The 140,432-nt window shown below is 45.7% G+C and overlaps 7 protein-coding genes and 2 non-coding genes across 15 annotated transcripts in view; 4 read left to right on the top strand and 5 right to left on the bottom strand.

Annotated features, from left to right (window-relative positions):
• Positions 1-144, bottom strand: part of LOC114709105 (TERF2 interacting protein) — an 8,152-nt gene extending 8,008 nt beyond the window's left edge. Inside the window, exon 1 of the mRNA XM_028892761.2 lies at positions 1-144. This exon is cut by the window's left edge and continues 623 nt beyond it. Within this exon, the coding sequence (XP_028748594.1) occupies positions 1-38 (38 nt within the window). The 5' untranslated portion in view covers positions 39-144.
• A 77-nt stretch (positions 145-221) lies between these two features.
• Kars1 (lysyl-tRNA synthetase 1) lies at positions 222-20,947 on the top strand. Of its 4 annotated transcripts, XM_028892759.2 has the most exons (15): positions 228-331; positions 3,559-3,738; positions 6,288-6,447; positions 8,226-8,391; positions 11,818-11,911; positions 12,232-12,418; positions 12,523-12,648; positions 13,915-14,034; positions 15,189-15,351; positions 15,452-15,625; positions 15,941-16,026; positions 16,447-16,532; positions 17,124-17,250; positions 19,283-19,426; positions 20,684-20,947. In XM_028892759.2, exons 2-15 carry the CDS (start codon positions 3,593-3,595, stop codon positions 20,780-20,782), a joined length of 1,878 nt encoding a protein of 625 aa, XP_028748592.1. In that variant the 5' UTR covers positions 228-331; positions 3,559-3,592; the 3' UTR covers positions 20,783-20,947. The 4 variants fall into 4 exon arrangements, with proteins under 4 accessions (XP_028748593.1, XP_028748592.1, XP_037062182.1 ...); XM_028892760.2 differs by lacking the exon at positions 3,559-3,738 and having other exon boundaries at positions 222-331; XM_037206287.1 differs by lacking the exons at positions 228-331; positions 3,559-3,738 and adding an exon at positions 361-440.
• A 2,062-nt stretch (positions 20,948-23,009) lies between these two features.
• Adat1 (adenosine deaminase tRNA specific 1) lies at positions 23,010-46,576 on the top strand. Of its 2 annotated transcripts, none has more exons than XM_028892768.2 (10): positions 23,010-23,043; positions 25,260-25,466; positions 25,709-25,777; positions 28,738-28,792; positions 29,560-29,690; positions 33,769-34,375; positions 36,938-37,089; positions 38,452-38,551; positions 44,644-44,730; positions 46,020-46,576. In XM_028892768.2, the coding sequence occupies exons 2-10, from the start codon at positions 25,298-25,300 to the stop codon at positions 46,153-46,155; spliced, it is 1,506 nt and encodes a 501-aa protein (XP_028748601.1). In that variant the 5' UTR covers positions 23,010-23,043; positions 25,260-25,297; the 3' UTR covers positions 46,156-46,576. The 2 variants fall into 2 exon arrangements, with proteins under 2 accessions (XP_028748601.1, XP_028748602.2); XM_028892769.2 differs by having other exon boundaries at positions 36,923-37,089.
• A 16,708-nt stretch (positions 46,577-63,284) lies between these two features.
• Positions 63,285-76,121, bottom strand: Gabarapl2 (GABA type A receptor associated protein like 2). Its single transcript, XM_028892763.2, has 4 exons — positions 75,961-76,121; positions 75,597-75,652; positions 74,173-74,345; positions 63,285-63,892 (listed from the first exon to the last, which is right to left on the bottom strand). Exons 1-4 carry the CDS (start codon positions 75,992-75,994, stop codon positions 63,802-63,804), a joined length of 354 nt encoding a protein of 117 aa, XP_028748596.1. The 5' UTR covers positions 75,995-76,121; the 3' UTR covers positions 63,285-63,801.
• Positions 76,122-84,492: 8,371 nt separating this feature from the next.
• Positions 84,493-108,919, top strand: Tmem231 (transmembrane protein 231). The gene is made up of 7 exons (XM_028892767.2): positions 84,493-84,665; positions 84,767-84,936; positions 101,934-102,062; positions 102,350-102,493; positions 104,342-104,423; positions 106,316-106,421; positions 106,768-108,919. The coding sequence occupies exons 1-7, from the start codon at positions 84,527-84,529 to the stop codon at positions 106,943-106,945; spliced, it is 948 nt and encodes a 315-aa protein (XP_028748600.1). The 5' UTR covers positions 84,493-84,526; the 3' UTR covers positions 106,946-108,919.
• Positions 108,920-111,134: 2,215 nt separating this feature from the next.
• Positions 111,135-133,001, top strand: LOC114709113 (carbohydrate sulfotransferase 5). Of its 3 annotated transcripts, XM_037206286.1 has the most exons (4): positions 111,135-112,069; positions 127,569-127,608; positions 129,363-129,433; positions 131,706-133,001. In XM_037206286.1, the coding sequence occupies exon 4, from the start codon at positions 131,721-131,723 to the stop codon at positions 132,915-132,917; it is 1,197 nt and encodes a 398-aa protein (XP_037062181.1). In that variant the 5' UTR covers positions 111,135-112,069; positions 127,569-127,608; positions 129,363-129,433; positions 131,706-131,720; the 3' UTR covers positions 132,918-133,001. The 3 variants fall into 3 exon arrangements, with proteins under 3 accessions (XP_037062181.1, XP_028748605.1, XP_028748604.1); XM_028892772.2 differs by lacking the exon at positions 127,569-127,608; XM_028892771.2 differs by lacking the exon at positions 111,135-112,069 and having other exon boundaries at positions 126,813-127,608.
• Positions 120,722-120,828, bottom strand: LOC114709120. The gene has a single exon (XR_003736885.1). It is a non-coding gene; the product is annotated as a U6 spliceosomal RNA (small nuclear RNA).
• Positions 133,002-133,899: 898 nt separating the features above from the next.
• LOC114709119 (60S ribosomal protein L31-like) lies at positions 133,900-134,295 on the bottom strand. Its single transcript, XM_037205624.1, has one exon. The coding sequence runs from the start codon at positions 134,275-134,277 to the stop codon at positions 133,900-133,902; it is 378 nt and encodes a 125-aa protein (XP_037061519.1). The 5' UTR covers positions 134,278-134,295.
• A 5,775-nt stretch (positions 134,296-140,070) lies between these two features.
• Positions 140,071-140,172, bottom strand: LOC114709121. The gene has a single exon (XR_003736886.1). It is a non-coding gene; the product is annotated as a U6 spliceosomal RNA (small nuclear RNA).
• Between the last annotated feature and the right edge of the window lie 260 nt (positions 140,173-140,432).

Genomic DNA, 140,432 nt, shown 5'->3' with positions numbered 1-140,432 from the left:
CCATTGGGGTCTTTACCCAGCTCCAGTGCCTCCGCCATACCTGTCACTCCGCTGCCGAAGAGCCGGCGGCCCCAGACTAGCGCTCGGAGAACAAGGAGATTGACACTCCGGCCGCGGAGCCCAGCACCGCACCGCGCCTGCGCCGCGAGAGCCCAGTGCCCACCCTTTTCCCCGGAAGAGGCGGGGCTTCGGGTCCTGACCTGGAAGTTCTAGCTCTACGCCGGTCATTTCTCCCCACCCCCCCACACCCTTAGGTCTAGGCGGTGGGGAAGATGGCCACGCTGCAGGAGAGTGAAATAAAAGTGGATGGCGAGCCGAAACTAAGCAAGAAGTAAGTGTCGCTGAAGGTCGTTAAGTGTCGCTGTCGCAGTGGCCCGATGGGAAGGACCCGGAGTCTTCCCCACGAGGCGACTGTGCCAGGGGCCTCTCTGCCCGCTCCGGTAGGTGAGCACATGTTGGGACGGAGCTGTAGCCCCCTGGAAACTACAGCCCCCCGGGATGATCAGGGCTCGGCGATCCTGGCTGGTGGGTTCGCTGCTCCTAACTGTGGGGACGAGCAGGCGGAGGGAGGGAAAGCCAGCACAGAAACCGGGAGGTGACAGGAAAGCAAAGTGAAACTAACTTTTCCTCTACCTCTTAAGAAATGCGTTTTTTAATTGAGCCACTCCCCCAATGAACAGATTGGAAAATGGCTAAATATCTATCTACTCTTCAAAGAAGAACCTGTTGTGTCGGGTGTTCGGCTCACGCGGGTCCGTGGAAGAAACAGGGCGGCGGCAGGGGGGAGTCAGCTTCTGGTGAACTGACTGTACCTTCTCAAAAGGCTTTTTTTTTTTTATTGTTATACGATTATCTGAAGCCGCCCAAAGAGATAAATGCCAAAGCAATTCCCGGTCACAGGACATCTCAGTTTTCTGTGTCCTCCCACAACCAAGTTTTGCATAGGCTTTGAACCGTGTAGGACTCAGATAGGATTTCCATACTTCAAACAGAAGGTAGCAGTCACAAAACCCAGGTGCTAGCGCTCTGGAATCAGGCCAGCTGTAATGCTCTGCGGGAACTCCCGTTACAAGAACCTTACAATTTTTTCTTGGCCTATCCAAGATCATTCTGCACCTTACAAGTAAAAAGAGGTCCATTCTGAAACTGTGGTGCACCTACTCATGTGTCACTCAAAGGACTTGAGACAAATGAGCAAATGGTCTTATTCAGTCGGATACACCAGGCTCCCCTTTCCACTGCTGGGTGTATCTTTGTAAACCACCCCAGATCTGAATGTAGATGAACGTGGACAGGTAGATTAACCTCCCTTCAACTGGCTGTTACTACACTTTCTAAATACTACACTTTCTCTAGTCCAGGCTTCCTCATTTGAACCACAGAACATGAGCAATGACTTCACTGTCTTCTGAATGCCTAGAAGAACTACATAGTTAGTGTCCTCCAGAACTGTGGGAGATAGTTTAAGCTATTACATACCATGGCTTCTTTAGTTAGTGCACTAGCAATCAATCCTCTTGTTGAGCCCTGAGGGAAATACTAGAGACTTTCTAGGTAAGAGCTGATTTTTCCTTTTATGTCTAGGCTTCTGCTTTGAGTATTTTAGAATGATTTTAAAGGAAATGTTTAAATGTATGTGTTGCTAGCTCCCTAATAGGTTGTGGAGAGTTATTGATGGATTCCTTAGAGGAAGTTGGGTGGGTTTATTAAATCATAATTAAAATTTTGAGCAATCAATAAAAGTTTTCAGGTAAATTAAGAACCTACCACTCCCCCCCCCCCAGACAGGGTTTCTCTGTGTAGTTTTGGAGCCTGTCCTGGAACTCGATCTCAGGCTGGCCTCGAACTCACAGAGATCTGCCTGCCTCTGCCTCCCGAGTGCTGGGATGAAAGGCGTACGCCACCACCGCCCTGCTTTTTTTTTTTTTTTTTTTAAATACACCTACCACTTTTTTGAGCAACATTTACCTGTTAAACACCATGCTGGCACTGTACAAACTGGCTAATCTCAGGAGTAATCTTGCAAGAGAAATATTAATGTCCACTTTTCAAATTCACAAACTATAGCCCTGGGTGATTTTTTTTATGTAAAGATTTATGTTCCTAGGGGTTGGGAGGGTGACTTGGTAAAATGCTTGCTTCTATGCGCACGGCTCCAATAATGAAAGTATGTGTTCCTGATGTGTCTTGTAGCACTGTTCTGAAGCACTGGAACAGGAACCTAAAGTGACGTCTGTGTCAAGTCTGTGATCCTCAAGTTTCTAAAATAAATCATTTGCTTTTTTGTTTGTTTAGGGGAGATTGTTTTGTTTTTGTTTTTGTTTTTTTGGGGGGGGGGGGTTTCGAGACAGGATTTCTCTGTATAGCTTTGGAGCCTGTCCTGGATCGCACTTTGTAGATCAGGCTGGACTCAAACTCACAGAAGTCCGCCTACCTCTGCCTCCCAAGTACTGGAATTAAAGGCGTGCGCCACCACTACCTGTTTTTTGTTTTTTGAGATAGGATTTTTCTTTGTAGCCTTAGCTGTCCTGGAACTCACTCCATAGACCAGGCTGGCCTCGAACTCAGAGATCCACCTGCCTCTGCCACTACCACTTGGCAAAATAAACCAGTTTTGGTGTATGTTCCTAGAATTATCATGGGCTAAATTTTTTTTTTGTTTTTTTGTGATTAACATTCCTTTTTGCTGGGCAGTGATGGCGTACACCTTTAATCCCAGCACTCGGGAGGCAGAGGCAGGCAGATCTCTGTTAGTTCGAGGCCAGCCAGGTCTACAGAGCAAGACCCAGGACAGCCAGGGCTACACAGAAAAAAACCCTGTCTCAAAACCCCTTCCCCCAAGAAAAAAATTCCCTTCTTTTTCTTAGTTCTTGAAATTTCTTGGTCTGAAATCTTTACTGAAGACCATTTTATGCCTGATATTGTCCCCAAAGTTAAAAACTGATGGGCTGTCTGCTCAAGTCACTCATGTTCTAATGAAAAATTCCTCTTCAAATGATTTAAACACAGTAGAGTGTGGTCCTGGTAGATCTCATGCCATCTAGTGTTAAAGATACATAAACGTGGTGTTGTCTAAGGACCTGTCTTTTCTCTCTGGCTCAGTGATCGTTTCGTGTAGCTAGTGTTTGTATGGTTTCTTTATTTTCTGGGGTGGGATTTCACTGTAATCACCAGGCTGTTCTCAAACTCTTAGACTCAAATGATCCTTCTCAACCTGCCAAGTAGCTGGGAGTGTCTAAAATTTGCATTTTTGTTTTCATCGTCATCCAGTAGCCAGACTTCAGAACCCCACATTTTGCCTTCTATACTTTAGGATGTTGTGAGCATTTTTGCACATATAAAGCTGTTGAGTGGCTTGCATTTGACTTCTTAATCCCAGATAGAAGCTTTTTGTTTTCCATAGTCAGGACTGAGAACATTGCAGATGTTAGTCAGGAGGGACTGAGTTCAGAGGGACATTGAACGTCAGCACAAGCCATGGCTCCCCCCTCAGGAGTGCAGGTTGAGTGGGTGTATACTCTTTGTCCCCTCTGACTACACATCTCTGTTTCCTGCTAGGTGGTGGTAATCATTAGTTCCAGGGTGCTCTGCCATGTTGATGCAAGCTGCTGTCAGGCTTGTTAGGGGGTCCCTGCGCCAAACCTCGCGGGCAGAATGGGGTCAGAGGGAACTTCGACTGGGTCAACTTGCTCCCTTCACAACGCTCCACAAGGACAAGCCACTTTCTGATAGAAGAAGGTTGGTGCCCTTAACCTTTATTGCTCTGGGAGCAGAATCTTTCCTTCCTTTGGTGTCTGTTAGCTGGCTAAGTCTCTGGACAGATCGTTATTGCCCAAGCCAAGAATCCCTTCTTACTTCGTAAGTTCAGAGCCCATCTCCTGCAGTCCCTTTTCCTCTCTTTTCTTTTTCACTCCTTGGACTGTTTTTTGTTTATTGAGACAGGCTGGCCTCAGCCTCACTGTGTAATGAAGGCTGGCCTTAAACTACAGGTCTTTCTGCTTTCACTTCCCATTACAGGATTCCAGGCATGTGCTACATCACTGCCTGAAGTAAGGAGTTCTAGTGCTAGCTAGTCCCTTTCTTTCTGGGTCTATTTATCAACTCTCTTTAGTTTTGGTGCTACTGTAGGGTCTTTTTGGACTGTCCTCAAAATCTACAAGAGTAAAACCTGGGTGAAGTAGAAAACAGATTTGTCTTAACATTGGGGGCGGGAGGGCTGGGGGCAGATAGTAACCTTGCTCAATGAATTACAGAATGATAGACCTAGCAGACGGTTAGAAAGATGAACTTAGCCTTGCTCAATGAATTACAGAATGATAGACCTAGCAGACGGTTAGAAAGATGAACAACTTACACGACACATTGTGTCTAGAAAGAGTTGTCTTATTTTGAAACCATCACAATTATTTTGCACATGAGACAGAGATTTCTCTGTGTAGTCCTGGCTGTTCTAGACCAGGCTGGCCTCAAACTCAGATCCACTACCTTGCTTCCCAAGTGCTGGCATCAAAGTCACTGCCACCACCGCCTGGTGGCTCCAAGTCACCCCCCCCCCAGTAGATTGAAAATGAAGGCTACAGCAAAGAACAACACTGCATGGCTATAACCCCAGGAACTCAGGAGGCCAAGGGAGGAGGGTTGCAAGTTCAAGTCCTGATTGAACAATTTAGCAATCCCATTTAAAAATTTAAAAAGGAACTTGAGGGTATTCAGTGTTAGACCTTTCACCTAGCACACTTGGAGCCCTGGGTTCAGCCTCCAATACTACTAAACAAAGAAAAGAAAGTGAAGGGTGTGTTTTAAAGCCAGACATTGGGTGGCACTTTAATACCAGTACTCGGGAAGCAGAGGCAGGGGCAGGCAGATCGGTGAGTTCGAGGACAGCCATGGTTACACCGAGAAACCCTGTCTCAAAAAACAAAACAAAAAAATAAATCCAGAAAATATGCAAACATAATTTAGAATCTTTTGCCATGATTCACTATTAAAGAGTTATCAGCTGGAAAGAATGATCTGTGAATTCTCTTTGAATAATGAAGATATTCTTGTCTATCCATATAAATTTAGTTTTCCTGGATTTAAATAGCAAATTCAGATCATAAGGGTCACAAAGTTTCCCCATTATTTTGGTTTTTGAGTGTTTGACATAACATGTATGAAGTTTGGATAGTGAGAAACTTGATCAGAAATATATCCAGATTTGTCCAGTTTCTGCCCTGGAGTCAGAATAGTAAGAGATAAGTAGTGAAAGAACCCCAAATTCACTTTTGAGTGCTAACTAAACTCTGGGACCAGTCATTTCCTTTTAACATCTCAGTCCTCACAGCTGGTGAGGGCGTCTTATTTCCTTCTTCTACACCATGAGGAGTCATTTGCTCAAGACCGCTCAAGTGGTTAGTGTTTTAGAATTTAGCTTGAGGCAGCATGACTACAAACTGGCGTGATATTCACTGTGTTGTGCTGCTTTGTGTAGTATTCCATTCTGGTGTTAAAGTCAGAGCAGTTTTGTTGTTTTGTTTGGTTTTGAGCCGGGTCTCATGCAGGCCTCAAATTCACTATGTAGCTGCAGATGACCTTAAACTTGTGATCTCTGCCTCCACCTCCCAAGTACTGGGGTTACAGATGTGCAGCATCACATCTGCAGTGCTAAGGATCAAACCCAGGGCTTCATGCATGCTGGGCAAGCAACCGAGCCACAGCCCCTGCCTCCAGACCAGTCTTTGACAGCTGTTCTGAGTGAGATTGTCACTGGGGAGTCTCTTAACGCTCTGAAGACCAGCTCTCTCCACAGCCTAACTCACTTCTCTGGGAGAGCCATGGGCTGACAGGGTTAGAGGTATTGCCTTATCACAGCCTTGACTGGTACTTTAGGGACTTGTCTTCTGCCAGGGGTACCAGACTACCAAGATGAAGTTTCTGGTGTCAGGGAGCTTAAAAGTTTATCCTGCAGACTTCCTGGGAAGTCTCTGTTCCAGGACTAAAAATAAACTGGTACGTGTGGGCCTCTTGGCCCTTGTGCGTCTTGGGTCTGGTTGGTTTCTGATGCCCAAGCGGATACTAGAAATGATCTGTTGCTTCTTTTTTCAAAGCTTAGGTTTTCTTTTTGTTCACATTTGGAGTTTAGTGACTAACAGGTCAGAGTTGGGGAGTGAAATTATTTAGGGGTGTGGGACTGAGCAGGAACACTTTCCACAGGCTGCTCATACTTTTGAAAAGTGAGATGGAGCTTCTTGTGGTCGAGGGTTCTTCAGGCAGCTTTCACACTGGGTACTGTCATCCTCCCACAGTGAACTGAAGAGACGCCTGAAAGCCGAGAAGAAAGTGGCAGAGAAAGAGGCCAAGCAGAAGGAGCTCAGTGAGAAACAGCTAAGCCAGGCTGCTGCTGCTGTCACCAACCACACTGCTGACAATGGTGTGGGCGCTGAGGAGGAGACTCTGGACCCAAACGTGAGTTCCCCTGGGCCACTGCGTGAGTGGACACAGGAAAGCTTCAGAGAGGCTATGGCAGACAGCATGAGAGGCCAGTGACTAACAAGATGATTAAGAACTTGAACCAGCAAGGGCCACTGCCAGTGGATTGGAGAGGGCATTGTGTGCCCTTTTATTTGGTTGAAGATATAGGCCTGTTATTTTTTTTATTTATTTGCTTGCTTGTTTGTTTGTTTGTTTGTTTGTTTATTTATTTATTTTTCAGAGGGTTTCTCTGTGTAGCCCTGGTTGTCCTGGAACTCGGTTTGTAGACTAGGCTGGCCTTGAACTCATAGAGATCTGTCTGCCTCTGCCTCCCAAGTGCTGGGATTAAAGATGTGCTCCACCACCGCCCAGCTATGAATTTTTTTATTTTTTTGCCGAATGCTGTTTATTGAAGGAGGGAGGAGGTCTTAAATACAGGTTTACAGCACAATGGGAGAACCCCAGAGGGCAGAAGTTCGCTACTGATGTTTTACAATCTTGCATCTAAGCTGTTAACGCCCAATATGCAGTTTACACAGACAAGGAACTTCCTGTAAGCATTCAGGAGGGTGGAACCCGGCAGATAATTAGCAAAGGGAGGATATCAAGGTCAAGGTCAGCAAGCAAGGCCAGCTCTGAGTTTTTAATATCAATTCCAGTAGACAATTTGGAGAGGCCAATACTCCTTGGAAGTAGCTGAGCCTGTAGCAATATCAGAGGAGGCATCTTCCCTCAAGATATACTAGAGCGTCTTTTAGTCAGCAAAATACATCCACATGCCAAATCTACTTTTCCACTCTCCCACTTCATCCTCCCTTCCTGGTTTTGTACATAAACACAGCCATGCCCATTTGTAACACTCTAAGGCTAAATTTCTATTAGATTTTTAGAATTCCTGTGGTAGAAGATTCCATATTTGCACCCTATGGGTTCCATGGACCTGCCCAAGGGAAGGAAGAGTCTAATGTGTAGCCAGAAGTGTAGTTAGGAAAGTGACTCCACCATGCAAACACAGTCCACGAAAGAGACCACCTGTAACAATTAACTTACTTTAGATGCACTCCACTTTTTTTTTCCGTTCTGTTGAACCTTGTATTTTGAATTCATTCTGTGGCTCTACATATTTTATTTTTCATTCGAATCTTGTTCCATAGTCAGTCCTATTTCAAGAATGCAGAGGACTTGATTAGTGTTATGACTGTGCCCCCTGCAGGCTCCTGTGCTCTTAGTCCCCAGATGGTGCTGCTTCTTTGGAAGGTTGTGGAAGCTTTAGGAGGTGGAGCCTATTGGAGGACGTGGTCACTGATGGTGGGTCTTAATGGAGTGTGGTTCAGCCCCATTCATCCTGACCTGCTTGTCTGTCTTACCTGACCTACAGAGATGAAGATGTGCCGGGCGGTGGCGGCGCTCGCCTTTAATCCCAGCACTTGGGAGGCTGAGGCAGGCAGATCTCTGAGTTTGAGGCCAACCTGGTCTACAGACTGAGATCCAGGATAGACACCAACGCTACATAGAGAAACCCTGTCTCAAAAAACCAAAAAAAAAAAAAAACAAAAACCAGAGATGAAGTTGTTCCCTAAGTCTGTGATGGCCTGGACAAGCTGCTCCAGCTGCCATTCCTTCTCTGCATAACCATACCCTCTTAAACTAGATAACCTTCCGTCCTCCTTCAAGTGGTTCTGGAAGGTACTCTGTCACAGGGACAAGGAGAGTCACGAATGCGATACTCTGCAAGACGTTCCGCTTCTGAGGACTGGCTCTTTTTTTCACAGCAATACTACAAGATCCGTAGTCAAGCAGTCCAGCAGCTGAAGGTCAGTGGGGAGGACCCGTACCCACACAAGTTCCATGTGGACATCTCACTCACTCAGTTCATCCAGGAGTACAGTCACCTGCAGCCCGGGGACCACCTGACTGACATCACCTTAAAAGTGGCAGGTAGGAGGAGCTGCCGGCAGCCCACTTGCCATCCTCACCTCTGCCAACACAGAGGAGGGCCTGGGGTGCTCTTCTGCCCTCTGCCCCTTTTGATGTTTAGAGTCGGCATCCTGCTGTATCCGTAGGCTGCCCTCACACTTGAGATCCCCTGCTGCCCTGTCCACAGCTGGTGTTGAAGCTGCTTTACTGGAGAGGTACCTTTCTATCTACTCAGAAAGCAGAGCAGCCCTGAGGCCTGGGTCGAGTTCTAGATAAGGCGATCTTCTGTAGAAGGGATGTTCTCTGGGCCCTCCTGGCTGGATGCTGCTCCTAGTTTATAATCCTAGAAGAATTTCTTTGCATCCCCAAAACATGGCCCAATCATCTAATTTAACTTTTTGTCTCTACTCTCAGGCATGTATTTCTAGAACATTACTTATGGATTTGAGATTTTTAATGTCCTTCCCCCAAAATAGTAAAACTACTGGTTGGAGAAAATGTAGGGCATTCACAGAAAATAAAGAGAAAAAAAATTACCCATAATCTTACTACATAGGTAGAACCTTTGCAATACCTAAATGTCAAAAGCCCATTCATTTTCCTAAAGTGTGTGTGTGTGTGTGTGTCCATCCAAGTACTCAAATCCTGTGTGCACGTGCTTGTAGAGGTCAGAGGTCACCTTCAGTGTCAATCCTCAGGCTCAGGTGCTGTCCACATTTTTGTTGAGATAAGGCCCCTCCCTAGCAGGCCTGAAGCTTGTGGAGTAGGCTAAGCTGATTGGCTGGCTGTCCAGCAAGCCCCAGGGACACTCCTGAATCTGCCTCCTCAGCACTGGGGTTACAAGTGAGTGCCACACCTAGTATTTTTTAAATTGCATTTTAAGATTTATTGTTTATTTATGTATACCTCAAATATGTGTGCAGGTGCCCACAGAGCCTAAAAGAGTCAGGTCCCCTGCAGCTGGGATACAGGCAGTTGTGAGCCTCCCAATATGGGTGCTGAGAACCGAACTCGGGTCCTCTGGAAGAGCAGTGAGTCTTCTTAACTACTGAGCCATCTCTCTAGTGTGTCCTTCCCTCCCCTACTGTGATTTCTAAGTATTGAATTCACTTCCCCATGCATGTGAGGAAAGCACTTTGTCATCTAAGCTTTCTGTCTCTTCGGCCTCTGATACTATGTTTTGGTTTTTGAAACGGGGTCTCCTGAAGCTCAGGCTAGCGTTAAACTCCTGCCAAGTGCTGGGACTACAGGTGTCACCACCATACCCACCAACACTTTTTGATGTTAGTGGTTCTGGTTTAATGTTTGTATGAGTGTGCTTTTAGATAGAGGATTTTCACATTGTTTTGTTGTTAGATTTATTTTATATTTAGCAATGTTTTGCCTGCATGTATGTGTGTGCACTGTGTGCATGCTGGTGCCTACAGAAGTCAGGAGAGGGAAGTTCTTCAGTTTACAGATGGTTGTAAACCACCATGTGGGTGCTGGGAACCAAACCCAAGTCCTCTGGACAAGCACAGGTGCTCTTAATTGCTCATCCATTTCCAGCATTCTCCATGTAGTCACCCCCTTTTTATTTCAGGTATTTTTCTTGGATATAATTTTTGTGGGTTTTTTGTTTTGTTTTGTTTCTTCTTGCTTTGGATTTTGTTTGAGACTCTATTTGAAGATAGTGGACTATCAGTTCTTTAAAGTAATTGTGACTATTAAATTTTTTTAAGCGTTTTAAAAAGTATACATTTATTTCATTTCATGTGTGTGAGAATGCAGCTGTGCGCAATGAGCCAGAGAATACCTTTTCTGGAGTCTGTTCTTTCCTTCCCTGTTTGAGACAGGGCCTCTCTTATTTCTTTCACTGTACTGTGTGTGTGTCTGTACTCCAAGCTAGCTGCTCCTGTCAGATTCTCCTGCCTCTCTCTGCTGCCTCCCACTGAGCCACCAAATCCTGCTTGTTGTGTGGGGTCCTGGAATCAAATGCATATCAACATCTTTGTCTGATCAGTTTCATACCACCACCTTGGCACGCTGAGGCATCCCCTAGCCTACCTAATGCTTCTTTGTTGCTTAATTTTTATGTGAAATTCATGCTGTTGTTTTTTGAGACAAGGTCTCACATATTGAGCTTACTATGTAGTCAAAGATGACCTTGAACTCCTAACCCTGTTGCTTCTGCCTGGGATTACAGGCATGTGCCACCACACTTGGTTTGGGGGCTGAATTCAGCTTTGTACTTGCAAGGCAAGCACTCTGCCCACTGAGCTACATCCCCAGTCCTCATTTTCTGTCGTGTTTAAAGGAAGATTGGTTTCCTTCTCAACTTCACTGTATGTACTCTTGGGGTTTTGTGAAGTGTTCATAAACATCATAGCTAGTTACAGTTCTGGGATTTCCTGGGTTCCTTCCTCCTCCTTGCTTTGTAGTGCCTTGTGCGGCCCTGTCCTGGAAAGGAACCTTCGGGTTGAGCTTAGAGAGTTTCATGGCTTACGGTTCCATCCCCTCCAGGTCTTCTTAGGTCTTCTAGCCCTCACTTGTATGGAAACAGGTACAGCCTCTCCGGTCTCCGCTGCTGTCCTCACCTAGCCTAAGTTCTTCAGTGAACACCCTTGGCCATCTCTAGTTCTTTAGTTCTCAGATCCGTCAGAGGCCCAGTCCTTGACCACGGATTTTTCCCTACGTGTGGAGGTTTACCACACACTGCTTATATTTTGGGATTCTTTTTTTTTTTTTTTTTTTTTTTTTGGTTTTTTTTTGAGACAGGGTTTCTCTGTGTAGCTTTGCGCCTTTCCTGGAACTCACTCGGTAGACCAGGCTGGCCTCGAACTCACAGAGATCCGCCTGGCTCTGCTTCCCGAGTGCTGGAATTAAAGGCGTGCGCCACCACCGCCCGGCCTATTTTTTTATTTTTGAGACAGGCTCTCACTATGCAGTTCTGCCTCTGCCTCCCAAGTGGTAGGACTAAAGGAATGTACCACTGTGCCTGGCCTTTCTCCACATAAACTTTTATTAATGGGTTTAGCTTAGCCTGTCCAATCATACTTTTCTTTGTTTGTTTAGGTTTTTCAGGACAGAGTTTTTCTGTATAACAGCTCTGGCTGTCCTGGAACTCATTTTGTAGCCCAGGCTGGCCACTAGCTGACAGAGCTCCACCTGCCCCTGCCTCCTGAGTGCTGGGATTAAAGACAATCACCACCACTGCTGGACTTAATTTTTATGTAAAGATTTAGAAAAACCTAAAACCTGTGTTGTCGTTCCCACTGCCATCCAGAAGGCACTGACCATCTTTAAAGTGAGGTCTTTGTACAGCTTTGACTGGTTTTAACGAAGACCACTGACATGAAAGAGGGGAGGCCGCAGACCTCGGCCACGCTCAGGTTGCCGTGATCGGTGTTGCTCAGGGAGCTTCAAGGGTTTCTCACTCCATCGGTGTTTTTGCTGTTTTCTTTCTAGGTCGGATCCATGCCAAAAGAGCCTCTGGGGGAAAGCTCATCTTCTATGACCTTCGAGGAGAGGGGGTCAAGTTACAAGTCATGGCCAACTCCAGGTACACAGAAATAGTCAGTTCAAGATCCCATGTCATACCCCAGAGTAACAGGAACAGTTGAAGACACAGCTAGTGTGATCCTATTTTCCCGTTGCTGTTTAGAGTAGGGTAGCAAGGGGTGGGACATGGTTGGGTACAGTCGAGTAGAAGGTGGAAAGGTCTAGAAGTGAATGACTGTTCTTACTTTAGGACAGTAAGCATAAGAGGAATCCAGCGTTGTCCCTGAAGCAGGGACTCTTCTTGGACTGGCTCACAGTAACAGGGAAGTTTCCTGAGTAAGCCAGTAGTCTGTATTCATTTGATACATTCCTTTCACTCAGGAATTATAAATCAGAGGAAGAATTTGTTCGCATCAACAACAAACTGCGCCGGGGAGATATAATTGGAGTTCAGGGGAATCCTGGGAAAACCAAGAAGGGTGAGCTGAGCATCATCCCCTATGACATCACGCTCTTGTCTCCCTGCCTGCACATGCTGCCTCATCTTCACTTTGGCCTCAAGGACAAGGTGAGCTGGGCCGTCCTGTGAGCTCTTCTCCAAGTTGCACGTCGCTTGTCGTGTCTGTCCTGCTGTCTCCTAAAACTGGTTTCTAACCGCTGCTTTTGGTCTAGGAAACAAGGTATCGTCAGAGATACTTGGACTTGATACTGAATGACTTCGTGAGGCAGAAGTTTATCATCCGCTCCAAGATCATCACATATATACGGAGTTTCTTGGATGAGCTGGGATTCCTAGAGGTGACCGACGGCCGAGGGGTTTTACCTGGAATGGGGCCTGCCTTGCTGTGCTTGTCTCTGAGTGTCCATCTTTACACAGCTATCCTGCCAGTGTCCTTCATGCCTCAGGAAAACACCCCCTTGTCAATGTCTTTGTTCTGTACTCATTAGGAAGCAGGACCTGACTTCCAGAACAGTACCTACCCACGTGCTAATGACGCCATTTTCAATCATTTTTAGAGAGTCTGTAGCATTAAAATAGTCTTTAGTAGCCAGCTATGGTGACACACACCCTTAATCCAAGCACTTAGGAGGCAAGCACATAGGCAAGCAGATTTCTGTGAGTTCAAGACCAGCCAGGGATACACAGTGAGACCTGTCTCAGCCCAATCCCCTGTCCCCCAAAATTGTTTAGAAGCTAGGCATGGTAGTTCATACCTTTAATCCTAGCATGGGAAACATAGGCAGGTTGATCTCTGAATTCAAGTGCAGCCTGGTTTACATAGTGACCTCCAGGCCAGCCTGTCTGTTTCTCTCTCTCTCTCTCCCTCTCTCCCCCCTCCCCCTCCCTCTCTGTCTCTTTCTCTGTCTCTGTCTCTCTCTCTCTCTCTCTCTCTCTCTCTCTCTCTCTCACACACACACACACACACACACACACACCTTTTAATTGTATGAAAATGCAAGTATATGTAGTGTAGATTCAGGTAAGAAATAAATGTAGCCAGGCGGTGGTGGTGCACACCTTTAATCCCAGCACTCGGGAGGCAGAGCCAGGTGGATCTCTGTGAGTTCGAGGACAGCCTGGTCTACAGAGTAAGTTCCAGGAAAGGCGCAAAGCTACACAGAGAAACCCTGTCTCGAAGAAAAGAAAAAAAAAGAAAAAGACTTAAAGGATTTAAATTGTAAATACTGTAAATGTCTTAGGTACTGTTCTATTGCTGTGAAAAGACACTGTGACCACGGCAACTTTTTTTTTTTTTTTTTTTTTTTTGTTTTTTTGAGACAGGGTTTCTTTGTGTAGCTTTGGAGTCTGGCCTGGAACTCACAGAGATCTGCCTGCTCTGCCACCTGGGTACTGGGGTCAAAGGCGTGTGCCCCCAACACCTGGCATCAGTGCTGTGTTATTACTAGAAATAGAGATGCACTGTCTGTTTTCCATCAAGCACTTACGTTACGGAGTTTTACTTTTGGTATATGACAGGCCTAGACTATGTTACATACCAAGGATGACCTGTCCTCAAAGCCTCTGGTATGTATCTGAGAACTGTTTGTTTCTGTCTGTTGTAGATCGAAACTCCCATGATGAACATCATCCCAGGGGGAGCTGTGGCCAAGCCTTTCATCACCTACCACAATGAGCTGGACATGAACTTGTATATGAGAATTGCTCCCGAACTCTACCATAAGGTAGTCAATAACCACACACCCCATTTCCTTCAAGTAGCAGGAAGCTGGAAGAACCACTGGCTAGCCTAGTACAATCAGAAATAAGGAACATCAAAGGTAGAACGGCCAGGACACTGTTGCAGTTCTTCAGGTTGGTTGGTGTGGTTCTTGTAGAATTTCCTTGTAAGCAGCGAAGATTGAAGGCATTGTACAAGTGTGTACACATTTCTCCTCAGTTCCCCTGAAGGCTTTAACTTCAGTCTTCCTTGGACTAGTTCTGAGTTTAGTCTTGCTTGTTTTGTTTTGTTTTTCTTCTTCAAAAACTTTACAACTGGCCAGGCATGGTGGCACACACCTTTAATGCCAGTACTTGGAAAGCAGAGGCAGGCCGAACCTGTGAGCTTGAAGCCAGCCTGGTCTATATAGTGAATTCTAAGCCAGCCAAGGCTACACAGTGAGACCCTATTTCAGAAGAAGGAAAAAATAGTCTGCCACTGAACTACATCCCATTCCTTCTAAGTTCAGTCTTTCATAAAAGGACTTTTGATGATTTTAACTTCTTCCTAGAAATTAAAAAGAAATCTCTTCAAATTAGCAGTGTAAATACCAAAGACTGTCGTCCAAGATTCTTAGTTGCAGACACATGAAAGCAAACTCACCTGTGTTAGGAAGCCACAGTTGACGGTCAGAGAGTTGTGCCTGGATCGGTGACCGGGAATGATGCCAGCTCATACCCCTGCGCTGCTGTCACAGGGAGCACCACCTCCTACTAAGACAAGTCACTGCGCTAGGATCTCTGCAGATGGCCGCCTCTGGTGCCTCTGGTCCCCTTAGCCAGAGTGAATTCTGTCTGTGTAATACCTACACCTTCCTTTAGTGGCTTCTGTGACATATCACTAGTGTGTCTGGCAGGTGGAGCAGGGTCACTTGCCTGTAACCTAACCCCAGAAGAGGTTTTGGAGCAACTCAGATCACCAAATAGCAAATAACAAAAACATAGGGAGAGACTCTGGAGTCCTGCACAGCTAAAGAAAACCAAATGATGCCTGCTACAAGAGTCTAACGACAGCAGGGTGCTATTTTGAGTGAGAACATACCTAAGTATGAAAACCAATTAGTGCACAGGAGTTTATCAGGGCTATTAACACATGACTGTGGCCCTGTGTTTTTGGTAGATGCTGGTGGTTGGTGGCATTGACCGGGTTTATGAAATTGGGCGCCAGTTCCGGAATGAAGGAATTGATTTGACTCACAATCCTGAGTTCACCACCTGTGAGTTCTACATGGCCTACGCAGACTATCACGACCTCATGGAGATCACAGAGAAGATGCTGTCAGGTGAGTCCTGCTGTCTTCAGCTCAGGTCTGGGAGACTGCAGTGCTGCTTTCAGAGGAGAGCTTCCTGTGGTCAGTCCATGAGATGCCGCTTTTCTCCCAGGGATGGTGAAAAGCATTACAGGCAGTTACAAGATCACCTACCACCCAGACGGGCCAGAAGGCCAAGCCTATGAGATTGACTTCACCCCGCCTTTCCGAAGAATCAGCATGGTGGAAGAACTTGAGAAAGCCCTGGGTGTGAAGCTGCCAAAAACCAGCCTCTTTGAAACTGAAGGTAAAATACTACTCCTTCCTTCCTTCCTTCCTTCCTTCCTTCCTTCCTTCCTTCCTTCCTTCCTTCCTTCCTTCCTTCCTTCCTTCCTCCCTCCCTCCCTCTCTCCCTCCCTCCCCCCCCTGTCTCCCTCCCTCCCCTCCCTCCCTCCCTCCCTCCCTCCTCCCTCCCTCCCTCCCTCCCTCCCTCCCTTCCTTCCTTCCAGTCAGCTCTGCATTTGTTGGGTCAAAGCTAAAATGTCTCACATTTCATATTTATAGATACTTTTCCTAGACCACAGTGATGCTCCCTGTCCTAACTTGTACATTTCTGTCACAGAAACTCGAAAAATTCTTGATGATATTTGTGTTGCAAAAGGTGTTGAATGCCCCCCACCTCGGACCACAGCCAGGCTCCTTGATAAGGTGAGATGGCACACTTGTGCTCATCCAGTGCTGAGCAGCACCTTAACCCTAGGAAATGGGTTCATGAGGCGAATTTGTTCCTGCAGCTTTACGAGAAAACCATACAGAGGAGCAGGAGAATTAAGAAACATGGAATTGGGGTTGGGAAAAGTAGCTCAGTGGTAAAGTACTGACCTAGCAAGTCAAGGCCTGGGGAGGGGGTGTTTCAATTCCCAGCCCAGTGAGATATAAGCAGAAAGAAACTTTGAACTATAATAAGCTCTGTGCCAATAGTTCATGTATATTATCTTAGTTAATACTCTGTCCTTTGAAAAAGCTACAAGATGATCCCCGCTGCACTGGAGCTAAGGCCCCCCCCTTGGGCTAGATTGTCAGTGATACTCAGATGCCATGTCTACTTCTGCTTTGTTTTTCACTAAGCTTGTTGGAGAGTTCCTCGAGGTGACATGCATCAGTCCTACATTCATCTGCGATCACCCACAGATTATGAGCCCTCTGGCCAAATGGTGAGATACGGTTTGTTGCTGCATAAAAACCCCTGAGGTAGGGCTGGGGCTGCTGGGGCTGTACCTATGCAGTAGAACATTTAGCTAACATGACCCTAGGTTCAGTCTTCAGTGCTGCTTTTCACAAACAAAAACAGAAGTGAATGGTGTGAAGTGAGAGATTGTTTGGATGCTCTGTGTTGGCTTAGTGGTCTTTCTGCACCATGCCGTGATACAGTAACTAGGGTGGGAATTCTAGGGTCTCTTCACCTGATTTCTCTGGCAGTAGTCTGGCTTTTGTCTGCATGGTGGTTGGGTTCCCAAGGCAGGCATTCCAAAAGAATAAGCCTCAACAAGCCAACATGCTAGACCTTTGCTGATAGCTCCTTGACCAAAGCGAGTGGGCAGCCTAGAGAATGAGGGCGAAGCAGAAGGGCATGGATTCAGTCAGCTCCACTGCCTGTTGGGAATAAATCAAATCTTCCCGTCTCTCTCACCTTCACTCTGGTGCCTGTGATTGGTGCTGGGCCTTGGTGAGGCTTCAGGGTTCAATTTTTGCGTCAGGTTATTACCAGAGCCCTGAATATTCATCCTTTGTGGTCATGTTCCCAGGCACCGCTCCAAAGAGGGTCTAACTGAGCGCTTTGAGCTATTTGTCATGAAGAAGGAAATCTGCAATGCCTACACTGAGTTGAATGATCCCATGCGGCAGCGGCAGCTGTTTGAAGAACAGGCCAAGGTAAGGAAGGAGGGTGAGCAGTGACATCTGTTTCATCACTGAGCTCACTCACCAGGAAGTACTGGCCTTAACCCTCTGTTGATGTCCACTTTCTCAGTGTCTTACCCAAAGCCAAGAGGCTTTTTCAATTTTCTAGGGTTTTGTTTTGTTTTGGGTTTTTTTGTTCATTGTTTGTTTATTTGTTTTTTCGAGACAGGTTTTCTTTGTGTAACCTTGGCTGTCCTGGATCTTGCTCTGTAGACCAGGCTGGCCTCAAACTCAGAGATTCACCTGCATCTGCCTCCTGAGTGCTGGGATTAAAGGAGTGTGCCACTGCCCGGCTAAATTTTTTTTTTATTTTGTCTTACATATATGGGTGTTTTGTCAGCATGTGTATCAGTATACCACGTGCACACAGTGCTCAAGGAGGGCAGAAAAGGGAGTTGGATCCCCTGGAACTGGAGTTAAAGATAATTGTATGGGAGCTGGGAATCAAACCTGGGTCCCCTGGAACTGGAGTTAAAGATAATTGTGAGCCACTGTATGGGAGCTGGGAATCAAACCTGGGTCCTCTGGAAGAGCATCTTCTAACCACTGAGCCAATTCTCTAGCCCATAAAGAGGCTCTGTAGGAGGAAGTCACATTCAAAGTAGAGCTGCTCTTTGTTTTTGAGATAGTATCTCAGGTAGCTAAGGCTGCCCTTGAATCCTTGATCCTCTTGTCTCTACCTCTAAGGGCTGGGATTATTAGGGCCACACTACCATACCCAGCTGAGACTCGAGGCTTTGATTATATGATGCATAAAATGAGTTTAAAATCACCTCTGGAGAAGGCACTTGTCTTGCAAATACATTCATTTAGCAAATACATTCATTTAGCAAGAACATACTTTTCTCAGACTATACCTCTTTTTGTGTGTGTGTATGGGGGGTGGTGGTGGTGGTGGTGGTGGTGGTTTGGTTTTTTTTTTGAAACAGTCTCTCTATGAAGCCCTGGCTGTCCTGGCACTCTCTCTGTAGACCAGGCTGGTTTTGAAACTCGGAGTGATCCCCCTGAGTGTGCCACCACGCCTGGTGTAGATTGCACCGTTCCTGAGGTGGTTCGAGCATTCGTGACACGTGAAGATCTAAGGAAGGCAGTGTCCAAAGCTGTCTTTACTGCCTCTGCCATGATGGTGGTTTTTTTAGTACCATCCTATAGGAGCTGAGAACTTGTCTATTTGGAGTCCCAAATCCCCAAGCAGAGGAACATTTTTGTTCAGAGAAATTTGCCCACATTCTGAGACAAAAAAATTTAATTACTATATATTATTTCTATAAAATAATGAGCGATACCTGCCCCTTTTGGCTTTTTGAGACAAAAATCTCACTGTTTAGCCCTGGTTGGCGTGGAATTAGTTATGTAAACCAGACCAGCCTCCTCTTGTCAATCCTTCTGCCTCAGCCTTCCAAGTGTTAGAACTACAGGTATGTACAGTCCCATTCAGTTTAAAATACAGGCTTCATCTCTGAGGTATGCTTTGTCAGTCTTTTTTTTTTTTTTTTAAGATTTATTTATTTATTATGAATAACCAGAAGAGGACACCAGAGAGAGCCACCATGTGGTTGTTGGGAACTGAACGCAGGACCTCTGGAAGAGCAGTCAGTGCTCTTAAACTCTGAGTCATCTCTCCTGCCCCTGCTTTGTCAGTCTTAACCTCCAGGTCTCTGGAAGAAATAGCTAAATCCTATAGTTACTGGGAAATCAGTTCCCAGCAAGTCTTAAGTGTCAGGAGCATCTTTGGCATCTGTTTTGAAAGTTTTGATGTGTCTTTGTGAGTGCTAAGATGACCTAGAACAGCAGCTCTCAACCTGTGGGTTGCAACCGCTTTGGGGATCGCATATCGAAACTTACAATTCATGACAGTAGCAAAGTTACAGTTATGAAGTAGCAATGAAAATAATTTTATGGTTGGGGGTCACCACCACATGAGGAACTGTATTAAAGGGTCGCAGCATTGGGAAGGTGGAGACTCACTGGACTAGATTATTACATTTGACCTTATTTATTCTAGGCCAAGGCTGCTGGTGACGATGAAGCCATGTTCATAGATGAGAACTTCTGCACTGCCCTGGAATATGGGCTGCCCCCAACAGCCGGCTGGGGCATGGGTATCGACCGAGTCACCATGTTTCTCACAGATTCCAACAATATCAAGGTATGCACAAACTTCCCAGTACACGCTTCCCCAGAACTCCACTGTACTGGAGGCAGAACATGGTGGGCCAGGAAAATAAAGTAAATGCTGAAGATGTTCCATATCCTACTCCACAATAGAAGAGAAGACTGAAGTAAAATCCTGACCCTACAGGATTTTAGTGTTTCCTACCTGAGACAGGAGGGACACTAATAGTTTGCTTTTCTTTAGTATCCAGGGAAATGCTAAGTCCTCCCAAATGTATTGCCTCATATCAGTCAGTTCTGTAAGGTGCGAACACTGTTTTTATTGTATTTTATAGAGAAGGGAATCCATTTGTTGTTCATTTATTATTACTGTCTTTTAGACAGGGTCTCAGGTAGCTGGGGTCAATACCTCATCTCTCAGTACTACCCATCCTGCTTCCTCCACACTGGATGGCAACTCTCTCACTCGCCTAGATTCCTCCTCCTCCTTCCTGTCTGCCTGGAAATCCTGCCTATACCTCCTGCCTAGCTATTGGCCATTCATCTTTTTATTACACCAGTCACAGCATACACCTTCACACAGTGTACAAATATCCCACAACAGGACTCTCTTGGGTCTCCAACTGTAGTTCAGTGACCTTGAACTCCTGATATTCCTGCCTCTACCTCCAGAACTGAGATTATGTTAATGTATGCCTAGGAGGACATTCACTTTAAAAAAAATAATAAGTTTTTAAAAACTATACATATGACTGTTTTGCACCACAAGCATACATTGTGCCTACAGAGGCCGATTGTCAAATCCCCTCTAAGAAGTTACACATGGCTATAAGCCACCATGTAGCTGAGTCCTCTGCAAGAACGGCAAGTACTTGTGACTGCTGAGCCATCTCTCTAGCCGCTGAAAGTCACTTTTACTAGAACCTGTGTTGATTCATTCTTTTGACATGGCGCCCTAGGTGGTTTTGTGTTAAGGTGTGTAGTTCTCTGGATTTGGTCAGTAACAAGAGACAGAAGCAATAAGGATAGCTGCGAAAACAACAACAAAAAAATATTCATGGGGCCATTTACTTATTCATTCATTCATTCGTTTGTTCATTCGTTTGTTTGTTTTTTGAGACAAGGTTTTTCTGTGTAGCCCTGGGTGTCCTGGAACTCACTCTGTAGCCCAGGCTGGCCTCGAACTCGCAGAGATCCGCCTGCCTCTGCCTTCTGAGTGCTGGGATTACAGACTTGTGCCACCAAGCTCCTGGTGCTTTTTAATTTTGCAGTCTGTCTTGCTCTTCTGTAGGAAGTACTTCTGTTTCCTGCCATGAAGCCTGAGGACAAGAAGGAGACAACAGCGGCCACTGAGACACCAGAGAGCACGGCAGCCGGCCCCTCTGCCTAGAGGGTGAAGAATGCGGTTCCTCCGCATTTCAGCAGAGGATCTGCTCTGAGGGTTCGTGTGTGTTGCCGTCCATCTGGCCACCGCAGTCAACCACCAAAAGAGAGAAAAGTTAAAGAATTTCTTTTTATTCCTTGTTACCAAATAAACCATTTCTCTCTTTACCTATGTAATGTTACATTTTTTTCCCCTCAGACTGCTAGTCTAGTGAATGTTTAGACCATGTTATTGTAAATTAGTTTTGTTTTGTTTGGTTGATTTTTTTTTTTTTAAGCTTTATTTATTTATTATGTATACAGTGTTCTGCTTGAATGTATGTCTGCAAGGCAGAAGAGGGCACCAGATCTCACCATAGATGGTTGTGAGCTACCATATGGTCACTGGGAATTGAACTCAGGACCTCTCTGTGTAAGAATTCTGGCTGTCACCAGGCGGTGGTGGTGCAGGCCTTTAATCCCAGCATTCAGGAGCCAGAGGCAGGTGAATCTCTGTGATTTCGAGGTTCGAGGCCAGCCTGGTCTACAAAGCGAGTTCCAGGATAGGTTCCAAAGCCACACAGAAAAACCCTGTCTTTTAAAAAAAAATAATAATAATAATCTGTCTGTCTTGGAACTCACTTTGTAGACCAGGCTGGCCACAAACTCACAGAAATACACCTGCCTCTGCCAGTATTAAAGACGTTTGCCACACCACCTGGCTTGTAATTTTTTTTTTTTTTTGGGGGGGGGGGAGGAGATAAAGTTTCTCTGTGTAGTTTTGGTACCTGTCCTGAATCTCACTCTGTAGACCAGGCTAGCCTTGAACTCACTGAGATCCACCTGCCTCTGCCTCCCAAATGCTGGGACTGAAGGCGTGCGCCACAATTGCCTGGCTTTATTTTTATTTTTAATTATGTGTGTGTGCATTATAGTACAGGTGCACTCTGAGGCCACAGACATTGGATTCCCCTGGAGCTGGAGTTACAGGCAGTTGTAAGCTGTCCAACCAAATGGATGCTGAGAACCAAAGTCCAGTTCTGCAAGAGCAAGATGTGCTCTTAACTTCTGAGTCAACTCTTTTTTTTTTTTTTTTGGTTTTTCGAGACAGGGTTCCTCTGCGTAGCTTTGCGCCTTTCCTGGAGCTCACTTGGTAGCCCAGGCTGGCCTCGAACTCACAAAGATCCGCCTGCCTCTGCCTCCCAAGTGCTGGGATTAAAGGCGTGCGCCACCACCGCCCGGCCTGAGTCAACTCTTTTAAGTCTCATCTGCAGCTGTAATCTTTAAACAGATTTATATTAATGTCTGTTCAATACTAGGCATTGTTCTGAAATACTGGAAACACAGCAGTGAACAATCAAATCACTACTTCCATGGAAATTACTTCTGTTTTCTGCAGGGCTTGAGCAGGAAGTTGAGGGAGAACCAGACAATATCAAGTACATTTCCTTTTTTGGTGGGGACACACACTAAGAAAAAACACCAAGAGTTGGAGAGATGGCTCAGAGGTTAAGAGCACACTGGCTGCTCTTCCAGAGGTCCTGAGCACCAATTCCCAGCAACCACATGGTGGCTCACAACCATCTGTAATGAGATCTGGTGCCCTCTTCTGGCCTGCAAGCGAATATGCAGACAGAACACTGTGTACATAGTTAATAAATTTTTAAAAAAGAAAAATGAAGCCGGGCGGTTATGGCGCACGCCTTTAATCCCAGCATTTGGGAGGCAGAGCCAGGTGGATCTCTGTGAGTTCGAGGCCAGCCTGGGCTACCAAGTGAGTCCCAGGAAAGGCACAAAGCTACACAGAGAAACCCTGTCTCGAAAAACCAAAAAAGAAAATAAAAATAAAAATAAAAACACTGAGCAGAGGGTAAGAGGACTGAGGTGCTATTTTACATACAGTCGACAAGGAGCAGGATATGTATTCATATATGTACATAGAGTAACAAGGAATGTTACCCCTGAAGAGAAATGAGTGAGGAGCCATGTCATCCAAGCCCACGATAGCCATGCAGGATTTGTTATGAGTAAGGCAGGAAACTGATCATAGTCCTGTTCAAAATTCAGACGAGTTTCGGGGTAAGTCGGTTTTGAAACCTTACCTCTCTGCACAGGCAGGCTTCCTCCCCTCAGCACAACTCGATTAGAACTGAGTGGACTTGGCTCCGCTCCAACCTGAGGACTACAAAGACCAGCGTGCTTCGCGAGCGGAGCTTGAGCGAAGCTGTCGTTTAGCGCGTCACTTCCGCTGCGCAACCGGGTTCTCTGGCGAGTGTGGCGGTAGAAGGGGTTCGTGTGGCGGGAGTGGTGGAGGGTGTGGGCCGTGGCGCGCGGGCAGCAGGGTCTCAGGGCCTCCAGATCGGCGTCTCGGGGCCCGGTCTGCACAGCTGGGCTTGTGTGGGAGGAGGCTGTGAGGACACGTGTCCTCTGCTCCCGCGGGGAGGGGTCTCAGGGTCCTGCTAGGAGCTCCGGTCGCGCGGAGCCCCACCAGGAAAACAGGAAAGAAGTGGGTTTTTCAGCTTCTTGCGACTATTGTTAGTGGTCAGAGAAATGCCTGTTTGAGTTCCTTCGTATGAAGGAATACTTCAAGGTCTTTAAGTAGGGGTTGTAGACAAGCGTTACAGCGAACCCAAAAGTCGAAACATTCAACAACCGCGTGCGTGGTCCTTCAGTCCGCTGCCTGAATGACGTGACGGAGTCTGGGCTGCTTTCTCCCCCTTGACTTGTAGTTTGTAATATGCACCTCTAGTTTAATTGTCGGTTGATGTCAGGCGTCTACCTTTATAAAATAAACTGTTCTGTGCTGCCTCTCTGGAGCTAACAGGATTCTAGGATCTTCCATGCTTATGTTCCTAGAAATACAAGACTTTCCCAGCACTCAGGAGGCAGAGGCAGGCGGATCTCTTGAGTTCGAGGCCAGCCTGGTCTACAAATTGAGTTCCAGGATAGCCAAGGCTACACAGATCCTGTTTCCAAAAAAAAAGAGAAAAAAAAAAAAAAAGAAATACAAGACTTCTCTGCGTTAGACTTTAAAGTAACTATCTCTGTTAGTCCCTGCTAGAATAATCATTACCATTTACTGCAAAAATAAATGCAACTTGCAGAAGTTGTAGAAATACCTTGCAGAAACATCACATCTGAGCTCAGTAAAAACTATTCTGTTGTTTATGCTACAAATGCTCTTCAGTGTCTAGCCATCATATAAGCTCATCTAAGAAGCGTCCAGTGAGCACTAACAGCCAAGAGTGGGAGACTCTCTTGAAACCTCTCAGGCCTCTTTCAGATCTGATCAGCTTAATGTTTTGTGATTTTGTGTATAAATGGCTTTATGTGCCCGTTACAATCCTTCCCCTACCAACTCAAATGTCCCAGATCACCAAATGTATTTTGTAATGTCAGTCACAGTCGACACTGTTAAAGAGTTTGCTTTTATAAGTATTTATAAAATATGTTAAGTACTAGCCAGGTGGTGGTGGCACATGCCTTTAATCCCAGCACTTGAGAAGCAGAGGCAGACAGATGTCTATGAGTTTGAGGCCACCTTGGTCTACAGAGTGAGTTCCAGGACAGCCAGGGCTGTTACACTGAAAAACCCTATCTTGAAAAGTCAAAAAGAAAAAAATGTTAAGTACTATTATCCCTGATTTTTTTTGTGGGAGGGGGGAGGTTTGTGTTTTTCAAAACAGGATTTCTCTGTGTAGCATTGGCTGCCCAGGAACTCGTTCTGTAGACTAAGCAGGCCTCGAGCTCAGAGATCCGCCTGCATCTTACCCCTGAGTGCTGGGTTTAAAGGCACACTCCACCACTGGTCAGCTATAATCCATGTTTTTTTTTTAAAAAAAAAAAAAGATTTATTTATTTATTATGTATACAGGAGAGGGAGCCAGATCTCATTACAGATGGTTGTGAGCCACCATGTAGGTGCTGGGAATTGAACTCAGGACCTCTGGAAGAGCAGTCAGTGCTCTTAACCTCTGAGCCATCTCTCCAGCCCTATGATCCATGTTTTAACAGATGTGAAAACTAAAATAATCTACCCAATAATCACACAGTTAATCTGTGGTAAACTTGGAACTAGAAAGTACAGTTCCATGCCCACACCCTTAAGTACAACTGTTGTGAAAACATCCAGTGAGAGACTTTGGAAATTTGCTAGAGTAAGGTAGGTTGACTTGTCTGTTGGGAAAAGAGGAAAAGAACATCTGTCCAGAAAGTAACTTTGTAGGGTGAAGCTCTGCCCAAAGCAAGCTGATATTTGAAAGGACAGTGTAAAACATAGTAGATCCAGATTCATTCACTGGTATAACATAGCTGTTTTAATCTTGAAGCGGTAACATGCCTTGTGGGAGTTGTGGCTCTCTCTTGTCTCTTAAAGATGGGAGGGAAGGGAGGTTAGCAGGAAAACAGGATCCTTAGTCTGAGCACTCCGGCTACATTCGAGACCACTGAGGCACTGGAGTGAGGCTCTGTCTTACACTGACTTTCTTTCCTTTCTATTCTGATAGTTTTGGCTTTTCGGAGGGCCTCGGCTCCAGCTCCAGCTATGTGGACAGCAGACGAGATTGCTCAGCTGTGCTATGCACACTATCGTGGCAAATTACCCAAGCAGGGGAAGCCTGAGCCAAATCGTGAATGGACTTTGTTGGCAGCTGTGGTGAAGATACAGTCTCCAGCTGACCAAACTTGGGACACCACTGATAAGGAAGTGCAAGGTGAGACCTTTTCTCCCCAACGGACTGGATGTGAACTCTAGTGTTAGGTGTTTTCCCATGATCTCCACCAGGTGGCGCAATACTTCTGGTGGTGGCAAACTCAACCCCGGAACTGCAGTGGTGGTAGAGTCCTCCTGTGGGAATCCCCTGGAGAAAGGAGACATACGGACTTATTAAACCTGAACACTGGGAAGCATTCAGCCTCTGAGACTTCACTTAATGATTTCTTTTTTTCCTTTCAGTGACAAAGGAAGTTGTCTCAATGGGAACAGGAACAAAATGCATAGGCCAGTCCAAGATGAGGAAGAGCGGTAAGCCGGGAGAGGCTCTCCACAGTTACCTCTGCGCAGGGTGTCCAGCCTGACCTTTAGTCTCCTTGTCAAAGAAACGGGCCACACTGGTTGGAGTGGCTGACCCCTCATTTCCTACTGATTGTCCCGACAATGGAAGACTATTCGTTTTTTGAAAGAGAATTCAGAGCTGAACTTGGTAGTGCATGCCTGTAATCCCAACACTCCAGAGGCTGTGGCAAGGAGTTCGAGACTAGCATAGTAAATATCTTGCCTTAAGGGGAAAAAAAAAAAAGAAAAGAAATAAGTCCAAATCAGAGCAAAAATCACCGGGAACATGCTTCTAAAAGGCAGTAATTTAATGTTTAAACCAAAGATTCCCGGAGTTTAATTGTTCCACGTTATATCTAGAAGGAATTAAAGCAGAGTGGCAGGAAGAAGCAGCAGCCTGAGTGGTTTCTGAAGCCCCAGAAAGCAATCTTGAATTAACTAGACCTTTGGCATCAACAAGAATGTGGATGTCCCTTCCATTCTCCTTGCCGTATCTCCTGTATATGAGGGAACCATCTCAGGTCCCCTATGGAAATGTATCACCATGAGCATGAATACAATACCATAGTAGGAGATAACTCCATCCCTGATCTACAGATGGAGGATTTCTGTAGCCAGGTGGCACAAGCCTACAATCCCACCAGCTACAGATAGAGTCGAAGAAGAGCTTAATCACCTTAGTGAAACCCTCTGTCAGGGTTGGTTGCCCAGGCCTTTAAGCCCAGCACTCGGGAGACAGAATCAGGTGGATCTCTGTGAGTTCAAGGCCAGCCTAGTCTATAGAACTAATTCCAGGACAGCCAAGGTTACACAAAGAAACCCTGTCTTGATAAATAAAGTGTCAGAGTTGGTAGTGCACACTTTTAAGCCCAGCATTTTGGAGACAGAGACTGATGGGTCTCTGTGGAGTTCTAGCGAGTCCCAGGCCAGCTAGAGCCACACAGTGAGACCTTGTCTGTCACCAAGCCATAAGCTAAGCTTGATTCTCAAGACCCACATAGTAGAAGGATAAAACTGACCTCTATCTACATGCATATTGTATCACATGTGTACACATCATGGCACATATATACAAAATATATAAATGAAAATGTAATAAGATATCTTCTTTAAAAAATTGAAGGAATTTGGGGATATAGCTCAGGGGCAGTGCACTTGCCTAGATGCATAAGGCACTAGATCCAATCCCCAAGCACTTAAAAAAAAAATTGTCTCTATAAATCTCAACTAGAGGTTGTTGTGGAATATTAGTTAAAGATGTGTTACATTCATTTATGCTATGGAAGATTTAATGATGCAAAGATGTGTTGCATTCTTTTATGTTGCATTTGTTTAACTCTATGAAGCTGTGTTACTGTGCCTGTCTAAAACACCTGATTGGTCTAATAAAGATCTAAATGGTCAATAGCAAGGCAGGAGAAAGGATAGAAGGGGCTGGCAGGCAGAGAGAATTTATAGAAGGAGAAATCTGGGAAGAAGATCAAGGAATGAGAAAAGAAGGAGAGAGGATATCAGAGGCCAGCCACCCAGCTACACAGCAAGCCATGGAGTAAGAAGTAAAGAAAGGTATATAGAATAGAGAAAGATAAAAGCCCAGAGGCAAAAGGTAGATGGAATAATTTTAGTTAAGAAAAGCTGGCTAGGGCCAGGCAGTGGTGGCTCATGCCTTTTTTTGTTTGTTTGTTTTTGTTTTTGTTTTTTTTTTGTTTGTTTGTTTTTTGAGACAGGGTTTCTCTGTGTAGTTTTGTGCCTTTCCTGGATCTCACTTTGTAGACCAGGCTGGCCTCGAACTCACAGAGATTCGCCTGCCTCTGCTTCCCATGTGCTGGGATTACAGGCGTGCACCACCACTGCCCGGCCGTGGCTCACATCTTTAATCCCAGCACTCAGGAGACAGAGGCAGGGAGATTTCTGTGAGTTCGAGGCCAGCCTGGTCTACAGAGAGAGTTTCAGGACAGCCAGGGCTACACAGAGAAACCCTGTCTTGAAAAATCAAAAAAAAGAAAAAAGAAAAGCTGGTTAGAAACAAGCCAAGCTAAGGCCGGGTATTCATAAGTAAGAATACATCGCTGTGTGATTATTTGGGAGCTGGGTAGCACACCCCACCCCCCACCCCCAACCCCCCCCAACCCCCCCCACCCCGTCCAAAGAGCCAAAAGAGTGAAACAACAACTACAGGAGGTATTTTTGTTTGTTTGTTTCACTTGGTTTATTTGTTGTTTTTTTATTTGTTTAGTATTTTGAGATAGGATCTCAGTATGTAGCCAAGGCTTATCTAGAACTTGCTATGTTTCTGGTATTCCTGCCTAAGCCAGGGATTATAGGCACCATGATAAACCCAGCAACCAATGGCAATTTTGTGCCCAAGGTTCTTTGGCATTGTCCAGAAGTGTTTTTAGTCATCACCACATGGTGTGGGATGGGGTATTCTTGGCATCTTGTGGGTAAAGGATCCTGTACATCCTAAATATTTTTGTTTGTTTGAGACAGGGTCTCCCTATGTATCCCTGGTGTGTGTGTGTGTGTGTGTGTGTGTGTGTGTGTGTGTGTGTGTGTGTGTGTGTTTGAGACTGGGTCTCTCTGTGTAGCTCTGGCTGACTTAGAACTCACAGTGTAGACCATGCTGGCCTTGAACTCACAGAGATCCACCAACCTATGCCTCCTGAGTGCTGGGATTAAAGACATGCACCACCACACCTGCCTCATCCTATATTTTATAGGCTTTCCCCCTACAACAAAGAATTTTATTGTCCCAAATGTTGAGAAACTCAAGCTGTAAGTACATCACCACTAATGACTGTGACACTTTCTCACAGAGCCCTCGAGGAGGTAACATGGCCAACCTGAGTGCTGGCGGGGTACTGCTGTATTCCACCAGGCCCTCCAGATCCCAGGCTTCATTTAATCCATATCTCCTGTCTTTGCCACAGGAGACATCCTCAATGACAGCCATGCTGAGATCATAGCCAAAAGAAGTTTCCAAAGGTAAAGCCATACTTCCAAAGAGTCTGGTTGAATATGTCTGGGGGGTGGGGTTTGCATTTCTAATGAGCTCGAAGCTGATGTAGATTGTGTCACTCTGAACTACCAGAGTCCAGATTAGTGTTCCCAAACTTGAGTATGCCTCAGAATCATGTGTTAAAACCCAGGGTTCTTGCATGGTGGCGCACGCCTTTAATCCCAGCACTGGGAGGCAGAGGCAGGTGGATCTCTGTGAGTTTGAGACAGCCTGGTCTACAGAGTGAATTCTAAGACAGCCAGGGCTTTTACACAGAGAAACTCTGTCTTGAAAACAAACAAACAAAAAACCCAGGTTTCTGGGACCAGGGTTATAAGCTTAGTAATGGAGCTAGTAATGGAGCTCTCGCCTAGCACATCAGACCTTTGGGTTCAAACCCCAGCCCAGGGATGGGAGTGGACAAGCTGGCTGGACCTACCTCCAGAGATTCTGATTTCAGTAGATCCAGGGCGAAGCCTGCAATCCTCCTGACCTTTACAAAGGACTCATTTCTATCACTCTTAGAATGCCAGATCATTACCAATCTCGTTGTTCTCCTTTCCTGTAATTGCCCAGCAAGAGAGCTCTCTTTACCACAGAAATTTGTTTACTCTCTTTCCTCCATTTCACTCACTTTATAGTGCTGGGAGTCGAGCCAAGGGTGCTGCACACGCTAGGCCCTCGGCCTGTGTGTAAAGTAGCCTGAGCTGCTTCCCCAGCCTAAGTGTTCCTTCTGCTCTCTTCCGACCCTCAGGTACCTTCTCCATCAGCTCCATCTGGCGGCCGTCCTGAAAGAGGATAGTATCTTTGTGCCAGGAACCCAAAGAGGACTGTGGAAGCTCAGACCTGACCTGTCTTTTGTGTTTTTCTCTAGCCACACACCCTGTGAGTATAGCCAAGCCTTAGGAGTAATGTTGCATTGACTGCTTCCTTAGGCTTATCTGACTCATAGAGATATTTCTCCAAAAAAACTTCTGGCTGGAAATAGCTACAACCAATGGTAGTGATTATTTATATACACGATCACATTTCTACCGGGGAAAAGCAGAAGGCAGATACAGGGAGGTGAGAAGTCATTGACTGTTAGTTCTCTAAGTCAAGATTGGGCAGCTTCAAGCTTAACCCCATGAAGTACAACGTAATCATTGGGGCTCAAAAAAGCCCTCAGTCTTGCTACAGTAACTTATCCCAAAGCCCGCGTTCAGTCATCTACTCACTGGAGACAGATGTTTTTACTTATGTATTTAGGGAGAGACTGTGTGCGTGTGCATGTCCACTGTACACTCGTGGAGGTCAGAGGACAACTGTGGTTAGTTCTTGGCTTCCACTAGTGGGGGCTACAGGTGGAACCTGTCAGGCTTGGCAGCAGGCACCTTCACACACTGAGCCAGCTCGCCGGCTTCTGAGACAGGTCTTTGCTAAGTTGTCCTGGCCGGCCTTAAACTTAATACGTAGGCCCATGTTGGCCTTGAGCTTCAGCAAACTTCCTGCCTCGGTCGCCCAAGTGCTGGGGATGTAGGCATGCTCCCCACACCCAGGGTTTTTTGGGGTGTGTGTGTGTGTGTGTGTGTGTGTGTGTGTGTGTGTGTGTGTGTGTTTTAAGGTGGTCCTGCTGTTAGCCCACCTTGCCTTGAACTCCTGAAGTTACAGGAGTGTGGCACCAGGTCTGTCTCGAACAAGTATTCTCTATCACTCAGACACAATATGGCGTTCTGAGTATAAAGCAGTAAACAAGGGGCTGGGGAGAGAGCTCAGTGGTAATGTGCCTGCTTACTGTGAGTAAAGACCTGGGCAGATCCAAGGTGTCAGCCTTCTAACAAACGACACGGGCCAGCGGGCTCGGGGCCGTACTGATCTGTGAGCATCCGCAAAGCAAGAAGGATCTAGACTGTAGTAGATGATTCAAAAGGAAAGGTTTCAGGAGTTTTTGTTGTGTTTTAAGTGAGGGTATGACCGTTTGAGGGAGGGCAGAGGTCATTCATGAGAGGTGGACAACTGAGTAGATGTAAGGGAGATTTAGGAGGACAGTTGTCAGACTTCATGATTGGTGTGAAGGGGGAGGCAAAGATGGCTTCCAGGTTTCTCCTCAGGCTTTGAAGGGATGGTGACGCAGTGTGCTGAGAGGTGGGAGGGAGAAGAGCTGTGGCGTGGGTGGAGGCTCTCTCTTTGGTAGTTGTGGTAATTGGCTTTTTGTTTTTAAAGATCTTAAATAAGAAGTTGGCAACCCTCTGTTAATCTTAAAAATTCTGGAAATTGTTTTGCTGGAAAAAATCTTCAGTCACCGATCTAACTCCCTGCGTTCATGAGTAATCTTTTGCATGTGGCGCCCCCTCCCACCCCACCCGTGGTTTATCTGTAGGAAGGAAGCACATTGCCCAGCAAATGTGACTCTCTGGCTCCCTTGACATTTACCTCTCATTACTAATTAATAATTTGGTGTCTTGGTTAGCTACTTCAGACTCTTACTTTTGTGTTTTATTAGCGTGAGTCAGCCTCTTGTATTCAGGCGTCTGTCAAGATCACATCTCTGTGCCTACAGAGTAGGAGGTGGACCCCAGTGAGTTCTCCAAAGTTGCTGTCACCTTGTGAGGTCTCTGGAAGTCAGCAGGCAGCCTCCCCTGTGGCGTTTCTCCTTCTGCACCCCTCTTGCCTTTCCCACTCTCTGGTTTTAAAGACTACAAGGATATTCTGTCCGCACTGAAAGAGCAACACATTGGGCTGGTTTGAAGAAATAGCCCCCTTCTCAAGGGAGGGAGCACTGTGCGTTCCCCTGACCTCAGGTTTTCTCGGGTTCCTGTGGGCACAGAGTAGACTGGACATCTGTAAACCAGCAAAGGGAAACACTGGAGGTTTTGGAAACACTGGTGTGGACTGGAATTTGCAGTTTATTGTGGGTTTTTACTGTAGGAATATACATCATAAAATCCCTAAGATGAGGATATTTTAATAATGTTTGTCAAATTTACTCAACCGTGAAATAAGCCACTACTGTATTCCAAGGCATTTACAGGATACCAGTCCACAAAATGCCCTTGGGAAACTTTTCTCATTGCAAATCAGTAGTTCTCTGGCTGAGGTGTGTAGCTCAGTGGTAGAGTGCTTGCCCAGTACTCTGTGATCTCCAGTGTCACAAAACAAGTCTTTGCCTAAGCAGGTGAGGTGGCTCAATGGTTAAGGACACTGATTGCTCTTCTAGAGAACATGAGTTCAGTTCCCAGCACCCATCCTGGGCAGCTCAAAACTGCCTGCAAGTCCCGTTTCCTCTTAGCTGAGGATCGTGAGGATCATTTCATTCTAACCCCCATGTGTTGGGATTACATGTGTGTGCAACCAGACTGGTTCTGGAGACACTTTTGATTGTCAGACTGGAGGACTGTTAGCATCTAATGTATAGAGGCCATCATACAGGATCACCTCCGTGTGGCTTGGGGACACACTTGTGATTGCAGGACTTGGGAGGCAGAGGCAGGAGGTTCAGAAATTCGAGGCCATCCTCGGCTAATAGGGAGTTTGAAGCCAGTCTGAGTTACAGGAGGTGTTGTCTCAAAAGAGAAAACAAAAATTTCATGAGTGTGGAGATTGAGAAACCCTGGTCTAAACAGTGTTTCTAAAACTTCTTTGTGGCAGAAATTTCCATAATTCTCTTATCAAGAAGTTTCAACTCATGGGGTCTAGTAGAGGGGTTTCATCAAGACCTCAGAGGTTTTTTTGTTTGTTTGTTTGTTTGTTTGTTGTTGTTGTTGTTGTTTTCTGAGACAGGGTTTTTCTGTGTAACCCTGGCTGTCCTGGAACTCACTCTGTAGACCAGGCTGGCCTCAAACTCACAGAGATCTGCCTGCCACTGTCTCCCAAGTGCTGGGATTAAAGGCATGTGCCACTACCCCCCGGCTGACCTCAGCAATTTTTATTAGAGCTTTAGCGCATGCACTGGTTTTGTTTGTTTGTTTATATATGTATATCATTAATTTTGTAAAAGATTTATTTACTTATTGTTATGTGAATATGTGTGTGCTTATGTGAGTTTATGGGTACCACTTGCATACAAGTACCAGTAGAGACCAGGGGTGTCAGATCCCTGGAACTGGAATTACAGGAGGTTATAAAGCACCTGATGTGGGTGCTGGGAACTGAACCTGTGCCCATGGGAGAACAGCAAGTGCTCTTCGTCACTGAGCTGTCTCTCCAGCCTTGATGTTAATTTAGTGTTGAAGAAAGAAGCATGTCTGCGGAGGTCTCATGTGTAAAGTGCTTGCCATACAAGCTTTCAATCATTTATGGCAAGGTTGAATTCCTAGAACCCACGTAAAGCCAGACACCCTAGCACATGTCTGTAATCTTGCCAATCTTATGACAAAATGGCTTGCTGGCATATGCAGCAGGGAACACGATCCCGTGTCACACAGAGGAAGGTGAGTACCAACGCCTGCAGGTGTCCGTTGACCTCCGCACGTGTGCCACAGTATGTGCATACCTGCGTGTGTGTGTGTGTGTGTGCGCGCGCGCTTTTGGTTTTGTATTTATTTGTTTCCTTTTTAGTGGTGGTTACAATCACGCCTGGCTTCATGCTCATACACCTGTGCTTTAGCGCTGAGCTTATCACCTCTCTGCCTCTTTCCTCACCTCAGTTGAGCAGGGAAAACAAATGACCTCGGTTTGAGGCCACGGTTCTCTGACTCAGGCTTGCATCAGAATGGCCTGCTCAGTTTATTAAAACAGACTGACTTCTGGGTCCAACCTTCAGAGTTTCTCATTCAGCATGTCCATTAGGTCCCAATAATTTGCTACACACACACACAGAGTTGAGGATTGAACTCAGGGTCTCCTGCATGCTAGACAATCACTCTACCACTGAGTTATCTCTCCAGCCTTACAATTTGCATTTCTAATTCCTAAGGGACATTAATGTCGCTGGCTGGGCAGGCTCGTTCTGAGAATTCCTGGTTAAAGGTCCCCTCTCATGCAGGTGGGGATGCCTCCATCATTCCAATGCTGGAGTTTGAAGAACAACCTTGCTGTCTTGTCATCAGCAATGGGGTCAACAACTCACCTGTGGAAAGGAGTGATAATCTAGAGGATTCCAAAGATAAAAGGGATTGTGAAGACCCTGACAGCCCTGTAGCCAAGAAGATGAAGCTTGGAGCTCCTGCCAGGGCGCTCTCCAGTGGCCTCGCTCACCATGGGATGCAGGAAAGCGGTACAGTCAAACCAGATGTCAGCAGCTCTGGTCTCACCACGGAGGAGGAGCTGGATGCTGCCAAGGGAACAGCTCCAGGGAGGTTCCGAGTGGTGGATGTGCATAGAACGGGAGCCAAGTGTGTTCCCGGAGACACGGGGGACCTGAGAAAGCCAGGTGCTGCCTACCACCAGGTGGGGCTGCTTCGAGTAAAGCCGGGCAGGGGAGACAGGACGTGCTCCATGTCCTGCAGTGACAAGATGGCACGGTGGAACGTCCTGGGATGCCAGGGCGCACTGCTGATGCACTTCCTGGAAAAGCCCATCTACCTGTCAGCTGTGGTCGTCGGGAAGTGCCCATACAGCCAGGAAGCCATGAGGAGAGCCTTGACTGGCAGGTGAGAGGCCGCGGGGAGGGCAGTAGAGGGAGGGCAGTAGAGGGAGGGCAGTAGAAGGTGTGCGAGGAGCCAGGAGAGTCTCCACCTGCCGACTCAGCAGTCGCACGTTTTGGCATTTTTTTCTAAAGAAATAATTAAGAAAGTATAAGTCTTAGGTTTATATATACAGTAACTTAAAAAGAAAAGGAAACCAGAAATGCTCTGCCACTGGAAATTAAGTGATTTCTTTTGTTAAAAATAGTATTGATGAATATTTAATGTAGAAAGATGTTTGTGATGTTTAAAGAGCAATTTAGAAGATGAAGAGAGCTCCATCTTGGTCTTAAAATATGGATGTGCACAGAAAGCTGTAGGAGGCTGTATATCGATAATTATCTCTGAGTCATGGTGTTATGGGCTGTTCTTTGTTATTGCTGTACATTATCATTTTTCTTCTGTGCATTTCTACAGTAAGCAGAATAATTGCCAGGGCTGGGGAATGTATCTCAGTTGGAAGAGTGCTTGCCTAATTTGAAGGAAGCCCTAGGTTGAATTTCAACACTGCATAAAACTGGCCATGAAGGCATAGACGTCTAATCTTAGCATTTGGGAGGAGGAAACAGGAAGACCGGAAGTTCAAGGTTACCCTTAGCTACATAGGGAGTTTGAGGCCAGCCCAGGCTACATGACCATTAAAAACCAGTAAATAATCTCTGTGAATTTGAGACTAGCTTGGTCTACATAATGAATTCCAGGACTGCCAGGGTTACACAGAGAAACTCTTTCTTGAAAAACAAAACAAAACAAAAAACCAAATATTAGTTTTAATCCCAGTACTCAGGAAGCTATAATGGAGGAACTCAGTTGAAGGCCAGTCTAAGTTTCATAGCAAGATTCTAAATCTTGGCAAAATAAACAAAGACCCTGTTTCAAAAAAAGATAAACAGTGATGGCTGTACACATGACCACTCTGGTGTGTGCTATAGTAGATGAGGGTTAGAGAGGCATCATGGGGATATAAGCCTGGGTAGCAGATTCCAAAAGCGGCACCCCAGACAGAACCTAGTGTTCCCATTCCTAGGCACACACCCAAGAGAAGTGAAAATGTACAATCCCACTAAAACACACACACAGATGTTTAGAGCAGCATGCTAGGAATAGGCCCAAACAGAAGCAGCCCAGTGCTGCTCAGTAGATTCATGAGCAAGAAGGACTTCACGTATGTCCAGGCATGGTGGCACAGGTCTTTATTCTCAGCTTCTCAGCCCTTGGGAGTCAGATGTAGTTGGATCTGTGTGAGCTTTGAGGCCAGTCTGGTGCCAAGACAGCCAAGACTGTTACACAGAGAAACCTTGTCTCAAAAAACTAAAAAAAAAATAAATAAAAATGCAAGCATACAAAAGTAGTGTATTCAAGCAAATACTGTTCATTGTTAGAAAGTCTTGAAGTACCAAACATGGTGGCACTCAGCCTGTAATCCCAAAACTTGGACAGGAGGATCAGAAGTTACATTAGGGTCAAGGCTAGCCTGGGCTACATGAGATCCAGTCTCAAAAAAAAAAAAGACTAGTGTGCTGATACATGCTACAACATGAGTGAACCATTAAAATACCATGCTAAGTGAAATAAGCCATGCATGTCTGAGTCTGTTGATGTGAAATAACCACAAAAGGCAAGTACAAGCTGGGCGGTGGTGGCGCACGCCTTTAGTCCCAGCACCTGGGAAGTAGAGGCAGGCAGATCTCTGTGAATTCAAGGCCAGCCTGGGCTGCAGAGTGAGTTCCAGGACAGTCAGGGCTGTTACACAGTCAGGTACATAGAGATCCGGGTTTGTGGTTACCGGTGGCTGGAGAAGGCCATGGAGAGTAGTGGAGGCTGCTAATGCTTATAAAGTTTCTGAGATTTGAAGTTCCTATCTGTGCATTAGATTTGCATCAGATGAGCACCTGGCTTGTTCAGAAAAGGGGAAAACCAACTTATAGTATGGGATGATTTTAGTTTGGGGTAAGTTTGAAGGATTTCTTAGGAAGCCTGTGTAAACAAGGTAAAGTTTAAGTTTCTCCAGTGAAGAATGAAGTGTGAGATTTCTGATACCACTGATGGATATTAACTCAGTTTTTAGTTATGCCTTTAGACCAGTAAAATGGGATCTTTTTCAAATCATAGAATTCCTTCTGGGGCTGGGGATATAGCTCAGTTAGTAACTGCTTGCTAGCGGGCACAAGGCTGTCTGTTTGATCCCCAACACCTCATAAAAAAGGGTGGGTTATCCTGTACACCTATAATCCCAGCACTCAGGAGGTAGAGGCAGGGGGATGAGAATTTCAAGGTGGTACCCAGCTGTATTTCAGGTTGGGGACTATACTAGGCTAATTGGGATCCTGTCTCAGATAAATAAGTAATAAAATTCCAAAGTTCCTACTGTGTGATTCCTGGCATTCTTCACTCCCCACTTCAATAAGTAAACTGGTAGATCCACTCGGCACTGGGGTCTTTGTCTGTCCTGGGGCCCGGGGATGATGGGCTACTCTGAGTCTTCTTCTCCGGGTACATCTAACCTGAAGGCAGTTCCCTCCTCCTCAGGTGTCAGGAGGTCTTGGATTTACCCCGAGGCTTTGGAGTTCCTGAACTGAAGATAGAGCAGTCGGGTTTGCTGTTCGAACAGAGCCGCCGTGCAGTGCAAGTGCAAGTGCAAAGAGCCGACGGAGCGGGCCGGCTCGTTCCTTGTGGGGCAGGTAAGGGGTCCAGGTTAGCTGACCCTGGAGCAGCTGCTCTGACCGACTGTCCCAGGACGACAGTGCTAACCGTGTGTTCCTTGGAAGACACCCACACGGGGTTGAGTGTATGCCCTGGGAGATCCTGGCCAGGCTAGGTGCCCTGTCTTGGCCTTCTTTATGGCCTTTATTCTTCAGATGAGAAGAATATTGCTTATCATGCCTATTATGAGAATTAAGAAATTATATTTGTACATTTATTCTGTGTCTACCATGTAGCACATTTTCGATGAAACTGTAAGTTAGGAGCCAGTGAGGTGGCTCAGCAGGTAAAGGCACAGTTGCCAGCAAACCTGATACCTCGAGTTTGATTCCTGGAACCCACATGTGGGAGCCCAGAACCCACCTCCCCTCAGGTTGTCCTCTGACCTCCACACATGCCCCACGGCATACATATGCCTCTCCCAATAAATAAGTATAATGAAACATTAAATTGTAAGCTATAATAATAATCATCATGATTATGGTGGGTGTGGTGGCGCATATCATAAATCCCAACACTCGGGAAGCAAAGGCAGGTGAATCTCTGAGTTCGAGGCCAGCCTGGTCTACAGAGTGAGTTGCAGGACAGCCAGGGCTACACAGAGAAACCCTGTCTCTAGGGAAAAATGATGAACTGTTTGATATCATTGAATCCTGAGGAACCAAGCATCAGATCCAACAAAGTTTTGACATCATATCTAACTTTTATGGTGCTGTAGAGGCAGAGTGAAAATATTGTAACATTCATGGGAAACTACACAGGTTTCTATCTTTTATTTTGACCCCAACTCTCCCAACATGTCACCCTCCCTCCTCTTTCATGTATGTGTTTATGTGTTTGCTCTCTCTCTCTCTCTCTCTCTCTCTCTCTCTCTCTCTCTCTCTCTCTCTCTCTCTCATTTATTTGGTTTGGTTTGGGGTTTGTTTGTTTGTTTTCTTTTTTTGTAGTCTGCTGAGTCCAGTTAGTGCTGCCTGTTGAAATGTTGACTCATCTTAGCTGGAGTTTTGCAGGTAACCACAGCTACAGTAAGCTTCTGAGTGCAGCAGCCATCAAATGTCCAGAGAAGAACATTTCACAGCCCTCCTCCCTGTCCTCCAGCTCTCTCCTTCATTTCACCTCTTCCGCGGTGTTCCCTGAGCCCTGGGGGGTGGGAGGGGATGGAGACAGTTGTCCCATTGAGAGATGAGCACTCAGTAGATGCTTGCTCTCAACACTGTGACCAGTTATGAGTTGGTGTTAATGGCTGCCCACTACAGAGAGGAAATTCTCGGGCCAAGATTGAGGGCAGCACTGATCTAGGAGTAGAAAATGTTTTAATCCCAGAATTCCTCTCTCCACAGCTATCAGCTGGAGTGCTGTTCCTGAGCATCCTTTGGATGTGACTGCCAATGGTTTTCCACAGGGAACAACCAAGAAAGAAATTGGAAGCCCTCGGGCCAGGTACAGCTCACTGGGGTTGGGGAGATGGTACCTGTGAGCTCACTCTTTCCTCTCCAACTCGGAGACTTTCTCATTTCCCCTAAAGGAAACTGCCTGCTCCTTCTTCGCCCTAGCCCTTGGAAATCCCTCATTTGCTTCATTTACTTTCTCCACATATTTCTGTCTTCTGGACACTTGTGGTATCAATGAAGTGATTTACAGTGTGGTCCTTTGTGTCTCTTTCATCCACGTAGCATGCCTGCATAGTTCACTCCTGTGGTGTGGATTGGTACTTTCTTCATGGATGGCTAAGTAGTATCCACTATATAGCAATGCCTCGTTTGACTTCTCTCTCACCGGTGATGGCTTTGGGGGATTTTGTGCTTTGGGCTATTATGAGTAGTGCTGGTGTGAACAACTGGGTGCCTATTTTTGTATACTTTCATTTCTCTTAGGATGTACATAGGGGTGGACTTGCTGGGTCTGTGGTAACCACGTGGATAGCTTTTCAGGAATGAGTGAACCATTTCCCTAGCAGCTCCACCATGGTCAGGTCCCAGGAGCAATTGCCTTGCATCCCGTCTGACGCGTGTGATGACTGTCTGTTAAGTATGAAGTGCTCTCTCCTTGTTTTGCTCTGCATTTCCCCAGTGACTAATAGTATGGGCATCTTGTTATGTGCTTACTAGCCATTTGTGTATCTTCTTTGGAGAAATATTTGTTATCATTCCTTGCCCATTTTATAATTGGTTTGTCTTTATTTTCAATTTCTAAGTTACATTTATGTGTTATGTCAGAAGACATTTTGTGGGATTCAGTTCTCTGCTTCCGCCATGTGGGTCCCAAGGACCAAACTCAGGTCTCTATGGACCAGGTTGGGTTTGAACTTGCAAAGATCCAATCCACCTAGGTATGTGCCACCGTACCCAGACCTTTTTAACTTTTTTTTTTTTTTTAATTTCATTCATTCTATGTGTATGGGTGTTTTTCCTGCATGTATGTCTATGCACCATGTGTGTGCAGGGCCCACAGAAACCAGAAAAGGGTGTCAGTCCATGGAACTACAGTTGTTACAGACAGTTGTGAACCATTTTATGGGTGCTAGAAATTGAACCTGGATTCTTTGGAAGATCAGCCGGTGTTCTTAAGCACTAAGCCATCTCTCTAGCTCCCTTCTTTTTTTACTTTTGATGGTGCTCTTTAAAGCACAAAAGTTTTGAAATTTAATGAAGTCAAATCTGTGCACTTTTTTCTTTGTTTGGTTGTACTTTTGGATTCTTATCTAAGGAATCTTATGTAATTCGGAGTCACAAAAATGTACTCAATGTTTTTGTTTCCTTTTGTTTCCAGCCATCTTTTATACTTGTTAGGAGACCTGCCTTGTTAGGAGCCTGAAAGCAGGATGTGTGAGCAGAGCAGGTCATGAGAGGTCAGGCCCGCAGGCTTCCTGCTGCACTCTGGCTCTGTTGTGAGTGACAGACTCAGGCTCCTCATCGGCCCCACTTAGCGGCCTGTGGCTTCCATTTGCTCCTTTGCTCAGAGCGGGGGAGTGTTAGTCTTTGCCTAGAGTCTTTACCCTCATGCTTTAAAAGCCCAGCTCAACTCCCAACACCTCCTGAATTAAAGGGATCATTTCTCTCTAGACTCTTGTGGTGCTGTCTCCAGCTTGTCACAGTCTGTCATTGTTCCCTGTGTGACCTGGAGTGCCTCATGTTCTAACCCTAGCTCTGTCTCCAGTTGTCTGTGTGACTTGGGGGCAAGGCCAGCTGCTCTGTGGACCACAGTGTACTTACCTGTACAATGAGGGTTCATGGATAGACAGTGTCTTAGTGAACCTTTCTACTGCTGTGACAAAGGACCATGACCAAGGCAACTTATAGGAGGAAGCATTTAATGTAGGCTCACGGTTTCAGAGGGTGAGTCCATGGCCATCATAGTGGGGAGCATGACAGCAGGCAGACTGAGAGCTACATCCTTATATGTAAGTAGGAGGCAGAGAATGTGAATATGAATCAGAGCACAGACTCTGCAGGGCAGCAGGGCTTAGGGATTGGAGGGGGCCAATATTTAGATCCTGGCACTGTTTCTCCCAGGTGTACCTGAGCAGATCACTCTACTTCTGAGCTTACTTGCCAACTGTAAAGCAAGGTTAGCCAATGTGAGAACTGAGTAAGGTAGATATAGCTTGAAATGGCATCTTGCTAAATGATCTTTGTAACATTATTCTGTGCAGGAATTAGAGCTCACTTTTTTTGTTTAGTTTTGTTTGTTTGTTTGTTTGTTTGTTTGTTTGTTTTTTCGAGACAGGGTTTCTCTGTGTAGCGTTGAAGCCTGTCCTGGATCTTGATCTGTAGACCAGACTGGCCTTGAACTCACAGAGATCCTCCTGGCTCTGCATCCCAAGTGCTGGAATTAAAGGCGTGTGCCACCAACGTCCAGCTAGAGCTCACTTTATACTAAGACCTTCAGCTGCTGGGAGAAGCAGGTTCCTTACTGCTCACCCCTTAGTGGCTGCATTGTGAGGCTATCTCTGGGAAACTCTGGGGACCTCAAATGGCGTTGTTAGAGATGCAAGAAAGGTGTGTTTATAAACACTGGGATAATAACAGGAATCACATAAAGATGCTCATTTTAAGAAGATTGCTTTTACTCTGCCTCATAGAGGCTAATTCTCTTTATTACGAGGAAAAAACTGTGCCAGTTGAGATACTAGAATATACTGGAAAGATCATGATACAGCTTACTGAACTGAGAAGAGGTTTATAGCCATCTCCCCTCTCCAAGCCATACACATGGCAGCAATCACTCAACCACTGAGCTATACTCCCAGACTCTCATTTGCTTTATTGGCATAACTCTTTTTTTGGAGTGGAGAGGGAGCTGATGATACAGCTCAGGCAGGCTTTGGTCTGGATCCTGCCTCAACCCCTCATTGCTGAGTATGTACATGCAGTATCCTACCATTACTAATGAGATGACTTAAGTGGGAAAACATTCAGAGTTCCTTCTGGTTCTCCAGGGAACAGACGATTGAGAACCTGTACAGGTATGTTCCCAAGAGGGTATTGGGCTGTTGGCACTAACCTTGGCACTGAGCTACCATGATGGAGGTAAATAGATCCCAGTAGGCCTCCTTCCATTGAATTGGGTGACATGTTGAGCCTTGATGTGGATCTGTTCTCCGGGTGGTAGAGTATGAACGAAATGTTCCAATATACTTCACTAATACTCAGTAATAAACCAGGCTTGGTGGTGCATGCTTTTAGTCCCAACACTTAGGAGGCAGAAACAGGCAAATATTTTTCAAGCTGAAGTCTTGACTAACATTATTTTATTAGTAAATACATATAGTCAAATGATAAAATCATATTTATAATAAAATTACTAGATACATAAAAATTTAACATTTTTGTTGCCTTTGCTGCCTACCCTTGGGGTATGTTCTCTCTAATGTTTAACAGGTGGCTTTGTCCTTGAGTATTAATTTTCTGAGTAGTAATTAATTAACCTGGGCTTGACTGGCACCGTTACATGTGCCAGTATTTGGTTCTATGACTTGCTTCAGTCCCAGGAGACTGTGTCTCAGCTGCAGGGTCTCTGTTGGTGCATAGATTCTCCGGGCCACTCTATTCGGGTGGGGAGAAATAAACTTCCTGAGCTCCAGGAGGTTTGAGGTACATCTCTCTGGTACCCTGCAGTCCTCCGGCACTCAGTTATATAGAAAAGCCTGTTCACAGGCCTGACTTCCTGCCAGACACACTCACTTTGTAGTCTTTATGGCAAGGTAAGCTACTGATTTCCGAAAATCCACATGCTTTAAGTGGGATTTTGGGGGGTCAGGGGTCAAAATAGGGTTTCTCTGTGTAGCTCTGGCTATCCTAGAACTCACTCTATAGACCAGGCTGGCCTCTGCCTCCCAAGTGCTGGAATTAAAGGTGTAGGCCACCACCGACCAGCCAAGTGGGATATTTGTGTCAAATCCAGGAACCACATATACCATTACACACACACACACACACACACACACACACACACACCTATTTATTCTCTTCTGTTGTTCTATTTATCCCTATAACAAAACCATACTCTGTATGCCTTTTTAGATACGGTCTCTCTCCCCACCCCTTCTCTCTCCCTGTCCTAGATTGAATGCACAATTCTGCTCAGCCTACCAAGTACGGGAATTGTATGTGCATCACTACTCCTGACTCAGAAAACACACTCAGCTCTAGCTTTAAATAAGATCATCTCTGTCAGAGAAAGTCCCCATGGAATGTCCTTCAAGACTGTCCTGTCTTGGCAATTCTTGGATTTTAAATCTAAAGGTCAATTTGAGAAAAATAGACATCTCTCAGCATTGTCTTTCAGACCAGAAACAAGCAAGGCCGCTCTGCTAACCACTGTCCCACTATTGGCTCGTAGGAACACGGACTGTGAGCGTGTGTAACACTCCTGCCAGGTCAGCGCTTTGTCCCCCAGACTGGATAGTTTTGAGTCCCACTTTTTTAGGACTTTTTTTTTTTTTTTTTTTGGTTTGTCGAGACAGGGTTTCTCTCTGTGTATCCCTGGCTGTCCTGAAGCTCACTCTGTAGACCAGGCTGGTCTCCAACTCACAGATCCACCTGCCTCTGCCTCCCGAGTGCTGGGATTAAAGGCGTGCGCCACCACCACCCGGCTATTTAGGACTTCTTGAAGTTTTTTATTACATGTATTTATTTTTGTGTCTGTGCATGTATGTGCTTACAAACATTCACGCCATAGCATGTGTGTTAAGGTCAGAGGACAGCTTTTGAAAGGTGGTTCTCTCCTACCATGCAGGTCCCATGGACCAAACTCAGGCTGTCATGGCTTCATCCACTGAGCCATCACACCAACCCAAAACTTAGTTTTCTTTTTTTAAAGATCTATTTTTATTTTATATCTGTTTTATTTTATGAGTATTTTGCCTGAATGTATGTGTACCACATATGTGCAGTGCCCAAAGAGGCCAGAAGAGCGCATTGTATCCCCTGGAACTAGAGTTACAGACAGTTGTGAGCCATTCTATGGGTGCTGGGAACTGAACCCAGGTCCTCAGGAAGAGTAGCACATACTCTTGACCACTTAGCCATCTTTTCCCTCTAAGGTTTATTTTTTATTTTTCATTATTTATATATGTTTATGTTTTTGAGTATGTGCACGTGAGTGCAGGTACCTGCAGAGGCCAGAAGAGGGTGGCAGATCCCCTGGATCTGGAGTAACAAGGCAGTTGTAAGCCACCTAATATGGGTGCTGGGAGCCAAACTCAGGTTCTCTGCAAGAGCAGCAAGTGCTCCCAACCACTGAGCCATCTGCCTAGCCCCAGTTTTTTTCGGATTTCCTAACAGTACTGAAGATTGAACCTAGAACCTAATACATGTACAAGGTAAATGTTCTAACCCTGAGCAATAGCCCCAGCCAGCCCTCAGTAAACTTTCATAATTTCATTTTATTGTTTTAAATTTTTATAATTTATAATTAATATAATTTCTTATATACATCTTTCATACCCCCATTAGATTTATTCTATGAAAGTACGTTAGTTATCTGTTGATGTTTAACAAATTATCTACAAAAAAGCTGCATTAGATAGCAATAGACCTTATTCTTCAGAGTTTCTGCTGACTTGGAATAAAAAAATGAATTTAATAGGCGATTGTACCTTGGGATTTGAGAGGTCAATAATTATGTCATCTAGGGATGCAGTCCCCTAAAAGCTTGAATGGGGTGAGAGGATTGAATTCTGAAAATGCTCAGTCATGTGGCTAACAGGTCAGTGTTACCTGCCAGCAGTCACAACACAGATCTCTCCGGAGAGCCAGGGTGTGGTGACCCATGCTTGAATCTTCACACTTGGGAAACTGAGGCAGGAGGCTCAGGATCAAGACCAGCCTGGGCAACATATCAAGACGTTTTGTCAGGGGAGGAGGCGGGGGGAAGAGGAAGGAAGAAGGGGAGGGGCTGATGAGACATTTCAGGTCCAATGGGGGATCTGGCACATCCACTCCTCAGCACTGTGATGAGGCCTAGTGTCTCTGATAGTGGCCTGGCACCTAGTTATTAGTCAGTGATGTTTACTTTCTCTTTCTGAACAGATCCCGAATCAGCAAGGTGGAACTCTTTAGATCATTCCAGAAGCTGCTGAGCAGCATTGCAGAAGACAAGCAGCCAGACTCTGTCAGGTGACACTGTCTATCCCTCTGTCCTCCTGTCTGTAAAGACGTCTGCTCTGGGTCTGGCTTGTGCATGGTGAGACATCTGGCAGATGACTCATGCACTCAGCAAGCCTGTGGGTGCTGCTGCTTACCAGAGAATGGGAGCTTGTAGGTTTGTGTCAATGTCTTACCTGAGTTATAGAGAAGAGGCTGTGCTTGCAGTAAACACAGAAGGGTAAGAGGAAGGTTCTGTTTTAGTTTTACTTACTCACACATTGATTTACTTATTCTGAGATAGGATCTCACTGCCCAGGTTGGCCTGAAACTGAAACTCACTATACAGGACAGCTTAAGCTCAAACTCACAGCAGTTCTCCTGCTTCAGCCTCCCAAATGCTAGGATTACAGGTCTGATTTTTTTTTTTTTTCCATTTTATCATTTGACTGATTGGCTGACTTTATGATGCTGGGAATTTGGACCCAGAGCCTTTTTTTAGGAAGCTACACCTGTTTTCCAGGAGCACAGAACTTAAATACAGCTTGAAATGATCAAGTTCATGGGTCCCACTCTTAACTAACAAAAAAAAAAAAAAAATTGATTAAAATAAAACTTAAATCAGTATTTACTGCAAGAACCCTCAGTCTCTCCTTTTTCTCCTTCTATTTATTCTCTCTACCTAACAGCCCGCCTATCCTTTCTCCTGCCTTGCTATTGGCTGTTCCGCTCTTCATTAGACAATCAGGTGTATTAGAGAGGTAAAGTAACACAGCTTCACAGAGTTAAACAAATGCAACATAAAAGAATGCAACACATCTTTGCATCATTAAACAAATATTCCACAGCATAAACAAATGTAACCCATCTTTAACAAAATTGTACAACAAATTACAACTGTTCAGAGTGTCAGACATTTTTCAGCAGTCAAAGAGGCTAAAGGCTGTGATGTTCCATAATGTTCTTATAAGAAGAAACAAAGCCAAGAAGGTTCTTAATCTCTAGATCCTCTGGAGGAAACTTTAAGTCGGGGCTGGGGTAGACAGCTCAGTGATAGTAGGAGGAGACTGTCTAAGCATACATGAAACTTTGTGTGATCCCCAATACCACAAAGAAAAGAAAATTTTATCTAATTGGACAAGAGCCATACATACTAGTGTTCTGTGATTCTAGCCTGCCTCAGCATGTATTGCTTTAACCTGAATTCCCTGTAGAGGGAGCAGAGTGCTCTCTCTGCTCCTGCTCTGCTGTCTGAATCTGTCCAGTTGCTCCCAGGGGGAGCACTGCAGTGAGAACTGTGCTTGATGACATGTGTGCATTAGGGTGCAGAAGCTGGACACCTATCAGGAGTACAAGGAGGCTGCAGCTGCCTACCAGGAAGCCTGGCGCGCACTCCGAAGGAAACAGCCGTTTGCATCCTGGATCAGAAACCCACCTGACTACCACCAGTTTAAGTGAACTCTTGCTCATATCAGGACCCTTCATATTGATCTGCCTCTCCCTTCATGCTGAGCAAACCTCTGCTTTTCTGGTGGTTACATCGGAGAAGAAAGAAACGCCATCTCTCAGCGCCGCACCTCTTTGGTGTCCTGTAGATGGAACCTGGACCTCATCAATCTGCACTTGATTGGAGTAGCTCCTTGCTAAAGTGGCCTCTCGATACTGACTGTGGTATCTGCCTTCAGTAGTGCTTCATTGGTGCTCCATACTGCAACATCTGAGTTCGGAACCCGATGCTTTTTAACGTGATCTGCAGCAGCTCTGCCTTATGTTGTCCTACACTGATTCGGCAAATGTTTATTGGGCTGAAATGATATTAGAATATCTGGAAACTTTGTAGCTTCTCCTGGAGTAGTGAACATGTATTTCATATTCCAAACCTTCCTTTGGGAACCATCATTTCTCAGTCCTCAGCAATCAGATGTAGTTGAAGTTAACTTTACTCTCAGGCTCAGCACAGGACTAGCCTTGGAAAGCTCTGGTCTCAGACCTATAGAGAAAGGTTGGTTTGGTTGTTTGTTTGTTTGAAGACAGAGTCTTACCTTGTAGCTGCACTCTCCTTGGTTGGTTGAAGACAGAGTCTTACCTTGTAGCCTGCACTCTCCTTGGTTGGTTGAAGACAGAGTCTTACCCTGTAGCCTGCACTATCCTTGGTCGGTTGAAGACAGAGTCTTACCTTGTAGCCTGAACTATCCTTGACTCTCAGCCCTGCATCAGCCTTCCAAGTGCCAAGATGATAGGCATGAGCCACCATCATAGCTAACCCAAAATACATCATTCTCTTTCCCTCCCTCTCCTTCCTCTTCTTCCTACCTTTTCTTCTTGAGACAGGATCCCCTCCTTAGCCCAGGCTGGCCTTCAACTCACTATGCAGCCAAGGATGACCTTGAACTCTGATCTTCCTGCCTCTGCCCCCAAGTGTAACACATTGCTTCCAGTATTCGCCTCTGATCCACGGTGTCGTGAGGGACACTATAAGTGTCGTGAGGGACACTATAATCTTGTAACTGCCAGTAGTCGCCATCTTTTCCCACCACACAGAGACAGCCAGCTGAGCATAAAGGCAGCTGGCGTGGACCATTGCTGCTTGACAAAGTTCCATTATTTGGACATTGCAGACCACACTTCTCCAGCATCTTTTTCCTTTCATGTTTAATGATTCCCTTTGGGAACTTTTGTTCGGGCTTTGGTAAAGGGATAAAAATGTGTACAATGATAGCCTCTCTAAACAAAATGATTCTTTGGAAAAAAATACCCACCATGGCAGAACCAGGAGTTCCATTGTGCCCTAACTACACCAAGAACCAGAAAGTTAGACATTTACTAGACACACCTTATCCCAAGAATGAAATGCCTACCATTCAGATCCAGAGCCTGAGGCCATTGAGGGCAGTTGTTTTTTTTTTTTTTTTAAATATTTATTTATTATGTGTACAGTGTTCTGCCTGAATGTTCGCCTGCAGGCCAGAAGAGGGCGCCAGATCTCATTACAGGTGGTTGTAAGCAATCATGGTTGCTGGGAATTGTACTCAGGACCTCTGGAAGAGCAGCCAGTTCTTAACTTAACTGCTGAGCCATCTCTCCAGCACCACCACCCCCTTTTTTTTTTTTTCAATTGTTGTATTTTTAAAATGGCTCTGCAGTGGTGTTGGCCCATAGAGCCAAGGTGCCCTACAACAGGTGAGAGAGACGTGCCATGCAGATATGGTGGGTGGTGGCCAAGAGGACATGGCAGAAAGTCACTCACACCATGCACCCATGTGGAAAGTTTTATTGGCGGGGGGGGGGGGGAGGGAGAAGGGAAGAAAGGAAGAGAGGACTTTACTTAAGAGGACGTGGTCAGGACGCTGGTGTGGATGCCCAAGGGGCGGGTCTGAATGCTAACATTCCCTAACGTTAAGAGTTCAGTTAGTGAATACAGAGACGTCAGAATGGAGAATGGTACAGTATAATGGGAAAAGAGTAAGACATCAGAACCCTCCCTTTGGGGAGTGTATGAGGGGAACAGGCCCATGCAGTAAGACTAAGAAACTATAGTATAATGTCTGCTCCCCAGAAGAAGTCCTTCTCCCAAGGTCAGGCATATGGATAAGGGTCTCCATTCCCTTGAGGGCTTGAATAAAGTTCCTGCTTGCTAAAGCAGTCATTCTTCTTATCTCTAACAAGAGGAGTTTGTGGTCCTTCCATTAAGATATGACTGGTGCCTATTGTCAAGATCAATGCTGGATTCCTCAAGCCGCACCCCAGCTCACATGCCCCTCGTCTCTGTTTAATCCTATGTGCAGCTATATAGTATAAAATTTGTAATGAGATCTGGTACCCTCTTCTGGTAGACAGACAGACTGTATACATAATAAATGCTGCTGGCAGCCATCCTGATTCACCTTCAGATCATGTCCTTCTTCCCTCCCCACCCCAGACTACATACACACACACACACACACACACACACACCCCAAAGGAGAGCCTCAGAAGGCAGCAAAGGAGGAAACAGCCAAAGCCCTGCACCTCAAATATGAGATGGGTGCCTATTTTGTTTTTAATTTATTCTTTTTTTTTGGTTGTTTTGAGACAGGGTTTCTCTGTGTAGCTTTGTGCCTTTCCTGGAACTCACTTGGTAGCCCAGGCTGGCCTCGAACTCACAGAGATCCGCCTGGCTCTGCCTCCCCAGTGCTGGGATTAAAGGCATGCGCCACCACCGCCCGGCCTTGTTTTTAATTTATTGATGGGCGCCCACACATGTCACAGTGTATGTGTGGTGGTAAGCACCTTTATCAGCTGAGAGGGTTGTTTTCTTTTAACTTAGTTTTAAAATGCCTTAAATGACTATAGACCTAGCTACTAACCCTGTTACCTGTCATTGAAGAGACAGACAGCTCACAGTTTATTCCCACCGTGAAGAACTGACTGAAAACAGAAGCTCCCCCCTTTGTTACTCAAGGTCACTACTTTTTTTGTTTTTGTTTTTTTGAGGCAAGGTGTCTCTGTGTAGTTTTGGTGCCTGTCCTGGATCTCGCTCTGTAGACCAGGCTGGCCTCTAACTCAGAGATCCACCTAGCTCTGCTTCCCAAGTGCTGGGATTAAAGGTGTGCACCACCACCACCGCCGGGCAAGGTCACTACTTTTTTTATAGCTTTTTGTTTTTGTTGGGGGGGTTGTTTGTTTTTGAGACAAAGTTTTTCTGTGTAGCCCTGGCTGTCCTGGAATTTACTGTGTAAACCAGGCTGACCTCGAACTCAGAGATCTGCCCGCCTCTGCCTTCCAAATGCTGGGGTTAAAGGTGTGTGTCTCCTCTGTCTGGCTCTTGTGTGAGATTTTTAATTAATAAAGACTTGAATGAAAATGTGAAGGAATAATATAGTTTTATTCCTAAAGTTAAAATCCGTCGAATTTGCTCATACACACACACACACACACACACACACACAAAAAAAAAAAAAAAAAAAAAAAAAAAAACGTAAAAAACTGAAAACCATAGACACTGGACTATGGGTAGAAAGCCCCAAGGCTAGACACTAAAGGCGGCCTTATCTTGACTTGCACCTGTTTTCTTGAGAGCTCAGGGTGGTACTTTTTTTTTTTATGCTCTTAAAACCCAAGTTTAGGACTGTACGGACATTTCCAGTGCTGGCAGGTGCTTGCCCGCTTCCAGATTGTGTCTCATGAAACCTAGGCTGCCCTTGAACTCCTGACCTCCCTAAAGTCCCGGCTGTGCTCTCATGTAGTTATCCTCTCCTTCTCTGTCCCCTACCACCAGCAACGTTCTCAGGTCTGAGCCTTGCACCAATCCCATGAACACCTCTAGAACAAAGTGGCTTCAGAGCATCATCTGGCTTGTGTCCCTCTTATGGTCTCCAGACTCTGGCTGCAGCCAGCCTGCTCTCTCTGGTGACATCAGAGGATATGAGTCACGCTGCCCCCACATCCATGCCTGTCCCTGCCACCCACCCACCGACCTCACTGGGCTGCATAGACCAACACGGGGCACAGGCCAACCAGCAGGACGGTTTGCCCTAATCAGAGAAACTAGGAAAGGCAGAGGAAACCTGGGGCCTTACACGGCTGGACAAGCGCTCTCCCACCCCACCCCCAGTATTCTTTTTTTAATTGATGGAGAGGATTTTGTATTTTTAAACACCTCAGGAGTGATGCTGCATAGGAAATGGATTCATAGCATACCTTAAGCAGCTCTACCCATAATCCTGCAAAATTGTGTCTTCAGTGAAAAACGTCATCCAAATTTGGCTCTGGAGGGACAAATTCACTCTCACTCACCATTGCTGCTGCTTCATCCTGCATTCCGAAGTAGGGTCTAAGGTTATGGCTGTGTGTGCAAGGGTTCTTCTCCGTGGGGTTTTTAGTTTGATTAGTTTGATTCAGACATGCAGTGTACATGTTCACACAGTTCTGCTCCAGGATGGGCTTAAATGCTGTATTTTATCGAATGCACCAGTGCGGAGCATGAGCTCACTGTCTGAGGAAATGAAGCTGCTGTGGCGAAGACGGCCTGCCCTGGCGGCCAGTGCGCTGCTGGAAAAGTGCAGGCCCGGTTTGATTTGCTTGTGTCTGTGGCGGCTGGAAAGCTCTCCCCACCCAGACCTTGACATTTTTGGCCTTAAGACAATGTTCCAAAGCTAGCGTTTCCAGTTTCTAAACGCCGCTCTCTTTTGGCTAGTTTTCAATGACCGCTTGCCTTGTGTGTTGGTGAGAAAGCCAGAGCTGTTGGGAGCCCACGGCTGCACAAAGGTCAGTGCAGGGGGAACTGGCCTCAGACAAAAACAAAAGTGTGTGTGTGTGTGTGTGTGTGTGTGTGTGTGTGTGTGTGTGTGTGTGTGTGTTCCCCCTCATGGGTCCAAGCAAATCTTCCCATAGGAACTAAACCGGTTAGCCGGGAATGGCTAGATTAGAAAGGCCTGGGATTCCTCATCTACGGCCACACCATCCTGAATGTGTGATCTCAGAGCCAGGGAGGCAGATACCTTGGAGAAAGTGTCCTTGTTTTCGGATTGGAAGAGTTTATTTCATACCTCATTTTGAGGAATCATAGTTGGCCTTGACTTCCTATACATGTGAATCTCTTTAATTGTAAAAACAAAAAAACTGGGCAGTAGTGGCACAAGCCTTTAATCCCAGCAGATTAAAACTGAAGGCCAGATCTCTGAGTTGAAGGCCAGCCTAGTTCCAGAACACCGAGGGTTACACAGAGAAACCCTGTCTCCAAAAAAAAAAAAAAAAAAATCAAAAACTGAAACTAAAACTAATTGTGTCTGTAATCATAATCGGGGCAGCTGTTTCCCCTGTAAAGCTGTCCAAGTAGATCTGAAACCATTTTTTAGTGGTTCTGTAGCCCAAGAGAGGGAGTTAGTCAGAGATACTTCAGCTGTAAGTAAACCTTTGAATTCAATGTCAGAGGGTAGGACTCAGCACTTGTTAACATGTACAAGTTGCTGGTTTCAATCTCCAACACTGGAAAAATACAAAAGTACAGCCTCAGAATAAATGGAAAGGAATATAAATCAGAGTGCTGTGCCCAGTGTGGTGACTTGAAGAGACTCAACAGATCTCTAGAGGGTAGAAATCAAGCTGTTTTGTCCATTTGTTTGTTGGTCACTTTTTTTTTTTTTTTTTTTTTTTTTTTTTGGTTTTTAGAGACAGGGTTTCTCTGTGTAAATTGCACCTTTCCTGGATCTCAGTCTATAGAACAGGCTGGCCATAAACTCAAAAAAATCTGCCTGCCTCTGCCTCCCGAGTGCTGGGATTAAAGGCGTGCGCCACCACGGCCCAGCTTTAGTCTGGGTTTTAACTGAGGTATTAAATACAGGAATGCAGGTCTACTAGAAGTTTATTAAGGTCTACAGTTATGGTCTGTGTACTTTAAAATGTGATTATACCTTGATTAGAATGTAAAAGGGAAAAGTCCTTATTAATTACTTGAGATAGCAGAATAAACTTGAGTGTGGCCATTGAAGCAATCACATCTTAGTGCCACATCTGCCATCAACTCCAGTTGTGTGTAGGGAAGGTGTTTAACCTTTGACTTCTGACCTCTATTCTGGTCTACAAAACAAAGTCCCAACAATTAGGATGCTCGGCTTTTTTCAAGGGTAAGGTAGGATTTCCCATTTTAAAAAATTTTGTGAGCCGGGCAGTGGGAGCGCACATCTTTAATCCCAGCACTTGGGAGGCAGAGGCAGGTGGATCTCTGTGAGTTCCAGACCAGCCTGGTCTACAGAGTGAGTTCCAGGAAAGGCACAAAGCTACACAGAGAAACCCTGTCTCGAAGGAAAAAAAAAATGTGTGAGTATGTATGTGCTGCTAGGAATCAAACAGCATCTTGCACATGCTAAGCAAGTACTCTCTCTACCTCTGAGCTATTCCCCCAGCCCCATTTAAAAAAAAAGAAAAAACTCAAGTGGGTGGAGTGTGGCAGCACATACCTTTGATCTGGGCATGAGAAGCAGAGGCAGACAGGTATCTGTGCGTTCAAAGCCAGCCTGGTCTCCACAGTGAGTTCTAGTGCAGCCAGGGCTACATAGTGAGCCCCTGTCTCACAAACAAACAAAAAGCAAATGAAACCTCTAATTGGATATATAAAGCATGGGACATTTTCTTCAATCTATTGATGATGTGACATGCATATGGCCTGAGTTACATTAGTGACGGGGGACAGGCACTTGAGAGGGAGGTTATAGGGGAGAATTTCTGTATTACTCTAGCAACCTGGGGGCTCTGAGTTTGCTATTTTGCCCTTATCCAGAGGAGCCAGCCAGGGTTAAGAATCAACATTTTAAACCAAATCTGCTTGGCACTGCTTTTAGGCTACCAAGTGTGGCAGAGGCAGAAAATCCCTCCAAGTAGGAACCCAGATTGCCAAATGTTGGTCTCAAGTACATGTTCCCCGAAATTGGCCCCATTCCAAAGGGAAGAGCTCACAATGGAAACAGTGACAGCCATTTGCTCTGGCAGCCAAGAGAATGAAAAGCACATTGAAACCCAGCGTCTCCAAGGGAGAGGGCCGGTGGGCCCCTCGGCGGTGAAACCAACCTGACAATGGAGCGGGACCACAGAGCCCTTTCCCAGCATCTGTCTTCGGTTCAACAACAGGCCTTTATGTGAGTCCCTCGGGGAATCCATGAGAGAGGACACTGAGCAACTCCCCGACTTCACCCCAGGAAATGCATGCTCGGTCTTGGTTCCCATTTGTGCTGAATTAGGTTTTGTTGAGGAAGAAAAGTGTTCTTGATGTCTCAGGACAGGACGCTGCTCCTCCCAATATTTACACACAGGTTACACATTCCTCCGAATACAAGGTTTCAACAACTTTCTGGTTTGGGTTTTGGTTTTGCCTCTTATGAGCTATTTTGGCCTCTGGAGAAAGAATGAGCTTCCCACTGGTGTTTTCCTGCAGTAATGCTGTTCCACTAACTCAGTGCCACCAGGAATGCCCTCTGAGCACCTAGCACAGTAACTGCTGCCGGGCCGAGGGCGAAAGGAGTGTATGAGAGAATGACAGACCAGACCAAACCAGCTCCAAAAGAGCTCCGCTAGGAACATTCCTATTACCTTCCAAATTCTACTTCAAAGTCCAGCTTTGCCTGGCTCTGTGTTTGCCTCCTCCCCAATACTTACGTTGAAATCCTGATTCCCAGTATGATGGTGTTAGCACGTGACTGCAGCTTTGAGGGTGATCAGGCAGGGCCCTCGTGAATGGGATGGGTCCTGTATAAAAGAAGCCCCAGAAAGCTAGGTGTGACGGCACCTGCCCTAAGACTAGCAATCTGGAGGTAGAGGCAGGAGGACCAGGAGTTCGAGGGCAGCCTGAGTTATACCAGACGCTGTCTCTATAAACACAGTAACTTTAGAACCTAGTGAGAAGCTGGCCATCTATGAAGCAGGGTTGGACCTCACTAACTCTACCCAGATTCCAGCTATGAGGGATCAATCTGTTGTGTCGAAACCACCTATCTTACCATAGTTTAGTAAAACAACCAACCAAATGAAGACAAGGGCTATAGCCAGGTGGTGGTGGCACACACGTTTGGTCCCAGCACTCAGGAAGCAGAGGCAGGTGGATCTCTGTGAGTTCAAGGCTAGCCTGGTCTACAGAGCGAGTTCCTTTAGATCTGGGGCTAAAGAGTGAAATCCTGTCTGGGGCGGGGTGGGGGTAGAGAAAGCAAAACTCATATTAAACAACTGGAATGTACTCCATATCCAAAGCAGAGCCATTTTGTCCCAGCTGACTATATGCTGGATCCTAAGACACCTATGTGCATCTCTGTGGAATGCATACACATAGGCCTTCTTACCATCTGACCGAGCAGCAGGGTGAGTTTGACCCTGGATCAGAGTTGGTGTGGCCCAGGATGTACTGGCTTGTAATCCTGGGAAGGTACTAAATCATCTGCAGAGTCTCAGTGTCTTCACCCACTAGCTTTGGGTCTGTGGGATGAAATGGGATCGTATGCAGCACGGGTCTGAGGTGAGAGATGTCCACTGCTCTGACGGTGACTTGCATGTGGGAACTTCCAGTCTGGGTCTGCCCTTCAGCCCAGAAGCAACTGTATCCAACCTGCTGTCTAGGCTTGCAAACCTAGAAGCTTTCCCTCCGTGGAAGCCAATCTGGTTGTGGAGGCAGGTGCACACCCCGGGCTGGCAGGCACTGCTCAGCCCACAACTGCCTTCCTCCAGGGCCAGGGAGGGGAAGCTGCTGATCTCAGAGGGCATGTCTCCTCCTACTTAACTCAGTGGCTTGGCCTCCAAGCCACCCACAGGGAGTTTTTTGTTTGGTTTTCTTGGCTGACTTCTTACTCCCTGAGAAATAAAGACATGACGGAGAATCAGCTGCGCTTTGTAAATCTTTCCACAATTCAGTCCAATGGAGTCTTTTGAGAATAGGAGCATTTCTATTGGCTTCTTCCAAATGCTGCTGGATTGAAGTCCTCAGAAGGAAGGGAGGGGGAGAGGGAGAGAAGGATGTGAGGAAAGTTCTGCATCCTGAGGTCCGAGACTCTCTTCGTGATGCTCCTTAACTCCACAGAGGCACAGCACAGTGGGGGGTGACTGTGATGGAAGCCAGCACCCAGCCTGAGAGAAGACCACAGTCACCTTGGGAGTTCTGAGTTCAGGGGAGGGCTGAGGGTTGGCAAGTGCCACATACGGGAACATGAGGGGAGGCATTTGAGGTAGAGGGCATCACATGGAAGGGCAGAGATGAGGACAGAGCATGGCCAGACTGGCAGGGCCTAGGAGAGTTTGGGAGGACGCTGACCATGCATTTGGGTCACAGTGAGGAGGATGTCCCACAAGGGAGAATGGTTTTATCCTGACAACTCAGCGCTTTGGAGACTTGGGGAAAGGTCATGGGATAGAAATTATACCTAGGAAGTTCACTCTCCTCTGTAATAAAGATATGGGCTACAAGAGAGAGCTGATACCCAGGAGGCCATGATTTTTTTTTTTTGGGGGGGGGTACAGCAGTAATTGGAAGACAACTGGTCAGGTGCAGACAGTGGTGTCTTGAGGGAACTGACAAGCTCATTGAGAAAGACTCCAAATCAACACATCAGAGGTACTTCACGTGTTGATTACAGTAGTATTCACAGCCGAGGAATTGTGAAACCAATCGGTGTCCACATTTTTCAGCCATTTAAAAAACAAACAAACAAACAAACAAACAAGAAATCCAAGCCAGGCGGTGATGGCACACGCCTTTAATCCCAACACTTGGAAGTAGAGGTAGGAGTTCTGTGAGTTCTAGGCCAGCCTGGTCTACCAAGTGAATTCCAGGACAGGCTCCAAAGCTACACACAGAAACCCTGTCTTGAGAAAACAAACAAACAAACAAAAAACCCATCCAAACGGTTAAATGGTTATGTCATTTGCAAGATGGTGGGTGTAGCAGGACAGGGCCCATAGGGTCAAGAAAATTGGCTCAGACCAGTTGCCAAGGAATGCACATAACATACTTCCTCATGAGCCAACCTGGAGTCTGCCTGAGGGCCTAGCAACAGGTGCTGTCCGAGTTCCTGGTCACTGTCAGAGTTCCTGACCCTAAGGCCTCCCCATTATTAAATAAATGGGTTTGTCGTTTGCCTTCAACTGACTCCCAGTGTCCGTGCCTTCTCACCCCTCCCCCGAGGGAGCTGTTAAGATTCAGCAACAGGTGGGTACAACAGGAAATAATCATAATAAATTATTTTCTCTCTAAGATCACATACATATGTGCAGAAGACAAAGGAGAAACAAAACTGTCTGGGAGAGCAAAGAATAAAGGGGGAGGGTGGCAGAGAATGGGGGAAGACACGCGCCAAGCATTTTATATCCTTGCATAATAAAATGGCCTTATTTAACCCAATGAAATAAAAAATTTAAGTGTTGGCGTTTATAGCCCCAGCCCATAAAGTGCTTGCCACACAAGCATCAAGACCCGAGTTCAATCCCCAGAACCCATGTAAAAAAGCCAAGCACGGTGACCCTAGGTGTGATGGTGCCCACCAGTAACCGCGCAATGAGAAGGCAGACACGGGAGGGCCCTGGGCCCTCTGGCCAGCCAGCAAAGGCTAAACCAGGTGGAGAGCACCTGAGAAACAACACCCAAAGTTGACCCCTGGCTTGCATAAGCACATACACACATATCCACATGTGTGCCCAGGATGCACACACACAAAACCAAAGCACACCAAGGCACGGTACCAAAGGTGATGCAGGTGACTAGCATTCCAGGCATGTACCGTTTCACCCAGCCCCTGTGCGGGTCTATTGTGAATACCATCAGTTTCTCTTGTGTTCTACGTTGTACTACACCACCCCATTGGGTGGTTTTGTTCTCCAGAGCCCAGACGGACCTCAAATCTGAACTCCTGTCTCAGTCTCTGACGACGTATTAGATTACAGTGCTGTTAATTACCGTTAGTAAAGGTACTGTCACGTGTCTACTGAAACTGGTCTCTGCAGCTTCTTTTTCTGGCATTCCTTGTTATTCTTGGCCTTTCCTGGGATTTTTATTGAAATGGTATTAATGACTCATGACCTGGAGATGGCACGCATCTTCACATACTCAGATGTGCACTGCTGTGTCCTTTAGTCTAGGTCTGCTTTGACGCCTCCAGTACTGTTTTGTTTCTCCCTGAAGGTCTTGGGAGTCAGTGTTCAATTTATCCCTAAAAGCGTCTAGCTTTTACTCCTGTTAGCAGTGTATTTCCCCTCTTCCTTCCTCCAGTTGGCTGTAACTGGTACAGAAAAACATCAGCATTTGTAAGTGTGGGCTGGGGCTGGCTCTGGGCCTATGAAGCCAACGTGAGGCCCTGCTCCTAGCACCACCCATAACAGCCGCTTCAGCAGCCATGCTCCACTTCCTCCCAATTTTTATAGCTTCTCTTGATGTTTAAGACATAAGAAAGCAGTTGTGGTCTGTGTACAATTAAGGTTTGCTCTTCATTTCTGTTTTATTTGTGTTTATATGTATTGTATAAAATGAGGAATGTTTCCCAGACTCCTCTGCACTGGCGTTGATGGGCTGTGTTTTTCCAGCTTTTTTGTATGGGCTGCCGAAGCAAGCTCTGCATTGGAGCTGAGGCCTTCCACTTATCACCTTCCCTTTTGTTGTTATTGGGTATCTCTCTTAAAAAAAAAAAAACTGTTCAAGCTGGCCTCAGCTTGTGGCAATCCTCCTGCCTCAGCCTCAGTGCTTGGTGTACTGGCGTCAGTTTGATGACACAGGTTTTTGTTTCTTTTTTGTATCCTTTATTTGCTTTTAGTTTCACACATGTATACAATGTTTCTTGATCTTATCCACCTCAACTCATCCCTTCCCACTTTTCCTTTTTCTTTAAAAAATTTTGTGATCATGGTATCTCCCCTGCCAGGTAAGTATTGCCAGGTGGTGGTGGCAAAGGCTTTAATCCCAGCACTTGGGAGGCAGAGGCAGGCGGATCTCTGTGAGTTCGAGGCCAGCCTGGGCTACCAAGTGAGTTCCAGGAAAGGCACAAAGGTACACAGAGAAACTGTCTCGAAAAACCAAAACCAAACCAAAAATGTTGTGTGTAAACATTTCGCCTACATGTATATATGTACACCTCATGGGTGCCTGGTACCTGAGACCAGATGTTTGGTATCCTAGAGCTGGAGTTAGAGATGGCTCTGAGCCACCACGTAAGTGCTGGGAGCCAAGCCCAGATCCTCTGTAAGAGCAGTAAGTGTTCTTAAACACTGGGCCATCTTCCCAGCCTTCCCCATGGTACAGATTTTACTATCAGAATATTGAGTAGTAGTGACTGCAGTTTTGTTTTTAATGTAGGAATCAAATTTAGAGTTTCATGCCTAGAGGCATTCTATGTCTGAATTGTAGCTCCAGATCTCCATTTTTAAAAATAATTTTGAAACAAAGTCTCACTCCATGGACACAGGCTGAATGTGTGACTCTCTACCTTAGCCTCCCAAGTAGCTGGAATTATTACATGCCCAGACTTTTTTTAATTATTATTTTGTGTGTATGGGTGTTCTGCCTGTGTCTGAACACTGTCTACGTCTTTGTGCAGTGGCCAGATCTGGAGCCTCTGAAACAGGAGTTACAGATAATTGTGAGCCACCGTGTGGGTGTTGGGAACTAAGCCCAGGTCCTCAGCAAGAAGACCCAGTCCTCTAACTGCTGAGCCACCCCTCCTCCTCCTAAAGACTTTATTTTTAATGTGTATGGGGGGGAAGGTTTGTGCACATATGAGTACAAGATCCTTTGGGTCTGGTGGGGCTTACAGGCAGCTGTGAGCTGCCCTGTGTGAGCACTAGGAACCAGACCTGGACCCTCCGCCAGCTGTGAGCTGCCCTGTGTGAGCACTAGGAACCAGACCTGGACCCTCCGCCAGTTGTGAGCTGCCCTGTGTGAGCACTAGGAACCAGACCTGGACCCTCCGCCAGTTGTGAGCTGCCCTGTGTGAGCACTAGGAACCAGACCTGGACCCTCCGCCAAGAGCCGCCATTTGCTCTTAACCACTGGGATACCTCTCCAACTCCAATGGTGGGCTTAGAAGCTGTGCTGTTTCAACACTTTTTTTTCATTTTTTAATTATGTGTATATGTGTGTGCATGTAAGTGCAGGTGGCTTCAGAGTCCAGAGGTGTGAGAAGCTGGAGTTAAGACAGCTGTGAGCTTCCTAATGTGTGCTAGGAGCCAAACTTGGGTCCTCTGCAAAAGCGGTCCTCTCTTAACCGCTGAGCCACCTTTCCAGCCCACCTAACAGACTCCACCATAGCACTGACAGCCTTGTCTGTAAGCTCAGACAGGATGGGGTAATCCTTTATTCATATCGCGCCCCAGTGTCCAGCACAGTATAATCCTGTACTGTCCACGTGAGTAAGCAGAAGTTCACTACCACACAGGTGGGGCTGCTTGGTAGTCTAAACGAGGCCGAGTCCTCCTGGACACATTGTAAGTAGGAACAAGCATGACATGATTGACCATGGTCAACCATATCACTCTTCCTAAATCTCATCTGGTGTCTCAGTTCTGTCAACTGTAGCAATATGGCTGTGAAAACTATACTATTCACCTGACAGGCCTTTTGGGAAAACTGTAGTAATGTGTAAGTTATCTAGTATCCAATAGGTGTTCCATAAACGCTAGCCATGAGCTACCTAACAAGACAGTCAGGGGAACTTGCCTAACGTGCGCCCCGTGCGCCATCCCTAGCAAGTCACAAAACCAGGTGTGATGGTGTGTACTTGTAATCCCAGAACTCAGGAGGGACAGGAAGATCAGAAGTCAAGGTCATCCTTGGCTACTTAGTAAGGTGGAGACCAACCTGGGATATATGAAATTGCTTTTAAAAACCCACAGCCAGGGGCTGGAGAGATGGCTCAGAGGTTGAGAGCACTGGCTATTCTTCCAGAGGTCCTGAGTTCAATTCCCAGCAGCCACATGATGGTTTACAGCCATCTGTAATGAAATCTGGTGCCCTCTTCCAGCCTGCAGGGACGCAGGCAGAACACTGTATGTATAATAAATAAATAAAATTTAAAAAAAAAAAAAAACCCACAGCCAGCTTCGATGACTTGCCTTGAGATTTTCTTACCCTTCTCCTCAGGTGCATTTGTGGGTTTGTGGTTACAAGCAGAAATAGATCAAAAACGCCTGGGAAGCTGCCTCGGCTCCTTTCCGTTTGTCCTGTCCTGTCCCAATGGAGACTCCCCATCCCTGCCTACCTGTCCCTGGCAGGGCTGTGTGGGGCCCAAGGTCAGAGTCCTTCGAGAGACTTGAGAAATGGTCTGTTACCCCAACTTGGACTCAGCGATACTCCAAGAAGCTGAGTGACAAGCTGTGCCTTCAACTAACTATCTCCTCCAAGGGAGGACCCCCTTCCCTTCTCCCCGAGATAAGGTTCCATGTAGCTCTGGCTATCCTGGAAGTCAGGGGTCTGCCCATCTCTACCTCCAGGATTATAAGTGTGTGCCACCACACCGAGTCCAAGGGGCTTTTGTTTGTACTAGAAGTGTGTGTAGGGCAGTAGTGGTATATACATTTAATCCCAGCACTTTTATCTCAGGGAGGCAGAAACAGGCAGATCACTGAGTTCTGAGGTCAGTCTAGTCTACAGAGCAAGTTCCAGGACAGCCAGGGCTACAGAGAAACTGTCTAAACACAAACAACAAAAAGTGTTCTTCCCAGAGCTGCTAAGCTGATGAAAGTATCTTTGCCATCACATGCAAAGAATCTGCCTGAGAACCTCCAAGCTAGGGATCGCTGGGGCCTTTGTCAGAGTCTGGCTACCTGGGGCAAAGGCAACCGCTTGCTCTGATTCCAGGCTCGTTTCCCTCCTGCTCCCTATGTCTAGAATACTCTTCTCACTAGTCCATTGGTTGGGTCTCAGTCTAAAGGCCATAGCCTGGGGAGCTGAGGCAGGAAAATTGTGAGAGCAGGTAATCCCAGGCTTCTTATGGGTCCCAAAAACAAAACAAATAAATTGGTCCAGGTGGCTCATCCCTGTAATCTCAGCACTTAGGGAGTAGATGTAGGAGACAGAAGTTCAAAGTCATTATTGGCTACATAGTGAGTTTGAGGTCAGTCTGGTGTACAAAAGACAGTCTCAAGAAAACCCCCACAACAAACTTGATCAACCCATCAATAAATCAATAAAGGCCATTCCTCAAAAATAAGAAGAAGAAAAAAAGAATCTGCCTGAGGATGAAATCAATACACGGGAAAACAAAAGCAAGAAATGAGGTTTTAATGTCATCATGCAATGCCTACAGCCAGTGAACCTCCCTGTGCTATCTCAAACAAGAAAATGTCTTTCTGTTGCTTAGGCCTGTCTCAGGTTAGTGCACATGGCCACAAACAAGTCTCCTAGGTAACAAGCTTGATGTTTCCTGTCCATTGCTCATCCAAGGCCAGTGTCCACTGGCTCCAGTCTGAAACTACCAGCAAAGATAAACATACAGTTTATTTGGCCAAATTTGGGGAAAACCTACAAGTTACTCTTGACAAAAATGTTTCTTCCAATTCCAATTGAGAAACTCATCAATAGAGAGCTGTGTCAGCCAGCTTCTATTCTGGTAAAGGTAAAACACAAATCTTGACAGTGTGGTGGCACGTGCCTTTAGTCCCAACACTCAGAGGCAGGGGAGGCAAGTGGCTATTTGCTCCCAGGCCAGCCAGGGGTACAAAGTGAGACACTGAACAACAGAAAGGAGGAGCTAGAAATGGCTCAGCAGCTGAGAGACTGCCTCCAGAGGACCCACACGGCAGCTCACAACCACGTAACTCCAATTCTCTCTGGCTACCACAGGCATACACATGGTACACAGACATACATCCAGGCAAAACACCTATACACATCAAATAAAATAAAATTTTAAAGTTGATTATCATTTTAATTACACTGGGTGATACTTTGTTTCCTTTTTTATTTTTGTTTTCAAAACAGGGTCTCACATGTAGCTCTGGCTGTCCTGAAACTATGTAGGCCAAGCTGACTGCCTCCACCTCCTAAGTGCTGAGACTAAAGGCAAGTGCCATTACGCCTGGCTGGTTTCCTTAGTCTGATGATATATAAAATTACAGCCACCAACCTAGTCAGTCCATCTGTGGAAGATTTAGATACAAAGCCATGTTCTCCAAGATGCATTTGTGTCCTGCATGCATACACATCTATGCTAATTTGTGAGAAAACTATGCACCTTAAAGAACACAGGTACAAAATTGGGCAGTGGTGGCGCACACTTTTAATCCCAGCACTCTGGAGGCAGAGGTAGGCATTTCTCTGAGTTCCAGGACAGGCTCCAAAGCTACACAGAGAAACCCTGTCTCGGAAAAAAAACAAAAAACAACCCAAAAAAAGAAAAGAGCTCAGGTACAAGCCGGGTTTGGTGGCGCACGCCTTGATCCCAGCACTCAGGCACAGCGAGCTTCAGGACAGTCAGAGATCCCATCTCAAACAGAAAAGCACAGTTACACATAAAGGATGGATGATGTCTGTCAGGTTGATAACTATAAAGTGAAACCCTGTCTTAAACAAAACAAAAATGCAATGTATAAATATATGCTTTACTTTATGTAAACAAAAATGTGTATGCATGGTGCTAGAGAGATGGCTCTGTGGTTAAAAGCACTGGCTGCTTTTCTAGAGGACCCGGGTTCAATTCCCAGCACCATATGGCAGCTCACAACTATCTATAACTCCAGTTTCCAGGGGATCTGAAACTCTCACACAGACATACATGTAGGCAAAACACCAATAAATAATAAATCTTTTTAAAAATGTATATGCATATATTTATATTTAATTATGCTACTAAAATAAATACTGAAAAGAAGCCTATACAAGTAAATTTCCCATAAGCAGTAGAGATCAGAAAACAGTGGTAAAAGCAAGACTTTGAAATGTGTACCTTTTTACATAGTCTTGGTATCCGAATCTTGTAACTGTATTTATTAACCACTGAAAAAAAATAATCCCTTTTTATGATAGCAGCCACCACTTCCCATCCTAGGCTATGCTGACATGGCCCATAAGCCCTTCTTCAGGCCTGATAAACAGGAACCATTTCTCTGACTCATCCAAAAGAAGGTGAATAAAGGACATGGTCACACTGTGATGCCTTTATAAGAGTAAGTTTTATTGTTAATTATTTACCTTAATAGTCTCAGAAAGAAGAACAGATTAGCTCAGTCCAACATGATTTGCAGTTGGCAAAATCTAGTGAAGCAAGTGTGTTCTGATTGCTAAGGATTTAATTTGGGTGCTTTTAATACTTAGCTATCTAACACTTGGAACATAATCCAGAACAATGCATCATCACCCCCTCCTTTTCACTTGAGTACCACACCTACCTCCCTTCATTATGGAAACATCTTCATTAAATAGGATTCCCAGAGGACGGGTTCCCTGGAGCATATAGCCATGAGGACAGTGCACAGAAAGAAAACTGAAAATAAAACTCTGTATAATTTACTAATCTAAGAAAACAAAACCTTCCAATATATTAAGAAATAAATCCAGTTACAAATGCACTAGTAGGTCTATGTGAAAGAGGCTCTGGTAGAGGAACTGAAAACAGCCAGTTATTTACAAGATACACAAGCAGGAACGGTGCACCTAGCAAGCACTGGCCCTCAGAAGCCAAAAGTGTTCTCTCCGCTGTAGGCCACATACAAGAATCCATCTTCATCTTTTTCCTTCTCGTAAAGCTGTCCCATAGTTAGGCTTGAAAGAGAAAAAAGAAAAAAAATCATTGAGAATTGAGTCCAGGTATCAAGTAGAAAAATGAGGCTTAAGGATGAGAAGCTTTGTGGTTGATGGTTGGGAGGTAAAAATAACTCAGGTCCCCTGCTGTGACCTACAATCTGTTCTCCTGAAAGAACACAGAGCATGAAGAAAATGAAGACGGGGCTGACCGGGGTCAGTGGTACAGCCCTCACAGCAAGCACAAGGTCCTGGGTTCAATCTCCAGTACCACAAAAAATGGGGAGAGGATTACAGAACATCAGGAGCCAGGTACAGTGTCGGCAGACACCAGAAGTCCCTGCACACTCCGACCTTGCAAAGGCATCTGATGACTTCAATGACCCGAATGATGGGCAACATAAGCAAAAGAAAGAGCGAAAGGACCATGACCATGTAAGACCCCTGTAAGCAAGAAGGTGTTGGATTCTCCTCTTCAGGGTATTTATTTGAATATTTATAAATTTAGACTCAGTATCAAAGGTACATTACTCTGAACACTCCCAGGCCACAATCTCTGAGACCCCAGAGATCTCTACAGTATGATCAAAGAGACTCTTGTGTACAATGCCCAAAGTTCCTAAAGAAACCTTCCCTAGGCCAGGGATGTACTTCAGTGGTAGAGTGCTTGCCCAGCAGGGGTGAAGCCCTGGGTTGGATTCCCTCTATTGCAAAAGAATAAAACGCAATAAAAGATTGCTCAAGCTTCCAAAGAGCCTCCAAAAATAAGATTCCTTAAACTAAACATGTGGGTGGAAAATCAGCTTTCCCTATGCTGTGAAACAGACTGCAGTGGAGAACTAATCCAGTTCTCTGCCAGGAAACTGAGTTGTCTCAATGAGAGTAGTAACACCTACTGCAACCTCATGCAAACTCTGGCCACGTGACCATACTCATGCCATAAGACCACAAGTGCTGGGTCAACCAGAACCAGCAGTAAGATGCTGATCCGAGAACGAGCCCTGGTCACAACAGTTGTCTAGATATGGACAGAGCAGGGGTGTAGCTGGGCTGGTAGAGTGCTTACATAGCATACCCACAGCGTGGGTTCAACCTCCCACACTGCATACAGCCTAGGTATGGTGGTTCAAACCTGTAATCCCAGCACTGAGGACAGGATGATCACAAGTTCGAGGTCACCTTTAGCCACATATCAAATTCTAGGCCAGCCTGGCTACATAATACCCTGTCTCAAAAATAAATATGTAGCCAACCAAGGACCAATGGGGGAAATGAGGGATCCAGAACCTCAGCTTTGTGAAGCAGTGATTTCTCCCTGGCTTTGCTGCTGGTGCTCCTGTGTGTCTGACTGAGACCAATAGGTGACATTTACAGGGGGAGTTTTTGCTTTTTTATTTCACTTCCCACCCCATTTGCATGTTTCCTGGAGATGGCTGTGTGGGTAGATTATTAATTAAGTAATAATGTGAGGGATGAGTATGCACAAGAAAAAGCCTCATCTTCTTCTGCAATCACAAAAACTCCCCATGTGAGGTTCTCAATTTGGAATATGTGAGAAAACTCTAGATTGGCTGGAGAGAGGCTCAGCAATTAAGAGCACCTGTTGCTCTTCCGGAGGACCCAGGTTCTGTTCCCAGTACCCACATGGCAGCTCACAACCATCCATCACTCCAGTTCCAGGGGGTCTGACACTCCTTTCTGACCTCTCTGGGCAGCAGACACACACGTGGTACATACATATATATACATGTGGCTAAAACTCATGTATATAAATCTAAAAAACCAAACAAAAAGAAAACAAGCCAACTTCTCTGAACAGCACTGCTTAATCAAATCCCTGTTGTTAAGGAAGAATATCCTTTATGGCTGCTTCGAAAACAGATCACTGTCTCTATTCAACAACTGCAATGTGCCATCAGAACTGGATGTGCTAAGTGTAAAAACACAAGATTTCAAGCCGGGCGGTGGTGGCGCACGCCTTTAATCCCAGCACTCGGGAGGCAGAGCCAGGCGGATCTCTGTGAGTTCAAGGCCAGCCTGGGGTACCAAGTGAGCTCCAGGAAAGTCGCAAAGCTACACAGAGAAACCCTGTCTCGAAAAACCAAAAAAAAAAAAAAAAAAAAAAAAAAAAAAAAACAATAAAAAAAACCCCACAAGATTTCAAAAATAAAACATCAAATTTGGTTACATGTTGAAATGACAAATTTTTCCATTTCCTAAGTTAAATAAATGGTTAATTTCACCTGTTCTGTTTTTCTCTGTGTAGCTTTGGAGCCTATCCTGGAACTCGCTCTGTAGACTAGGCTAGCCTGAATGAACTCACAGAGATCCCTCCTTCATCTGCCTCCCAAGTGCTAGGATTAAAGGCATGCTGATTTTTTGATACAAGGTCTCTCTATGTAGTCTTAACTGTTCTGAAACTCCACGTGTAGACCAAGCTGGCCTTGAACTCTGAGATCCTCCTGAGTGTTGGGGATTAAAGGTTTCCCCACCACACCTAGCAATTTCACCTGTTTTTAACTTGTTGGGTGTTAAGGAGCTACTAGAATTTTTAAAATCCGCAAGATGTTTCATGCCATTTCCACTGACAAGTCAGGTGTAGAAGGAAGCTGGTTCATGAGAATAACTGTGTTGATTTTCAACCTGGGCTGCCTTCAGGATCTCTAGAGAGCTTTACAAGCATCTCCATGAATGAAATGAAATCAGATCTCTTGTGGTGGGACCCAGGCATTTTTAAAAATTAGCATACCAAGTAACAGGTCTCCTTGGAAGCATTCTCATCCATGAATTTTTGGTTGCCTTGACCCGCCCTCTCCCTGGGTCCCATCCCACTGCACCCTTCTGCCCCATATTACCTCACTACTTGCTCTCCTCAAAGCTTATCTCATGACTGTAGCTATTTCATGCCCCCTCTCTAGTTTTCATAGGCGTATTTTTCTTTTTGGGGGGAGGGCGGGGTTCAAGACAGGGTTTCCCTTTGTAGCCTTGGCTGTCCTGGAACTTGCTCTGTAGACCAGCCTGGCCTCAAACTCACAGAAATCCACCATAGGCTCCAAAGCTACACAGAGAAACCCTGTGTCGAAAAAACAAAATAAACAGAAAATAAAATGCTGAAGATGAGTCTATGTGTGGCCATATTCAGGGCAAAGGCACCCATTCTTTGTGGGGTGTAGAGTTTACATCTGATTAGGAAGTAAGGTAATGAGTCAAAAATGAGTGAAAAGCCAGCAGGTAGCAGAAGAACTCAAATATATAGCTGGTCCTCCCAAAATTCTTACACTGCTGGCTGGGAATGCCCAGAGAAACGCCCCCTTTCTGAGACTTCTCAGAAAGAAGCTAACAGGAAAACACCACAATAGCGCTCAAGCCTACCCTACGTGCTCCAGTGTCAGGTGCTCCAATATCTGCTATCTCCCCACTGTCATTACCAAATGGGTTTAACGGCAATCGCCTACAGTGTTCAACTCAGCACTTCCCTGGTTCCACCTATGAAGTTCTACTCTTTCCCAGCGGGTCACAAGTACTAATGCAGCAATTCCAAACCCTGCTGCTGAACTACATACACCCAAAGGGCTTCATGACCCACCCCAGGGTCTACCTCAGACTCCACAAGCTGCCCAGTGAACGATGAGCAGCACTGGGACAGCTATTGTCTGGGCCAAGAGTGGCCTGAGACTCAGTCCTGACCTCTAAAGGGTAGAGGTCATAATCATGTGGCTGTTCCACTGTTTCTCTTTGCTTTTTTAAAATTTACTTTTATTTCACATACTTGTGTTTGGCCTGCACGTATATCTGTGCATGTGAGTGCCTGATGACTGCAGAGGACAGAAGGCAAGCCCCCCCCCCCAACTGAAGTTGCAAACAGTGTGAGGGGCTGGCTGGCTGCTGCAAACCAAATCTCAGTCCTCTGCAACAAGAGCAGCTCTTCAGCACTGAGCCATCTGTCCAGCCCTCAGTTCCACTGTCTTTTAAGTGCATCAATTTGTTTAACAGTGCCCAAGCAGCTATAGAGGTCGGCAGTAAAAATCTTACCTACCCTAACGCTCTAAGCTCTATTCTAAGTACTGTACATATTGTAACTTTTTATCCTCACAACAACCTGAAGTCAGTACTATCACCACCCATAATTCAAAGGAATAAAAACTAATAGACAAATAATTTATCCACAAAACTAGAAAACATTCTTATCACCAACCTGTACTGCCTCCAAGTGAACACACAGTAGGCTTGTCCCAATGACAAGCCTAGCATTAGATCTTTGTACCTTTGGCAAGGACCTTCCTCAGAACAGTGTTTCTCAAACACACGCTAATGTCCCATTCAAAGTTTACTGAAATGAAGCACAGGCAGGCAAAATGGACCCTGTACAGGAGAATTTGCAGCAGAGGCGGCATTTGTCAGGTGACGACATGTTCTATACACCTCAGGGTGGATGAGCTTCCCTCTCAGAACAAGGCCTGATCACCCGCACTGAGCAGGCACTGTCAGAATGGTCAGGAGTCAGTCCTAAAGCACAGAGGCAGTCCGACCACACCTGATAGGCAAGCTGCCCAAGCCTGCAGATAGAGCAAGTCAGTCAGACCACAATTCCACGGCTTCCTACCTAAGCTACTTCGAGGTGTCTGTAGAGACCCAAAGCCTTTAAGTACACTGCATTCTAGTGCTGTAGTATCCGGTACTACATGAAGGCATCTGGAACGAATTCTGCTCTGGGTACAGGGGCCACTTGTTTCTACCTTCAAAACTCTTGGTTCTGATTAGTAAAGAAATGGAAAATGCCAATGGCAAATGCAAACCATGGAGTCGATCTAAGGAGAGATGGAATTCTGAGTGCTGAGTAAAAGGAATCACAGTTGTTCCCTAGAGGCTGCTCCCATGCCTCCATTTGGGGTCACAAAGATCCAGGCAGCCATTTCTCCTGTGGAGGAACTGACCAACAGTAAAGTCAAGTCCTAAGAAGAACCAGGCCCAGGATTAGCTATGACAACCAAAGGCAAACATTCACTTTCTGCTTCTCAACAGCCTTGTGAATTGGGGGTGGGGGGGTGGGGATGACCTAGGACTCAGGTGGGTGCCCAACCCCAGTGGAATTGCCTTGACTCCCAACCACAGGCAGGGCATGGAGGGATGAGTCATAAATGGGCTGGAGTAATGAACACCTGGCCAGCCATCTGCTGTACAGCTCATGTGCTTCCCTGTCTCTCAGCAAGGCAGGACAGTGGGGGGAGGCAGGAGTCAATGACCACCACCGAGGAACCTGAAAGGCATTGGTTGTCAAGTGCAAACCTAATGGACCCAAACCAAAACACACAGAGCTGACTATTCCTTCCTATCACATGTTACTCTTGCACAAATCTGCCATTCCTAAAACACATCTTTTCTTAAAAACAAACACAAAACAAACAAACCAAAACAAGGACTCAGTTCTCTCCTTCCACCATGTGGGTTTGAGAGCTCAAACTCAGACCATCGAGCTTGGTGGCAAGCACCTTACCTGCTGAGCTATCTTCACCAGACCAATAGCCATTTCTGAAGAAGTATTTACCCAGAAATGATGAAAATTTTTAAGTTTAAGCATACTTCTGAACAAAAGATGGACCCTAAAATCACCATCCTTTAAGACTTCTTTCAGACCAGGAAGCCACCAACCAAACACCATATTCAGCAGCACTGGTCTCTTCAGGCCAAACTGTCAACATGTTGAAGATATTTATTCAATAATACATTTCTGTTTCTTTTGTTTGTGTTATTTTTCAAGACAGGGTTTCTCTGTGTAGCCCTGGATATCCTGGTACTCACTCTGTAGACCAGGCTGTCCTGGAACTCAGAAATCTCCCTGCCTCTGACTCATGAGTGCTGGGATTAAAGGTGTGTGTCACCACTGCCCAGCCACATTCCTGTTTCTATTTTTTTGTTGTGGTTTAGTTTTGTTTTTGAGACAGAGCCTCACTATGTAGACCAGGCTGGCTTTGAACAAATATCTGCCTGCCTGTCTCTGGTGCTGGGACTAAAGGTGTACACCACAACATCCAGCTTTCTGTTTCTATTTTAAACAGGAAACTAACATTCTTGTCTGTGCTTTAAACAAAGAACAAAGATTATTAAGAGACTTGGGTTCCCCTCCACTACAATGACTGGGAAACTTTTATCCCAATGTCTTTTTCAGTTCTGTCTGCATCAAGGGATAGTTCCTCTTCTGTGTAGAGCCAGATTCTTGAGGTAAGCACCTAGGCAGAAAACTCAACTTTCTAATGGGACAAGAAAAAGGCAGAAAAGGCTTTGAATCCCAGCACTCAGGAGGCAGAAGCAGGTGCATCTCTGAGTTCAAAGCCAGCCTAGTCTACATGGTGAGTTCTAGGACAGCAAGAGCTATATAGAGAAACCCTGTCTCAAACAAACATAAAACCCAGGAAAGAAAAAGAAAAGGAAGCTGAGATCCAGATCCCACCACTTTTTCTTTCTTACTTTTCTTTTTTTTCTTTTCTTTTCCTTCTTTCTTTCTTTCTTTCTTTTTTTTTTTTTTCTAAGAAAGGGAACCTATAACTGTATTTAGTACTAACTATGCCACTCTCCATGCTTATCACCTGTGTTCAGCTTGACACATAACCCATGCACTGTTGAACCTGGCAACACTGCTAGTTAAGGAACAGGGAGAGCCTGGATTCACAGTCTCTCTACATTCATTTCCCCAGCCACTCTGCAAGCACTGGATGCAGGTTAAAGGAGGCTCCAGGGCTCCCAAGGAGGCTGGAAAAAGCTGACAAGAGGCTGCTCAACTGACTTTGAGAGACGTGAAGTTGTCACCACCAGCTTTAGGAAAGACACTCTTGTGTTCTGGGCTATGACAGGTGTTTACATTTGCATGGGTCTGATGGTGTCACGTGTCTCTTTGTTTATAAACAAATTTGGGTTTTGGTTTTGATTTTTGTTGGAGACAGGGTCTCACTGTATTCCCCCGGAAGGCCTCCTCTTACCAACAGCTGGAATTAAAAGTGAATATCATCCCAAACCTGGCTAACAAATATGTTTTTGGGTTTTTTGTTTTGTTTGTCTTTGAGACAGGGTTTCTCTGTGCAGCAGTCCTGGCTGTCCTAGAATTGGCCCTGTAGACCAGGCTGGCCTCGAACTCACAAGGACCTGCCTATATCTGCCTTGAGAGTGCCGGGATTAAAGGCGTGCACCACCACTGCCCATCTCTAAATCCATTTTTGTTTGTTTGTTTATAAGATGGGGTCTTTCTATATAGCCCTGGCTAATCTGGAATTTACTATGTGAGACCAGGCTGTCTTTGAACTCAGATCTACCTTTGTATGCCAACACTGCCCATCAACAAATACCTTTTTAATAAAACTTCCTGCCGGGCGGTGGTGGTACACGCCTTTAATCCCAGCACTCGGGAGGCAGAGCCAGGAGGATCTCTGTGAGTTCGAGGCCAGCCTGGGCTACAAAGTTGAGTTCCAGGAAAGGCGCAAAGCTACACAGAGAAACCCTGTCTCGAAAAACCAAATAAACAAAACAAAACAAAACTTCCAAATGAATACAGATTGGCCTGCATCAAGCAGCTTCAGTGCTAAGGGCCTGGGTGTTCTCTTCATCCTCTAGAGTCAGAATTTGATTTCTAGGGTTCTGGTCACTCAGTCCTAGAATCCTAACTTTGGTCGAATATAATCTGCTTTAGGACAGAGTCTTACCAGACTAGAAAGGCAAATGGGAAAAATGACAGCCCGTTTGTTTTTCTAGAAAGAACTGGGAGAGAAAATGGCTCTGAAGCAGCCTCTGCTGCCCTGAAAACCACTTTTCACTTCCAATTCAATTTACACTTCAGGACAACAGGGAGGAAATGGGTGATGAGACTATAAGCTGTTTCCAGTCACTAGATTCTGTGGTGCATCAGAGAAATCTCAATGTCTTCAGACATTAAGTCCCAGGGACTGAGGATGTGGCTAGCAGAGCACTTGCCTAGCAAGACAAGGCCCTGAACTGGATCACCACCACCAACGACTATACTCAGCATTAAGGAAAATCAACCCAGTGCCATAGATCCTACTTCCTCCCAGGAAGCCACCATCTCCAAGAAGGAGAAAACAGAATCAAGGTACTGTACAGGTTTTAAAAGCTATAAAGGAAAATTTACCTCCTCCTTTACTTGAAGGAGAGCCAAAAGTGACCCCACATATCCAACAACATACTCCCCAAAAGCCTGTGAAGGAAGGCTAGGTAAGGGGGTCTAGACCCAAGAATGACAAGATTACCAGAGCTATAGGTATTAAAAGACCAGTAGCACCCAGTGGGCAGTCCCTGGCCTTTCTCCTATCTCCTCAGGCAAATACTGGCTTTAGAGAAGCTTCCAGTATTCTCCTGTACTCTCTCTACCAGACACCAGAAATAGGTAGTAGAGATTTGCAAAGAAATCAGACCAAGAGAATATAGCCAGAGCTTTTCACCTTCAAAAGAAATAAAGTCTAAAATTCAGCTTAAGCCTCTTCTGGAACTTTCCTTTTGAAACAAGGTCTTTGTAAAACTGGAGGCTATCCTTGAATTTTGAAATCCTGCCTCAGGCTCCTAAGAGCCAGGATTATAGGTATGTGCAACTACGCAGGGCATCTTTTGTAGTTTCCAGTGAATTATATTTTGACAAACTAGGCTAGTTCCCAGAACTTTGAAAGCTTAAATTGTTAGAAATATTACTTCTGAGGTAGTGTGAAACCTAGTGTGGGTCACTAAAATCAGATGTGACAAGAAACTCACACCGAGGGAACACATGAAGACCAAAATCTGGCTAGGGTTTTTAAATGCCCAATCAATAATGGGAAAGGAGTAACCAAATCTCAGCTAGCTAGTCTATTTTCCTCTCTCTGCGGGGGACTAAAGCCAGGCTGTGAGCTATACCAAGAGGGAAACTGTAATGGCCGCTGCCTAAATTCCGGTCCCAGTTTATATTACAAAGATCACTTCTAAAGCCAGGCATGGTGGCACATGCTTTTAATCCCAGCACTTGGGAGGCAGAGGCAAGCAGATCTCTGTGAGTCTGAGGCCAGTCTGGTCTATAATTCGAGAGTTCCAGGATAGCCAGGGCTACACAGAAAAACCCTGTCTGGAAATACAAGAACAACAACCAAAAAAAGAAGAAAGAAAGAAACAAAGATTGCTCCTAGGCAACATAACAGTCAGTCTTACTGGCCGCCAAAGCAGATGGTACCAAGGGAGGTACCCTATAGATGTCACTGTGGCTCCTGACTGGACATAGTCACTTTATCAGACTTGTGGAGCTGGGAGATACCGACTTCCAGAAGAGCAAGGAACTATGTTGAGAGGTAACTGAGCAGAATGATGAACTAATGATAAGCCTCTTCGGGACCTACAGGTTCCTGACAGAGAGAAATGGGACCAATTTACATGAGTCATTAGGTGAAAACCTCACTGTAGGCCTCAGTTCTACTATGGTTTAAGCCCAAGAAAGTTCTGAATGGTTTTAAAGAATTTCTGAGAGTCATTTATTTAGGGTATGGGGTGTGCGTGTGTATGTGGAGGCCAGAGGCCGGGAGGCTCCAAGGGGTACATTTTTAAGTCCGGATCTGGTGGCAAGGAGGTGACTCGGTACACACTGCCTGCTGTGTGAGCATGAAGACCTGAGTTTAGATCAGTCAGCTCCAAGTTCAGTGAGACCCTGTCTCAAAATAGATGCTGGAGATGTAAGGTAAAAGCACTGGCCACTCAAGCCTTACAACTGTCCTCAGTGCCAATGGTGGAAGGGGAGAATCAATTCCAAAAGTTGTTCTCTGACCTCCACATGCACCTGCATGCATGCATACACACTCATAATTTTTAAAAAGTGAACAGAAAAAAAGCATTAGTCTAAAAAAGTAAATAGGGTAAAGAAGTAATTGAGGAAGACACCCAATGCTGACCTCTGGCTCACACACACACACACACTGTTCCACTCTCTTAACAGAGTATATACATAATTGTGCCCCTGTGTTTTTTTCCTGAAGCTACTGATATACAAGGAGCTGCAGAACTCTTAAGATTTTTTTTTTTTTTTTTTTTTTTTTTTTTGTTTTTTGGTTTTTCGAGACAGGGTTTCTCTGTGTAGCTTTGCACCTTTCCTGGAACTCACTTGGTAGCCCAGGCTGGCCTTGAACTCACAGAGATCCTCCTGCCTCTGCCTCCCGAGTGCTGGGATTAAAGGCGTGCCCCACCACCGCCCGGCTCTCTTAAGCTTTTATACCTCCTAAGGCTTGGGTTTTACAAGCAGCAGATGAATTTCTAAGCCAGAGGCACATCTAGTAAACACCTCTCACCTGGACTGTGGGACTGTCTTGTCCACAAACAGGAAGATGGCCTTCTCAGAAGGAAGCTGGATCCTTTTCCTGATGATCCACATGAACTGGGCCACAGTGATGTCAGAGGGAACCAAGTACTTCCTTTTGTCAATGTCAACAATCTGAGAGCCTGAGACTTTTTCCACAATCACCTGGAAAAGTCAAGATATGTCAGCAGGGGAGGTTTTTCTTCAGCAAAGAGCAGCACTTGCCTGGCATGCACCAGGGCTGTACTTGATTCCCAGCACTGTAAACAGATGAGAGGGGAAGGAAGGGGAGGGACAAGGAGCACAGTGCACGTAAGCACAAAGCTCTGTCCTCACAGTCTGATGAGCACAGCGTGGGCAAGGAAGGAAATGCATGGGAAACTGCACAGCATGAGTAATACTCCTAGGTCTTAATAAGCCACACTCTGGAGGTCCAGAACTGATAAAACTATGTTATCTTTGGTCAATTACATCTCTCATCTCTGATCTCAGCATCTGTAAGAGAAACACAGCTACAAAACTTTCTACCTTTCCAACTGAGAGATCTGCCTGCTTCTGCTTCCTGAGTGCTAGGATTAAAGGTGAAAACCACTACCACCCGGCTAACTTTCTAACATTTTATCTAAGCAGAAGAAAGATTATCTGGCCAGAGTTTCATCTGTAGTCTGTTAATCCAGGATCCCAGAACAGATCCACACCACTAGAGAATTAAAATCCCAAGCAAGAGTGGAAAGAAGAAAAGATGAGTTAATGGCAATGCTCTACAATCCCAGCCACTCAAGAATCAAGGTGATCATTTGGCCTGTTGCTTCTCTAAACAGGTTAACATTTGTCCTCCTCATTCTCTCCTCAAAGGAACTGTTTACAAGCAAAGAGCTCCAACAATAAGACTTTATGTCCTTCAAAAATCAATAAGGATAGCAGAAACCATCTCCCCAACTATGGCAGGAACATAGCATCATACTTATTGATTAAAGACGAAACGGTGGCATTTCAGATTTATTGGTAAAGCAAGGATGACAGTATCAGGGTAAAGAGAAACTACAAGTTAAAGGCTCAAAGTTAAAGACGAATGTCCTGTGACTGTGGCACTATATCAAAGACCAAGGGACCGTCTCCCTCCACCACCGTTCCCCAAAGTGGAAGTGACCTGTTGCCCTGTCCTAGAACACGGTTCCTTACATAATTGGCGAGGGAGCCTAGAGGCTGCAAGCAGCTTGCTGCCCTAGATCGGAAGATTCAGCACTGATGCCCCTGAACAGCACCACCCTCTTGCGCCCCAAGCTTGGGCCGGCCCCAGCCCAAACCCGTCCGGTCTCCGGCTACACTTTGGGACCTTATCAACTGTTGCATGGCCTAGCGATCCAAGACTCGTAGGGTGACAGAGGGGTGAGGAGACAGGGAGTCCACACTCACCGGAACCCGGTCGGGGTACTTCGCTCTGATCTTCGCGGATTCCACGCATCTGTGTTCTGGGAGAGAAGTACACCGAGCTGACGACGGTCGCGTCTGCCCGCCAGTCGTCCCCTGGTTCCCGGAACCCCATCTTCCTGACCGCCCTTCGCCACCCGCAACCAGCGCGCATACGCCCCGAGTCCTCACCCCCCGGGGTCCCTGGCCGCGGCCCCCGTCACCGACTTCCAGCAAGGTCCGCGGAGGGGAGGGGGGGGCGTTTCACGGGTCCGTAGGAGGCGCCCCGGCTGGCGGGGCCTGGGCGACCCAGCGGCCCGAGTGGGGGAGGGGCCGCGGCTCGGGGCCCGGTCAGGCCGACCGCGCTTACCCAGCGAGTGGTCCTCCTTAAACATCCACTTCATGGCGGCAGGAGGCGACGGAGGCGGCTCTCGGAGCCGCGGACTTCGGAGAAGCGACCACAACAACAACGGAGGCGGCGGCGGCGGCAGCGACGACTACTCGGCAGGCGGGACTTCCGGCTGCCGGAGCCTAGCAACTACCCGGGGCGGGGCTTCCGGCGCGCCTGGACTAAGAACCAGGGGCATGAACTTACGTGAGGGGGCGGGGCTTAGGAGGACCCCCCTCCCCCCCAGGGGCTCTGGGGTGAATGGTGGCTGACGTAGGTGTCTGTGCGGGGCAGTGGAGGCCTTAGGGACTGGAATGGGGGTCTCTGGATGGTGCGTGACGGGCAGGTTACGGCTCATCGCTTAGAACGCTTATAAAGGACTCCGGTAGGGGAAGTCTGGGGCTTTGGAGAGAGATGAATATTAACGTTTGTCCTGGTGACAAGGCGGGAGGCACGGAGTGGCCGTGAGTACTTGGTGACAGCCTAGAGTTCTAGTATAAGAGTTTTCTCACCTAAACTTTGATTTAGACAGATTTCATTTCCCTTTACTCACGACTACATATTCAAACATTCATAAACATTTATGAACAAGTATCACAGACATGCGTTGAGTCAAGGGAATATCCCCGATCACAGGGATCCACGCATCAGAAACTGTCAGGGGCTAAGTATGACTGTCCCCCGAGAGCTGGTCATGAGACAGCCAAGGCGACGGAGCCCCCAGTGGGAGTGGCTCGGCAATCATCACGAGTCGCTGGTGTCACCTGCCCAGGCATAAGCCTTGAGCTTCACCCATAAGGCGAGTCGTAGCCCAGTCATCGGAGCAGCCCGCTCTGGGTCACCATCTGTTTATGCACTGGTGAACATGTAACACGAATATGCAGTTAATTGGGCATCTGACCACGTGCTTGTGTTTCTGCGGCATCTGTCAAGACTGTGTCTGAACGTTGTCATCCATCATTTCCTACAGCCGAAAATTCCTGACAGATGCTGTGGCTATAGCTTCATGCTGAAAGTATTTTTGTTATTTTAAATGGGCGGGGGCAGGGGTAGGGTGGGGTGAGACAGCTCAACAGGTAAAGTTGCTTGCTGCCAAGTCTGAAAACCTGAGTTCAATACCCAGAACCCAAGTGGTGGAAGAAGAGAAGTCACTTACAAAGGTTACCCTCTGGCCTAAGTGCATGCACCGTGGCATGCCTCTGTACACATACACACCCAGATGCACCAAAAAAAGTAATGTAAATATAAACAAAAATGTAATTGAAAAATTTTAAAGACTATGTGTCTGAGCAACTAGGTGTTTGTCTCTCATGAAATGAAATATCCTTTGAGTATTATACTTAGACATCAATGTTGCATACAAGAATGCTGTTCTGGAAACTGAGAGAAATCATGAGCAAAACAGACAACACCCATGCTGTAGCAGAGTTTGCATTCTCATGGAAGAAGACCAAAAAAAAAAAAAACTGAGTGTTAAGTAATGACAGGTGATATTTAGAGAAATAAAACAGTGGATGACTAGAGCATGACACGCTGGTGGGATGGAGTGATTATTGGACAAACTGTCATAAGCTAGGAACACAAAGGACCCCCTGTGGCTAGAACTAAATAAACAAAGAGGAGGATGCTAGGAGACAGATCGAAAAACCTGGAACAAATTGGGTGGCACTTTGACTTGCATGTAGATGACTTTGGTTTCTACCATAATGTGATGAGAAATGAACTTTTAAAGAAGATCTGTAATACACTCAGACTTTTTTTTTTCAAGACAGGGTTTCTCTATGTAGTCCTAACTGTCCTGGAATTTGCTCTGGAGATCAAGGTGGCCTCGAACTCAGAGATCCTCCTGCCTCTGCCTCCTGGGTGCCTGCACTGAAGACATTAGCCACCACACCTGGCTCATCCAGACTTGTATAAATGATCAACCTAACCTGGGAATGTAGTTCAGTAATGGAGCAATTTCGGGCCTGGATTTAATCCCCAGGCCAACAAAGAAAAAGACACAGAAAAAAAAATCGTTGGACTGGGGATTTAGCACAGTTGGTAGAGAACTTTGTGCATGAAGCCTTGATTTCAATCCCTGTAATCATTTAAAAGAGCTGGGTGGTGGTACACATCTTTAATCTCTTTTTGTTTGGTTGGTTGGTTTTGTCTTGTTTGTGTTTTTGTCTGTCTGTTTTTTGAGACAGGGTTTCTCAGTGTAACAGTCCTGGCTGTTCTTAGAACTCCCTTTGTAGATCAGGTTGGCTTTGAACTCATAGAGATTCACTTGCCTCTGTGCTAGGATTAAAGGCATGCACCTCCACACCCAGTTCACCTGTAATCTCAATACACAGGAGGTGCAGACAAGAGAATCAGAAATTTAAGGTTGTCCTCAGTTACACATTGAGTTGAAAACCAGCCTAGATTAGAGACCCTGTCTCAAATATATCTATCAAGAGCTGGTGAGATGACTCAGCAGGTAAAAATATTTGCTGTCAAGACTGAGGACCTAAGTTTGGTCCCTAGGACCCACATGATGAAAGAAAACTCATCAGGCAGAGGCCAGCCTGGTCTACAGAGTGAGTTCCAGGACAGCCAGGGATACACAGAGAAACCCTGTCTTGAAAAACAAACAAACAAATAAATAAATATAAGCAGGGCTTAAGGAGCTAGAATTTAGCTCAGTAGTAAAGTGCTTTCCTACTATATGCAAAATCCCTAGTTCAAATCTCCAACAGTGCAGAAAGGGAGATAGGGAGGGATAGAAAGGAAATTAGACTTAAAACTCCCACTTCTCAAATCAAAACGATTCTGAGATACCACCTTACACCTGTCAGAATGGCTGTGATCAAAAACACTAATGACAGCAGTCCATGTTGGAGAGGATGTGGAGCAAGGGGAACACTCCTCCACTGTTGGTGGGAATGCAAACTTGTATAACCACTGTGGAAATCAGTATGGTGGTTTCTTAGAAAATTGGGAATCAGGCCAGGCGGCGGTGGTGGCACACGCCTTTAATCCCAGTACTTGGGAGGCAGAGCCAGGAGGATTTCTGTGTGTTTGAGGCCAGCCTGGTCTAGGACAAGGCCCAAAACTACACAGAGAAACCCTGTCTTGAAAAACCAAAAAAAAAAAAAAAAAAAAGAAAAAAGAAAATTGGGAATCGACCTACCTCAAGACCCAGCCATACCACTCTTGGGCATATACCCAAAGAATGCTCAATCATACCACAAAGATACATGCTCAACTATGTTCATAGCAGCACTATTTGTAATAGCCAGAACCTGGAAACAACCTAGATGCCTGTCAACTGAAGAATGGATTAAAAAAAAAAATGTGGTACATATACACAATGGAGTACTACTCAGCAGAGAAAAACGATGACATCATGAAATTTGCAGGAAAATGGATGGAACTAGAAAATATCATCCTGAGTGAGGTAACTCAGACTCATGGTATGTACTCATTCATAAGTGGATACTAGATATAAAGCAAAGGACAGTCAGACTGCAACCCACAGATCCAGGGAGGCTACCTAGCAGGGGGGACCAAAAAACAACAAACAACAACAACAACAAAAACACTTCCCCTTCCTTTTTCTTTGACAATAAAGAATGTTGTATTTGTTCAGAAAACAAAAACCCTATCTCTTCTTGCCTTGTGTGTGTGTGGGGGGGGGGGCACACGCCTTTGATCGCAGCACTCAGAAGGCAGAGCCAGGCAGATCCCTGTGAGTTCAAGGTCGGTCTGGTCTACAGAGCCAGTTTAGTGCCAGAACAGGCACTAAAACTACACAGAGAAATCTTATCTCGAAAAAAAACCAAACAAACAAAAATCCTGCTTCTCATTCTGGAGAAATGGCTCAGTGGTTAAGAACACTGGCTGTTCTTCCCCAGGTCCTGAGTTCAATTCCGAAGAACCACATGGTGTCTCATAGCCATCTATAATAACCACCTATTCCCTCTTCTGGCATACAGGAGTACATGCAGATAGAGAACTCATATACATAAAATATATAAATAAATAAATCTTTTAAAAAAATACCTCCAGCTTCTCTTTATAAATCTGGTCACTGTTTCCTAGTCTAAGACATGTGTTTATCACTTACAAGTAAGAGCTATGTACACTTCTCAGGGAGGAAAATCCACTGTTCATCAACTCATAGGCATGTCCCCTGATGGTTATTATGACAAGCAATGTCGTTTTGTCTTATTTGCTCACTTGATATCTTTTTTTTTTTTAGATCATCCTCTAAGTGGCTTCTCTAATCTGCCATGATAAGCATCCATGTGTTGGTCACTGCATTTAGCTTTCTTGAACATTCTAAGGGCACTAGATGTCTTCTAGAGGGGGTGGAGAACTGAGGAGATGAGTCAAGAGGAGTGGTAGGATTATCAACACATGCAATCACACATCAGCAGACCTATAAGACAGGCAGGATGTCTCATGTAGCCAGGACAACCTTGAACTCACAATGTCGCCAAGACTGGCCTTGGATTCCTATGTGCGTGGTATATGTACACATGTATGTGGATGCCCATGGGATGATCCACGTATGTCTGTGTGATGGTCGGAGTAGGATACTGAAGGGAGCAGGCAAAAGCACCTTGTCCTAAGGACTGCCATTTTAACTTCAGACTGTCATTTTACCTGTAGGGTGAAAAAAAGTTCATGTTTCCAAGCCCTAGGGGAGTTGGGAACTTTCCAATAGATGACTAACCTTCTCTTTAAACAATAGAAATAGTCTATTATGCCCCTTAGTTCTCTAAAACATTATGGCTAGTCCTAACCACAGAAAGAAGAAATGAATTCGATTGGTTGGACTGCAAAGCTTACATTCGGTATCTGTGGATGGAACATACAAAGAAAGCCCCTAATCTCTGACTCCAGATTGGTGAAAATTGTAACTTTAATTGGCAACAAATGTTTGTTGATTTTTGTGCTCATAAACTCCACTTCTGGCCCTGCTTGGGGGTGTCAGGAAGAGCAAGGCTCCCTAGTCCTTGTCCTGCAGCCCTGATGGATCAGCGACTCTGCTTATTGATTAAAGTCTTGGGAGCCCATAAGTGTTGTCTTTCTCCTTCCTTGTGGTGCATAATGGACTAGATGTAACAACATCGGGGGTCCTTCCCCATCATACTTAACCTTACTCCCTTGAGACAGGTTTTCTCATTGAACGCGGAGCTGGGCCAGCAGCCATCAAGGCCCAGCTACACTGAGATCACAGGCACACACATCCTGAGCTGGCTTTTTACCTCGGTGCTGGATTTAGAATTGGGGTCCTCCTCATGTTTGTGCTGAGTGCTCCTTCCTACTGAACCAACCAGGCTGAGATTGTTTGCGATAATCTCATGTAGTCCAGGCTGGTCTGAAACTTGCTATGTAGCCCAGATGGGTCTTAAACCCTTGAGCCTCCTGTCTCAGCCTTCCAAGCGCTGGGATTCCAGGCATGTGCCACCATTCCCATCTAAAATGTGCAGTTTGAAGGAAATGACTTTGTCTTTTGAGGCAAACTGCAGTAACGGGAGGACATTCTGGTAATGGGCACTGAAAAGCCACTGTTCAATCATAAAAATATGAAAATACCATAACATATGTAAAACTTTAGCACTGTAACATGTAATATTTGATCCAGGCCTGTTAATACATGCCTTTAATCCCAGCACTCAGGAGGCAGAGGTGGGTAGATCTCTGTGAATTCAAGACTAGCCTTGTCTGTAGGCATAAATTTCTGTCCTCCCAGCTAGCTCCCAAATAACCACACAGAGACATATTATTAATTATAAATGCTTGGCTGATAGCTTAGGCTTGTTTCTAAGCCTTATAACTTAAGGCTCTTAAAAACTTAAATTAACCCATTTTATTAATTTATTTGCTGCCACATGGTTCATGGCGTGTTACCTCATCTTGTCCTGTTTCCTCTAAATCTGTTAACTCTGCCCTTTTTCATCCCAGCAAGCTCTCTTCCTGTCCAGAAGCCCCACCTAACTTCTTCCTGACTAGTTATTGGCCATTTAGCTCTTTATTAAACCAATGGAGAGCAACACATCTTCACAGTGTACAAAAAGATTGTTCCACAACACTTATCTACATAATGAGTTCCAGGATAGCCAGGGCTACATTTAAAATCCCTGTTGGGGGGTGGAATGGGGATGCAATACTCAGGGGCTGGAGAGATGGCCCAGAGGATGTCTGACCTCCAAACCTAAACTGTGGCACATGCACACATGTACACCTATACACACACAATAAATATATTTTTAAAAAGCATTTTAATATTTTCTTTTAAAGAATTGAAATAAAACCACAGAGTCTAGCTCCCTGAAATCAAGGCAGGAAAGAGGAACAGCTCGTATAATCTATTCCTAATTATTTTTTTTTTACCAAGTATATGACCTTTCAGGGGAGGTGGAAGCATTTATTTTATTTTACTTTTTAAGACAAGGTCTCTCTGGCTGTCCTAGAACTCATAATGAAAACCAGACTGACCTTGAACTCACAGAGATTCACCTTTCTCTGCCTCACTTCTGCCTCCCCAGTGCTGGGAATAAAGGTATACACCACCACACCTTGCTAAGGCTGAACCATTATGTATTCCTAAATTCTTACCAGTCACCTCCTTCTGTCTCATCAGTGACCTAGCTACAGTATGCATCCCCTTCTGCTGACACTTTGGAGGCAAACACTCTTCTCTACTCACAGAACAGCCACCCCAAGGAATCTACATCACATCCAGCCATTTCAAAATGGTTGTTTTAGTGCAGTTTTTATTTAATTAAAAAATACATTTATATTTTTCCTTAATTTCATTTATTATTATTATTATTATTATTATTATTATTATTATTATTATTATTATTGAGACAGGTTTTCTCTGTGTAGCCCTGGCTGTCCTGGAACTTGCTCTGTAGATGAAGCTGCCCTCAAACTGAGAGATCCACCTGCCTCTGACTCCCAAGTGCTGGTATTAAAGGTGTGTGCCACCACTGCTTGTCCCTTTCATTTTTATGTGTATGGGTGTTTTGACTGCATGTATGTCTGTGCATCACGTGTATGCAGTGCCCACAGAGGTTGTTGGATTCCTGTGACTGGAGTTACAGATGGCTGTGAGCCACCATGTGGGTGCTGAGAATCAAACCTAGATCCTCTGCAAGAGCAGCCATTCTCTCCAGTTCCTTATGTTTTATTACACTGGTTTACTTATGTGTGTATGATTTCAGATGAGCACCATGACATGCACGTGAAGGTCAGAGGACAATCTTTCCAGAATTAAGATAAATTATTGGTGGGGGCTGGAGAGATGACCCAGTGGTTAAGAACACTGATTGCTCATGCATAGGACCTGGAAGAAGGAGAATTGAAGGTCAGCCCAGGCTATATAGTAAGTCCCTACTTCAAAACAGACAAACAAAATCTTCTGCTTGGGTTGAGGGTTGGGGTTAGGGGTTTGGCACATACCTTTAATCCCAGCACTTACGAGGCAGAGACAGGCAGATCTCTGAGAGTTAAAAGCCAGCCTGTCCTACAGAGAGAGTTCCAGGACAGCCAGGGCAGTTACATAGAGAAACCCTGTCTTGAAAAACCAACAAAACAAAACAAAACAAAACAAAACAAAACAAAACAAAACAAAAGCTAACTTTCTTCCATGTTGAAATATTGGCAGTAGTAAGTGTTCACATAATCTATCAGTAAATGCTAATTTTGGGGAATATGATACCAACACATATACCTAACCACATACATCAGAAGGAGTCATTTAATAAATTACTTCTAACCTTTGAACAACCAGGGGATTTGTGTGCTATTTTCTGACTTTCCTGCTATGTGGTATGGTGAAAACAGAACCAAATTGGAAGTCAAAAGTACATGGCTCCAGAACTGTGGCCTTGTTACATTAAATGGCTCGGCTTCGGTATGAACCACATTGGAGTTTGGTTTGGTTTGGGTTTTGGTTTTGGTCTTTTCGAGACAGGGTTTCTCTGTGTAGTTTTGGTGCCTGTCCTGGATCTCCCTCTGTAGACCAGGCTGGCCTGGAACTCACAGAAATCAGCCTGGCTCTGCCTCACATTGAAGTTTTTGTATTAAGACGAAGTCCAGTGTATTCCAGGCTGGCCTCCAACTCACAATGTAGCTAAAGATGACCTCGAACTTCTGATCCTCCAGCTTCCACCTCACGGGTTGCTGGTATTACAGATGTGGGCCACTGTGCCTCGTTTAATGAAGTGCTAGGGATGAACTCAGGGCTTCCTGCATGGTAGGCTAAACTCCTACCAACTAAGCTACATTCACCACCCGCGTGTCGTGCGTTAATAGATGACCTACGGGGAAATGTTTACCAAGTCAACTCCTATGCATATGTGGATAGAAGATGACACAGACTTCAGTGAGTGGAAATAGTGGTTTTGCTGTTTTCTTGAAGGGACCAAAGGCAATGCATAAAATGCATCTCCTTTCTAATCCAGCACATCCCGCTAGCCCCACCCCTACTAAAGGCCTGCGTGCTTGCGATTGGTTCCTCTGCCCGCCGTCGTTGCCGTGGAGACTCGGCGCTACGGGCCCTGCGCTCATGGCGCTGTACCAGCTCTTCTCCCACCCGGCCGAGCGCGGCTATCGTGCGGGGCTCTGCTCCAAGGCCGCGCTCTTCCTACTGCTGGCCACGGCGCTCACCTACATCCCTCCTCTGCTGGTGGCCTTCCGGAGCCACGGTGAGCCTGCTTGGGCTTGGAGAGCCACATGGCTCGGCGCGGCCCTCTGGCCCAGGCCCGCTCTCTTGACCTGGCTCCCCAACCCGCCTTGTCTCTCGCAGGGTTTTGGCTGAAGCGGAGCAGTTACGAGGAGCAGCCGAGCGTGCGCTTCCAGCACCAGGTGCTGCTCGTGGCCCTGCTGGGGCCCGAGCCCGGAGCCTTCCTCGCCTGGAGCACGTTCCCCACCTTCAACAGACTGCAGGGGGCTCACCTGCGCGTCCCCCTCGTGTCGGTGCGTGGGCCCTGGGGAACAGGAGGGAGTTCCAGGGATCCCAGCTTGGATTTTTTTTGGGGGGTGGGGAGGGATGCTGGGGGCAGGTCTCATGTATCCCAGGACGGCCTTCAACATCTGATCCTTTGGCCTCCACCTTCCCAAGTGTTGTGATTTCAGTTATGCAACGCCATGCTCCAGTTTATGGGGTGCTAGGAATCAAACCCAGGACTGTGCGCTTCCGTGAGAACACTTTACCACTGGGCTTGAAGCCTGAGTTCTGTAAACTCAAGGATGTCGCTGAGTTTCCACACTGGAAGTCCAGACAGTACCAGCGTTTTATGTAGACTGGACACAGGGGCGGGGGCAAGCGCTGATTGGTTGAGTTCTCGGCTCGTGCTTTGGCCAAGCCACGCCTGTCAGGGTTAGGCTAACACCCCCACCCCGACACACACCTCCCCCACCCCGCTCCACATTGCAGCTGTCTTCCATGAAACTGAAGCATTTTTACTGTCTGCAGTTTAGTGTTTACTTTCGCATAAGTCAAATGCTTCTTTACAGTCACCCCTTTCCGTTCGTATTCTGAAAATGCTTTCCCTTAGACGTATGGAACATCTGGCTTTCCTACTTTCAAACGTGGATTCTTTCAGATACAGCTAATTATTAGCCATATAAGGCAAACGTGTAGCTGATAGGGGGAAAAAGAATTCAGACTTTCCCGCCAACAGCTAAATAAGAACTTTAAAATATGAAAACCTTGTTGGTCATGTGAATAGCAATACATACACAAACTCTAATTCAGATTACTTTGCTCTTTAATTTTTCCATATATGTATGGAAATACATATATATGTATATATATATAATTTTCTGATCACAAACCTGTAGGCTCGTGGGGAGATATTAAAGAGGTATAGGTTTATACGCGATGACGGAAAAGTAAGGGTCCAATGTGGTTGGTAATGTAGCAGTACTTGTTAACCAACCTTATTAGTTTTAAGGTCTGTAGATGGTTTAATGACATAAGGAGTGATGGATTTAACCAGTTATTTGTTGGTAAATGTTTTGTCCGTTCCTAACCTACGCTTGCCATCCCAGCTGAGGCAGGAGGATTGCCCCCTTCCCTGGGCTACACAGCAAACACAAGCCCATTCTGTCTCAAAAGACCATGGCGCTGGCTTGTGAAGTCAGAGAAGAACTTGAAGGACTCAGTTTTCTCCTTCAGCCATGCAGCGGTCCAGCTCGGATTTTCAGGGCTGGCTGCAAGGGTCCTTCTTTACCTTTGACCCTTACTCCTTGGGTTTTTAAAATCTGCCTCAATTTTTTTCTATGAGAATTAATATTTGAGGGTTGGGGATTTAGCTCAGTGGTAGAGCGCTTGCCTAACAAGCTCAAGGCTCTGGGTTCCATCCTCAGCTCAAAAAAAAAAAAAAAAAAAAAAAAAAAGAATTAATATTTGAATAACAAAATTTTGAGATGGGTCATTGCTCTGTTGCCTGTCCAAACTTGCTTTGGCTGAAGCAATAAGCCCACTTCAGCCCCCTAAGAAGCTGGGCTACAGGCATGACCACACACCCAGACTTAAATCGTACACCTTTAAGTGTCAACAGGAGCTTTTTGTTGAAATGTTATGCGTATAAAGAAAACGAGGCAAGCAAATAATTGTTAAGTGCAGGGAAATACAACATAAGAAAAAGCAAGGAAGGAAACACATTCATCATTGTGAACAGGACTTGCCTTGTCCTGGTTACCACACTGAATACTGGCTGACCAACATATGGGTCTAGCTCAGTTGAAGGGATGGGAGAGGAGTGTGCCTGATGGGGGCTGGTGGGAAGAGGGGAGCTCAGGCTCCAGCTTTCCTCACGGAGGAGTGTCAGTAGAGAATACTCAAAACAGAAATGGAGATACACCAGAACAGATGTTATCTAAACACCTGGAAAGCGTTTTTAAGCACACTCATCAAGCAACGGGTAAAAGTTTTTGCTTTGAAATCATGTGGTTTTTGTAAGACCCCCTTTGGATTTTTTTGAGACTACGTGGCATGTAGCCCAGGGTGGCTTGGAACTGGATTTGTAGCCAAGGATGACCTCAAAGACTGATCTGTGCCTGCCCAGTGCTGAGATTGCAGTTGTGGGCCACTGTACCTGTTTTTACTTCTTTTTGTTGTTGTTCGTTTGTTTGTTTGTTTGTTTTTCGAGACAGGGTTTCTCTGTGTAGCTTTGCGCCTGTCCTGGATCTCACTTTATAGACCAGGCCAGCCTTGAACTCACAGAGATCCGCCTGCTTCTGCCTCCCAAGTGCTGGGATTAAAGGCGTGCGCCACCACTGCCCGGCGTGTTTTTACTTCTTATTTACTTACTGTGGTTCTGGTGAGCCAATGCAGCATCTCAAAATGGCTAGGCAAGTGTTCTGCCCACTGAGCTACACTCCCAGCTCCCTATTTATCTATCTATCTGTTTGTTTATTTATTTTCCGTAGGACAGGGCTTTGCAGTGTAGCACAGGTTGTCCCGTGAACTGGTGATCCTCCTTCCTGCTCTTACTGAGTACTTGATTAGGAGCAAGGACCACCACACCTGGCCCCAGTTTTATTCTTGAGCTGCTAACACAGTGGTTCTCGACCTTCTCAATGCTGCAACTTTTTAACACCGTTCTTCATGTGGTGGTGACCCCAAGCCATAAAATTATTTCTGTTGCTACTTCATAACTGTAATTTTGCCACTGTTATGAATTGTAATGTAAATATCTGATACGTGACGACCCACAGGTTGAGAACCACTGCTCTGATGAAGAGTCATTGGGTGAGAGGCCCGCGTGGAGGCAGACCTGTGTCTCCCTGTGTAGTCACTGGGCTTCTTAAAGAAAAGCAAGGATAAACATTGGGTTTTGTTCTTTATTTTTACTTACTCATTCGCGACAACTGGCTAGTAGCTTAGTGGGCTGGAGTCGGCTCCTTATCTCTAGAACCAGAAGCCACTCCCTTGAGAGCGCTGATCCTCCTCTTCCTCCACTTCTGGTACCTGGGTCTAATTTCAAATTTAAGAAGCCAAGACCAATTTTCTTTAGTACTGGATGGATGTGCTATGTTCATTGTGTTTTGTTTGTTTTAAATGGTGGGGCTCTACCCTAAGGCCTTAAGTGTTCTAGGTAAGCACTCTACCACTGAGCTACAGCCCTAGCCTGGATGATTTCGCCCAGCTAGGGAAACAGAGGCCTTAGTCTAGGGATGTTGTTCAGTGGTATAGTTCATGTGCAGGCCTCTGGGTTCAATCCCTTACACACACACACACACACACACACACACACACACACACACACACACTTCAAAAAAACACCAGATGTGGTGGCTCATGTCTGTAATCACAACACTTGAGGGGCTAAAATACGAGGATCATTATGAGTCTAAGGCTAGCCTGGGCTACACAGTGAGTTACATTTCAGGTAGGGCTAAAGTGAGACCCTGCCTTAGAAGAAATAAAACACAACTCCTTTTCTTAAGCCTCTCTTTTAAAACAATTTTTAAAAAATTGATTTATTATTTTTTGTGTATGTGACTGTTTTGTTTTGCCTGCATTTATGGCTGTGTACCATGTTGATGCCGTGTCCATGGAGGCTAAAAGAGGGTGTTGACCCCTGGAACTGGAGTTGCAGATGGTTGCAAGCCACGATTTGGGTGCTGGCAATCAAGCCCTGGTCCTCTGGAAGAGGAAGTTAAATTAAGCTATTGCTCTTAACCACTGTAGCCCACCCCCCACAATCTCTTACTGGTTATTTATAATTGTTCAGTAAATTATTCGCTTGCTTCCTGGCTGAGTGCTTGACTTGAGAATGATTTCAAGTTGTACCTAAAAAAATAATCCCTGAGCACTGGCCCTGGAGCTGCTGCTGCAACTGTCACTACTGTTGAAAAGACCCTCTGTGGTTCTTGTGTATTGGTGCTGTAGTTCCCTCTTCAAGAGAGACATCTGACAGCCAAAGTCAAAAATGGCTGTTGTGTCCGCAAGGAATTCTGGGAAAGTAAATCAATGGTGTGTAGTAGAATGTTACTTTAAGATGTGTTACATTTGTTTATGCTGTGGAACATTTGTTTAACGATGCAAAAAATAATTAATCACTGGTACTGGAGAGGTGGCTCAGTGGTTGGGAGTGCTTGCTGCTTTTGCAGACAACCTGAGTTCAGTTCTTGGCATCCATCTTAGGTAGTTAACAACCAACCATAATTTCAGTTTCAGGAGATCTGATGCTCTCCTTTGGCCTCTTCAGGAATCCGAACTCATATGCAAACACTTACAGAGATACATATACACATACACATAAAGAAAAATAAAATATTTTTAAATGAATTAATGACTCTACGTACCAAAAAAGAAATTAGAAGGCAGTCTACAAAATATTTTTAAAGAATGACCGCCTTGTTATGTGCTGCTCCTGTGGCCCCACCTATTTGCCCACCACATCCTCCATTTGGAAAACCCCTAACCCTGAGTGATAAAAACCTTGTCTTCCTTACATCCAATGCTGACCTCTTGAACCCTGCCTGGAAGGCAGCCCATGTACACAAATAAAAAAGCTTACTTTAATCAATTAAAAAAAAAAAAAGAAAATGTCAATTAAAAAAAAAACAAAGCCAGGAGTGGTGGCATACTCCTTTAATCCCAGCACTCGGGAGGCAGAGCCAGACGGATCTCTGTGAGTTCGAGGCCAGCCTGGGCTACAGAGTGAATTCCAGGAAAGGCACAAAGCTACACAGAGAAACCCTGCCTCAAAAATAAATAAATAAATAAATAAATAAATAAATAAATAAATAAATAAATAAATAAAACAAAAATCCAGAAGATGTCAATTAAAAAAAAATTCACTGGCCAGTGGTGATGCACACCATTAATCCTAGCACTTGGTAGGCAGAGGCAGGCAGATCTCTGTGAGTTTGAGGCCAGCCTAGTCTGCAGAGTGAGTTCCAGGACAACCAGGGCTACATGGTGAAACCTTGTCTTGAAATACAAAACAAAACAAAACAAAACAAAAATCCATAGATATCTAAAACCAGATAATTATATAAAATGGTAAAGTCACTTTGGATGACAATTAAACGGTTTAGCAATTCTTCAAAAGCTACACTTAAAAGTACTTATATATAACCCAACACTTAGTAGATAAACTGAAATCTATTTCACTGGCTAGGACTAAGTATGTAAGACACAGACATGAATTTTTTTGAGTTGTGTCTTGCTCTCTTTGTGTTGATATCCAGGCTGGTTTGCTGAACTTGGGATCTTCCTACCACAGCCCCATTAATAGGCTGACCTTACAGGCATGCACTGCTGTGCCCAGCTGGACACCGTTCACACGATTGATATATATATATATCATTATTATTCTGAGACAAGGCCTTACATAGCCCAGACCAGCCTTGAACTTCTAATCTTCCTGCCTCTGCCTCCTGTATTCTGGGGTTGCAAGCACTCACCACCACACTTGGTTTATATGGTGCTGAGAATTGAACCCAGGGCTTCATGCATACTCAGCAAATGTTCTACCAACTAAGCTAAATCATCAGCCCACCTTTTATCATTTTTGAAAATAATTTATTTATTTATTTTTTTTTTTGTTTTATGTACATTGGTGTTTTCCCTGCTTGTATGTGTGAGGATGTCAAGATCTTAGAGTTACAGACAGTTGTGAGCTGCCCTGTGGGTGCTGGAAATTGAACCGGGGGTCCTCTGGAAGAGCAGCCAGTGCTCTTAACTGCTGAGCCATCTCTCCAGCCCCCCATTTTTTCACTTTTTAAAGAGCAGGTTTTATGGCATGTGAATTGTGTCTCCAGTGTTCATAAAAAGCAGGCAGACAGTAGCCTAGTGATGTGATACAAGTAAGGTCGTAAAAGTCCCTGTTGACTCTCTATGGCTTATCTTCTCACCCCTATCTCCCTGTACACAGAATAAGCACTTTATTGTTAGATAGCATACTTAAAGTCCTTTCTATGGCATTTGGCCTGTAATAAACAGTAAATGTTAGCTACTAATTTTGAAAACAATATATACCTTCTTTTATTCTCACAGTAATTGTGTGAGGTGGAGATCATGCTACCATTTTACATATGAAGTAGACTGGGAAGGGCTCCTTTGTCCTGGGTTTCATGTGAACGGTGTCTAGCTGGGCATAATGGTGTGTGGCTGTACTGTCCACTACTCACGAGGACCACAAGTTCAACAAGCAAGCCTGGGTATCAATACATAGCAAGATACGATCCAAAAAAATCCATTTCTTTTTCGAGACAGGGTTTCTCTGTGTAGCTTTGTGCTTGTCCTGGATCTCGCTCTGTAGACCAGGCTGGCCTTGAATTCACAGAGATCTGCCTGCCTCTGCCTCCTGAGTACTGGGATTAAAGGCATGTGCCACCACCACCCAGCTAAACTGAGGCTTCTTAGAAGATGTGTTTTGTTTTGTTTTTTAATTTTCCGGAGCTGAGGACCGAACCCAGGGCCTTGTGCTTGCTAGGCAAGCGCTCTACCACTGAGCTAAATCCCCAACCCGCCCCCGCCTTTTTTTTTTTTTTTTACCTTCGAGACAGGGAATTCGCTTTGGAGACCAAGCTGGCCTCAAACTCGCAGAGAACCGCCTCTGCCTCCCGAGTGCTGGGATTAAAGGCGTGCACCACCACTGCCCATCAGTCAAATACTTTTATTTTAGCTCTGACCATAGATTCGGGCTGGCTTCACTGTAGCTAGAGAGTTTTCTCTCCAGGTCCGGACAAGCCCCAGCAGTCCCGTAGCCCACTTATAAAATAAACACACAGACACTTATATTATTTAAACTGTTTGGCCTAATGGCTCAGGCTTCTTGCTAACTGTTCTTATATCTTAAATTAACCCGTTTCTGTAAATCTATACCTTGCCACGTGATTCGTGGCTTACCAGCATTTTCACAAGCTGCTTGTCATGGCAGCGGCTGGCAGTGTCTCCCTCCACCTTCCTGTTATCTCAATGCTCCTCTCTGTTAGTCCCGCCTACACTTCCTGCCTGGCTACTGGCCAATCAGTGTTTTATTTATTAACCAATATTATGGATCAGAGCAACACATTTGACATACAGACCATCCCACAGCACTTCACCCTTCACCATGTCTAGAAAACTGTCGAAGGAGTCACGGACACCATGGTAGTATTGTTGTTTTGGTTTTTCAAGACAAGGTTTCTCTGTGTAGCCCTGGATGTCCTGGATCTCACTCTGTAGACCATGCTGGCCTTGAACTCACAGAGATCCGCCTGCCTCAGTCTCCTGAGCCCTGGGATCAAAGGTGTGTGCCACCACCTCCCTGCTGGAGGCCCTGTTTTGTTTTGTTTTGTTTTTAATTAAGGAAATTGTTTCATTCATTTTACACACCAGTCAAAGATCCCCCACTTCCATCTTCCCACCAGAGGCCCTGGTTTTAAGGTCAAGGTTTGACCAACATTGGGAGGTGCCTTTGTAGTTGCTAACTGGGGAAAGTGTTCAGGAGTCACAGCCTTGTTACTGCTCTCGTCAGCTCCCCTAGAACAGTGTCCCCAAGAGCCCTATTTTCTTTTAATGTTTTAGAGTCTGTTTTTCGTTTGTTTGCTTTTGGGGGTTTTGTTTTGGTTTGTTGAGACAGGGTTTCTCGATATAGTCCTGGCTGTCCTGGAACTCACTTTGTAGACCTGTCTGGCCTCTTAACTCACAGAGATCCACCTGCCTCTGCTTCCCAAGTGCTGGGATTAAAGGCGTGCACCATCACCACCCAGCCTTTTTTTCTTCTCTGAATTTTAGGTTTATTTTATGTGTATGAGTGTTTTTAAAAACCACAGAAACTGAGCCAGTTAGCTGGCCCAGCAGACAAAGGTGTTTGCCACCAAGCCCGATGAATTGTGTTTCACCCCCAGAACCCACATGGTAGAAGAAGAGAACTGTCTCTTGAAAGCTGTCCTCTGACCTCTGCTCGTGTGCCACCCACACACTTAAATAAAGAAGTAGAACTTCTTAAATTGACTTACCTTTATTTTATGTACATTGTTGGTTTGCCTGCATGTGTGTCAATGTGAGGATGCCGGATCCTCTGGAACTGGAGTCACAGACAGTTATGAGCCGCCAGGTGGGTGCTAGAAATTGAACCCAGGCCCTCTGGCAGAGCAGCCAATGCTCTTAACCACTGCGCCATCTCTCCAGCCCCATAAATGTAATTTTTAAAGTTCCAAATTATACATATATTTCATAAAACAAAGTAGTGTGATTTATGAATTTTCTTAACCAGGTGCCAATCAGATTTTAGGAACTGAGCTAAAATTATTGTTGAGGTATCAGCTCTCTGAATGTCTTACTCTTTGAAAAACAAAAAATACATTTAGTTTATGTGTGTGGGTGTTTTGCCCACTTGCATGTTCTGGGCACCGTGGGTCCCCAGAAGCCAGCAATGGATCCCCTGGGACTGAAGTTACAAACGGTTGTGAGCTCCATGTCGGTGCTAGGAATTGAACTTGGGTCTTCTGGAAGAGCAGTCAGGACTTTTAAGAGCTGAGCTGTCTCTCCAGTTCCCCCTGGATGACTGCTTTTATCACTGTTTGTATCAGTCGCTGTTAGGGTTTGAACGTGGCGTGTGCCCCAGAGGCTCATGTTTGAACACGTGGTGCTCAGTGGCTGGTGGTGTTTGGGAAGCTTGTAGCGCCCATATGCAAAGAGTCTGTTCTTCCTCAGCCTTCCTCACTGTCCAGGTGCCTGACGCCACCCACACCCAGCACACAAACCCTTGCTTAGCCTGGATCACCCTCCACCCAGACCCCCAGATATGCAGGCACTTCTGTTGCCATGGTACCAGCAAGTTAGGTCGTCCCAAACACCTCCCGTAAAAATCCCTGTTAATTTCCACCCTCTCCATTCTCCCATTTTAGCCTGCTTCATTTTTCTCTGTGTCCCTGGGCAATTACCTGGTGCTGTTTTGTATTTATTTGGTACTTTCCCCAGTACAATGCTACCTTTGTACAAAATGATGTTTCCCAGCATCTTTGGGGTTTTTGTTTGTGTGTGTGTACGCATGGAAGTCAGAAGACAGATCTTAGAGTCAGTTCTCTCCTTCAGTTGTGTGAGTCCTGAGGATCAAACACAGGTCATTGGGCTTGGCAGCAGGCACCTTTACCAAGTGAGCCATCTCACTGGCCTTATTATTATTATTATTGTTATTTTAAGATTAATTTCTATTATTTTGATTTGTGTGTGCACATGAGTGTAAGTACCTATGGAGGCCAGAGGGCATTGGATTCCATGGATCTAGAGTTACAGGTGGTTGTGAGGCACCCAGTATGAGTGCTGGGAACCAAACTCTGGTCCTCTGGAAGAGCAGCACACAGTGCTCTTAACTGATGAATTAACTCTCCACCTCCTGTGAGACCAAAACAGGTTTCTGTTTGCAGTTAAGACAGTTAAGAATAAGTTCTGTTGGGCAGTGGTAGTGCCCACCTTTAATCCCAGCACTTAGGGGGCAGAGGCAAGTGGATCTCTGTGAGTTCAAGGCCAGACTGGTCTACAGGGCAAGATCCAGGACAGCCAAGGTTGTTACACAGAGAAACCCTGTCTCTCAAAACCAAAAACAAACAAACAAAAACCCAAAGAATAAGTTCCTGTGCAGGTTAAGGTTTCTGTTTGTAGTTAAATAGTCAAAGAATAAGTTACTGTCTATCCTTGCAAGTTAAGGTTCCTTTTCTTGTTCTTTCTTTCTTTCTTTCTTTCTTTCTTCCTTCCTTCCTTCCTTCCTCCCTCCCTCCCTTCCTTCCTTCCTTCCTTCCTTTCTTTCTTTAAAGATCTATTTAATGTATATGAGTGCTCTATCTATACCACACCTTGTGGTGGTAATCTAATTGTACTGAAATGTGATTTTGATTGTATGTTAATAAATAAAGTTGCCTGGGGGTCAGAGCTATTAGAGCCATAGCAAGAGTGTGGCGGTGGTGGCACACACCTTTAATCCCATAGATCTCTGTGTGTTCAGGGATACAGCCAGCATTGGAGACATATGCCTTTAAGACCTAGGGGGCTGTACATTCAGACAGTCACGTGTTTGGGTTTACAACCAATGAGGAGGCAGAACAAAATACTATAAAAACACAAACAGACAGGATATAGCTCTCTTTCGGGAAGCTGGGACAGGAGGAAGGGTGAGATTTTAGCTCTGAGCTCTGACCTCTCGGCTTTCTCTTTTACATTGTTTCTGTGTTTCTTATTTAATAAGACTGTTGGACACATCTACAACACCTTTATGCCAAAAGAGGACATCATCCCAATATAGATGTTTGTGAGCCACCATGTGGTTGCTGAGAATTGAACTCAGGTCCTCTGGAAGAGCAGCCAGTGCTCTTAACCCTCCCCCACAAGTTAAAGTTTCTATTTGTAATTAAGAATATGGGACTGGAGAGATGACTCGGTGGTTAAGAGCACTGGCTGCTCTTCCATAGGACCCAGGTTCAATTCCCAGCACCCATGTGGCAGCTCACACCTGTCTAACTCCAAGCTCTGACACCCTCACACAGACATACATATAGGTAAAATACTAATGCACATAAGATAAAAATAAATTATTAAAAAAAAAAAGAAGAAGTTCCTAGCCAGACCCCCCCCCCTAAAAAAAAGAATAAGTTCCTGTTTCTTAGAGCTGGTGTAAACTGCAAAATATGTTTTCAACTTACATTAAATTTGCAACTCTAGCCGGGCGGTGGTGGCGCATGCCTTTAATCCCAGCACTCGGGAGGCAGAGCCAGGCAGATCACTGTGAGTTCGAGGCCAGCCTGGGCTACCAAGTGAGTTCCAGGAAAGGCGCAAAGCTACACAGAGAAACCCTGTCTCGAAAAAACAAAAAACAAAAAAAAAATTGCAACTCTATTCACAGGATATATATCCTTACCCTTGTTCCTTTCCTAGTATTTTTCTTTTTTTTTCTTTAAAGATTTATTATATATGCAGTGTTCTGCCTGCATAGATGCCTGCAGGCCAGAAGAGGGCACCAGATCTCATTACAGATGATTGTGAGCCACCATGTGGGTGCTGGGAATTGAACTCAGGACCTCTGGAAGAGTAGTCAGTGCTCCTAACCTCTGAGCCATCTCTCCAGCCCATTTTTTGTTGTTTTGTTTTTTTGAGGCAAGGTTTCTCTGTACAACAGCCTTGACTGTCCTGGGACTCACTTTATAGACCAGCCTGACCTCAAACTCACAGAGATTGCCTGTCTCTGCTTTCTGAGTACTGGGATTAAAGGTGTGCACTACCACATCATGCCCAAGCTCATTGTATTTTTCTTTCTTTTTTGGTTTTTTTTTTTTTTTTTTTTTTTTTTTTTTTTTTTTTTTCAGACAGGGTTTCTCTGTGTAGTTTTGGTCCCTGTCCTGGATCTCACTCTGTAGACCAGGCTGGCCTCAAACTCACAGAGATCCACCTGCCTCTGCCTCCCGAGTGCTAGGATTCAAGGTGTGTGCCACCACTGCCTGGTTTATTGTATTTTTCTAACAATGTATAACAGCTAACTCTCTCACCCCCATAATACTTTATCTTTCCCATAAAAGGGACCTTAAGAGGTTAACGGGCTGTTCTCTAAAATCTCAACATAGGAAAAAGCAGGTAGGCTGGCCAGTCCCAGATGCACTCCAAAATACAGCTTGCCTTAATCAGATAATCGGCTTGTTTTTCCTCTTTGAAGTTCACAGGTTTAATACTCCCTCACTGTTAGTTTTTTGAGATGAGGTGTTGTATAACCTAGGCTGGCCTCAAACCTTGCTGTGTAGCTGAGGAAGACCTTAAACTCCTGATCCTCGGCCTTCCCAGTGCTAGGATCACAGGTGTGCACCACCATGCCCAGATCTTTCTTTCATTCATTCATCCATCCATCTATCTATCTATCTATCTATCTATCTATCTATCTATCTATCTATCTATTTTTGATGCAGGGTCTCACTCTGCAGTCTAGGCAGGCCTTGCACTCCATGTAGCTCAGGCTGGCCTCAAATTTGTAGTGATCCTTCTGCCTCAGGTTCCCCATATGCTGAGATTATGGTGTGCCCCACCATACATGGTTACTCTTAGTTTTGTTTTGTTATCTTTTTTCTCCTTCCAAGTCTGGACAATTTAGTACTAAAAGGAAATTTGAATTAAAAACACCTAACCTTCACCTGATTTTATTAGCCAAAAGGCTGAAACACAGTTAAACACCCAGTCTTAAATCCTGTTAGACAGTTTCCCAACTGTGCCTGACTTCCTGTCTAGAGTTTCTCGTCTGTACAATGTAGATAGCACTTGGTCTCTGTCTGAGGCTTGACACGTACTATACAGATCAAGTGAAGTGAGTTCCTCGCCCTCCCACAACCTGCTGGAATCTGCACCCTCCTGGCAGTTCTCTCCTGGCCCCTCTGCCCTTGTAAATTGAGAAGCGTGGTCTTTATTTTCCTGTCCAGCCCTAGAGTCCAGGAGACAGTCTGGCCCCCATAGGCTCACAGGGAGTGGCACTATTAGGAGGTGTGGTCTTGTTGGAGGAAGTGGTCACTAGTGGCAGGCTTTGAGGTTTCAGAAACTCAAGCGAGGCTGTAGCTAGAGTTTTCCTGCCTTGTCCACAGTCAGGACAAATCTTTGTCACCCGCCAGTCCCACAGCCGCTCAGACCCAACCAAGTAAACACAGAGATTTCTATTGGTTACAAACTGTATGGCCATGGCAGGCTTCTTGCTAACTGTCCTTTTCTTAAATTAATCCATTTCTATAAATCTATACCTTGCCACGTGACTCATGGCTTACCGGCATCTTCACATGCTGCTTGTCCTGGCGGTGTCTCCTTCTGCCTTCCTGTTCTTTCTTTTCTCCTCTCTGTTAGTCCTGCCTATACTTCCTACCTAGCCACTGGCCAATCAGTATTTTATTTATTGACCAATCAGAGCAACACATTTGTCATACAGAACATCCCCCAGCATGAAGCCTAGTGTCTCCTCTTTCTGCTACCTGCTGATTCAGATGTAGAACTCTCAGCTACTTCTCCAGCACCATGTCTGCCTATATGCCACCATGCTTCCCACCATAACAACAATGGACCAAACCTCTGAACTGTAAGCCAGCCCAAATTAAATGTTTTCCTTTCTGAGAGTTGCCATGGTCATGGTGTCTCATTACAACAATAAAGCCCTAACTAAGACAGAAGTTGGTATCAGGGACTGGGATATTGTTGTAATACACCTGACCTTGCTTTTGTTTGGAGGAATGTAGACTTTGAGACTTCGGGTTAAGAAAGCATTGGAAAGCTTTAAGCATGGCTTAATGAGCTATATTAGTAGGAACAGGGAAGACAGTGGTGCTGAGGTGATTTGAACAGTGGGGGCCTGCTTCAAAAGGCTTCAGAAGAGAGGATTATTAGTATGTGGTCTAGAGATTGATCTTGTGATATTTTGGCAAAAAATGTGGCTGTTTTCTGTTCTTGTCAAAAAAAAAAAATCTGCCTGAGATTAAATTGAAGAGTTTGGATCAACAGCTTTGACAGAGGAAATCTCAAAACAGCCTAGTATAGACTGTTGTGTGGTTACTAGTGTTCACTCTTATACAGATTTATGATGAAAAGGAGCAAGCTGAGCAAATAAAAATGCAAAATGTACAGTTCAAGGAGAAAAGGGGCTTCAGGAAGTGTGAGCAGGTTAAAGAAAAGCCTGATGCTAAGTGGAATAAAGGGAGAGGTGACCTCAGAGCAAGACCCCATCCAGCTAAGTTTCCAACTTGGAAAAGAAATTAAAGAAAAGCTTAGAGCCGGGTGTGGTGGTACATGCCTTTAATCCCAGAACTTCAGAGGCAGAGTGAGGCAGATGACTAAGTTCAGAGCCAACCTGGTCTACAGAGCTAGTTCCAGGACAGCCAAGCTTAGGTAGTGAAGATAACCATCAAAAACAGAAAGCTGGTGAAGATGTAATTGAACAAGGGGACCATGTTTCAGCCCCAGCAAGCTGCAGAACCTGGCAGCTTCGGCCACGTGGTTCTGGCTTTAGAGTCAAGGATAAAAGAAAGGGGTTATGGAATCTCCCTCCACAACTGAGGAAAACATCTTAGGCCACTCATGTGTCAGGGGTATCTCTGCTTGGATGTCTAAAGAGGTCATTTCATGAAGCTGTGAAGGTGAAGCCACCCCCAAGATACTGGAGATGCCAGAGTCGTGAGATACTTTGTCAAGGAGAGCTGCTAACAGGGAGTGGAACCAGCTCAAGAGAGAGAAGTGTGTTGCAGTCAACAAAGCTGAATGGAGTTGGAGGTCTGAAGAGTGCTTTGACATCAGACATGGAGATGCAGAGTTTGGAGTTTGCCCAGCTGTTTTTTGGTCTTGCTTTGGTCCAGTGTTTCTTCACTGTGCTCCCTTCCCTACATTTTGGAATGGATGTATATCCTGTGCCATTATATATTGGAAATATGTGATCTGTTTTTCATTTTTATTTTATAGGGGAGTACAGTTTAAAGATTACCATGAATCTCAGAAGAGACTTTGAACATTGGGCTTTTAAGCAAGTTTGAGACTTATAGATTGTGGGTACTTTTGAAGTTGGACTAAATGCATTTTGCGTTATGATATGGTTACAAACCTAGGGGACACCAGAGAGTGGAATGTAGTGGTTTAAATAAAAATGGCCTCCATCGGCCCATAGGATGTGGCACTATTAGGTGTGGCCTTGTTGGAGTAGATGTGGCTTTGTTGGAGGAAGTGGTCACTGGGGCAGACTTTGAGTTCTCAGATGCTCAAGCCACGCCAGTGTGACAGTTACTTCCTGCTGCCTCCACATCTGGATATAGCTCCTTCTCTAGTACCACCTCTGCCTGCATGCTGCCATGCTTCCCAGTGCCGAAATAATGGACTGAACCTCTGAACTGTAAGCCAGCCCCAACTAAATTGCTTTCTTTTATAGGAGTTGCCATGGTCAAGGTGTCTCTTCACAGCAATAGAAACCTGAACTAAGACAACCCTCTTCCTTATAGCAGCAGAAGCTAACTCACAGAAGACCCAGACGCCGCTTTCCCATCCCATTCATATTGACTAATGTATAAGTGCCTCTGCGGCTCTCTCCGCAGCCCTGGTTGCATTGTCCCCCCCCCCCAAGCTGATGAGCTAGGACGGGAGTAGTAGTAGAAGCCAGTGGAGGAAGAACAGGAGGTGATAACAAGCCTAAGAAAAGGACATTGTTGCCTTGAAGGAAAGAAATCACTGAAAGGCTCTGAAAGCCGCTATCCTGACCCCAACCTTGCTCACTTGAGAAACAAAAACTCTTCTTCACAGAGTGGTATTAGTGGGAAAGAAATGAGTGAGCTTAGCATCCAAGTGCAGGTGTGTGCCAGTGCTGTCCCTTCTGCTGGCCACCGGCAGCTCACTGTGTGCAGCTGGGCCTGGCAGCACCAGCTAGTGACTTATTTTTAATTGCCCACATAGGATTTATAGGCTGTGACTTTCCTTATGCCCTCCTCTGATTTTTGTCAAATATTCGTGGTCTTGGTATCTTATTGATTTTGCTCAGTTTCCTTTTTTACTTTATTGATTGATGCTAAAAAAATAAACAAGGTTTAGAGCTTTGATATGAACAATGAGATGGATAGTCCAGCCTCAAGGATCTGAAGCAAAGGTACCTGTAGTTTAAGGATGTATAAATACAGGCTGGAGCGGTGCTGGAGAGATGGCTCAGCAACTAAGAATGCTGGCTGCTCTTCCAGAGGACCCGGGTTCAATTCCCAGCATGGCAGCTCACAACTGTCCAGTTCCAGGGGATCTCACATCTTCACACCAATGCATATAAAATTAAATAAATTATTAGCCGGGCGGTGGTGGCGCACACCTTTAATCCCAGCACTTGGAAGGCAGAGGCAGGCGGATCTCTGTGAGTTTGAGGCCAGCCTGGTCTACAGAGTGAGTTCCAGGACAGGCTCCAAAGCTAACAGAGAGACCCTGTCTCAAAAAACAAAAACAAAAAAATAGGGGCTGGAGCGAAGGATCAGTGGCCAAGAGCAATGGCTGCTCCTGTGGAGGACCTGAGTTTAGTTCCCAGCACCCACATGACGACTCACAGCCATCTGTAACATCTTCCTGAAGTGCCCTTCTGACCTCTGTGGGAACTAGGCATGCACTTAGAGCACATACATATGTGCAGGCAAACATTTATAACCATAAAATAAAAATAAATTTTAAAGAAATGTATAAATAGAGCTTGGTGGATTTCTTTAGCTTGCTTGGTAAATGCATGATGATTAGAATTAGATTGTTTTCCCCCATTTAAACAAGCTGACTTAGGGATGGAACTGCCACACAGCAGTGACGCACTTGCCTGACATGTAGGAGGTCTCAGGTTCAATACTTAGCACTCTAAAGAAAGACAAAAGGAGTGAGAGGGAGAGGCAAAAGCAATCTCTCCCTGGGGGCTGGAGACATGGCTCTGTGATTAAGAGCACATACTGTTCTTGCAGAGGACCCAAGTTAAGTTCCAGCGCCTTCATCAGGTAGCACACAGTCACCTTTAATTCAAGCTCTAGAGCATCCAACAATGTCTTCTGGCTTGCACAGGCACATACATGTGCATATGTGTAGTCACAGATATACATATACATAAATAACAATTGTTTGTTTTTCAAGTCAGGGTTTCTCTGTGTAGCCCTGGCTGTCTTGGAACTCACTCTGTAGACCAAGCTGGCCTTGAACTCAGAGATCTGCTGGTCTCTGCCTCCTGAGTTCTGGGATTAAAAAGTGTGTACCACCACCACCCAGATATAACAATTCTTTTTTTTTTTTCTTTAAGATTTATTTATTTATTATGTATACAGTGTTCTGCCTGCATGCCAGAAGAGGGCACCAGATCTCATTATAGATCTCATAGGTGCCCATGAGCCACCATGTGGTTGCTGGGAATTGAACTGAGGACTTCTGGAAGAGCAGCCAGTGCTCTTAACCTCTGAGCCATCTCTCCAGCCTCAGATATAACAATTCTAAAATAAATAAATAAATTTCTTTCTTTCTTTGGCCTTCGTAGACCAGAGAAGAAGACCGGAACCAGGATGGAAAAATGGATGTGCTCCATTTTAAACTTGAACTTCCCCTACAAGCCACAGAGAATGTTCTCGGTGTGCAGCTCATTCTGACCTTCTCCTACCAACTTCATGTGAGTCAGTCCTCTCTTTTTCCTCCTTTCTAGGGAGAACCACACCACAGATGGCACTTATGGAATATTGTTGGGGATTTAACATAGACAAATTGAATATTTTTCATTGGGGGTAATATTAAATTATTTGAGTGACTATTAATAGGTCAGAGGGTCTGGGCAGAAAGGTTCCTGTGTGGGCTAGCCCAGGTGTGCCAGCCTGTCAGCTTCAGCTGCAGACAGGTGGCTTGTGAAACCCCCAGGCTCTACAGACCGGACAATGGCGTCTCTCTTTTTAATGATTTCAGAGGATGTCAACATTTGTGATGCAGAGCATGGCGTTTCTTCAGTCCTCCTTTGCTGTTCCCGGGTCACAGTTGTATGTGAATGGCGACCTGAGGCTGCAGCAGAAGCAGCCACTGAGCTACCGCGGCCTGGATATCAGATACAATGTAAGGATGCTTCTTGTGGTCTAGCTCCTTCGTGCCTGTGTTTATCACATCCTTTGAAGGAAGAAAAATTTGCACTTAGAAACAGCATTTAGATCTTCTTATGTGTATGAGTATTTTGCCTAAATGTATGTATATGCATCACAGATGTGCAGTGCTGAATCCAAACCCAAGTCCTCCGGAAGAGCAGACGGTGCTCTTAACAACTGAACTCTTTCTCCAGCCCCATCATGAATTCTTACAAAATGCAGAAAGGGAGTTGGAGAGCTGGCTCGGTGGTTAAGAGCACTGGCTATTCTTTTGGAGGACCCAAGACTGATTTCCAGCACCCAGATGGCAGCTTCCAGGCACTTGTAATCCCATCTCCAGTGGATCCAGCACTCTCTCCTGGCCTCCTTACATGCTGCACACACAAAGTGCACATAAATATATGCAGGTAAAACACACATACACATGAAGAAGAATAATTTTTAAAAAGGTCTAAAAGACACACCTTGGTTTATACCCTGAAATAGGGGAGACTGAAGAAGTAACTTGTTGCTCTCAGGCGCACATCTTCCCAGTGTGTTCTGTGTTAGTTTATCGTTTGCTGTGGCCAAACGTCTGAAGAAACAACGAAAGGAGGAGGGATTGATTTTGCTCACAGTTTCAGAGGTTTTAGTCCATTCTGGTGGGAGAGAGGGTACTAAAGAGCTTCTCACACCATGACCAGCAGGGGGCAGAGTAGAGCAAGATGCAGTGTGTCGTTGCCACGCCTCCCTCCCCAAGGTCCCAGTGCCTTGCTTCCTCCAACCAGGCCCCACCTTCAACAGCTCCACTCCCCCAAACCACCTAATGTCTGTTCACATTTGAATCCATCAGTGGGTCAAACCACAGATCAGACCTGAGCCCTCCTGTCCTAATCATTTCTGGAAATGCCTTACACTCAAAGGTGTGCTCTACTAAAATCTCCCAAGTGTTGCTCCGGCCAAGCCGTTTGACCGTCAAGATTGACTGTCACATCTTTCAAATGATCTTGTAAAATGCCTATGTCAATACATTTTCAAAGAAATAGTTACCACTTATTGAACAGGTGACATATGCCAGCCCAAAGTGAGAAAGTTTACAGATGGGTGTGGTGGTATGCCTGCCCTAGTAGTCCCCTGAGGTGGCAGGGTCACTTGAGGCCAGGAATTAAAAAGACTAGCCTGGGTAACTGAGCAACACGTCATCTCAAACAGAAGTAAAAAAAAAAAAGGCGTATATGTCACGTTTTTAGTCTCCATGGCGTAAATGAGCAACACTCATCTCAAACAGAAATAAAAAAGAGGTTTATATGTCACGTTTTTCAGTCTCCATGTGACTTCCTGAGACACCTGCTGGCTCAGCCCTCAGCACTGTCCGTACAACAGCCCTATGGCTGGCACATGCCAACAGGACCAGGGTGGAGGGCACATACTTAAAGCTGCACGGTTAGCATGACCTGTTTTCCTAGAACAAAAATGGGAGGAAAGCGATGTTTTTATACATAAAAATCAACTAGACACATGAGAGAAAGAAGTTTAGCCATCTCCCAGCTCTCCAGCCTCTGTTCTTTCCTCATTCCCTTTGTCTGATTCAGGCGCACGCATGGGCCCTTCTGCTGGTCTGTGAACCCACAAAGTGAGTGTGTGTGCACACACACACACACACAACTATAAATAATAAAAAAAAAAACTCTAAAAAATGATGACTGAAATAGTAATAGGTCACAAGAATAAGAGTTCGGTCTCTGGGCTTTGGGTGGTCTCCAGGATTGCGCCTGGGTGAGCAGCAGGGTGGAAAAAAGGGGGGAGGGGAATGCTCATAGCTTGTCCTCCTACCTCGCCCCAGGTGTCTGTGATCAACGGGACTAGTCCTTTTGCCCATGACTACGACCTCACACACATTGTTGCTGCCTATCAGGAAAGGAATGGTGAGTTACCAGGAGAGGCCACTGCTCACAGACTTCCCAGGTTGTGGGCGCCATGAAAACAAACAGCTGGAATGCTTTCCAAGATGGAAATCACAAACCCAGTGGAGGCTTGGTGATGGGCGGTCGATGGGCTTGCCAGATTGTCCTATGTCCTGTCCTCAAAGCCACATCCTTCCCCACTTAGCACCTGGAGCCCACGGGTTAGTGATCACTCGCCTTGTTTATCCCATCACTGGCTTGGCTGGTTTCCTCTTTCTAATGTGTATTTAAGCCTAATTGACTTATCCCTCATAGTACACCTATTTAAAAAAATCCAGTGACAATTTACTATCCTCAGTTTCCAGACAACTATGGATGGTGTGTGTCCGACAGTCGACATTTCTAGCCTGACTACAGATAGTGTTGAGCCCCTAGAGGAGCATCCCCATGCTTGACTTAGCGCACCAGGCTGGTTGATGGGCTGACATTTTTCCTAAAGGCATCAAAATTGTTTCTTGGCAGCAAGACACTATAGATGATACCCACAGACATTTCACAAGTGGAAGGCTTACAATTCTAGTATGTCTTAATAAATCTGACAACCATTGGTCTGAAAATCAACTCTTTTTCTTATTATTTCATTCACTCTTTGTCCATATATAAATAGTTTCTACAGCTTTCATTCTTTGGGGCTGAGAAGATAGTTCAATTGGGAGAGCTCTTGCCTAGTATGCACAATACCCAGGTTCAGTCGCCAGTACCACATAAAGCCATAAAGCATGGTAGCGTACACTTACACATTTGTAGCCCCAGCCCTCAGGAGGGAGAGACAGAAGCATCAGAAAGTCACGGTAACATACTGAGTTGGAGGCCAGCTTGAGTTACATGAGATGCTGTCAAAAAAAAGGAGCCAGTGGATAAAAGCTTTTTCTATTAAGCCTGGTGATCTAAGTTCTATACCTAGGACTCACATGGTGGAGGGAGAGAGCTGGTCCAGCTATACACACACATTAAATAAATGAATGTGTTTAAAGAGGACATGGCTGGTAGCGTGGATCAGCAGTTAAGAGTGCTGGCTACTGGCAGGGTGGTGGCGGCGGCGGCGGCGGCGGCGGCGGCGGCGGCGGCGGCGGTCCACGCCTTTAATCCAAACACTTGGGAGGCAGAGGCAGGCAGATCTCTGAGTTCCAGGCCAGCCACGGCTGCACAGAGAAACTGTGTCTCAGAAAAGAAAAAGAAGGGGCTAGAGAGATAGCTCCAAGGTTAAGAATACTGACCACTCTTCCAGAGGTCCTGAGTTCAATTCCCAGTAACCACATGGTGGCTTACAACCATATATAAAAAGATCAGGTGCCCTCTTCTGACCTTTAGGCATACATACAAGAAGAACTCTGTATAAATGATAATTTTTTAAAGAAAAAAAGAGTGCTGCTACTTTTCCAAATTACTGGGGTTCCCAGTAGCCATGTTAGGCATCTCTCAGTTGCCTGTAATACCACCTCCAGGGGACCCAACACATCTGTCCTCTACAGACACCCGCACACACAAGAGCACACACACACAAATAAATAATACTTAGAAACAGAAACACTTTGGGATCCAAGTTCTTATTTATTTAATTATATAATAAAAATATTTCCCCTACTCTGCTACACCATTTTAATTGCTACTTTTTCTAGAGAAATAGTATTTCTCCAGTTAGCTCTTCAGCAATGGTAGACCACATAGATCCTTTGCAAGTTTTTGACATGTTGTAGCAGAAGTAGTTTGGCAAGTCTTTTAAATAATGTGTAAGCAACTTTGCACACTCAAGTGCTCTTTCCACTTCTTTGCGTTCTGAAATGCAGAAATAGCCCCCTGCATTCAAAGACTTTACTTATATTTTGGATTAATGATTAATGTTTGTGTTGCAGTTACTACCGTCCTGAGTGACCCCAACCCAATCTGGCTGGTGGGCAGGGCCGCCGAAGCTCCTTTTGTGATCAATGCTGTCATCCGATATCCTGTGGAAGTCATTTCATATCCTTCCTGTTAGCCAGTCAGCGGTGGCTCCTTCCCTCTAAGAAAAGAAGGGTTCCTTAGCTATCCCAAGTAGGAACAGATGTGGGACTCAAGATAGGAAATTGCTGCAGCTCTGTAGCCCCCACACAGATGACTGCTATTCCCACAGGAAAGAAAAATCCATTTCCTGTTTCTTTCTAAGCAATTCTTCTGGGTCAGAATCATCCATATTTATATCTTAATAATCTCTGGTTATCCATTTTATCTCAAGAGTATTTGAAATATTCTTTCTATTTCCCATCTGACCTGAACTTTGGGGTAACTGTTTCTTACATGTAGCTGTGGCCTCCTTAACATTTTATACTTACCAGCCAGGCTTCTGGGAGATGATCAAGTTTGCCTGGGTTCAGTATGTCAGCATCCTACTCATCTTCGTCTGGGTGTTTGAAAGAATCAAAATCTTCGTGTTTCAGAACCAAGTAGTGACCTCCATTCCTGTAGCCGTGCCCCAGGGAGAGCTGGGTAAAGAGCACTTGTCCTGAGAAGACCACATCAGGAGACTCTGAGGGACCATGGCTACCTCATCCCTGGCTTCTGAGAACTGTGACTTTACAACAGTTCTGCAAAGAGTCTGCTGGACACTTTCAGGCTCGCGTGTTTCCCCCTCAGAGACAAAGAATGGTTCTTTCAACTGCACAGACCCTATGCCTTCAAAGCACCAAGGAAATCACAAGGACGAGTTTGTGGAAAGGTCCCAGAGGCTATGAGGCTATGGTTTTTGTTTTGTTTTGTTTTTGCTTTTGCTTTGGCCTTGAATTTCAGGAGAAAATTGCAGTCAGTTCATACACCTTTAAAAGAGTCCCACCTCTGGTCAATGAAAGACTTTACCCCTTTTGAACTGGGCTGCCCTGCGCATTCCTCCTCCTATTATAAGCTACTTTTTAGCTTCTTCAGGGCCCTCACGAGAAATATGCAAGTCCCTAGTACTTTCTACCCCTGCGTGTCTACACATTGTCCATTCAGAACTTTGATTTCCAGAACTGAAGCCTTTAACTGGAGAGCTGAAGGGGGCAGGGCAGAGCCTAAATACAAGAGTCCCAGAAACATGTGCATGCCAGTGGGTAACTTAAGGGCAGGAGGAGCAGCCACCTGCCTTCAGGCTAATAGATGGGAGTCTGTCATCAGCTCAGCTGAACAGCCCTCTGTTCCTGCCCTACTGTGGCTGGCTCTGTGCCCCGTTTCTTGCCCTCTGTCTGTGCCCCCGGGATGGCGGCTGAAGTCAGAAGTACTGTTTTATTTGGTCTGTCCCCCCACCCCCAATAGCAGGGAAGGACGTCAGGCTTCTAACAACAGGTTCTTTCTCTTTGGTCCTCACCCAGCAGCCTGGCCACTTGCCACCCCCCCACCCTACCCTCGCCCTTGATGGCCTTCCCCCTTTCTGAAAGGATCTGCGTGACCGTGACCGAGGGGTTGGTGGCGGTATTGGCTTCCATTGCCTGACAACCGCAGGGTTTATTTGGAGGCTGAGCCAAAAACTCAGTTGCTTGCAGTTCCCTGACTAAGGAACAGGGTATTCGGCAGAAGGAAAGCTTTGGGGGAAGCGCAAGGAGCAGGTAAAGAGGAGGCTAAGCAGGGCATCTACCAGAGTGACAAGCAGCCCAGTCAGGGAGCCCTCCAATCTAAAGAAGTATCCACGAAGAACATGGCCAGAACAAGCTTCTACCTTGCATAGAAAACTGAAAAGAAAAGAAAAGAAAAAGAAAACTGCAATTTGGCCTTATTCTTGTGCTGAACTATTGTGCGATCTTAAAGGACAGGTGGCTGTTTATGATGTCACCATGTCATTAGCCCTGGAAGGACGTACCTACACCTACCACCCCATGCCTCATGTCTAACCCCAAACACACTCCTCGGTATATGTCTTAGTTTACCTTGGAGACTCAGTTCTGATTTCCAGAGCACCTTCTGTCAGACTGAGCAAAATAAGAATTTTGAAAACAAAGCTATTTTGAAGTATTCAAGCAGAAAAATTCCCTAGTACTAGTCTCTCTGATTTCACATGTACAGCTATTTATATGCCTGTGATTTTTTTTCTGGTGATTTAAATGAAAAATGGCCTCTGATTTCAATTTCAAAAAGGTTATGAGAAAGTTAGGGATGTAGCTCAGTTGGAAGAGTGCTCGCCTGGCATGCACAGAGCCCTGGGTTCCATCATTTAAAAACTTCATGGAGTCTGTAATCCCAGCACCCTGGAGGTGGAGGTTCTAACTCAGAAGACCATTCTTGAGTTAGAACCCAGCATGGGATACTTGAGACCTTGTCTCAATAAAATAAAATAAGGAGATGGGGGTGAGAGTGTGACCAGAATATACTGTATGGGAAAAAAGATAACAAGATTCAGAAAGATGACCAAAGATGCAGGCTACTTTGCATTATATTAAACTATCCTGTGTAAAATTTGTATAGGGAACTCAATGAGGTTTTATAAGTTTCTAATTAAAATGTCTGGAAAAGAGGTTTCCTGTGGCTTCTGAAAGGCAGGGGCCTTGGGTGGGGGAAGGATAGGGAGGGCAGAGGCTGCCCATGATTCCGGGAGACTCTTTAACAGCCGTGCTCTGGCAATGATCTGCCTAAAGACCTGGGAACTTTTGTTAGGTCTTTGGCACAAGTCTGGTCGGCCAACCCCAAGTAAAGGAGGGTTTTCATTGGCATCCACATGGCAAATGAAGGATGCGGGCTGGAAAATTACAGCTGTTTTGGGTAAGTATCAAGTTATTTTCAGAGCAGAGGGTGGTTGGGTAGTTCTGGACCTGAGTCACACAGAGGAAAAATCGTGGAAAATAGACAGGATTGCAATTGGACTATACCTCGGAGCAGGCAGAGCTCGAGCAGTTGCTCATTGTGGGCAGAAGAGGGAAAAGGTCTCTGATTTGCTTGAATGATTGGCTCAGTTTCTGTTTGAATAAGGTGAGGCCTGGGTTAACAAAGCTCTCTTCACTTTTGTTCATTTTTTTCTCTTTTTTTCCTCCTTTCACTTCTTCATATCCATGCATTTGAAAATAAGTTTTGTACATTTTTAACCAGGTAAATCCTGTCCTACTGGAGAAAATGTGTAAATTACACAAACCTTAATTAAGTTTATTTATCGTTATCGAAACAGGGTCTTTGTAACCCAGGGTGGCCTCACACTTCAGGCAATCCTCCTGCCTCACTTTCTCAAGTGCTGGAATTACAGGAATGACCCACCAAGCCGGACGTGGAAATTTTGGGATTTTTGTTGTTGTTTTGTTTGTATGTTTGTTTGTTTTCAAACAGACAGACAGGGTTTCTCTGTGCAGCCCTGGCTGTCCTGGAACTCACTCTGTAGACCAGGCTGGCCTCGAACTCACAGAGAACCACCTGTCTCTGCTTCCTGAGTACTGGGATCAAAGGTATGTTCTATCACCACGCGGCTCTGACTTCAATTTTTTTTATAACGTATTTATTCTTTTTTTTTTTTAGGTTTCCATTTTTTTTTAAATTTTATAACACCATTCAGTTCCACATAATAGCCACAGATTCTCCTGTTCTCCCCCTCTCGCCCCCCTCCCCCTCCCCCCAGCCCCCCTCCCCCCCCGTTCCCACCTCCTCCAGATCAAGGTCTCCCCCGAGGACCGGATCGACGATAGACTCAGTCCAGGCAGGTCCAGTCCCCTGCTCCCAGACCGAGCCAAGCGTCCCTGCATAAGTCCCAGGATTCAAACAGCTAACTCATGCAACGAGCCCAGGACCTGACACCAATGCACAGCTGCCTCCCAAACAGATCAAGCCAAATGACTATCTCACCCATTCAGAGGGCCTGAGCCAGTTGGGGGCCCCTCAGCCTTTGGTTCATAGTTCATGTGCTTCCATTCATTTGGTTATTTGTCCCTGTGCTTTATCCAACCTTGGCTTCAACAATTCTCGCTCATATAAACCCTCCTCTTTCTCACTAATTAGACTCCCAGTGCTCCACCAGGGACCCAGCCGTGGATGTCTGCATCCAGATTCCTCAGTCCTTGGATGGGGTTTATGGCACAACTATCAGGGTGTTTGGCCATCCCATCATCAGAGTAGGTCAGTTCCTGCCGTCTCTCGACCATTGCCAGCAGTCTTTTGCAGGGGTATCTTTGTGGATCTCCATGGGCCTCCCTAGCTCTCTGCTTCCTCCCCTTCTCATGTGGTGTATTTATTCTTATTTAATGTACATTGGTGTTTTGCCTGCATGTGTGTCTGTGTGGGGGTATCAGATCTTGGACAGTTGTTAGCTGCCATGTGGGTGCTGGGAATTGAACCTGGGCCCTCTGGAAGAGCAGTCAGTGCTCTTAACCACTGAGCCATCTCTCAAGCCCCTCAATTTATTTTTTTTTCAATTAAAAAAATGTATTTAGAAAATAACAGCGATCTAAAATCTTTTTTTTTTTTTTTTTTTTTGGTTTTTCGAGACAGGGTTTCTCTGTGTAGCTTTGCGCCTTTCCTGGAACTCACTTGATAGTCCAGGCTGGCCTCGAACTCACAGAGATCTGCCTGGCTCTGCCTCCCGAGTGCTGGGATTAAAGGCGTGCGCCACCACCGCCTAGCTGCGATCTAAATTCTTTACCCGGAAGTTAATAGCTGACATTCTCTTGGAACACAGTTTTGAATTTTTGTTTTGTTTTTTTGTTTGTTTTGTTTTGTTTGGGGGGGTTGTTTGTTTGAGGGTTTCTTGATCTTTTTTTGTACTCCTTGCAACTTTTTTTTTCTTGTGGTAAAAACCGCTTCTTTGAAAGTTATGTATAAATCTTTGTTGTTGGTTTATTTTCTTAAGATGGATCTAGAAAGGAATTACTAGTTCAGAAAACGTGTGGCCATGGTTAAGGATCCTAATTTCATCTTGTCAAACCGCACCCCGGAAAGGCTGCGCTGATACACTGTCCCCAGCAGGGACTTGGACCCCACCACAGAGTCATGGGTCTCCCACAAAGCCCCAGCTTCTGCTTCTGCTTGGGCTCTGCCCTGTTACTTGTAAGAGGCGAACTCTGCTTTATTTGTTGAAACGTGTCCAGTGTTTATCCGGACCTTTTATCGAGCCCGTACATCTGGGTAGAGGCTTGTACCCGGAGGGGATGGCAGCTGCGGCTCCTGCTCCAAAAACCACCTGGCCTCTCGGTCCCTCCCCACTTCTCTGTTGCCCAGAAGGCAGCCGGGTCCCCCTGGCATCAAGGTGTCTGTTTGGATAGTTGCAAAGATGCCACCCGCAGAGGAGGGGGCAAGATAAAGATTCAATTTCCTGCACAAGGGCCTTTTGTCCTCCCAGAAGCTTCTCCCCTCAGGGGACAGATTTTTCGGTCCATTAGTGGGCCCAGCAGTGGCTCTGCCAGCAGGCTTGATCATCCACACACCCGGGGAGGCGGGGAGTGAGGGGGGGGGGAGCGGTCAGTGTGGTTCCCGGAGCCCACCTGTGTCCTCCCTCTTCCTGGCCTGGCCACCCCACCCCCGACCCCAGGCGTGGCCCCAAGGTCCTGTCTGGAGTGGATTGCGGAGCCCGGGGCCAACTGGCTGCTTCCTTGCTGTGCTCCCGCCCTGGCGGCCCGGGGCGAAGAAGCACTGAGCGGTTCATTGTATGCCCCGCGGGCGGGCAGCGCGGAGCAGCGCCACCAGCAGCGCAGGTACAGCGGGGCGCCGGCTGGGTCGGGGGCGGCTGCTCCAGGGCGGGGGACCCGAGTCTCCGTGGTAACCCTAGGACCCCTGCGCCCCAACATCTGCTTACTGCTCTTCTGTTTCCATCCCCCGCTGGTACTCCTATCTAGTTTCCAGACTCACACTTGCTTGGGAGGCTCCAGGTGTCTCCAATAAGTTAGTACCCTGGCTCCCATCAGTGCCTTCTAGAGTCCCCGGCTGATGTCACCGGATGTCCCGTCCTCGCTGTGGGATCGTAAGACCCGAGTCAGTCCTCGCGAATTCCTAGGGAAGAAGAAGGACTCCCTGTGGGGTGGAATTCGGAGGGGACCAGTCCCAGGAGCCTTTGTTGAGCCTAGGGAGAGAGTGGTCCTGCTCGGGGCGCCAGGGCCAGTTCGTGGAAGAACACTAAACTTTGGGTGTTCCACTCCAAGGGGGATTGGGGGCTCAACTGGAGGTGCAACTGGCGGGGCTCATTGGTCTGGCAGCTCAGTCAGGGTTGGCGGGGAGAGCGGAAAGGTGTGAGTTGTGTTTTCATCAAGGAGAGCACATTGTTATGGTCCGTCCTCAGGGGCTTCAGCCCTCCTTCCCCTCCCCATCTACTGGAGCATTACTTGCCAATTAAACATGCTTTTCAAAAGACATATTTTTAAAAATCTCATCAAGAGCTTTGTCACAGAATGCTAAAGAAAAAAAATAGTTTGGGAGCATATCTAGAATTTGGGTCAGCTGGCTTGCTTCTAGCTGCTCAGCCTTGGACACAGCAGTGTGCTCTCTTGGCCCTCAGTACATGTGCTCCCCAAAATGCCGACCCTACTTTCTCTTCCCTCTTAAACAGGAAGCAAGAAAGTTGAGTCTCACTTAAGCAAAACAAAATCAAGTCTCCCACGCTTCAGGAGGTGTTAAGGTTTTTTGGGTTTTGAGGCTTGATTATTCTGTATAGTCCAGGCTGGCCTGGCCTCAAACTGTCCTCCTGTCTCAGGTTCCTAAATACTGGGATTACAGGAGTGTGATGCCATGCTCTTAGCTAAAAATAAATAAATAGATAGATAGATAGATAGATAGATAGATAGATAGATAAAGTCATCTTTTTTTTTTTTTTTTTTTTTTTTTTTTATTGGGGTCAATGCTGGTAGATCAGAGAGACAGAACAAACCACAGCTATCTCACCTCGCCGGATCCTCAGCTGGTCTTGTCTCCTCAGACTGGAGGCCTCTGAGTCCTCATCCGGAATGGGTCTCAGTTGAATTACTGCTCCAAAGCCTGAATGCTTAACCAGCCACATGCTTAACCAGCCAAATGCTTAACCAGCCAAAATGCCTCTAGTTTCTTGCCCTCACGCCTTATATATCTTCCTGCTTTCTACCACCACTCCCTGGGATTAAAGGCTGGCTTTCTGGGATTAAAGGCGTGTCACCATGCTTGGCTGTTTCCAATGTGGCCTTGAACTCACAGAGATCCAGAGGGATTTCTATCTCTGGAATGCTAGGATTAAAGGTGTGAGTGCCACCATTTTCTAGCCTTTGTATCTAGTGGCTGTCTGTTCTCTGACCCCAGATAAATTTATTAAGGTACACAATATTTTGGAAAACACAATACCACCACATCTCCTCTCTTTTTGTCTAAAATTAAAAAAAGCTTATAACTAATACAAGAAAAAACTATCCAATAAGTATATACAATATATACAGCCAAAAATTACATTAATGATGTCTAGTCCATTAACATTTGACAGATTCAGATAAAAAAAAACTCCATTATATATAAACAATGTCCAGTCCAGTAACATCTGATAAACTCAGACCAAAAATTTTCATTACTTATCTTATTTAAAACAAGTAGTTCCTTTTTTAAAAGTAGATTCCATAATCTCCCTTTTTATCTTATCATATCCATATTCTCTCTTTTTTCTTTTCATAATAGATTCAGTAGTCTACCTTTTGTTTTTTTATCTTCCCCTTTTTCTTCAGTGTAGATTCAATGATCTACCTATTTATCCTATTATTTCTTATCTTTTTTCTCAGAGTAGATTCGATGATCTATCTCATATCTATATTCTCTTTTTATCTTTTTTCTCAGAGTAGATTCGATGATCTATCTCATATCTATATTCTCTTTTTTCTTTTTGCTTTCTAGGGGTGAAGATATCTTTAGGGAATCTTGAAAAGAAAATTTTTGGGTTAATCATCAAGTCCTGTATCATTTGTCCAGTCTCTGCATAATAGGAAAGTTCAGGGCTTATTTCATGTCCTTGTTTGAGTAGTCTATCAGACTGGATCATCTCAACTAGTCCTCTTGAAATTGTTCTGACCAGTTTGTAGTCCAAAGTCGATTTTTCCATGGTGTTAATCGGCTTAATGGCTTTATCATAGTCCATGTGGAATCATCGTTGTAGGATCCTGTCATTTTTTTTTTGAAGATTTCAAAGTCACTGTTAGGCATGGGCATGGTTTCCTGCAGACTTTTTTTTTTTTTTTTTTTGCCTCCTCTGTGATTTGGAGCAATCATAGTCTGATAAATGTCTGTCTCTCGGAACCATGAACATTCTTCCCTAGAACAGAAAATCTTCACAACAATTTCTCCCCACCATTTGTCTTGCCAAACTTTTCCAAACTGACCTTTGCCGATGCTTTCTTGTAACACGATGGTCCTGGCAATTCTTCTCTGAACCAGCAGCAGTGAACCCTTCGTCCCAGGTAGCAGCATCACAGCAGTCACCAACACAATGAGAAGGAGCTGGCAATGTGGAGCAGTAGCCACTGCTTCCATGGTCCCACCACTGTTTGTGGCTCAGTCTGGGCCAAAGCTTCTCCCAAGCCTCCTAGGCCGGCCTCAAACTCAGGATCCTCCTGCCTCTGTCTCCTTCAGCGAATCCTACCGGTGTGCGACACCACAACCGCCTGAGTGTAGCTTGGGCCTGAGCTGGGGCTCACAAGGCCACAGGCAAACAGCTTTTTCATGAATTCGTAACACGAACGTTGGGCGCCAGATGTAGCAGGATTCTTAAAAGTTCTTATTAATAAAATCAAACCCGAGGCCAGTTATTGGGGTCAATGCTGGTAGATCAGAGAGACAGAACAAACCACAGCTATCTCACCTCGCCGGATCCTCAGCTGGTCTTGTCTCCTCAGACTGGAGGCCTCTGAGTCCTCATCCGGAATGGGTCTCAGCTGAATTACTGCTCCAAAGCCTGAATGCTTAACCAGCCACATGCTTAACCAGCCAAATGCTTAACCAGCCAAAATGCCCGATAAAGTCATCTTTTTTAAAGAGGAGGAAATTGTGGCTTGAACGGTTGGAAAGACTCGGTTGACTGGAAGCTATGAGTGAGTATAGGCCAGCGCTAGAGCTCCTGGGAATAGAAGGCTGGGGGAAAGCCCTGTGGGTGAGGTGGTTTGTTAAAGTTGTGTTTTACCAAGGAATCTGGCCCAGAGTGGTTTAGTGACTGGTTTGACACGAGAGATGAACCCAGTCTGGCTTCAAAACTTGGCTTCCAGACACTCTTTCTTGTAGTTTTCTGTGCTGTGCACACTCGCGCTGTCTCTACCCATGCTTGTTATTTTTGTTAGAGTCAGAGGGTCATCAAAGTCTGTTAGGGCTGCTGTGCTTGGGTTTTTCTTAGGCACAGAATTTCTCTTAGGTTCTCTACCCATGCTTGTTATTTTTGTTAGAGTCAGAGGGTCATCAAAGTCTGTTAGGGCTGCTGTGCTTGGGTTTTTCTTAGGCACAGAATTTCTCTTAGGTTCATAGACTATGATTACAACCCAGGTTTTGGAAGATTATTGAATACTGTAAGCCTACTACATGCCTGGAGTTATTTTAAGTGCTTTAGAAATAGGAACACCCCCCAGTCTTCAAACCAAGCCCATGCATTAGGTATACTATTTTCTTGTTTTGGAGATTTAAAATAATAAATGGGTACAGAAATATTAAGTAACCCGGTCCCTCTGATGAGACAGGTCCAGCTTTTAGCCTCATTGGAAGAGACAGGTTGTGTGGACTGCATGGACAGGAGTGTAGTGGATGGTACTGACAGCATTCAGCATCACCTAAGACGAAGTCGTATTTAAATTTCCCCTGTTATCTCTAAGATAGCTTCTTACAATTGCTATTTTTTTCAAATCAGAATATGTCCTAAGGTAGCATTTGACTATTGTGTGTGTTGAGCTCCTTTTTTCTCAACTAATCCTTTTTTTTTTTTTAGTTATATCATTGACTTGGGAGAATAATTTGCTGTTTTGAACATAAGTTGCAGCTGTGCATGGTGGCACACACCTTTAATCCCAGAGACAAAAGCAGGATGGTCTCCTGAGTTTTAAGCTAGACCACTTACAGAGCAAGTTCCAGGCCAATCAGGGTTACACGGTGCAACCCTGTCTCAAAAATAAGTAAATAAATAAGTATTAATAAAATAAATAAGAGAGCATTCTAGACGCTCTCTGAGTGCTCTGCAGGGAAGCACAGGAATACACTCTAAGTGTGCCGTCCCTACCTGATGTCCTGCATGTGTTGCTGTGGAGAAGGAGCCTTTGGAGTTTAGGATCCCTCTATCTGTATGATTCTATAATTTGTTTGTTTGTTTTGAGACAGGGTTTCTCTGTGTAGCCCTGGCTGTCCTGGAACTCACTCTGTAGCCCAGGCTGGCCTCAAACTCAGAGATCCACCTGCCTTTGCCTCCCAAGTGCTAGGATTAAAGACGTGAGCCACCATGCCTGGCTGGTGTACTTTCTTGTCATTAACAGTTCTTGGCTCAGAACTCCATCTCCAAGGCAGATCATATAAACTAGAATTCCTTTTTTTCCACCAAGTCAGGTCATAGAAACTCAAGTCACCCCACCCCCACCTTGGAGCTGCTGGTTGTTCAGAAACTGTTGGATCTACCTTGTCTAAAGTAGACAGTGACATGAGGGGTCTTGCCTCATACCCCATACCCTGGAGGAAGGAATACTGTGCAGAGAAGTCAAGAAGAATCTAGACTGACAGGCCTTGCTGGGTTTCCACACCCAGTGTGGCATCCAGGGTAGTGTTTATACAACCTCAAAAGGACAGAGTTCAGAGGGATTCCTTTAGGACTATGTACCTGGAGAAGACCACGAAGCTACTCCTCCTTCCTCACTCCGTGTCTCTTTTAATTTGTATCCTTGGTAATAAAATGATGGATGTAAGTGTTCCCCGGAGTTCTGTGAGCCAGGCAAGCAAACTGATTGTACTCCAGGAAGGGATTGTGGGAACCCCAATTTCTAGCTGGGCCAATCAAACAACCTAGGGCTTGTTGACTAACACCTAAAGAAGGAGGGATGGTCCCGGGGACACGGTCCTGGGACTGTGGGCTCCATCCAACACTCTCTCTCCAGGAAGCTTGGCTCAGAATTGAATTGACTTAAAAGATACACAGATGCTGCAGAATTGGTCACTTGTGTGCTAATACAATCCCCGCCCCCACTCTGGGGACCCCAGAGGTCTTCAGTGGGCATTGTGATATGAGAATAGGGTCGGGGGAGGGGTGGGATTCAAAACTCAAAACATTTCCCTCCACAGTCCTTTTTTTCTCAGTCCTGGGAATGAATCCTAGAGCCTCGTGCCTGCTAGTCAAATACTCTACCACCACTGAGCAGCATGCCCAGCTCCGGAGAACTGTTTCTCTACAACAGAATTTCCAAAGTTCAGGACTAAGGAAAGCGGGGTTATGTTTTGCTCTCTGTTCAGAAATGCCTCAGAGTGACTGTGAGCCCTGGAATCTCGAGGATCTTTTCAGTAATTGGGATTGAACCTGTGAGTGCTCACATGCAAGTGGTCTATCACTGAGCTCTATTCCCAGCAATATCCTACACTTCGAGGTCTGGAAGTCCTGGAATCTGTGATCCTGATGCCTCAGGCTCCCGAGCAGCTAGGAATAAAGCCTGTGCCACCAGGCCTGGCTTTCCAGACTGATTTCAATTCATTCCCCCCAATAAATGATGATGATTTTAGACAGAGTCTCATGTAGTCCAGGCTAGCCTTGAACTCTTTTTTTTTTTCCTTAAGATTTATTTCTTTATTATGTATATAGTATTCTGCCTGCATGTATCCCTGCAGGCCAGAAGAGGGCACCAGATCTCATTACAGATGGTTGTGAACCACCAGGTGGATGCTGGGAATTGAACTCAGGACCTCTAGAAGAGCAGCCAGTGCTCTTAACCTCTGAGCCATCCCTCCAGCTCCTAGCCTTGAACTCTTGGTCCTCCTGCCTTTACCTCTCAAGTGCTGGGATTACAAACATATGCCAGCATGCCGAGTTTTAAGCCATGCTGAGGACTGGCCCCTGGGCTTCATGCTTGCTAGGAGAGCACTCCATCAGCTGAGCTACCCCGCCAGCCCCTATCTATTGGATCGATTCCAGAGGCAGTCTCTCTCCTGCAGCATCTGTACCGCGCAACTCCAAGCTCCTTACCCCTGGCTGCCACCATGCAGCTGTGTGGTCAGAACCGGCAGGAACTGCTGATTGGCCAGAGCCTCAGAGAAGACCTATCTTCTGTCACAGCCCAGCCCAGCAAACAGCCTTGAAGTGGAAAATGGGCTTGCAAACACGTTTCACTGCATAGGAGAAGATCCTCCAACCCGTGCCCCTGGCCTTCCCTGGTCTGGGGGGTACTCAGGTCAGCTGGTAGACGGACTGGCAGGCATGTCTTCTAGCAGTAAAGGCTAAGATTACCAAAGAAAACCACTGGAACTGCACACAGTGGCACATGCTTATAATCCCAGCCCTGGGAAGAGACAGCGGGAGGAAGAGGGCTTCAAGTCATCCTTAGCTATGTCTTTTAAGGCCAGCCTGAGGTACATGAGACGGCCTCAAAAAAAAAACCGAGACCCCTGTAACTTGCCCATAGAAAAGGGAGCACCACTTACTTTTTGATGTTATCCCTTCCACACTTTTTTTTTCCATTTTCTTATGTGTTCTTTTTAACAGCCTTATCAAGATATAATTCACATACTTTAAAGTGTGTTCTTTTGAAATGTACAACTCACTGTTTATAATGTATAATGTATTCAGTACGGTGAGTTCAGCCACAAGTGAAACCAGGTTGAATTTTATATGCATCCACAATTTATTAGTATTTATTGCCCGATAATTAATTCCCTTTATTATTATTGTTGTTGTTGTTGTTATTATTGTTATTATTGGTGTGTGTGTGTGTGTGTTACATTTGAGTATATGCTCATGCATGCATGCCACAAACCACATATGGCAGTCAGAGGACGATTTTGGGGAGACACTTCTATCCTTCTATCCTGGGGATCAAACTCGGGTTATCAGGTGTACACAGAAAGTACCTTTACCTGCTGAACCATCTCCTTGGCTCTTGGCAGAGACTCTTCTATTGTGAGAGATACAATAATTTTGCTTATCAATTGATAGATATTATAAGTTATTTCAAACACTGTTATGAAAACTCCTACTGGGCGGTGGTGGCACATGCCTTTAATCCCAGCACTCGGGAGACAGAATCAGGCGGATCTTTGTGAGTTCGAGGCCAGCCTGTTCTATAGAGCGAAATCCAGGAAAGGCACAAAGCTACACAGAGAAACCCTGTCTTGAAAAACAAAAAACAAAAAACAAAAAAACCCAAAAACAAACAAACAAACAAAACAAGGGGTTGGGGATTTAGCTCAGTGGTAGAGTGCTTGCCTAGCAAGCACAAGGCCCTGGGTTCAATCCTCAGCTCTGGAAAAAAAAGAAAGAAAGGAAAAAGAAAACTCCTGTGCAAGTTTTAAGTGGCCATGTGTTTTCACTATTATTGGGTCTATAGCCTGGTATGGAATTATTGCATCATGTGCTGCTGACTCTGTTTAGCCCTCGGGGGAACTGCCAGACGAGCAGACGGTTTTCCACAGCACCATTTTCCATGCACTGGGTGAGGGTCCTGACTTCTCTTATTTCCACTAACACCTGTAATTTTAAAAATCCTGGCTCATGCTTGTAGTATCAGAACTAGGGAAATGGACTAGGAGCTCAAAATTAGCCTTGGCTACACAGCAAGTTTCTAGGCCAACCTGGTTACATGAGACCCTGTCTCAAAAAAAAAAAAAAAAAAACCTGAAAGTTCTCCCTCCCTCCCTCCCTCCCTCTCTCTCTCCCTCCCTCCCTCCCTCTCTCCCTCCCTCCTCTCTCTTTCCCCTCTCTCCAGCTGGCTTAGTACTACATGCTTCTTAATCACTCTACCACATGCCTAGCTTGTACTATCTCTTTTTAAAATTTTGTATTTATGAGACATAGTCTCACTATGTAGCCTTGGCTAGCATAGAACAAGGTGTGTGAACCAGGTCGGCCTCCAGCTCATAGAGCACCACCATGCCTCGCACGCTCCCTTCAAGAAACAAACATTTATAGCCAGACATGTGCACCATGGAAGCCAGAGCACAACGATTAGAAGTTGGTTCTCTTCTCCCATTATATGACCCCAGGGATCAAACACAGGTCGTCAGGCTTGGCAGCCAGTGCCCTTTACCCGTGAGCCAGCCTCCTCCCCCTCCCTCGCCCCCCAACACTGCTCTTTTTCCTCAGCAGCTGCCCTACTGGGTGATTTGCCTAGTGATTAAGAATGTACTTGTCAGTTATTTGTGTATCTTCTCTGGAAAAAAAGTCTCTCTCTCTTTTTTTTTTTTTAAATGTGGAACGCTTCACGTATTTGTGTGTCATCCTTGCGCAGGGGCCATGCTAACCTTCTCTGTATCGTTCCAATTTTAGTCTATGTCCTGCCGAAGTGAGCACATTGAGCATATGTCTTCTTAAATCCTTTACCCACTCAGGAGAACTCTTTAAAACCCTAGGTCTAAGTCGCTTTCTAGATGCTGTCTGTAGCGGTCTTCTCCTGTCTGCTGCTGCCTTTGATGTTTGTCCATTTTTAACATCAGTCCCTCTTTGTTGTTGTTGTTGTTGTTGTTTGTTTGTTTGTTTGTTTGTTTTTCAAGACAGGGTTTCTCTGTGTAGCTTTGTGCCTTTCCTGGATCTCGCTCTGTAGACCAGGCTGCCCTCGAACTCACAGAGATGCGCCTGCCTCTGCCTCCCAAGTGCTGGGATTAAAGTCGTGCGCCCGGCATCATTCCCTCTCTTACACATCCTTCTCCCTAAGGAACATGCTCCATCACGGTAGTTTTACTTCACTGGTCATCCTTGAGGTGTGACATTTACCGATTTCCTCACCTAGAATCGATGGGATTCCTGAGCAGGGATGGCCTCCTGCTGACACCAAACGGAGAGAAATCTGAGCCTGCCAGTGTCATGTTTCACTCTCTTAGATTCCATGCCAGGGCTGGGACAGGCTGATGACAAGAGGAGCCCTCTAGTAGAGCTTGGCTGGAAATTTCTGAGCTCCAGCTCAGTGCCTGTGATGGCAGACATCCCTTGCCCTGTATCTCAGCTTTACCATCCCCAAACCAGGCAGAAAACAGCCCTCCCAGTATCTCTCAGGCCATGAAATGGTAAGGGGTGTTTTAAGGAACATCACAGAGAGAAATGCGGGGCAAGAGCCTAATGAATTATTCCTTTTAGACTTGGATGACGGGGTGTCTGATTTCAATCCAGTAAACATTTATTTATGTCATGTACTACAGTCCAGGCTGCCCTGGAACTCATCATTTAGCCAGGCTGGCTTCAAATTTGCAGTACTCTTACCTCAGCCTCTAGAGTGCTAAGATTACAGGAATGAGTGACCGCACCTGGCTCTCACATGGTCTTTCCACTTTTTCCTGACGTGATACTCACAGTCTTATTCAATTGTTTTATTGAAATATAGCACCTCAGGAAAGAGCAAAGAACACAGAGTATAAAACAATCCTTCGGGGGCTGGAGAGATGGCTCAGCGGTTAAGAGCACTGGCTATTTTTCCAGAGGTCATGAGTTCAATTCCCAGCAACCACATGGTGACTCCCAACCATCTGTAATGAGATCTGGCACCCTCTTCTGGCCTGCAGGCAGAGCACTGTATACATAATAAATCTTAATAAAAAAAATTTTAAAAAAAAAAAAACAACAACTATCCTTCGGACCAGTAGTGGCGCACACCTTTAATCCCAGCACTCAGGAGGCAGAAACAGGTGATCTCTGAATTCGAGGCCAGCCTGGTCTACAGAGCTAATTCCAGGACAGGCAACAAAACTACACAGAGAAACCCTGTCTCAAACAAAACAAAAACATCAAAAAGTATCCTGATAGACATGCATTCTCTGCCCCCCCACCCCCCACCCCTGATAAACTTTCAACTAGATGTAGGGCAAAATGGTTTCCAGACTTCTAGTGATCCTCCTGCCTTTGCTTCCCCAATACTGGGATTACAGGCCTGTACTACCAAGCTGGCCTGATGGTGTTTTGTTTTGTTTGAGACAGGGTCTCATTTAGCACATGCAGGCCTGGAACTACCTGTGGAACCCAGGCTGGCACTAAACTGACCTTCCTGCCTTTACCTCCCAAGTGCTGGGATTACAGGTGTGCACCACCACCCTGGACTGATGAATTGTCATTGATACATTAATATATTTAGCTCCCACATGGAGAAATAGCATGACCAGAATCCAGATGCTCTGTGCACCCACCAGAATCCACTATTAAAACCAGAACTCCTGGTTGTCACAGAAACTCAATTTACACTTGTTTGAGCAGAAGTGGAATGCTTTCTCCAGTGGAGAATCTGTACACCTGGATCCAGATGTTTAGATGATGCCGTCAGCTTGCTTGGGAACTTCATTATTTCTCTGCTCAGTGTTCTTCTATGTTGGCAGTTTCTCTCTCCCTTGGGGATTGGCAGGTGTTCTGTTCTTCTTCTTTTTTTTTTTCTTTTTCTTTTTTAGATTTACTTACTTCATTTTATGTGTGTAAATGTTTTGCCTACATGTATGTCTGTGCACCACATGTGTGCCTGGTGCCGGCGGAGGTCAGGAGAAGGGGGTCAGTCAGATCCCCTTGAATTGTAGTTATGAATAGTTGTGAGCCTCCTCGTGGATGCTGGGGATTGCATCCAGGTCCTCTGCAAGAGCAACAAGCCATCTCTATAGCCCAGGTGTTCCATTCTTAAGCTACTTCTAGGTGAGGCCAGGAATTGGAAGGGGAAAGTATGTAGATAAACCAGTCTTGGAACATGTCTTTGCTAGGTGTAGCACGAATTCTAACTGGTCTTAATCATAAAAACCCAGAGTCAGATATCAAGGTGAAAGCTGAAAGATCAGAGAAGCAGAGCAGCCAGCCACTAGAAAGACTTCTTATAGGAATCCTCAGACTGAAAGGGCCGAGCTCCTGTCTCCACCCTACCTTATCACTTCCTCTCTCCATCCATCCATCTCATTTCCTGTTTCCTCCTCCCAAGTGCTGGGAGTAAAGGTGTGCACCACCACCACCTGGTGACCATGGCAACTCTTATAAGGAAAACGTGTAAATGAGGGCTCACTTACAGCTTCAGAGGTTCAGTCCATCATCATCGTGACAGGGAGCATGGCAGTGTGCAGGCAGAGGTGGTGCTGGCTACATCTTGCCCAGAAGGCTACAGGAAGTCAACTGAGAGTCACACTGAGGGATGCTTGAGCAAAAGAGACCTCAAAGCCCACCATCTGCTTCCAAACTGTTGTGGGGTATTCACCAGAGCAGACTACTCAGACATGGGTTTAAGCCACTTTATTAGCTGGCTGGCGACTACACTGGGTGTTCAGGGTCCCAATGTAGCACTGAGCCTTTCTCAGGGTGAGCTTTTAAGCACAAAAAAACATGTCCTGGATTGACATACTTCAGTTACTAAGAACAGTTAGCCAGAAACAGAACTACAGAAGCCAAAAAGTAAAGTTAGTCCATTTAGAGACTTTCCCCTAACTATGGACGTTCATGGATTAGGCTTTTGTTTTAGTTTTGGCAAGTGATGCTATCTACATGCTGAGTTATACAGCTTGAATGGTACTTCCACTATGGAGTCAGTTTTGCTAAGGTCCAAGGCCCTGTTACAAAACCACGGACTCTTTAATGGATGAGCAGTGGTTCCGTATGGAAAATCTAACATTGTTTGTTTGGTGTCTTAGTTAGGGTTATATTGCTGTGAAGACACCATGACCATGGCAACTCTTATAGAGGAAAACATTTAACTGGGGCTGGTTTACAGTTTCAGCCCATTGCTATCATGGTGGGACATGGCAGCATGCAGGCAGACATGGTGCTGGAGAAGGAGCTGGGAGCTCTATGTCTTGATCGGCAGGCAGCAGAAGGAGACTGTGTCCACACTGGGTGTAGCTTGAGCATATATCAGACCTCAAAGCCCACCTCCACAGTGACACACCCACCTCCAGCAAGGCCACACCTCCTAATAATGCCAGTCCCTACGGCCAAGCATTCAGATACATGAGTTATGGGAGTTATTTCTATTCAAACCACCACAGTTAGTTTTTGTTTTGTTTTGTTTTGTTTTTTTTTGGACAGGGTTTCATTTGGCTCAGATTATCCTTGAACTCCTGATCCTCCTGCCTCCACTTCTCAAATACTGGGATTACAGGCATGTGCACCACGCCCAGCTTACAGGCTGTCTTGCAAAGAACACATGCCTAGTAGATACACTTATGCTTGCGAAGTGCCAACCTCCACACCAGATCCCTGAGAACTGACGGACACTTAAAACAAAAACAAACAAACAAACAAAACCCAAACCACAATCCCAACTCCAGTGCTGCCTGCCCGCAAGAAGGAGAAATGGAGTACGGCATCAGGCAGAGTAGCATGCCTTGAGAGACACTGGCGGTAGTTACATCAGAGGAGGCTGAGATTATTCCAGGTGGAGATGGGGGGTCGGCGCTCCACAGCAGAGGGAGAGTTTGGGGATATGGGGCCTGGATGTGCTTTTGATGAACTCTGATGTAGAAGAGTCTGGATGGGAATTAGCAGTGCCTTTGGAAAGCCGAGTAGATGGGCACAATCAGATTTAGATAGTCCTGCAGGCACTGTGCAGGATGGATTGGAAGAAGGAGAGGGATGGATTAGACCAGAATCCAGGAGAAAAGATGAGTGTCTGGGCCAGTCCCTGGGACCACCATCTCTCTGGTCTTTGGACCATCCATAGATGAGTTGTCCCCTTCCCTTTTTAGATTGCTTATTTTTATTTTATGTGTATGGGTGTTTTCCCTGAATGCATGTATGTGCACTGTGTGCATGTCTGGTACCTGTGAAGGCCAGAAGAGGGAGCCAGATCCCCTGGAGCTAGAGTAAGCTGTGAATGTAAGTGCTAGGAACCAAACCGAGTCCTCTGCAAGAGCAGCAAGTGCTCTTAACCTCTGAACCATTTCTCCAGACCCCATGGGTGAGTCCCTCACTAGGCTGTCCACTGCACTGGGACAGAGGCTCTTCTGCATTAGACACTGAAGCTCTTGTTCTCTTTCATCTGTTTCCATGTTATCTCTTTTTGTTCTGCTTTCCACGTTCCTTCTATTTTATCTTTAGCTCCCTTGATTACAATTTTAATAGCTAGGGAGGCCTAATCCCGAGGAAAACAGTTTTGTTATCGTTTTTATTTGGGTTTTGAACTGTTTGCTTTTTTGAGACAGGGTCTATGGCCTCAAACAATCCTTCTGCCTCATCCCACCAAGTGTTCTTTGGTGTTACAGGCATGTGTTCTTTGCTCTTTTCTGAGGTGCTATATTTCAATAAAACAATTGAATAAGACTGTGAGTATCACGTCAGGAAAAAGTGGAAAGGCCGGCATGTGAGAGCCAGGTGTGGTCACTCTCATTCTGTTAATAGATGCAGCATGTGTTAGTTTTACTATAAAAAAAATAAACTTTTCATTAAAGGAAGATGTCCTCTTAAGCACATTGTGCATTTTAGCTGTCAACTGCATTTTTAAATCATATCTTGCACACTTTTAATATCAATTTAACCAAAAGTTATAATAGGAGGCATCTAAGGAAATTATGTATGTGAAGAATGTAAATGTATGTATTACACTGTAGTAAGCCACTAGAGAAACTCATAAATTGTAACAGTGACAGCTGAAAAAATAAGAAAATGGGCTACTGCTGAGAGGTGGTGGCGTACGCCTCTAATCCCAGCACTCAGGAGGCAGAGGCAGGCAGATCTCTGAGTTTGAGGCCAGCCTGGTCTACAAAGTGAGTTGCAGGACAGCCAAGTCTACACAGAGAATCCCTATCTCAAATGTCTTGAGAAACCAAAAAAAAAAAAAAAAAAAAAAAAAAAAAGGAAAGAAAGAAAGTGGGAAAGTGGGCGACTGAGGTGGTCTCAGCTGGTACACATGCCATGGAGCCCAACAACTTCAGGCGAATCCCTGGGACCCTAAAGATGAAAGACCAGAACAGACTCTTGCTGGTTGTCCCCTGAGCCGTCTGATGGCCCGATGTTTTTGCTTGTTTGATACAGGGTCCAATGCCTACCAGGCTGGCCTCAAACTCTCTGTAGGAGGGGATGACCTTGAATTCACACTCTTTTTGCTTGCATCACTCCAGGACTGGGGTTACAGGCGTTTGCCACCTGACTTGGTTTATGGGGGCAGGGGATCAAACCAGGGCCCCACCTTAGTTTTTGAGAGCCTAGAGCTTCCATTTGTCTAGAGTGACTGGCCAGCAAGCCCCAGGGATCTGTTTGCTCTCTCTGCCCACATTGTTGGGGTTACAGAATGTGCACCTGCTCTTATGTCAGTTCTGGGGATATGCACTTAGGTCTTCATGCTTGCTCAGCAAGGGCTTTACTCACTGAGCCATTTCCCCAGTCCCAGGCTTTGCTTTTATTTTCCAGTGTAGGAGGAGCTACTGGGGGTTGAACCCACACATTCCGCCACCCACCATCACCACCAGGCTAACACCAAGCTACACTCCTTTGCTGACTGGGTCTTCCTGTGTCTGCATTCTAGTTGCTTCAACGAAAACAGATAGGGAAAATTAGCTCTACCTTCTAGGAATGTTGAGAAAGTAAAACTTGACCATGAAGATAAAAATGCATATCACTGCTTCCAACCCTCTGGTAATTAACCTGTGTGGGAACACTGGCATTTCTATGAGATCATCTCAGGCAGAACTTGAACTCCTAGACATACTGTGTGGCTCTCTGAAGTTCTTCCTAGTTCTTGAGTTCCAGTAACAGGGTCAGAGAGCATTCCCTCTAGTACACGAGTCACTTAAGAAGAGCTCTGGCTTTCCTAGAACTCGGATGACAAACACCTTGGCTCGAATCAAGATGAAGTCCCTCCTGGTTAGGCAGCTGCCTTTCGTTTGGGAGAACAGTCAGAAATGGGAGAGACCTTCCGGTTGCCATCAGAAGCACCAGGAACTAACAAACTGGAGTTCTGAGCTAGGGTCCTTGCTCCTCACACTCTAAGCCTTGAACTCTCCAACTAAATAACTGAGCTCTTTAAGCCCACTGCAGGGGCAACTAAGTTAAATCACTGGGTCAACATAAAGCAACTAGTGCTTGTTGGTAAATGTGGTGACCCGTGCAGAGCAGATAGACAGTTACTCCCCGTCTTCTGGTTTTTCCAGGGCTGGGTGTGTGATCCAGGAAGCCCTCCAGAGTCAGCAGGTAAGACAGCTTTTAAGCGTTTTCTACCCACTCCCAAGCCCCGACGAGAGGAAAGCACAGAGAAGGGACCGTTCACAATTTAGACCTCAGCTTTTCTCAGTGGTGATATTTCTAAGGACGCAGGTGAGGGAGGAGAAAAAAATGCTACAAAAGCAAGGAGGAATGGTCCAGTCTCTCCCTTTCAAAGAAAGGAAGCCTGGGATCGTTTGCAGAAGCAAAAGGTACACAGACAGGAAACTCTAGAACCTTGGGGTGTGGAAGTTGGGCCTAGGGTTGCTTATACCTACTGGACAAATGTGACCTATTAAAGGGAGCATGGGCTCTTAGACATTAGAGGGAAAGCTATTCTAGAAGATATGGATGGCTCATCTAGACCGAGGCCTCTCATGCCAAGCTCTCGCCTCACAGGTGTTTACAGCATCATCCCTCACAGCAACCCTAAGAAGTTAAATGTCACAGCTGGACATGGTGACAGGTGCCTGTAATCCTAGCACTTGGGAGGCTGAGGCAAGGTGGTATAGAGAGTTGGAGGCCACGGGGTTTGGTGGATAAAGTGCTTATTTAGTATGCATGAAGCCTGGGGTTTGATCCCCGTTACCTCAGACACCAGACGTGGTGATGCATACCTGTAATCACATTTGGGAGGAGGATCAAAAGGTCATGTTCAAGGTCATCCCCGACACACAGTAAATTTGAGGCCAAAGATTTAAGTGTTGCAATCTCCATTTGCAGAAGACATTAAAGTTTAGAGAGATCAAATCACTTGTTCCAGGCTTTAAAGTTCCTGCATGGCAGTTTGGGGACTCGGAGCCAGCCCTCGCTCCTTCTTGCACCTGGAAAGCCCATCAGTTCACATTCATTTGGAAAGCTGCCAGCGGCAGAGCTACTCTGCCCCCTCCTGGAGAGCTCTCCGTGAGTGGCGGGGCTACTCTGCCCCCTCTTGGAGAGCTTAAGTGAGTGGCGGGGCTACTCTGCCCCCTCCTGGAGAGCTTTCTGTGAGTGGCGGGGCTACTCTGCCCCCTCCTGGAGAGCTCTCCGTGAGTGGCGGGGCTACTCTGCCCCCTCCTGGAGAGCTCTCCGTGAGTGGCGGGGCTACTCTGCCCCCTCTTGGAGAGCTTAAGTGAGTGGCGGGGTTACTCTGCCCCTCCAGGAGAGCTTAAGTGAGTGGCGGGGCTACTCTGCCCCCTCCTGGAGAGCTCTCCGTGAGTGGCGGGGCTACTCTGCCCCCTCCTGGAGAGCTTAAGTGAGTGGCGGGGCTACTCTGCCCCCTCCTGGAGAGCTCTCCGTGAGTGGCGGGGCTACTCTGCCCCCTCTTGGAGAGCTTAAGTGAGTGGCGGGGCTACTCTGCCCCCTCTTGGAGAGCTTAAGTGAGTGGCGGGGTTACTCTGCCCCCTCCTGGAGAGCTCTCTGTGAGTGGCGGGGCTACTCTGCCCCCTCCAGGAGAGCTCTCTGTGAGTGGCGGGGCTACTCTGCCCCCTCCAGGAGAGCTCTCTGTGAGTGGCGGGGCTACTCTGCCCCCTCCAGGAGAGCTCTCTGTGAGTGGCGGGGCTACTCTGCCCCCTCCTGGAGAGCTTAAGTGAGTGGCGGGGCTACTCTGCCCCTCCAGGAGAGCTTAAGTGAGTGGCGGGGCTACTCTGCCCCCTCCTGGAGAGCTTAAGTGAGTGGCGGGGCTACTCTGCCCCCTCCAGGAGAGCATAAGTGAGTGGGACTATCTCCCTCCAGGGGCTCTGACCAGTCTTCTCCTGTGTTCTCAGGCTGAGGAACCTCCAGGTACTTCCCATGGATTTGTGATCAACACAAGCAACTCTCCCAGCTCTGGACAGCCGTGAGTACTCTCAGCTGGGGAAGGGCCAGCAGCCTGCATGGTTACGTCTCTGCTCTGCCTCTCTGCTTCTCTACCTCCATCCTGCCTCCCACTTCACCGGGCCCCTCTGAAACTCATGGCTTCCAGAGAAAGCTCTTGTTCTGGAGTCCATCCCAGCTCCAGCACTTTCTCTCCAGGGGTGAGGGCAATGATATATTCTCTCTCTCTCTCTCTCTCTCTCTCTCTCTCTCTCTCTCTCTCTCTCTCTCTCTCTCTCTTTCTCCATACGTGGAGGTCAAAGGACAAGGACAATGGGGAATCAGCTCTGTTCTTTTTTTTTTTTTTTTCCGAGTCAGGGTTTCTCTGTGTAGCTTTGCGCCTTTCCTGGAACTCACTCTGTAGCCCAGGCTGGCCTCGAACTCACAGAGATCCGCCTGCCTCTGCCTCCCGAGTGCTGGGATTAAAGGCGTGTGCCACCACCGCCCGGCTCAGCTCTGTTCTTTTACATGAGCATTTCAGGCATTTAAACTCAGCTCATCAGGCTTGGCAGCAAGTGCCTTACCTGCCCTGTTTGTCCTTGTTTATTTCTTTGCTCTTTGGGCTCTTTGGGGGTGCTAGCCACCCAGCTCCCAAATAAATTACACGGAGGCTTATTCTTACTTATGAATGCCAGGCCTTAGCTTGGCTTATTTCTAGCCAACTTTTCTCAAATCATTCCATCTATCTTATGCCTCTGGGCTTTTACCTTTTTCTATTTCTATATGCCTTTCTTTTTTTTTTTTTTTTTTTTTTTTTTTTTTTTTTTTTTTTTTTTGGTTTTTTCGAGACAGGGTTTCTCTGTGTAGCTTTGCGCCTTTCCTGGAGCTCACTTGGCAGCCCAGGCTGGCCTCGAACTCACAGAGATCCGCCTGGCTCTGCCTCCCGAGTGCTGGGATTAAAGGCGTGCGCCACCACGCCCGGCATTCTATATGCCTTTTTTTACTTCTTACTCCGAGGCTGGCTGGGTGGTGGCCCCTGGTGTCCTCCTCTCCTCCTTTTTTCACTCTTTCCTCTTTCTTCTCCATAGAGCCTAGATTTCTCCTCCTATTTATTCTCCTGCCTGGCTATTTGCCGTTCAGCTCTTTATTAAACCAACCAGGTGTTTTAGAGAGGCAGAGTAACACAGCTTCACAGACTTAAACAAATGCAGCATAAAAAAATGCAATACATCTTTGCATCATTAAACAAATGCTCCACAGCATAAACAAATGTAACACATCTTAAAATAATGTTCTACAACACTGTCTATTTTTAATAGCAAAAATTGTGCTACTTGTTAATTAAAAAAAAAAATCATACAACGTGGAAGCACACTGTGGTTCTAGTCTTCAGTCATGACACTCTCCTTCCCTATGCGTTTTTCAGTCATCCCCCACAAATCCTGGAAGCCAGCCGCCTGTATGATCCCCCCCTTAACAGATGGGTAAATAGAGTCAGAGAGAGATTGACTTGTGCTAAGATCACAGGGCAGGAAGTAAAGAGGCAGGATCCAACCTGAAAAGCCTGGCAGCACTTAGATATGGCCAAACACCTAGAAGTAACTCCATAAGAGGGATTTTTAAAAATATTTTAATTTATTTATTTTAAATTACACTCATGATATTAATTACATTTGTGGCATTCATTGATTACATTTGCAGTATTCATTCAATGGTTATATTTATGATATTCATTAATAACATTAATTGTATTGATTTATTACATTCATGATATTACGTCCTGATACTACTGTCCGTTTGTGGGGTTTTTCCATCATACAAAACAGAGATTCTGTACTTGGGAAATCATTGCTCTATATTCCTTTCTTCTCCATCTTGAGATAACATCTAATCTTTCTGTCTCTTTGAATTTGTATATTCTATATATTTCAGGTAATACAATTCTATAGCATTTGTCCTTTTTTAATGTAAAAACATTTTATGTACAACTGCAGGGAAAATAATACACAGATAGCCTGAATATAAAAATAGGTTATAATTTAAAAGTCCAGGGTTATTTTAAACAGTAAAATATTTTCCATAAGAGGGATTCTTAAGAAAAAGGCAGGAGTTCTGTTTGAAAAATAGTAATTGCTAAACCAGGTGTGGTAACACATATCGGTAATCCCGGCACTTAGATGAAGACAGAAGGAGCAGATTCTGTTTAGGGTCCCCTACAGCTACATAGAGAGAGTGTGCAACCAGTGTGGTGCTGATGTCGGGCCTGGGGTGTGAGCTCAGCCACAGTCCCTAACTCTGTCCCTCCCTTTTTATAGGCCCTAACCAGAGGCATGCGGCTGCCCCGCTTCTCCAGCTTCTCCAGCGCTGTAGTGCTTTCACTCTTGATAGCACAGACCTGCATCCTGGTCTTCCTGGTCTCCCGGCAAACGCCTCGGTCCCCAGCGGGCAGCAGGGAGCATGTGCACGTGCTGGTGCTGTCCTCGTGGCGCTCGGGCTCGTCTTTTGTGGGCCAGCTCTTCAGCCAGCACCCAGATGTCTTCTACCTGATGGAGCCGGCTTGGCACGTGTGGGATGCCCTGTCGCAGGGCAGCGCCCCCGCGCTCCACATGGCCGTGCGCGATCTGGTCCGTTCAGTGTTCCTATGCGACATGGACGTGTTTGATGCCTACCTGCCCTGGCGCCGCAACATCTCGGATCTCTTCCAGTGGGCGGTGAGCCGCGCGTTGTGCTCGCCTCCGGTCTGCAACGCCTTTGCTCGCGGCCACATCAGCAGCGAGGAGGTATGCAAGTCTCTGTGTGCAACGCGGCCCTTCGGCCTGGCCCAGGAAGCCTGCAGCTCTTACAGCCACATAGTGCTCAAGGAGGTGCGCTTCTTTAACCTGCAGGTCCTCTACCCGCTGCTCAGTGACCCCTTGCTCAACCTACGCATCGTGCACCTGGTGCGCGACCCGCGGGCGGTGCTGCGCTCCCGAGAGCAGACTGCCAAGGCGCTGGCACGGGACAGCGGCATCGTCTTGGGTACTAACGGCACGTGGGTAGAGGCGGACCCCGGGCTGCGCGTGGTCAGTGAGGTGTGCCGCAGTCACGTGAGCATCGCAGAGGCCGCCTTGCACAAGCCACCGCCCTTCCTGCAAGATCGCTACCGCCTGGTGCGCTATGAGGATCTGGCCCGGGACCCGCTCACTGAGATCCGTGAGCTCTATGCCTTCACCGGCCTGGGCCTCACGCCGCAGCTCCAGACTTGGATCCACAACATCACACACGGCTCAGGGCCAGGCGCACGCCGTGAGGCCTTCAAGACCTCATCCAGGGATGCGCTCGTTGTGTCCCAGGCCTGGCGTCACGCGCTGCCCTTTGCCAAGATTCGGCGGGTCCAGGAACTGTGTGCCGGCGCACTGCAGCTGCTGGGTTACCGACCTGTGTACTCCGAGCTTGAGCAGCGGGACCTCTCTCTGGACCTCCTGCTGCCGAGAGGCATGGACAGTTTCAAGTGGGCTTCTTCCACTGATGCGCAGTCAGAATCTTAAGAGTTGTAGTGGATGGGGTTGGAGAGATGGCTCAGAGGTTAAGAGCATAGACTGTTCTTCCAGAGGTCCTGAGTTCAATTTCCAGCACCACATGGTGCCCTCTTCTGGCCTGCAAGCATACAAGCAGACAGAACACTGTATATGTAATAAATAAAATAAATCTTAAAAAAAAAAAAAAAAAAAAAAATTTTAGTGGAGAGTCTCAGCTCTGACGTTAGGGCCTAGCAGAGTATGATAAAGAAAGGACTTTGAGAACCCAGAAGAAAGTCCACTACCAGCAGCTGGGAGTGTGGGTGGTCTTGCCTTGTACTAGGAAAAGGATTGAGTCGGATTTCCATGGTTTTTTTCTCCCCAGATTACGGGTTTCCTTTGAGTCCTCTAGGATCTGGGTTCCCATCAAACACTCTCCCATGGAAAATGAACCCCCTGCCCACGTCCTCTGGTCACGGGGGCAGCCAGACTCAGACTTTCCTTTGTCCTTTCTCTTCTCTTTGGTAATACCATGCAGTAGCAGAGAATGGTGTCCCAGGCCCGGTCGGGAGTGGAAGGGTACTGCTGTAGGCCGGCTCCTAAAATGTGTGCACCTGCCTCACATTTGCTCACGCTGACCTCTCCACCCCTGTGCCCTCGTCTCATGGTCCATCGAAGACTTGGATGGTGGTGTGCATGGTCGAGAAGGAATCAGAGAGGATACCTCTTGTGGTTTCCTCTTAGACTCTTTGCCTGACCTTCTAGGGAGGAGCCCAGGCACACACCCCCATGCCTGAGGATGATGAATTTTTAATGAGACTTTGATTTGTCCTGAAGTGAAAAATCCTAATTATGGAAATAAACAGCATAAATAAGCTGCATAATCCAGATTATAGTTTATAGCCTACCATGTTTGAAAAGTATCCCAAGAAGTAACAGGACTTGTCCGAGGTCACATCTTTTTTTTTTTTTTTTTTTTTTTGGTAGTTCTCCAACTTTGACACTCTGCAGCTTAGTTCTCATCCACATCGACTGTCTGTAGATTTTTGAATGTGGTAACAGGTACGTAAGTTACCAGTGTGTAGAGCGTGTTTGGTAAGTCCTCATCTTCATTACGTTTTCTGGGCAAACGTACACGGATACGGTATGGAACATTCCTTATTCCTTTGGCCCAGGCGGCTTTATTGAGCCTGGTATCAATGCGCACATCTGGAGTCCCCATCTCCTTCATGGCAAATTTCCGGTTTTCTTGGAGTGCCCTAGGGGCACGCTTTTTGAAGCCCACTCCATGGATGCACTTGTGAATGTTGACGGTGTATTCTCGGGTCACCACCCGGTTGATGGCAGAACGGCCCTTCTTCTTCTTGCCACCCTTCTTTGCGGGAGCCATTCTGCCGGGCCCAAGTTGGAAAGGACGGGCCGAGGTCACATCTTAAGAAGGGTGAAGAAAGGAGAGAGATGGATTTGCTCTGGGCGTGCAGTGGTAAGAGGGATGATCCAACTTTGCTTAGCTCTGTCTCCTATCAGCAATAATACCCAGACATAGTTGTCCCTTATAAAACACAACTAGGGGAAACAGGAAATGGTAAAATTCTGGGTCCGGAGCAGAGAACCCCAAATGTAGCCTAGAAGGAGACAAAGAAGAGGAGGAGGGAGCTGGGGAGATCTGGGCAGCAAGCCAAGCCCAGCCAGTGGCAGAGTTAGAGCCTGGCTGGGTCAGTGTCTGGGAGGCAGGTGGGGGCAGGTCATGGGGTGCCTGGAACTCAGGCTTGCCAGGAGCTTAGAAGAGAAAATGGCTTCAAGGGTGATTCTGCCTTGCATTGGTTCTTCTGGACAGAGTATGAGTACTTCCTGCAAACCACACCTAGCTCTGATAGCAAGGGGCTCATTCAAGTGATGTTGGGCGTGCAGAACTTAGCCCTAAGCTCAGGAAACAAGAGCCAGTGAGTAAAGAGTAAATGTTTAAAAGAAGGGCAGTCTTCCTTCCTCAGGCAAGGACAAGGAAGTGGCTTTGAGCCCACACCAAGCACCGCTAATCCCACAGGGACACACACTGATCCGGGAACTCTCCATTGTCACAACATCATCATCCTCATGGTTGTTAGTTCCTGATTAATTCTCAGCACAGGTGTGGCCTTCAACAACTGGTAGAATTTAGCACAAAGGGCAGGATACATGATTTGAAGACTTTAGGCTATTTTTGTGGGGAGGGGGCTCATGCAGCCCAGGCTTTCATCAAACTCCCTGTGTAGCTAAGAATGACCCAGAACACATGTGTGTGCATGTGTGCATACATTCATGTCTTAGTTACTTTCCTGTTGCCATGATAAGACACCATGACCAAGACAACTTATAGAAGAAGGCATTTAATTTGGGGCTTATAGTTTCAGAGGGTGAGTCCACGACCGTCATGTCAGGGAGCGTGGCAGCAGGCATAGCCCTCGAGCAATACCTGAGAGCTTCCATCTTGAGACACAACAAGATGGCAGAGAGAGAGAGAGAGAGAGAGAGAGAGAGAGAGAGAGAGAGAGAGAGAGAGAGAGAGAGAGAGTTAACTGGGAAATGGCTTGTGTTTTTGAAACCTCAAAAACCCAATCCTCCAACAAGGCTACACGTTATTCTTCCCAAACAGCTCCACCGAGTATTCATATATATGAGCCTATGGGGCATATGAATGTGGGTGCATGTACAGATCAGAGGACAACCTTAGGTGTCTTCTCTTTCCACTTTTTAACTTTCTTATCACTGTATGCAGGCCCCTGCAGCTAGCTGATTTAGTACAGGCTCCAAGAAGTTTATTAATCCTACATTCCTAGGTTAGACTAAGAGCCTCCTATTTACACGAGGCTTGATAAATCGTGGAAGGTTACACAGGTTCAAGACACAGCTGTCCAGAGTCGGTCCCCAACAGTGGTGATGGTGGTGGCACACGCCTTTAATCCCAGCACTCAGGAGGCAGAGGCAGGTGGTTCTCTGAGTTCAAGGCCAGCCAGGTCTACAGAGTGAGTTCCAGGATAGCCAGAGCTACACAAAGAAATCCTGTCTTGAACAGTGCCCTACAAAAGAACTAAAAACAAAAACAAACAAACAAACCTCAAAGGTTTGACTTCACCATTAACGGTCCCAGCAAGTAAACCACACTAGGGATGAAAGTAGACCACAGCAAAGGACCACACCACAAGCTTAGAAAGCGATACCACTTGACCTTGACTATGACGTGACCCCTTGAAGTTAGAGAATCACCCAAGCACTTGTCTACAAATATCTCAAAAACCGAAACTACTGAGCAGTATGGTGGACAATTGCAGTCCTTCTGCTTGATCCCTTTCCTGCCTGCGTACTCTTCCCCAGCCTGCCTTCCTGCTTTGTGCTCTTCACTGAGGATAAAAAGAACCAGCTGCACCCCTTCCCTAAAGGAGTCCACCATCAAATCAGAGAGTCAGCCTAGGAACAGATCATCCCAATCTTTACAGTATGCACAGGCGTAGTAAGATGAAGTAGCTGCTGAGAATGCCAGAGCTAAGAACAATAAATAAATAGATTTTTTTAAAGTCAAAACAAAAAAAAAACGAAAGCCAAAAGTCCAGCAGCAGTCCTCACAGCTGGACTGTGACATCGTGGTGTGTCTGGCATACACCAGCTGCACATTTTATGTATGAAATTTGACTGGGTTGTACGTTTGTGCATATGACGTCAAATCATTACTTCGTCACATTCAGTGTCACCAAATTACGAAGTTACAAGTGAATTCTTCCCTTGTGGCCTCTGAATTTTGTGTTTGTCTCTGAAATCTTTATCCTGTTCGAGATTATAAATGTGTCTTCATGCTTACTTCCAGGAGTTTTTAATTTAGCGTTTCCCATCAGCAGCAGTCATAGTTATAAGGAGTCATATTTCTGGCCAGAATGAAGTGTGAAGCAGTTACACCAACTTTTTCAGGAAAGCCTTTGTCACACTGCCCTCTACTGACCTCATCTGTTCTTTACACTTAGCTTGAACTGGGATCTTTCTAGCCAGCACATTTACTCCACTCAAGTGGATTAACAGGACAATTTCTTGAGGGGAAAAAAGTAACTAATACAGGGTCTCACTGTATATCACTGGCTGTCCTGGAACTCACCATGTAGACCAAGTTGGCTTTGGACTCAAAAAGATCTACCTTCCTTGGCTCCCCAAGTGCTGGGATTAAAGGCATGTACCACCAACACCCACAAAATGTATAAGCAGACTGGCATCAAATTTGTAATCCTCCTGCCTGTTTCTTTAGCATATCCTTAGAGTGTGTGTCACCACAACTGGATCTTTGTTTTGTTTTGTTTTCAAGACAGAGTTTCTTTGTGTAGCTTTGGAGCCTATCCTGGAACTCTGTAGACCAGGCTGGCCTCAAACTCAGGAATTCATCTGCCTTTGCCTCCCAACTGCTGGGATTAAAGGCGTGCATCACCAAGCCTGGCTTCTTTCTTTCTCTCTCTCTCTCTCTTTCTCTCTTTCTTTCTTCCTTTCTTCTTTCTTTCTTTCTTTCCTCCCTCCCTCCTCCCTCCCTCCCTTCTTTCTTTCTTTGTTTCTTTCTTTCTTTCTCTCCCTCTCTCTTTCCTTCAACTTTATTTGTGGGGTGGAAGGATAACTCAGTGGTTAAGAGCAGGCTGCTCTTCCAGAGGAACGGAGTTCAATTCCCAGCTCCTACATGGCAGCTCACAGCTGTCTGTAACTCCACTTCCAAGGGATCTGACATCCTCCTCTGGCTTCCAGGGCATCAGGCATACATTCGGTGCAGAGACATACCGACAGGCAAAACATTCATACACACTAAAAAATCATTATTAACCCAGCGGTGGTGAGTCACATCTTTAATCCCAGCACTCAGGAGGCAGAGGCAGGTGGACCTCTGAGTTTGAGACCAACCTGGTCTACAGAGTGAATTCCAGGACAGCCAGTGCTACACAGAAAAACCCTGTCTCGAAAATAAAATAAAATAAAATAAAATAAAATAAAATAAAATAAAAACCAAACTGTCATTACTGTGTATAGGTGTGTGTGTCCATTGGCACATGTGTGGCCATAGGACAACTCTGTGGAGTTGGGTCCCTTTTCTGACCTTTACATGGGTTCTGGAGAGCTAACTCAGTCGATCGGGCTTATGTGGCAAGTGTCTTTATCCACTGAACCATCTCACTGGCACATCGCTTTATTTTTTGAGACAATGGCTCACACTGTAGACCAGGCTAGCCTGAAACTCACTATGGAGCCTAGGTTGGCCTAGAACTCTTGGTTGGCTTCCCTGTCTCAGACTCCTAAGTTCTATATGTTTACAGGAGAGAGCACCTACAATCAGCTCCCACAAATCCCCTTTCTTTCTCTTTCCCGTCCTCATTTTCCCAGTTATTAAAATTTTAGTAATCATGTCATGTCGTTGCTAGATTGAAAGTGATTTTATTATTCTTCCCGAGGGTAATTCTTTCTGGTGGAATCCAGACAGGTGGCTGCTGGGACTTTCACAGGGGTGTGGGGCATTCTGGTTAACCCCCCATTTCTTGTACTGCACCCCTCTCTTCCACGCTCACCACTCTTTACCTTTGCTCTAGTTCACACAACACTTCTTTAGAAAAGGCATGAGAATACACATTTTTCTGAGTCCTTTGGGTCTAATACATTTCTTTGAATCTCTCAGCAGTTGTTGCTCTTTGAATCTCTCAGCATTTGTTGCTCTTCCAGAGGACCCTAATTCAGTTCCAAGCACCCGATTCTGGCAGCCCACAATCACTTGTAACTCTAGCTCCAGGGGATTTGACACAGGCACAGAGTGATATATGCTTATGAAGACAGACACATATATACATAAATAAAAACAAAGTTAATCTTAAAAATAAGCTTCCAGTTATAGTTTGGTGATAGGATTCTAAATTCAAAATAGTTTTTTCCTGTTTTGGTACACAGTCGACTGTCATATAACCCCAAACAATGGGTTCTTCCACTTGAAATAGACTCTGGCAATCTTGACAATGCATTGAAGAGATGCCCCCCCCCCCTGCAGGGTTTCTCTGTAGCTCTGGAGCCTATCCTGGAACTCGCTCTGTTGACCAGGCTGGTCTCGAACTCACAGAGATCAGCTTGGCTCTGCCTTCTGAGTGCTGGGATTAAAGGAGTGTGCCACCACTGCCCGGCAAAAAGATGACTTTTAACATTTAGTGTTTTTGTTTTGGATAAGATTCTTGGTTGACCCAAAAAGAAAAAAGAAAAGAAAAGAAAAAAATCTCCAGCAGCATTGTTATGGAACAAACATTAGAAGCATTCTAAAATTTGGCTTCAGGAGGATTCAGGATGCTGCTAATCAGTCATCTTACTAATATCCTTGAAAGAGAAATGCTGTGTATTTTGCACATGATGCTTTCAAATTTAAAGTAAGTTCGGCTTTCACTGCCTACTTACTGAAGTGGAATGTGACTTTACTATGTCATGAGGACCCACATACTGTTTTGTTTTGTTTGTAGCCCAGGCTGGCCTTGAATTCACAGAGATCACTGCCTCCCAAGTGCTGGGATTAAAGGTATGGACCACCATGCCCAGCTAGAAGCCAGGTATTTTTCACAGTGTAACTTTTAAAGTAATTTTGTCTATTTACTTCTTCTTCTTCTTTTTTTTGTCTACATCAAGCTCTTGTTTCTTAACTTGATTCACAGTTGATGCCCCATTTGAAAAATATATTTGTGTGTGTGTGTGTGTGTGTGTGTGTGTGTGTGAGAGAGAGAGAGAGAGAGAGAGAGAGAGAGAGAGAGAGAGAGAGAGAGAGATGTGTGATATTGTGAGCTTCCTGACAGATCCTCTGGAAGAGCAGGAAGCACTCTTAATCACTAAGCCATCTTTCCAGACCCCTGCACGCTCCCCACCCCTTGAGACAGTCTATGTAGCCCAGGTTGGCTTTGCACTTACAGTAATCTTCCTGTCTTTTCTAAGATCTGGAATTACAGGTTTGTGCGACCACACCTGACACTCTTATGCTTTCAGAACACAGTCTGTTGTCCTTTAAATTCTTTTTCATGTTTATAAAAATATGGCCAGGTGGTGGTGGCACAGGTCTTTAATCCCAGCACTTGGGATTAAAGTTCAAGGTCAGCCTGGTCTACGAAGTGAGTTCCAGGACAGTCAGGGCTATGTAGAGAGACCCTGTCTCAAAAATAAATAAATAAATAAAGCCGAACGCTTCACGAATTTGCATGTCATCCTTGTGGGGGGGCATGCTAATCTCTGCATCATTTCAGTTTTATATGTGTGCTGTGGAAGGGAGCACTCCCTTTCTTTTCTTTTTTTAAACGGTAGTAGAAGCCAGACATAATCTATGCAGTGAGTTCCAAGCCAGCCAAGACAACATAGCAACAACACCTTGTTTCAAAAACAAACAAACAAAAAACGGTAATAGAAATGGAGGCAATTTCTTAAGAAAGAGAAAGGAGAGGACTGGCCGCCTGGGAAAAGGCATACACTCTGTCTTAGGGTTTCTATTGCTGTGATGAAACACCATGACCAAAAGGCAAGTTTGGGAGGAAAGGG

Source organism: Peromyscus leucopus, chromosome 5 (genome assembly GCF_004664715.2).
Source record: "Peromyscus leucopus breed LL Stock chromosome 5, UCI_PerLeu_2.1, whole genome shotgun sequence".
NCBI classification, from domain to species: domain Eukaryota; kingdom Metazoa; phylum Chordata; class Mammalia; order Rodentia; family Cricetidae; genus Peromyscus; species Peromyscus leucopus.
The sequence above is the reverse complement of the archived record's forward strand: the minus strand, read 5'-3'. Positions and strand labels throughout refer to the sequence as shown.

Excerpts from the sequence above, each read along its gene's own strand:
- LOC114709113 (XM_028892772.2), top strand. The coding sequence starts at position 131,721 with ATGCGGCTGCCCCGCTTCTCCAGCTTCTCCAGCGCTGTAGTGCTTTCA.
- Tmem231 (XM_028892767.2), top strand. The coding sequence starts at position 84,527 with ATGGCGCTGTACCAGCTCTTCTCCCACCCGGCCGAGCGCGGCTATCGT. Across the intron at positions 102,494-104,341 it reads GCCTGGATATCAGATACAAT|GTGTCTGTGATCAACGGGAC; the intron begins GTAAGGATGCTT and ends ACCTCGCCCCAG. Across the intron at positions 104,424-106,315 it reads TGCCTATCAGGAAAGGAATG|TTACTACCGTCCTGAGTGAC; the intron begins GTGAGTTACCAG and ends TTTGTGTTGCAG.
- Adat1 (XM_028892769.2), top strand. The coding sequence starts at position 25,298 with ATGTGGACAGCAGACGAGATTGCTCAGCTGTGCTATGCACACTATCGT. Across the intron at positions 38,552-44,643 it reads ATTGGAAGCCCTCGGGCCAG|ATCCCGAATCAGCAAGGTGG; the intron begins GTACAGCTCACT and ends CTTTCTGAACAG. Across the intron at positions 44,731-46,019 it reads AAGCAGCCAGACTCTGTCAG|GGTGCAGAAGCTGGACACCT; the intron begins GTGACACTGTCT and ends TGTGTGCATTAG.
- Gabarapl2 (XM_028892763.2), bottom strand. The coding sequence starts at position 75,994 with ATGAAGTGGATGTTTAAGGAGGACCACTCGCTGG. Across the intron at positions 75,653-75,960 it reads TAAGGAGGACCACTCGCTGG|AACACAGATGCGTGGAATCC; the intron begins GTAAGCGCGGTC and ends CTTCTCTCCCAG. Across the intron at positions 74,346-75,596 it reads AGTACCCCGACCGGGTTCCG|GTGATTGTGGAAAAAGTCTC; the intron begins GTGAGTGTGGAC and ends TGACTTTTCCAG.
- Kars1 (XM_028892759.2), top strand. The coding sequence starts at position 3,593 with ATGTTGATGCAAGCTGCTGTCAGGCTTGTTAGGGGGTCCCTGCGCCAA. Across the intron at positions 12,649-13,914 it reads ATGAGCTGGGATTCCTAGAG|ATCGAAACTCCCATGATGAA; the intron begins GTGACCGACGGC and ends TGTCTGTTGTAG. Across the intron at positions 17,251-19,282 it reads TGTTTGAAGAACAGGCCAAG|GCCAAGGCTGCTGGTGACGA; the intron begins GTAAGGAAGGAG and ends TATTTATTCTAG.
- LOC114709119 (XM_037205624.1), bottom strand. The coding sequence starts at position 134,277 with ATGGCTCCCGCAAAGAAGGGTGGCAAGAAGAAGAAGGGCCGTTCTGCC.